Source organism: Macrotis lagotis, chromosome 2, assembly GCF_037893015.1.
Source record: "Macrotis lagotis isolate mMagLag1 chromosome 2, bilby.v1.9.chrom.fasta, whole genome shotgun sequence".
NCBI lineage: Eukaryota > Metazoa > Chordata > Mammalia > Peramelemorphia > Peramelidae > Macrotis > Macrotis lagotis.
In genome coordinates, this window is record NC_133659.1 from 100,097,773 (window position 1) to 100,238,361 (window position 140,589).

The 140,589-nt window shown below is 38.7% G+C and overlaps 2 protein-coding genes across 2 annotated transcripts; both read left to right on the top strand.

Moving 5' to 3' along the window:
- Positions 1 to 12,341: 12,341 nt before the first annotated feature.
- PKP1 (plakophilin 1) lies at positions 12,342 to 94,889 on the top strand. The gene is made up of 14 exons (XM_074222346.1): positions 12,342 to 12,803; positions 32,318 to 32,421; positions 63,472 to 63,866; positions 67,363 to 67,507; positions 71,122 to 71,329; positions 73,792 to 73,969; positions 78,795 to 78,909; positions 80,266 to 80,421; positions 81,714 to 81,890; positions 84,094 to 84,247; positions 84,930 to 85,116; positions 86,920 to 87,001; positions 88,689 to 88,792; positions 90,846 to 94,889. The coding sequence occupies exons 1-13, from the start codon at positions 12,596 to 12,598 to the stop codon at positions 88,761 to 88,763; spliced, it is 2,184 nt and encodes a 727-aa protein (XP_074078447.1). The 5' UTR covers positions 12,342 to 12,595; the 3' UTR covers positions 88,764 to 88,792; positions 90,846 to 94,889.
- A 17,729-nt stretch (positions 94,890 to 112,618) lies between these two features.
- On the top strand, positions 112,619 to 114,012 carry LOC141511115 (fructose-bisphosphate aldolase C-like). The gene has a single exon (XM_074220405.1). It carries the CDS (start codon positions 112,674 to 112,676, stop codon positions 113,766 to 113,768), a length of 1,095 nt encoding a protein of 364 aa, XP_074076506.1. The 5' UTR covers positions 112,619 to 112,673; the 3' UTR covers positions 113,769 to 114,012.
- Positions 114,013 to 140,589: the final 26,577 nt, after the last annotated feature.

A 140,589-nucleotide genomic window follows, 5' to 3' on the forward strand; every position in this document is an offset into this window, starting at 1 on the left:
ACAGTAAAAAAAATTGAAAGGAGAGTAAGCCTGCAAAGAACTCAGCTAAACAAGCTCATTCCAAGAATGTTTTCTGAAGAAAATGAAAGAAACATAATTATATTTGAAATGGAACAGATCTTTTAGTTTTTCTAGGTCTATCAGTTTTCATTTCAACCCAACAACTTCCAAGAACATTCTTACTTTGATTGATATAGATGTTTGCTGACAAGAAGTTGGTGAGCTGTGGACAAGCATCACATATTGACAGGTTCTTAAGAGAATAAAACCAGTATATTTGTATCCTACTATCTCAATGGACCAATATATAGAGGGAAAAATCATGGTGATGTTTAAGATGAAGTTAGAAAGAGTAGCTGGACCTGATCAAGTACACAGAGATGGGGAAAAGAAAAATGGAGAGCCAAAGTATTGCCAACAAAATATTAAATGAACTAGAGGAAGATCTCAACTGACTTAGGTAAATCTTTTATGTAGGAATTATAGAAAGACATGGGCAAATATTACAGAGGATAAGAAAAATTGCAGATGAAGTTTGACCAGTACCAGTGGAGGAGGTATCTAGATGGAAGAGAGCATAGATTCACTGATCTTTTTTTTTTTTTTTTTGCATGGTATCAGAAACTAAAAAAATATATAGACAAGTTCCAATGTATAAATTGTCAAAGCATGGTAGCAGCTGGTTCTCAAAAGAAGAATTGCAAACCATTAACAATCGTATGAAAGATTTTTTCAAAGAACTAATGATAAGTGTAAACTAAAACCACTCTGAGGTTCCATCTCATCTCAGAAAATTTGGCCCAGGATAACAGAATGGAGTGCCCAGTTTTCTACTTCAGAACATATTCAATATATGATAATTATTTCCCCTCCTTTCTTTCTTTGGTCTCTCTTTTGTCTCTGTCTCTCTATCTCTCTCTCTCTTTGTATCTCTCTCTCTCTCTCTCTCTCTCTCTCTCTCTCTCTCTCTCTCTCTCTCTGTCTCTCTGCCTCTGTCTCTTTCTCATCTTTTTCCCTTATTTTACAACAAAAATAAATGGGGGAACTGAGGTGAAGGGATTCACAAGATCACACAACTGTTAAGTTTCTCAGGAAGAATTTGAACCCTGACTTCAGGTCCACTTCCCTGTCTATTATATTTATAATCCTTTGTCTTAAAAACAAGTGAGGCAACTGAATTCCAAAAAATTGAAATGATATATCTAAGACCACACAATGAGTTTGAATGAGGACCAAGGCTAGGGGTTGAGGCTGCTGACATATAGATCACATTTCTTTGCACTCATGAACCTAGGTGACTAAAAAGAAACAGACAAACAAGGAAAATGCAGAATAATCAGTGGAATGCTTTAGGTAACTCTATTACAGGGAAATTTATCCAGAGAAATCAAAGGCATTATTCAGACCCTCATAGAAAATTTTTTAAACTTCATGTCATTTCCTGAAAGTTCTCTAAATTCTAATGAAAAATTTAATCAATCAATAAGCATTTATTAAGTACCTTTTCTATGTGCCAGAAAGCTGCTAGAATGCAAATCTGAGGAATGAAATAATTCCTATTTTGTAATGAGTTTATATATTTATGAAGCAAGAAGAACTGTGAAGCCAGAAGGACAGGAATTTAAAGACACCTGGAAGAACCAGATTGCTGTCAATTGTTGTGGTCTATTTTTTCTCCAATAAAAAATGTGCCTGGCATATAGGTATTTAATGTGTTTATCAATTGAAAAAGCAAATAAAAATAGAATAAAAATTTTTATTTCAAATAAAATCTTTCTTGTACATTGTCTGTTCAGTATAAATTAAATGCTTAATTAATATATGAGTCCACAGTTGTAGATTGTGTACATTTATGAAACAGTAGAATTGTGTTTTTTAATTTATATATTATAGTACAAGAGGCCCTTCATATAATGAATGGGCAAAAGCCTTTGATGTAGAATTTGTAAGAATTTCATAAAGAAAGCAATTTTACATACTGGAAAGAAAGGACATTAGACTGAGTTACCCTAAGTCTTGATCTACCTTGTGGTTCAGTGACTTCCTTCTTCTGGGTTTAGACTAGGTCATCTCTAAATTTCCTTCCCATTTTATGATTCTAACACTAGGAAAATAATATTTTAAATAGTTATAGAGAGTTAGAGTGTATGTATACTGATTTTTATAACATATTGTTACTGGTCATATATGAGGTTTATTTAATGTTAATTCCTTGTTTAGGAACACCACCTTGGGTGATGACATTCTTTGGTAAAGTAATATATGCTTTACAAAGACTTATAGGAATATGGGATTTAACCTTTTTATTGCTTAGTTATTTCAGTCATGCCCTACTTTTATTGACCTCATTTGGGGTTTTCAGAGCAAAGATACAGCAGTAGTTTGCCATTTCCTTCTCCAGTTAATTTTACAAAGGAGGAACTGAGGTAAACAGGGTAAAGTGACTTGCCTGGGGTCACCCAGCTAGTAAGTCTGTGAAGCTGGATTTGAATTCAGGAAGAAGAGTCTTCCTGACTGCAGGTCCAGCACTCTATCCATTGTGTCTAGCTGCCTTGATTTATGCTAATGCAAAAAAGAAAAATAAGGGGGAAAAAAGAAACAATTCATCAAAATAACCAACACTCTGACAAGGTCTTTCATTCTAGATAGTAACTAATGTCCATTATCCCCAGCTACTGCAAAGAAGGGAAGGAGATAGATTTCTTTCCATTTATATTCTTGGAAAATACTACAAAACAAAACAATGACTTACTGGATGAGGTGGCTTCCAGGTTGCTTACAGTCAGAAGGCATTGAACTGCCAGTGTGCACCACCCACATCTCAAGTTTAACTCCCAAACCCATTTCTCTAATCTAAAGTGATTTGGAACACTTCTTCATAAGCTTATGGATAGCTTTGATTTCTTTGTCTAAAAACTATCTGTTTATTTTGACCATTTATTAATTGGGAATAGCTTGGGTGCTTTTAAATATTAATCAGTCCTCTATATATTGGAAAAATGAGGCCTCAGAGATACTTGCTATAAAGATTGTTTCCTAACTTTCTGCTTTCCTTCTAATCTTGGTTGCATGAGTTTTATTTGTATGATACCTTTTTAACGTAATGTAATGTAATGTAATGAATATATCTAGTTTATGTTTCATAATGCTCTTTACCTTTTGTTTGATCATAAATTCTTCCCCTCACCACAGATCTGAGAGGTAGACTATTCCTTGTTCTCTAATTTGATTATGACATCACCCATTATATCTGAATTATGTAACCTTTTTGTCTTTATCTTAATACACAAGGTGAGATGTTGTCTTTACCTAGTTTGCATCCTATTTTTTTCCAGTTTTCTAGGAGTTTTCATCAAATAGTGAATTCTTGTCCCAAAAGTTGGGATCATCAGGTTTATGAAGTGCTAGATTACTATGGTCATTGATGACTGTCTTGTGTACCTGATCTGTTCCACTGATCCACCTATTTCCTTAACCATTATAAGTTTTGGTGATTATGACTTTCTGAATATAGTTTGAGATCTGAAATTTCCACATCATCTTCCTTTGTGTTTTTTTCATTAATTCCCTTGAACTTTTGTTCTTCTAGATGAATTTTGTTATTATTTTTTTCTAGCTCTATCAAATAATTTTTGGTAGTTTGATATGGCACTGAATAAGTAAATTAACAGACAGAATTGTCATTTTTTTTTATTATATTGGTTCTTTAGCAATTGCTCTTTTTCCATTTGTTTAGGTCTGAATTTATATGCTTGAAAACATTCGTAATTGTGTTCCTGTAGTTCTGTGAGCTTGAAAACATTCGTAATTGTGTTCCTGTAGTTCTGTGATTATCCTGACAGGTAGACTTCCAAGTATTTTATATTGTTCAAAATTATTTTAAATGGAATTTCTCTTTCTCTTGTGGCTGGGCTATGTGGGTCATATAAAAAATGCTGATGATTTATATGGGTCTATCTTATATTCTGCTACTTTGCAAAGTTGCTAATAATTTCAAGTAATTTTTAGTTAATTCTCTATAGTTCTCTAATCTAAATAATCTAAAATCATCTGCAAAGAGATAACTTTACTTCTTTATTGTCTGTTCTAATTCCTTTGATTTCTTTTCCTTCTCTTATTGATAGAGCTAACATTTGTAGCATTATATTGAATAATAGTGATGATAATAGACATTCTTGTTTCACCTCTGATCTTACTGGAAAGGTTTCTAGCTTATCTTCGTTATAGATGATGTTTGCTGATGGTTTTAGATAGATCTTTCTTATCATTTTAAGGAAACCCCCTTTATTACTATACTCTCTTGTGCTTTTGAGTGTTTAATAGGAATGGTGCTATGTTTTGTTAAACACTTTTTTTGATATCTATTGAGAGAATCATATGATTTCTATTATTTTTACTGCATGATCAATTATCTTGATAGCTTTCCTGATACTGAACCAACCCTGAATTCAACCTTAGACATTTAGTAACTGTGTGACCCTAGACAAGTCATTTAACCTCTGTCTGCCTCAGTTTTCTCATCTGTATAATGAGTATAAAATGATACCTAACTCCCAGGATCATTTCAAGAATCAGATGAGATATGTAAAGTGCTTTGCAAACCTTAAGCTATCTATAAATGCTTATTCTTATGAACCTGTGCAAGACCATGGAGATAGAATATTTAATTTCCCTTATAGGGAACAGAAATCAGGCCAGTTTAAATGGAATAAGGAGTGAATGAAAGCACAACATGAGAAGGAATGGATGAGTTGTAGACGATATAATTGGAAGGAATACCCACAATGAAACTACTGATCCATGGATAAAACAGGTATCATGACTGTAAGAGTGATAGTTGACAGCCCATTGAGAAAAATCATAACCCAGTGATACAGATTTATAATGATTAACCTGAATCATCAACAAAACCTTAATGCTTAGTAAGAAACCTCTGTTGAACAAAGAGAGCAAGGTGTAATAGGAAAATGCTGTCATAAGAATAAGAAGACTTAGGTTCTGTCCTTTACAAACCCTATTTCTTCATCTGTTAAATGAGGAGGATTTCTATGGTACCCTCCAGTTTCAAGGTCTATGATATGAACTTCTCTGAGCCTCAGTTTTCTCATCTATAAAAAGGGTCATTAACACTTGTACTTTCCATATATGCTAGTTATGAGATCAAATAAGATACACTTGTGAAAGTAATTCATTTATATTCTACTAAGCAAATGTTTATTGTTTCTAATTAATTACTATTAAGAAATACTTTTGGAATGGAACCGCTTTGCAAACTATAAAGTACTATAACTAATATACAGCAAAATTTTAGAAAAATTACATAAATTACAAAATGTTTTGATGATTTATCAGGAAAACTGAATCATGAAGAATAACATTTCTCAAGAATGTAAGATACATAGGGGCGGCTAGGTGGCGTAGTGGATAAAGCACCAGCCTTGGAGTCACGAGTACCTGGGTTCAAATCTGGTCTCAGACACTTAATAATTACCTAGCTGTGTGGCCTTGGGCAAGCCACTTAACCCCATTTGCCTTGCAAAAACCTAAAAAAAATGTAAGATACAGAAGATGCTAGTTTTGTCAATTAATCAACCAAAAAACATTATATTGAGTGTTTATTATGTACCAGACTCTGTACAAGATGTGGAGAAATAAAGTCAGAAGTGAAAGTCCTTCTCCAAGTGCTTACATTCTTTTGGGAGAGATACAGATATATTATCAGCATAAGCAAAATAAATATGTAGCCCTGTAAGCTCTGAGGATCCTTATCCCAACTTCTGTTCTCATGGATGAACTGGGTTCCCAGAGCTAGACTAATTATAGCTCCTTCTAAGAGTTGTAAAGATACTCATGAGGAACCTTTACCAGTGATTCTTTAATGTCATTGTTTCAAGCCTGCAACAGTGTGCTTCCATCCAAACTGACCAGTAGAGAATTTTTTAGTTAGTCAACCTTAAGTAACTTTTAGAAAAGAATTGGTTCCCCCTCTCCAGTACAGCTCATACAGCAATAGTAATTGGTACAGAACATTCTTCCCTCCCTTTCCCCGACCCTTCTCCCTTGCCCTTTCAAGTCTATATCTTCCACTTGTACATTCATAGTACAGGACAAAAATGGGCTCAAGCTTAGAGAACATATGTGACCAAGAGGTAACTAACAGATACTGGTTGCTAGAAGTCTTTTTCTTTCATTTGTGGGGTGCTTGGGATGTTTCCCTTTGGCATGGTTTAGCTCTTTGGTTTCTTAGAGATCCCCAACTCATGTCTTTCCTTAGTTCCCGATGAAGCAGACAATTTTGCCAACTGGTTCAGAGAAGTCATTTAAGATATTGATGGCATGGTAGGGATGTCCAGTGATCTTTGGACCTTTTAAAGTTGTCAAGGTCTTTTTTGGTCAGAGGAAGATGGGCCAGGAGAATGGTCAAGGCTGAGCTCAAGGCCAAGGTGTCTCTTTCCCTCTAGAACAGGGTTGTCCAACCTTAGGTTATCTTAGGCCACTTTAAAATAAAATAATTATTCGAGTGCTGCACCCAGAATAAAAAATACAGTACACTAATATAATAGTTAATTTGTAGTCTTATCTTAGGTTTAGCAAGCGCTATGAAAAGTCATGGTACTTTTAACTTCTTAAAAAGTGGGGAACATACAACAGGTGAAAACAAAGACAAAACTAAGTGACAACACAATAGTATAAAGGTAGGTGCATACTGACTAATCTGCATAGTACAATATGGATTGACTGAAAATTCCCTGTGATATGCTCTATTACTGCTTAAAAGCAAAAGAGAAAATTAACATCAATGAGATTGTTATTAGTGATGGAATTAAAAATTTAATAAGCATTTCATGCAAATTAATATTTTTTTGTTGGTGAAAATTGAAACCTGCATAAAATTGCACTGCTGGCCACATGTAGCCCACGGACTGTATTTTGGACAGCCTTGCTCTAGAACAACACTCCATCTCAGGGATGTACTGGAAAACCATATGCTTCAATTTCTACAATATTAATATATCTTATTAATAAATAATATATTTTTGTTAAATAATCTATTGACATAATGCCATTGATTAAATTATAGCATAAATATATTTCTTCATATTATATATATTATGTATGACTAAATATATTTCCTCATATTATATATGTTTTGTATGACTAAATATAACTATATTACCTTCTCAATGGTTGGGGTGGAGAAGAAGAAAGGGAGATAATGTAAAACTCAAAATTTTGAAAAAATGTCAAAAATAAATTAATAAAAATAATAGCTTCTCATTCTAGTTAACCTGATATTTCAAAGTAGGATCTAAAAAGAGTAAAACAAAATCCTACAGATAATTGGACAGATTTCTTGTCTTTTATCTTCAATAAAAGGATTTCAAAAATATTTTTTAACTTAGTCTTAAAATTTTTCAGTTGATTGACTGATTGAGATATTTTTGAAATCCTTGTTTTTGTTTTCACCTGTTAAACCAAGAGTCCAAAAGAATGAAGATGAAACACTGCTTGCTTCAATCAGAGAGTGAAGAACTTAAATTGAAGGAAAAACCCTAGGATTTCAAACATGGTTAATCTGGGAGTTTGACTTGATGGATTACACAGCTATACCTTCTGACATTATTTTTCAGATTTTTAAAAAAATTACTCAATGGGAAGGAGAATAATAAGTAGGGTTTAATAAAAATGAATGTTCATTAAAAAAATAAAAAATAAAAAACTTTTAGAATAAGGCAAAAAAAGGTAATTTCTGGGGGGGAAGGTGGATATGGTAGCTGCCAGAATGGATCAGTCAAAAAACAGTATCTTATGCCTTTAAAAAAAAAAAAACTTTTGCCCTGGAGTCAGCAGGACCCAAGTTCATGTCTAGCCTCAGATACTTACCAGTTAAGTGATCTTGGGCAAGTCACTTAACCCCAATTGCTTCCAAAAAGAAAATAAAAAAGAAATGCTTATCCCATGTCTTTAAAATATTTAGTAATTATGTTTAGCCAAAAAAAATCCAACTGCATTAAAACCCTTTGTTGGAATACTTTACACTTTTTACAGGAACCAAAATAACCTGCTATGCAATTAGTCACACATAAAGTTCTGGGTTTGGCTTTTTGTTGATTTTTTTGCCCATACAAAAAACGTATTGTCTAAAACATGTCTTCTTGGGGCGCTAGGTTGTGCCACCATTGTGTTTGGCTGAGTTCACAAATCTGTTTAAACCTGTGGCTTCCCTGTTACTTCTTTGACTCTCTTTTCCTGCTAAGCTTTGTTTCTTAGCAGTAATTAAATTTTTCTGCCACTGCCAGAACTTCTGCTACTGGAACCACATACTTTGGCTTCACAGTTTGACAAAATATTGACTGTCATCATTAGGACCAGTTTCTACTGCAGAACATTCCTCCATTTGTGTGATCAAATTATGAAGAGTCATTTCTGTGGTTCTGTGGTTCTTTTTAGTCTTTGTAGCTTCCACCACCTACCAAATCACTTGTACTACTAGAGTTGTCTCTGCCTTCTCTAATGTTATAGCTGCCATTCCCACTCAAGTTACTGTCCTGGTTTCCATAACCCTCTCCACCATTTCCATAGCATCTGCTTCTTTCTTAGTAACAAGGACCTACTCCTCTGGAGCCATCATCATTGCCAGGTCTATTGCAGCTTCTCCGCTTCTGACAAAACCATGACCACTGAAGTTTATACCATGACTGGAGTTAGTATTGCTACTAGACCTGCCATGGCTGCCACCACAGTTCCCAGAACTACTCTCACCTCTTTGACTAATGAGACATTAACCACTCATCTGCTTAGGAAAAATTTTCTTTATTTCACACTTGTGGTCACTTGAAGTAGATTAACTTTGAATGACAGAAGTCACACTGAAAGTCTTTCTTGCCACTTGGGTCAGTTGTGCTTTCTCTCACTTTAATCTTTCCATATTGTTCAAAGTCATTTTTTCAAGTAGTGTTCGGCATAATGCCACCCACAAAGATCTTTTCACAGTTAAATGGGTACCTGATCTTTGAGAATTCTCTCTAGAAGCAGTGTTCTTTGGTTTAAAAATCTCTGCTGTTTATGTTTGAGGTCATCTATGTGTATCTAGCAATAGATATTAGCACCCAAGCCCCAGAACCTTGATATTTGGAACTTGTTTTTGCACAATCTTTGAGCATACCCCGTGGTGTAAAATGGCTCCTTTGACTCTCATCTATCATTTTAAAGCTCAAGATTTCCATGACTCTTTTTGGTTCCTTGGGGATTTTTGACTTCAGTAAGACTAGAATGGTGGTGGACAATTTGCTAATCCTCCCTTAATGGCCTATCTCATGTCTTTGAACTTTCAAGCACCAAAGACCACTCCAAATTTGCACTTATCCCGAGTATTCACCGGTTCCTCTTTGGGCCCAGGTAACCAGGAAATATTTTCATGTGGCATGTAGTTAGGATCCTAGAAATAGAAAAAAGGGATCCTCCCTAATTTCTACTTACTGACCATCCTCATTCTGTGCCTTAGAGAAAAGTTTCAGACCATTCAAAGTGCTTTGAGTAATTCCTGAAAGAACCAACCTTGTCTAGCCTAAAGCATAGGTTTCATGTCCATTCTGCTATTCTAGCATGGTCATCTTACTACAGATATACACATTTCTGACTCTTCTTGGTGAAATTAGGAGTTGGTTTGGTCATAGAGGGACTGCATGTGTCTTCCATTAGGATATCCCTGCTCTCTGTCCCTCTCTTCTCTTACTAACTGACCAGAGTAGACAGGACAAGACAGAGTGGACTTAATCAGCAGTTGATTTCCTCAGATGCAAATCTGTAGATGCTCCTGGGTATATGCCAACCTAAAGGAAGAGGTGACCATATATAATTATCTATCTAATCTGTCCATCTATCCATCATCTATCCATTCCATCCAACATCTATCTATCTATCTATCATCTATCTATCTATCTATCTATCTATCTATCTATCATAAATCTTGTTTTAATGCTATTTGTGCTATGCAAAAGTCCTAACAATGAGATGATTTCAGTACAACAATGTAATATTTAATAAGTGTATTGTGTTAGATTTGGGATGAATTTCAGACTTGATCAGATTTTCTCTGGCTATTCCTCTGTCCATTCAAGCATTTTTTCTCTAATTAATTTTCTTATAGCTATGGAATTGTTTTTAATATTTTATACACTATATTTTATGTTAAAATGTAGAGGGTCATAGTCTTTTGAAATGGATAGTAGCCTGGATTTGGGTTCAGACTGCTTCTGAAACTAGATAAATTTTCATATCCCTTACTTTCTTTTCTATTGTGTTCCTACATGGTCAGATCCTTTAAAAAAATCTTCAGTTGAGTCTATCCTCTCCTCAAGCTTTGATCTCTTATGTCTCCCCTGTTTATCTGTGAGCATCCTGTTTCCCCCTGTAGAATATGAACTCTTCCAGGGCAGGGGTCTATCTCACTGACATTAATGTCTTCACTGCCCAGCATGCTGACTGGCAACAGATGTCTATTGGTCTAATGACTTTTCTGAAAGCCTCAAATATCTCTGTCTGTAATTAGGATGCAATCTGCATACCTAGGAAAGTGTCTCTCATCAGACTGGAAGTTCCCCTTTATAAATGCAACTCATTGAAGAAGAGTTAAGAACCCAAGTTAGACCTTCTCAGTCCTAACCCTGTACTTTGTTCTCTGCCTAAGGCATTAATCAGGTAAAAACTATATTTTTATTGTATCCCTTTGCTGCACTGTAAGCTCTATGGGACCAGAGTCTTATTATTTGCATTAATTCAGCAAGCATTTAAGACTGTGGTCCTCCTAACAGTTCATGCCCTCAGGGATCTTAGGAAGTTTAGAAAAATAAATGTATAAAAAGAAATCTTTTAAGAGGAGGGATATAGCAGCGGGAGAGTGTAGTTAACTGGTTTTTCTGTTCTTGATCAGAGCTTCAAAGTTAGGGATTCTTTGAGGCAGAATAAAAGAGGAAACTCATTTCAGGATGGAAGACAGCCTGTGTAAAGGTAAGAGATGGAGTGCTGAAGACCATGTAGGAAGGCAAACCAGGTACCAGGGGAAGTAATGTATAAAAAACCTGGATAATAGGCTAGAGTAAGATTGTGAATGGTTTTAAAGGTCAAGCAGAAGAGTTTGTATTTATACTAATTTTGATTTTCTGATCCCACCTACCACAGGGATTTGTATGGAGTATGTAATTAACAAATATTTATTTTCTTGATTTTAATTATGTCCCTCTCTTATTTCCATCAGATGGGCTGATTGGTAGCTAACTCTCAAAGGATAGATGTTGAATCTCCCTCCTTAGTATGAGCCTTCTGAAAATAGTTTTTTTACAATCAGTCATTCAATGAGCATTTTTTTTTGCAAGGCAATGGGGTTAAGTGACTTGCCCAAGGTCACACAGCTAGGTAATTATTAAGTGACTGAGACTGCATTTGAACTCAGATCCTCCCAACTCCAGGCTGGTGCTCTATTCACTGCACCATCTAGTCGCCCCTCAACTAGCATTTAATAGTTATTTGCTATGGTCACTGTACTAAACGCAGGGGAACGCAAAGCCAGACTGCTGCAATCTTTCCCCACGTCCACTGTTGGAAATCCTTCTCTTTTTCAGGGCTCAGCTCAACAGTCTCTTCTCTTGTGTGCCTTACTTTTATCATCGTGAAGGAAAGCAGCCTGGATCTCTTAGCCGCAACCACACTCTATCCAGTTTCTTCCTTAGCCATGTTCTTTCCCCATCATCCCATGTAGACAATAACCTCCTGGAGGGCAGGGTTTGTGTCTTTCTCATCTTTGAATTTCCAGGACTAGTAGTGTCTTGCACGCAGTAGGCACTTAATGATTGCTGAATGAATGTGGGAGCCCTTCAATCCATTTTCCCCCAAGGAAATGGACTTTATTTCTCCCTTTTGTGATATCTCAGACCAGGAGCTCTTGGAGGAGCGGTTGGATTTTGCTTAAAGTGGGCACTCAGTTTGGGGGTTATATTGCCTGTATCTTCTTAAGAGGGCAAAGCCAGGAGAGAGAAAAAAGAATGCTTCCAAATTTCCTAAGCACACTTTTTTCCTGGTGAGCTGGGGGTGGGGGAGGGGGCATGGCCCCAGGGGCGTTTCCCTTCGATCCCTTTTAGCTTTTCCAGGGAACTCACTACCTTCTCCACCCTCTCCGCCTGCGATAAATTCCCTGTAAGTTAGGGAAAGAAAGGAGGTGAGGGAGAGAGGGTTAAACCAAATCACTTGCGGGACACCCAGCCCTGCCCCCGGGAGAGCTGCCCAAGCCGGCGCTGCCCCGCAGCACCTAAGCATGCAGAGCCACACCGGGGCCCGATAGTGGTGGGGAGTGGGTGGTGCAGGGCAGACGGCGGTATATCCAGTCTGACAGAGGGCGGGCCCCTTCAGAGGCAGGCCAGGGAGGAGGCAGCAAGCAGCAGCTGCCAGAAGCAGGTAGGTCGTCTGGAACCTCTATGGGCATAGGGAGCCGCTGAGAGCGAGACCAAACACCAGCTCGCGCCCTAGCTGCCGCTTCGCTGCCCGCCAGTCGCCTTCCTGCCAGTCTCTCTCCACGCCCGGACCCACAGCGCCAGCCACCATGACCCTGAACCACTCTCCGCTCAAGACCGCCCTGGCCTACGAGTGCTTCCAGGACCAGGACAACTCCACCTTGGCTTTGCCGTCGGATCAGAAGATGAAGACGGGCACCTCGGGCAAACAGCGGGTGCAGGAGCAGGTGATGATGACCGTCAAGCGGCAGAAGCCCAAGTCCTCCCAGTCCTCCACCTTGAGCCACTCCAACCGAGGTAAGGAGCCAGCACCTCGGCCCCGGGGGCTAGAGGGGCGCCCGCCCTTTCGGTCCGAGCTCTGGCCAGGCAGGTGGACGGCGGGACAGCAGCGGGGCTGCCCTACCTGGATGTGCCTGACCTCACTGAAACTCCATGGCATTTCCTTCCTTGGGTTGGGGGGGGGGTGTCGAAAAGCAGGCATAAATTGAGTTGTTTTTTTTTGAAGGGGGGGCGTCCAGGTAATGGAGATCCAGTGCTGCAACGTTAGGATGGGGTTTGGACGGGGTAGCCCGGAAGAGGCCGGGCAGACCTGGAGGGAAACCGGCAGCTTTGGTCCCACAGTTCAGGATCCTCTAAGACTAGAGGCTAGCCTCGCTGTAGGATGCATAGATCACGGAAATGGAATCTTCGAATTCGAGTTCGAATCCTGAGTCTGCGCCTGGTGACTTTGTGCTAAATGGGGGCTTTGACCTAGGTGATCTGACGGATGGAACAGAGATCCTTCCCAGTCCTAAATCCTTTGGATTCTGGAAAACAGCCTCTGTGAGACTGGAGCCCATAGCTCCAGTAAAGCAGCATCGCCTCCTGGGGCTGGGAGATTGTAGGGATTTGAGAAGCCAGTTTCCAAATAGGAGTTGTTGAGGAGCTCTGTAACGCAAGCCCGAAGCTCTTCCCATCTCCCGCACTTAGATAGGACCTTTTATTCAAGGCTTCTTTTATCCCCCTTTCTACTACCTAGCTTCTCTTGCTTTTGGGACAAATAGGGACCCCCCAGTGGTTCACTCTGTTTCTCGAAAAGTGGAGAGGGAAAAACAATTTTATGCAGCTCCTTAAGTGTTTTTCTCATCAACAACTGAAATGTTTCCATTTTACAGATGAGGAAACTGAGGCCTCGATTCATCCATTACAATCCATACCACAAGCATCCATCACAATGCATCATAAAAGAGTACTGGACTTGGATTCGGGAGAACCCTGACTTAAAAGGTTTTATGTCTCCCGACTGCAAGTTCAGTACTTTTCTCCCAGACACCGTGCTGCCTCAGCAAATGCTATGGAGTATTTGAGTTTGTCTTCAGCTGGAAAAAGGGACATTAGGTCCTGGGCTTCCATAAAGGAGCTAAGAGGGCTGGGTCTTAGAAGGTCAGTGATGCTTGTTGGGCAGTGTCCAGCGTGGCCAGAGAAGCTTCTCATTTGTGTGGAGACTAGGAAGGGAAGTTGTGGGTTTTGAATGCGCTTCTTGGAGCCTCTGCTGTTTTGAGTGAGGGAGGCAGGAGGTGAAGGGAATCAGATTCATGATCTGTTCTCTTACCAGCCCTCCTGCTTCCTTTCTTCTGTTTCTGGGGTCCCCCAGTGACTTCCTCTCAGCCCCACCCAGATCAGTGAATTTGTGCTGAATGAAGCACCAGGGAACTCAAAACTTGGGAGGGGCAGGACCTTCAGTTCTAGCTCTACAATGGGAGCCTCTGGGACGAATTATTTTCCTAGGCTAGCTCTGGATTCCTTAATCTAGATGGGACCTAACCATTATAGTGTCTCCAAGTCTAAGGGAGACAAAAAGGAAGGAGATTGAATGAATTTTCTATTGATTTTTGATATGAAATACACAGAAATAGCAAGGATACCTTGTATTTAAAATATACATAAATTAACATAATTTTAAAAATTGTATTTTTGATTTTCGGATCCAGTGAAAATCTGTTAGGGTGCTTGATAGAATGATCCAGAAGTTCAAATCAGTCATACAACAATCTAGCCCAGGGATTGATCTTTTATTATGGGTTAACCTCTGACCTATACAGTGATGAGTAAACAGGCAAGACTTGGTCTCAGAGAGCTTATGCTTTCATGCTTCTTCTCAGGTTCCTTTATGGACAAAGTTCAAGGATCCGATGTGGGGAAGGGAAGGAAAGTTAAAAAAAAAGATGTTTGGACCTCTCTGTTGCCATAACACATAGGTCTCTACTTGTTCTTTAGGATTTCCTAAGTGTAGTCTTAGATTCGTCCCTGTTCAGTGAAACTTTGCCCCTGAAATAGTATGGAGCAATCTGAAAATGGAATGAGGCCTTCCTGAGGCTACAGCCTCGATAATTACATCTTTTCAGTTCTCCAAGAAACTTCTAGGGCTAGTGCTGCCTTCTTTTCCCCAAACTGAAACTCTCTTCTACCAGTGGAGATTTTGCATCATTCGCTCCTCTTTCTTTTACCTTATTCTCCCCTCAACTCAGGATTGAGTTTTTGATCTTGTTGCTGCCACCACAGTCAATCCAGTCCACTCTTATTGGGTGTGGGGCTGCTCTGCCCTCTTCCTTTTCTAGGATTCATTCAAGGCTACATCAAACCCTCTTCCTGGGAGGTTTTCCTCATTCTGCCAAATTCTTCTGCTTGTATCTGGCTTTCCCCTAGGGGACTTTCCCACATAGCTTAGTTTATTCCGTTGAGGTCTATCTGGCCCCAATAACTCCAAATATTGATTCCAATTACATATGTAGGTTTATTTATACCTGAAAGTACCTGCTGCTTGTGTGTGGGCTATATTGCTGATTCTTGTACTTATGCTTCATATTAATGTCCATTCAGCCACCTCCATCACATTGGGAGATTCCAAAGTAGAGTGTCTCTTCCTTTCTGTTTCTACCAGCTGATTCACACAGGAGGCACTGGAGAGTTTGATGCATGGCATTAACAGAGTGTTAACTAATAGTTAATCTGTCTTAACTAATACTGCTTTTCTCTCTTGAAAGATTGCTTCCCAGGATTTGTGGCTTTCTACTCCTGAGAAAAATTTCCAGAAAGAAAGACCAGTTTCACCAGTGGTATCTAGGTTGGAAAAGGTGGTTGGGTTAATTGGAGCCGGTGTTTCTGGTTTATCTGGCTCCTCTCAACTGATTTTTTTGAACTACTCTTGTCAAAAAACAATCCCAAAGGGACCCAATCATGGAAGAATCCAAAATCTGGAGTTGAAAGGAACCTGAAAGGCCACCTTTCCCAACCACCTTATTTTCTAAGTGAGAAAGCTGAGACCAGAGAAATGTATTAATGACTTGCCCAAAGTCACAAGAAGCAGTTAGTTAGCGAGTAGAGGTTAGGATTTGAACTCAGGTTTCACAACTCCAAGTTAAATGCTTTTCCTAGTGAATCAGCTCTCCTGGTTTGATCTGCTGTTTTTTCTGATCCCAGAACCTAGTAACCAATTCCTAGTAACCTGTCTCCAGAACCTATAACCAATATTTGTCCTGGTTTCCATCCTTTTGTTCCTAGGACATGAGGGAGGGAGCACACTCTCATTCTTTTTCTTTGACTGCTCAGAGAGTGGAAGGATTCTGTTGCTTCTTTAGAAGAGACTTTAGCCACCTCCAAAAAAGTGTCTGAGTCATTTGCTTCCAGGAATTAGATGAATCTAGGTCCTATTTGGAGGTAACATAGCTGATAATAGAGAATGAATGTATTTCAAGCTTTGTCCAATTTTCTCATGTCGTTAGTCCAATTGCTTTATTTCTTCTCATTGTAGGGTGAATTGATTGCTATAATTCTTTTGCAGTTCCCCAAACAGCAATTCTTTTAAGGGACAAAAAAAGTTTTGTTACATATTACTAAGGTTAGCCATAGCTAAGTGAGAGAGAGAAAATAAAGGCAGTGAGCTGATCCCCTGAGGGGATGAGCAAGAAAGAAACTAAAGACAGCAGGAGCAGCAGGGGATAAGCAGTAAAGAAGGAAAAGTAAAGCAGTTACAAAGTGTTATAACTGGGCTGATCTCAGGAATCTGAAGCACATGAGAGGTATAAGGGAATGAGAGTTTATTTGGGGAATCATGGTCCCCCAAAGTGGGCTGCCCTTTCAAAGGGAGACAACCCCAAAGAGGAATTTAAAAAAATATTTTGAAGAGCAATAGGGTGGGTTCATCTGCCAGAGGAAATGAGCACATTGAATTTTTCTCCCTCTACACCAGGGAAAAAGGCAAACAGTGAAAGGTCCTATAAAAAATAGTCCATTGATTGCCTTACAGACCATTATCAAAGAGCTCTCTAAATCCCTATTTCTGACTCCTCAAACTCTATACTAGGGTATTGTTAGGCTATTGAAGCTAAATTTGGGAGGTCAGGGAAGGAAAAGGAAAAAGGGGTTCCAAAAAAGGATCTATACATTAAGTATTTCTTTGAGGTATCAGTGGAACCAGGCACCTAACTCTCCCTTCCTCCCTGACCTTTAACTCTGACCCTCCTTCCATCTCAATGGGTCATTGATGCAGTCAAAGGGGCTATGATTCAGGTTTAGCCTGAGACTGCCTCCTTGGAGGCTTAGAGGATTTAGTCAAACTCACTTCAAAGAACTTGCTTGCTTTTCCTGCCTATGAAACTCAGGGTCTTGAGCGAGAAGTGGTTATAGGGAGTTGATCATATTGGTGAATGAGTCAGAAATATTAGTTGAGATCACATTAACCAATAGGGACATTCACTAATAACTCACAGGGAGGCAGATTCTCTAGCCTGGGGACCCTCAAACCAACCCCTATCCCTCTAATCCACTATCCACTTCCTTTGTCTGGGCTTCTAGTTGTCATCTCTGATCCTCTCTGAAAGTCAAAGTAGTGTCTACCTTTTGGTTTGATACAACTGCTCCCTCCCAGAAAGGTCAATTTGCATGTGAAGCAATAAGGCAAGAAAGTTGGCAGTAACTGGCTCCTGGGAAAAACTCCATGAGAAGAACTGTTTATTAAGGAATTGAGTTCAGGAACTCAGAAGAAGCTTCAAACTGGGAAAAATTACTGAAGTATCTATCTATCAAATATCTGTCTGTCTGTCTATCTAATCTATCTTCCTTTCTGCTTGTCTCTCAGTTTCTCTGTTTATTTGGACTGGAACTCCTCTGGAGGAAATTCTTTTCACTGTATATCTGTAAGGGTTCTACAGAACCCTTATTTATTAGGGAAGTTCCTAGGAAGAGTTTAAGTGTCTTTACAGGATCGTATAGCCAGAGTTTCTCTTGGTCCTTTACTTCAAACATCTTTTTATCTCCCTTTACCTTCTTGTGACCATCCCCTCCAACTTTCAGGCACAGGAGAATTTGTAGGGTCTTAGAACCCTAGATTTTAGAGCTAGACAACATCTTAGAAACCATCTATCCTAACTTCCCTCATTTTATAGATAAGGAAACTGAGACCCACAAAGGTTAGGTGATTTGCTCAAAGTCTCACAACTAAAGCCAGGATCCTAACCTTGGTAATCTGACCCCAAGTCTGGTACTTTTTACCAGTATACTACCCTATAGTCTAACCTAAACGCACTTACTACAACTGATTATTAATAGGAGGAACTTCCTATTTTGTATTTCATTATCTTGGCTTTATTAAATGGGCTGCTTAAGGTAATTCTTTTGCATTCCTGGACTGAAGCTTTCTCAATCCTTTTTTTCAGAAACATTATTTCCTATAGAATAAGCAGCTTCATTCTCTTGACTTGACTCCAGTATCTGAATCTCTAAACTTTAAGTGTTTCAATTTACTTCTCTCTCTGTGGTTGGGGGTGGAGTTTCTACCTCTTTGGAGACTTTTCCCCTAATTGGGTGTACTTGCTTACTTGGTACATTGTGTGAGAGCACATTGAGTCCTCTCAAAAGACTATTTGGGGGGCTGGTAGATGGTACAGTGGATAGAACCCCAGCCCTGGAGTCAGGAAGAACCTGAGTTGAAATACAGCCTTGGACACCTGATACTTAACTAGCTATACGTCTCCTGGGCAAATCACTTAACCCTGATTGCTTCACTAAAGGGAAAAAAAACCCCAAAAGGGTTACTAATAATTTTAAAATTGACCCTTTGCTTCTTTCTTTTTGGGGAAAGTATTTTGAAGAGATTAGGGTTGGGATAAAAAATAGCAAAAGGGATGGTTCTTGAGTCTCTTCTTCTCTCATCTTTATTTTAACAGTGGAACTTTTTTTTGGTTTGTTTTATATTTTAAATATTTTATTTATTTTTTGATCAATGTGGAATAGTAGCTTTCAATAATCATTTATTTTTGCAAGGTTTTGAGTTTTACATTTTTCTCCCTCCCTTTCCCCTCTCCCTGACAGAAGGCAATCCAACATAGGGCATATTATATAATTATGATAAACACAAATCTATATTACTTGGGTTGTGAGAGTAGAATCAAATCAAAATGGAGAAAAAACAATAGAGAAAAATATAGCACATAAGACAACTTTTAAAAATTGCAATAGTAAACTTTGATCTTCATTGAAGCTCCACAGATCTTTCTTTGGATATGGATGATGTTTTAGAAGTCTTTTAGAATTGTCTTTGATTAGTGTACTGCTGAAATGAACAAGTCCATCATAGTTGATTACCACCCCATGTTGCTGTTAGTGTGTACAATGTTCTTTTGGTTCATATTCTCTTTGGGATACAGACCTAGTAGTGGTGTAATGGAATTTGTTGATCTCCCTTCAAATGAACTTTTATTTTTTTTTTCAGAAAGAAACTTGTCATAAAATTAAGGTTTCATCCAGAATTTCCTCTAGCCTGTTATAACACATGCAAAAATGCAGGGTATTCATGGGGATTTCACAGTAGATGATTTTTCTGTGTATCCTGTTCTCCTAAGTCAGCTTGACAGTGACTAAAGGATCAGTTTGCCCACCAGTTTTGAAAATCAATGGGACAATTGTTCTTGACTTATAGTATTCTTGGGATGCCTTTCTAGGGTAAGGCAGAACAGTATAGGTGTATTAGGTTGATAGGAGAAAATGAAGACATTTTTAAACTCAAAAAGAGGTCTTTAGGGTGGCTAGGTGGTACAATGGATAGAGCACAGGCCCTGGAGTCAGGAGTACCTGAGTTCAAATGTGACCTCAGACACTTAATAATTACCTAGCTGTATGGCCTTGGGCAAGTCACTTAACCCCATTTGCCTTGCAAAAGCCTTAAAAAAAGAGTTCTTTACATGCCATTCATTTTTAAAAAATTGATATTTTATTTTATTTTTCCAATTATATGCTGTGGAAATTTTTCAACATTAATCCATTTGCATTTTTCTACCACCCTCCCTTCCCACTTTCCTCCCCTCAGTGGAGAACAGACTGGTAAATATTGTACATACACATTTGTTTTTAACATATTTACTTATTAGCCATTTTGTGTATGAGGTATTAAAACTAAGGGAAAAGAAGGAAAACCATGGGATAGGAGGGAAAAACTAAAAAAAAAAACTTTTAAAAAGCAAACATAGCATCCATTCAGATTCTGTGATTTTCTTTTTTCTTCCCTCTGGTTGTGAATGGCATTGTCCATAATAGACCTTCCAGAGTTGTCCTAGATCTCTGAACAACTGAGATGAGCTTCATCCATCGGAGTTGATCAATCCACAGTGTTATTAATGTGTACAATGTTCTCTTGGCTCTGCTCTCTTTGCTTAGCATTAGTTTATGTAATTATTTCCATGCTTCTCTAAAGTTTGACCATTCATCACATGTCATTCATAAAATAACTAGCTTTTATAGAGTATTCGAATGTGCTTTATATGCATTATCACATTTGACCCTCACAATAACCCTGTGAGTTCACTGCAGTTATTATTAGCCCCTTTTTACAGATGTGGAAACTGATGTCAAGAAAGGTTAATCAGCCCTTTAGTTTTGTCTCTCATTCTACCCATGCAGACTTCTTAAGCATAGGAAACTGGACTCTGCCTCTGCTCCTACAAGATGTTTCCCATCATCCTCAGCCCCTCAGATCCACCAGGGAAGAATAGGTAAACAGGAAAGAGAAATGAAGCAATAGCAGCAAGGAGAAAACACAAGTCCTAGCAGAGCCCAACAGGAATGAAGGAATGTAGGCTGCAATGGGTCAATTTGTTTCTATCTTTCTATTTCATGTGTCCCTAAAAAGGAGGGAAGAAAAAAAAGAAAGAAAAAAGCATAGTAAGATTTGCTCAAAGTTTCTTAGTAAAGCACTTGGTAAACTTGTACTGAACTCTTTGACTCCTTCAAAAGCTCCCAGAGGTTTATTCAACAGGAGACCATTCAAATTGAGACTCTCAGACTTCTGGGCTGGAAAGAACATATGAGGTTGTCTGATTCACTGCCCTTAAATCATTACCTACAGACATCAACTTTCCCAGGTCCAAAACTCCAGACAGAGAGTTTTCATTTGCCTTTGGAGTATGTTTGTTATCAGGTTTCATAATTTCTTCCTGACATCTGACCCAAATCCCTCTCTCCCACATCACTCACCTCCTCTTTTTGGCCCTGACTTCAGTGCACACATGGACTACTGTTCACCATTCCCTTTGAATGACATCATCATTGACCCCATCAGAATAAAGGACCTGACATTTTCACAGCTGAGAGAGATTGCTCCTCTGAATGAGAGAACTAATGTTTAAATCTGAACTCTAAGGATTTTTAAATATCTTGATAATTATATTTCAATATAATTGGTTTCCTTTATAATCCTATATATTTCATTTTATTCATTTAGAAATATCTTCATGAATGGTCCATGAAACACAGAAAAGTTAAGAATTCCTCTCTTAGGGGGAACAGATATATCATAATTCCATGAAACAGAATTTCCAGGCAAGGAGAAGAGTTTATTTTAGCTACAGCTTAAAAAAATCTGGAAGAATCAGACCATAGGAGTTAAGATATTCATTTGTGAATCTCTGCTTCCAACTCTAGGTGTCTCTTTGAAGAACTACACAGGGATCTTAGATTCTAGGTTTTTTCTTTGTCAATCACAACTCTGTCCTGAATACTTCCAGTGTATAGAGTCTAGAGCTGGAGTATCCAGAGAGAGATCCAATTTCTGTCTTTGAGGAGTTCCCAGCTTGATGGGAGATATTAAGAAAAAGTTCCAAACAACTGGAATGATTTAAGAGTGGAATGGTCTACCTTTGAAGGCAACAGGTAACCCCTCATTTGGGGACTTTGGACAAAGGGTAAGCACATATTGGGGATAGTTGTTCAGTTTCAGTTTGGACCAGTTAGTTTTGAGGTCCCTTTCAGCTTTGGTATGTTTGGTTCTGTGCTTCTATTATCTTTACTTTCAAGGAACTACCACTCTGGGGAATTTGAGGATTGCATGTTGGCTAGGATGTTCAATGTGATCCTAAACCAAAACTTGGAGATATGAAGTCCAAGGTTATATGGCTAGTTAGTGGCAGAGCCAAGAGTCTTCTGACTCCAAGGTTAGTGCTATTTCTATTGGATCATATGGAAAGGCTTTATCTCCGATAATCAATCAACAGCTTTTTCAGAAAAAAATACCTTGCACTATGCTATGTACTGGCAATATAAAGATAAAAATTAAACAGTTTATACCTTCCAAGAGTTCATGCTCAATTGAGGGGAACAACATAAATATGTATATGTGTGTGCACATATATATATATATAGATATATATTATCTATACATACCTATACATAAATATCTTTTTTGTTTTATTAAAGATTTTATTTATTTTGAGTTTTACATTTTTCCCCCAATCTTACTTCCCTCCCCCCACCCACAGAAAACAATTTGTCAGTCTTTACTTTGTTTCCATGTTGTACATTGATCCAAATTGAGTATGATAAGAGAGAAATCATATCCTTAAGGAAGAAACAAAAAGTGTAAGAGATAACAAGATCAGGCAATAAGATATCTGTTTTATCCCCTAAATTAAAGGGAATAGTCCTTGAACTTTGTTCAAACTCCACGGTTCTTTATCTGGATACAGACAGTATTCTCCATTGCAGACAGCCTAAAATTGTCCCTGATTGTTGGCACTGATGGAATGAACAAGTCCATCAAGGTTGATCATCATCCCCATGCATATCTATCTATAAAAAAGAAAAGATCAAGGAAAGAAGGAAAGAGAGAGAGAGAGAGGAGGGAAAGACAAACAGACAGATAGATAGATAGATAGATAGAGAGAGTTTTAGGGAGATTTCAATTAATAGGGAAGGTAGGGTCTTTGCCTTTGGGGAACTTCTCATCTAATAGAAGAAACAGGCCCATGCTTATAGCTACATGATTATATGCAAATATATACAAGACATGTCAAGAAATGCATAAACAAATATATGATGCAGCATTTGGACTAAGCCATAGTGTTTACTGGAAGGATGATGATGATGATGATGATGATGATGATGATGATGACGACTTGAGATGGATAGTATTTGTGTAGACAATTTTCTGAAAAGTTATTTGAAAGGTAAGAGTAATAAGCTTTAAGGGGCAGCTAAGTGGCACAGTGGATAGAGCACTGGCTCTGGAGTCAGGAGTACCTGAGTTCAAATCCAGCCTCAGATACTTAAATTACCTAGCTGTGTGGCCTTAGGCAAGCCACTTAACCCCATTGCCTTGAAAAAAAATCTAAAAAAAAAGAGTAATAAGCTTTAGTTGAGAGGAAGAGAATGAATATTTCAGAAGTGTTTGAATGCATGAAAAATGCCTTATTTTTAAGGTTAGAGGCAGAAAGAATGAATCATAGGATAATGTATAAGTTCCAATTTCTCCATCATTCTATAGAGAATTTCATCTTTCTTCATATAAGAAGAAATACCACCATTTTTTGTGGAAGTTGAGAAAGTTCTGCCTATACTTTGAACATGAGATAGCCTTCCTTTGCTGAATGCACCAAGGGGATATATAGTTTATGAATAATGGGTAATTGTGTTTCATAATATAAGTATACAAATAATACAACTGATTTGTGGGTCTCTGAGTCAGTTTCGCTATTAGTGTAATTTCAAATTCTGAAAAGTTAGTAGATTAAATGAATTATCTTAAAGGATAAAAATGCTCCTAGGACATTATGTAGGAATCCATAGGAGAGCAGCAGGGTAGGAAACTAATAAATAGTTTTCTTGGCAGACTTCCTAAAAGTGGAAATTTTGGGAGGACCTCTCTGTCACCATTTTAGAGGGGAGAAGGCAAGTTTTATCTTAGAAATAGGCTATATCACCAGAGAGATTTGGACCTAAAACTGATCCCTCCCTCTCCCTCCCCATTCATAAGTTAGCTTTTGTACACAAAGATGGGGTTAATATTAAAATTACATACAAATAGTATTTTTTCTCCTTCTTCATCTCCAGGGAAAAACTGAAATTCCAGAGGTCAATCCTGGCTCCTACCCCCTAAAAATCAAATGTGCTAGATTTTTACCAATTTATCCCTCAGTCTCTGAGAAGAAAGGGATTCATTTCATAGTTCAGGTAGGTTCCCATAGAGCACAATCCAAGTCCCAAACTCCCTGGGGGCTTGAGTCTCCTAAATTGAGTATTCTTAGAGAAACCTGAGTTTCATAATAGAGACTGGTGTTTCACTGGTTTTAACCTAGAAGAATAGCTGTTGGATACCAGCTATAGATGAGGATCACTGATCAGAGACTAATAGATTTAAAGATGAAAAGGATTTTGGAAATCGAACATCATTTTATAATTGAAAAATCTGAGGTTCAGAAGACTTTCTTTTTTTGAATTATAAAGATTTTATTTATTTTGAGTTTTATAATTTTTCCCCTAATCTTACTTCCCTCTCCCCCACCCCCCAAAGAAGGCAATTTGTCAGTCTTTACATTGTTTCCATGGTATACATTGATCCAAATTGAGTGTGATGAGAGAGAAATCATATCCTTAAGGAATTAATAAAAAGTATGAGATAACAAGATCAGACAATAAGATAACAGCTTTTTTTCCCTAAATTAAAGGTAATAGTTCTTGGTCTTTGTTCAAACTCCACAGTTCTTTCTCTGGATACAGAGTCTATTGCAGACAGCCCCAAATTATCCCTGATTGTTGCATCGATGGAATGAGCAAGTCCATCAGGTTTGATCATCACCCCCATGTTGCTGTTAGGATGTACAGTATTCTTCTGGTTCTGCTCATCTCACTCAGCATCAGTTCATGCAAATTCCTCTAGGCTTCCCTGAATTTCCATCCCTCCTGGTTTCTAATTGAACAATAGTATTCCATGACTTACATATACCACAGTTCGTTAAACCATTTCCCCAACTGAAGGACATTTACTTAATTTCCAATTCTTTGCCACCACAAACAGGGCTGCTATGAATATTTTTGTACAAGTGATGTTTTTGCCCTTTTTCCTCATCTCTTCAGGGTATAGACCCAGTAGTGGTATTTCTGGATCAAAGGGTATGCACATTTTTTTTGCTGCCCTTTGGGCATAGTTCCAAATTGCTCTCCAGAAAGGTCCCAGATTTCCCACAACCCTTCCAACAATGATCATTATCCTTTCTGGTTCAGAAGACTTTCTAATGTCAAACAACAGATGGTTGCTCTTCTGACTCAACATTAGGGTCTGCAGGGTTGATTTTCTCTTACTCTATATTATTTGGAGAGGGGCTAAGTGTGTTCTTAGCTTAGGAGCTAGGAAGGGAAGCCTCTATGTTTGTGGTGGTTTAGGAATCTGCTTATAGGCAGTGTAGAGTAGGATAGATGGAAAGCTAGAAGGTACTTCACAGGTCATATAGGAACCTGATAAGGAACTGATAGGAATAGTTGAGGAACCTGAGAAGGAGAGAAATGAAATGAGCTGTTCAAAGTCACACAGCCAGTAAATAGTTGAGACAGGATTCAAACTAATGCTTTCTGATTCTAATACATTGAAGTGGGGGGGTATTTCCAGTTTAACATCATGCTAGATGTTCTCTGGTAGACTATTCTAGAACAAATAGTCCTTCTGGATTAAAAATAAGACTGAATTTTCTGAATTAGCTGGTCTAGAATGTTCGATGTCTGATAGAATGGGTAGATGCCCTGCTATTGCTGTTCGTTTTTTTCTTCAAGAAGAGGTCCAAAGACATTCACAAGAATGAATCTGGACTTGCAAATGATTTGGATTTAAGTGGGACAGAACTGGGCAAAGTCATCAGTCTCACTCTCTCCTTTAGAGTCATCAAAGTCCATTGACAAGACAGAGGCCAAGACAACTGGATGTAGTGGGTAACCTTGACCTTTCTAAAGTAAGATCTTTTCCAGTCTTAGTTTGTCTGAAGCCATGCCCATAAAGTGACTTAATATGACTCAAGGCAGCCCTCTTAGAAAAATAAGACTAAATGAAGAGTACAGTGGTAACCAGAAAGTTGGAAAGAGGGAAAAGAGATTAATTTGAAGATGTAATATAATCCGTCAAGATTTGCCATTTTATTAAGGCCTGAATATTTTTTGAAAAGATCTTTCATGTGTTCTTTCTTTTTTTTTCATTCTATTGCATTCTATTTTCTTTCCATTATTTGGTTATTATTACAAGCTATTTCCTTAAAATGAAATCATTTGTTCCCCAAATAGAGCTCATATTTTGCCCAATATTTTATTTGGGTATTTTTACTTGCCAAAGTCAACAAAATTCATTCCAATTTTTGCTGCTTTGCTTTAGAGATATTGAAGGGTTAGATTAGAATGCACTCTAATACATCTATAATGATCCACATTTTTGAAATAGAAATTTTGTTCAATTAACAAGCAATTTTTCTTCTACTTCCCATATCATCTCCTATCAATTGAAAAATGAAACAAAATAAACAAATTAAATAAAGTAAATTCGGGGCAGCTAGGTGGTTCAGTGGATAGAGCACTGGGCATGGAGTCAAGAGTACCTGAGTTCAAATCCAACCTCAGACACTTAATAATTATCTAGCTGTGTGGCCTTGGGCAAGCCACTTAACCCCATTTGACTAGCAAAAACCTAAAAAAACAATAAAGTAAATTCTCATATTGACCATATCCCAAAATGTCTTATCTCACTTTTCATTTCAGCTTCCATTTTTTAGAGATAGATACTGAGATGAAAGAAATGAAAGGATTTACCCAAGATCACATGGCTAATTAATGATAGAATATTAGCATGTCTGTGTTCCATCTGGACTTGGAGTTTTCTCTTGAGGAAGAGGATTGACAAATGATGTGACTGAAGCTCTTTAAAGATGGGAATTGTGAGGAAGGATTGAATAGGGAAGGAGAAAGTCTTTGTTCTCTACCTTTAAGAGCAGCTTCTTTCTCAGTCAACCTAGTGGTTTTGATCAGAAAAACTAAGGAGCATTCCACCTCTGGGAGTCAGCTGGCTAGCAGGTCCTGAAACTGCAAAAGAGCAGAACTGTGTTGTGGGGCTGAAGGGGCGAGTTAGGGGAGAAAGATATAAACAGCAGAGTAGCTCAAAGCTTAGACTCAGTCGGTCTCCTTCCTTCCCCTTCCCCAACTTCCAGTCACCTGGCATGGCCCCATAGGAGAACTTACACTCTGGGCTCTGAAATAGGAGGGAGAAATCTGTTTGGACATACTATTTAGCTCCTTGCCTCACAGCAAAGGTGGGATGTCATCCCATGATTGCTCAAATCCATACAACCTACACATAGTAGGTGGTTAATAATTACTTATTGACTGACATCAAGTGTCAGTGTACCAAGATTATCCAAATTATCACCAGTCCCTGAAAAACAGCATTCAATCACTTCCTTGATTATCCTATGGGGAAGGTATGAAGGGTTAAGAAGAAAGACCAGCAATAGTATTTCTTGCTCAAAGTATGGATGGGAACTAAAATACAAAGAATAATTTCATGTGGTAAGATCATATCCAATCTCCTTATTTTATAGATGATTCATTTTACTTAGGTCCAGTGAAAAAACATTTTACTCAGTGTCACAGATTAGTAAGAGTTAGAAAAAGGGTCTTCTAAGTCCAACACACTTTTTACTGTTATGGAGGGCTACATTGGCATTGAAGTTATCGTCCTTTAAATGAGAGTCAGTGTGGCATAGTGGAAGGAACACTGAACTGGGAGCCAGGAGATGTGTTTTTTTCCTGTCCCTTCTCTGTTACCAATTAGTTTTATGACTTTGAGCAAATATTTAGTTTTACTTCTCTAGGACTCAGTTTCTTTATCTGTAAAATGGGGATTGTTGTTGTTTGTCATTCATTTTTGGATGAGGACCATGACATCAGGGATGTGATGCCATGACACATGAATTAGATTTAAGTGAAGGGGGCTGTGCAAAAGTGGGGATTTAAATATTGTCAACTTCACAGAGTAGTCATCAATTCTATTCAAAAACCATTTTTTTTAAATGTCTACCGTGTGCTGGACTCTTGACTTCAAAGTCAAAAGTGAAGTCCCTAAGGAGTTTGCATTCCACTTTACAGGAGCAATATGTACATAGATTAGTAAGTACAAATAATTGATGGACAGTGCTAACAATTGGAGAAATCAGGAAAATCTCTTCTAGGAGTTTTCATTTGAACTTAGAGTGGACTGAAGCTAGGGTTTCCAAAATGCAAGGGTAAGAAGTGATGTGATAGTCATGGAACCTGGGCAAAGAATGGAAGCAGGAAATAGAAATCGTAAAGGCCTATATCAGTATTAATTATACCCCAAATCTTGGTCCTTCATTACTTCTTTGTGTGTGTATCTGTGTGCTGTTATTATTATTATTATTATTATTATTATTGAGGAGTAGGACTTATAGAGAAGGGGGATGACATCACCAACTTCCAATGATAAATTTACTTATGAGAGGGAGAACTTAAAATGGGAAATCATCCCTTCTCAAGAGTCTTGGATGGCTGATTTTTCTTGGCCTGAAGAGAGTACCTGTGGGATACAGTAAAAATGTAGATCTGTTGACAATCAAATTTTTCCATCTAAAGAGTGGCTGGCTGACCCACACCTGCCCCTTGGCAAAGAACTGACTACACAGTGTTTGAGCCAAGCCAAATGTTCAGCCTGCCAAGTCTTGGTGGGTACCATGGAAGTTGCCAGAAGGACAAAGAGGAGGCAATGGAAAAAAGACCTGTCACTGTTATTCTTTGGGAGGCTTGATCAAATAAAGGTCCAGAATCTAACAGGAACCAATCTTGAGTTTCATTTCCTCTTGCCCTTTCCAGGGGATTTTCCAATGGGAGAGAAGGCAGTCTAGGAGTCACAGGGCCTGGTTAAGTCTAAGTCTCTGGAGCTCAAGATGCCCACCAGTTGGGTACACCTCTGCACAGGAGTAGAGTTTATTGGAGTTAAGGAGTTTATAAGAATGGGACTTTCCAGGGATTGAAGACAATTATTAAAGTTTAGGAAAAAGAAACCAGAAGCATAGGTTCTACAACTTTTCACCTCTTTCTCTATTCCCTTGCCTCCCCAATGACCACATTCAGGCACCCTTGAATACCACTGGCCTAGAGAGCTCAAAGTGACTTCAAGGGTCATCTAATCAAACACCTTCATTTTGCAAAGGAAGAAGCTAATGCTCACCTAGGGGATGTTACCTGCTCAAGGTCATGTGACTAATTAATGTGACAATAGAAAGAGTAGTGAACTAGGAAGCAAGAGACCCAGGTGACCTTGAGCAAGTCATTTCTTTTTTTTTTGAAAGATTTTATTTTGAGTTTTACAATTTCCCCCCATTCTTGCTTTCCTCCCCCCACCCCCACAGAAGGCATTCTGTTAGTCTTTACATTGGTTCCATGTTATACATTGATCTCAGTTCAATGTGATGACAGAGAAATCATATCCTTGAGGAAGAAAAATAAAGTATGAGATAGTAAAGTTACATAATAAGATAATGGTTTTTTCTCTAATCTGAAGATAATAGTCTTTGGTTTTTGTTCAAAGTCCACAATTCTTTCTCTGGATACAGATGGTATTCTCCATTGCAGATAGACCAAAATTGTCCCTGGTTGTTGCACTGATGAACAAGTCATTTCTAAGAATATTATAAAATGAGAGGACTGGGCTAAAGTCTACAAACAATAATAGCCAACATTTATAGAACATGTTAAGAGCTTTACAATTATCTGATTTGATTTTCACAGCTATCCTGGGAGGTAAATACTAGTCATATTTCCATTTTCAGATAATTAGAAACTGAGGTGTTCAGAGGTTAAATGACATTCCCCAGATCATCCAGGTAGCAAGTGTTTGAGATGAGATTTGAACTCAGGTCTGCCTGTCTCCAGGAGCTGCCCTTTATCCACTGAGTGACACAATATACTTTCTAAAACTTGGATTGGAAACTATTGGCCAATGCTCAACCAGTTAATGAGCATTCATTGAGTCCATAAGGTGCCCAGACACTGTGCTCCAGGTGTTGGGCATACAAAGACAAAAATGCAACCATTCCCTTCCCTCAGTGAGCTTCCATTCAATAAGGGGACCTAACATCTATATTTATATCTATATGTGTATGCACAAAATAAATACTAGATAATTTTGGAGTGAGGAGGTGCTAGCAGCTGGGGGCACATGTGGCTCCTTGTGGGGACATGTTGGCTCCATCTACTGTGTTCATGGACGGCAGGGAGTGATAACATTTTTGCCATTGTACCCCTAACACCTAGAACATAGTGTCTGACACAGTAGATAATATCTGACTAGTCCTCTCCCTGGTTTGAGTTTCAATCAATAAATCAGATATTTGTTTATTTTTTAATGTTTTTTTTGCAAGGTAAATGGGGTTAAAGTGGCTTACCCAAGGCCACACAGCTAGGTAATTATTAAGTGTCTGAGACCGGATTTGAACCCATGTACTCATGATTCCAGGGCCAGTGCTTTATCCACTGGGCCACCTAGCCACCCCAATCAGATATTTATTGACCTATACTATGTATAAAATCTTGTGAGGGATGCAAGGAATTATAACATATGATCCTTGCCTTCAGTGAGATGTGGCATTGTCCATGGAAAGAGGAGTTTAATGATGTTCTGATACTATCAATGTGACTGTGGTCAAATTACTTTGTTGAGCCTCTTTAAAAATGGGGTGTTTGGACTAGATGGTCTCCATGGAGAAATCTAAATCTGCAAAGTAGTACAAATACTCTCACCTACTACAAGAAGAGAGATATTTTGAGTAGGAATAGTCCCAGGTAGGGAAGAGATGAATGAGCTGATGTCACCAAGTTGGCAGGTTTTGGCTTTGCTTTCTATGATTCAAAGCTGCCCCAGAAATAACCCTAATGAGACTCTACCCTTCTAAAGAGCTATTCATTTGTAGATCTCCAAGCACCCTGAAAACATTAATTAATCCTTAGCAGAGCCCTTTGAGGTAGACATTGTCTTTGATTCACCAGCTAGAGGACCTGAGAGATGAAGGGATTGGCAGCTCACCCAGTGACTTGAGAGGGGTGGCTCTGAGATTAGAAAGCAGGAGTCCAGTCTCCTAGTCCTTGATTCTAATGAACCAAGAATGCTTTTATAGATTTGATCTTGGGGAAATTCCTTTAAAAGCTGCAGGAGAATTTTATTGTTTTTTCTCTTCTGCATTAAATCCATTGCTTCTACTTTCTACCTCTTGGTCTACAGATTTTGATTTTGTCTCTATTTCAGAGACTGAGCAAAATTTCCAGCCAACAGAAGAACTGGAACAGATATTATCTGTTTCACTGGGAGAGTCAGGAATAACATGGGGAGTCAGACTCAGGAGTCCTGGCTCCAACTAATGGCTACTCCATCCCCTGCCACACCCTACCTCCAATATCTTGCTAAATTCTGATTCAAGAAAACTCATGGTATGTCAGAAGAAAGACCTCTTGAGAAACAGCTCAGATATGAAATTCTATACAAGAGCATGACAATGGGATTCCTATCCCTGTGGAAATTGTTTTTCTTAATTTTGCTGGGACCATTAGGAATGCTCACTTGATTTATGGGTGTCCTTATGGTGCTTAGGGAGTATTTAGAAAGCTGAGGGAATCCTGCCAGTTCAATATGGGAGACTCAGTCTTGCAAAATGATGTATATTTCTCAGACTAGAAGGACATTCTGATGCCATTTACTCCTAACAGGAGTTTTCTAAGTTTCAACTATTTCTTTGAAGTTTTGAAACAATTCTTTGAGACAGAATTTTTTTTCTTGTCTCACTTGCATTTCTCTACCATCTTGGATTCAGAGTTCTCTTTTTTAGTGCTTTGATGTTATGGGTGCTTGGGAAATATGTACTGAAGATAATGAAAGGGAACCTGTGGAGAGATCACTGAACTCAATGGATTCAGGAAACTTTCTAGCCATGTGACTCTTTGTAAGATTCCTAGTTGCTGTTTGCTTCATTTTACTTATTTACAAAGTAGACCTAAGAATAACACTTACTGGGGGCAGCTAGGTGGCACAGAGGATAGAACACTGACCTTGGAGTCAGGAGCACCTGAGTTCAAATTCAGCCTCAGACACTTAATAATTTTGCAAAAAAAAAAACAAAACAAAACCAAAAAACAAACCTCCCAGAGCTGTTGTGATGATAAAATGAGATATTTGTAAAATTTCATATAATGTTCCACACTTAGAGGGTGATGAATAAATGCTTGATATATTTTTTTTAAAAAAGAGAGAGTGCCAGAGCTATTGATTGATAATCTCTTTATAAGTCTCTTCTTTTATGATGCCAAACACATCACTTCTTCTGTTGTTTCTTTCTTTGGCACTTCATGGTATTTAAAGTTAAGATAACCTTAGGGGAGATGGTTCATGAGCCCATCAGGGGTAGCTGATGTAAATGGATCTCTACAACAAATGAGGGAGTTCTTCCTAATCTTGTACCTCTGTTTTCCAGGTTCCATGTATGATGGTTTGACTGACAATTACAACTATGGGACCACCAACCGGAGTACCTATTATTCCAAATTCCAAGCAGGCAATGGCTCCTGGGGATATCCGGTAAGGAGCTCAGTTTGGTTTTGAAAAACTTAAAGTTTTTAAGGTGTTTAGTATGAAAATGTGGATGGGAATGTGGTTTTCACAATTGTTCAGGTGAGGCTTTAGGACCATTCCAGGGCAGGGATACACAGAAAGAAATACTCAAGCATTAGTGATCTGCTAATAACTTCACAGTTCTTGTTAGAAGAATCTCCTATTTCTGCATTAGTCTGATATATCTGAATGTTTTAGATGATGGTTAGGAGATTGTCTTTCATAAATCTTATACCTATGTGACTATTGCCATTTCCAATAGGGTGGGATTTGGAAGCAATTTATTCTCTTCAAGTCAATTCTAGATGAGTCATAATCATAGATCACTAGAGATGCAAGTATGTAGTCCAGATTTCTCATTTTACAGATAAAGAAAATGAGACACAGATGGGGAATGATATCCTATAGTTATTTAGGAAAAAATTCCATCAAATCCAGAAGTATCAATAATGCAGAAACTACTGGATCTGTTTCAGGAATTTCTTTAGGATCATAGGATTCAAAGAATGAACCTTGGAAACTGGATATTACACACCTTCATTTTCTAGATGAGGGAGCTGAGACCCAGAGAATGGAAATGACTTGCCCAAAGTCACATTGAAATAGAAAGCAGCCAAGCCATCATTCAAACCCAGGGGGCTCCTGACCCCAAATCAAGTAGTGTACTCTCCACTTTACCATGGAGGCCTTAGAGACATGTGTTCAGAATTAATGCCTTCCAAAGTTTTTAGGTATTTACACATTCATGATTCTAGAGCATGTCACTATGTTCTATTCCTTTTGCTCATCCAATAAAACTTATTTTATATTTGAATTCTATAGGAACAGAAATCTTGTCCATATCCTATGACCTAGCTAGAGAAGGGTTCAAAGAAGGGATGTGGGTGTATCCAGATCTGTATTTATTTAGCTTAATTTCTTTCTTACTGAATTCCTGTGATTTTGGAGAGTATCTAATTTTGGGTGGCTGTAGGACAGGGGTTGAGGAGCAGAATAAAGTTCAGTGGCAGATTCTTTTCTTTGTGCCACTGATTACCCAGCCCATTTCTTATTACTCCATAAATACTGCAGGATGAAGCCTCCTTTTGTGGCTGAAATCTGACCCAAGTTGTCTCTAGCAAGGGTGACCAGTTGTCATTCATCTTCACTGAGGAAGGACATTTAATGGTTTTTTATCTTCACTGAGTATAGAACAAGATATAATGAGTTGATGGTGCAACATGAGGGATATAAAGAGGCACAACTTATTAACAATGTAGATTATTGAGAAATAGGGAGACTATAGAATTCTCCTTAAAAAAATCTTAAATAAATAACGAATCTATTTATAGTTATCTAGTTATAATCTTGGAGGCAAGGGGGTGAGTTAAATAAATTTCTTTTTCACTTAGGAAGGATTTCCTGGTTTGAAGTTTGTAGTTGTCAGAATGAAAAAGGAGGAGGAATAGCTATTGATAAAGATTTGCTATAGTAGGTACAAATAAGATCCTTTAGGATATACTGATCCAGAATGTTGGTGCTTCTAAATCAGCTGTGTCCTCTTTCTAGGGGCCTAGGATTTGCCATCTACCAAAACTTCTCAGTCCATCTGCAGTCCCACAGGGCTATGCCTGGAGAAAGCCTATGTTTAGTTGATTGTAGAGATGTTGAGGGTTGTGGCAGAAGCTCTTTAAGACTGAATTTTTTTGGCTGTTTCGGGATCTCTTACTCTACTGATTAGTTATATCCAAGAACTGATTTTACTCAGGGATCCTAGTAGTCATAGTTTTCTAAGGGAACATCCACTGCTGATTCTGTAAAATACTTCCAAGGTTATGTCACTTTGAGTAGTCAAATACTTGCTAGTATAAAACACTGGGGGCACTGTCTTATCTTTTTGCCTTGTCTTCAAATGTGTCCCCTGCCAGATCTATCCCTCCCTTCATGATGACCAGTTAAAGTCTCTTCCCCACTCACTGCCATTCCAAAACCCACCCCTTCTTTTCTCCTTATTAGCTGGCAGAACTTCAGACATTACTCATTCAGGACTGCTGCTGAGGCATGTCCCATCTCTGCTCCATTCTGGAGAAGCTATGGGAATGAGGAGGAGCTTGGTGCATATACAACACTGGATGGGGGGGTGAGGGGGGAAGAGTTAGAGAGGAGGAAGTGGAATAATTGATAGTGGAGCCAGACATATAATCAGTTGGGGACTGGGAAAAACAAAACAAAACAGAACCCAGGCTTAGAGAGAAGGTGAACTGGAAAAGAGGTAACAGATTTGTGGTGATGAGCTAATCATGTTCTTGTGGGATTTTCCCATGGATGGTGTACCTGACTCAAAAGAAGAATTTTCCTTCCAAGCTCCCAAACACTGGCTGAAACAAAATGGTGGTTCTGGGTTGAGTACAGGAGGAAAGGGTGTGAATCACCTGCTTGTCAGTCTTATTCCTAGCAGCTTCACTATGACCCATATGGGCTAAGAATCTTTGGGTCTGTTGCTTTCCCTTTGTTAATTATTTCCTATTTTTTCCTAAATATAGCTTCTTCATATAGAGTTGTTTGTAGGTTGTCTCCCCCATTAGACTGGGACTTCCTTGAAAGAAAATATTTTTTTCAGGTTTTTGTTATTTTTAGCCCTAGTGACTAGCACAGTCTGGCATATAGTAGATGCTTAATAAATTCTTTTTGATTAACTGTCTGATTCAAGAATCATTCACTCCTCTTTAAGAAGCTGGTCAGTCTCAGAGCAGCCCTTACTTTATCCATTCTTTGCCCTTCCTATATCCTTCCAGTGATGAGAGATATCTCCAGACATTGGAGTGGAGAGGATTTCAGGACCTAAGAATAAAAGGATATTTCTCACTCATACCTGCTGGCTAAAGGAAGTTCTCTAGACACCTACTGGTGCTTCAGCCTGAAACCACTTCTGGGAATGATCTTTGATAGGGGGGTGAGGACAGTGGAGCATGTCCAGATCAGATGGATTTGCAGAGTCAAGTCTGCAGTGGAGATATAAGGGAACAGGGGATTGGGATGAGACCTATAGTTTACTGATAAGGAGAATCTCCTCGTGAGGAAACTCCTTCTGGCATTGTAGCGTAATACTTTCACTGCAACTTATAGAATGGAATGTTTGAGTGATTTGCCCAGGGTCACACGGTCAGGATATATCAACGAATAGTTTTGACTCCAAATCTTCCTGACTTTTAGAGGGCAGCTCTATTCATTATGATACACTTCCTTTAAATAGCAGGATAAAAAGTCTGAAGGATTTGCATGTTACAGATATGGCTATAGTATAGATGGCAAATTTGTTGCTTGATTACAACCACCTAAGGATTTGCACCCCAGGAATAATCAGTGAGAATTCTATCTTTTCTCTGGGTTCACTCTATCTGCCAACCTCATTATTCTTCCATTTTAACTGTGATTTGGCTCATCTCCCTCCAACCTACTTTGTTCCCTTCTCCCAACCAGATATTGTAGAAGGTTCACCATGATGTGATTCTATGAATAACCTGCTATGATTCTTTCCTCTGGGGAGAACTAATACCTTTCCTCCTTGCTCATCTTTCTTCCTCTATTATCATTATCTGAAGACCTCCTCTTTTATAGATGAAAAAACTAAGATGGCATCACAGGACCTACAGGGATGGAAGAACTCAACATATAATTCTGAGTTGAGGATTTTCCCAGTAGTCATAGGGATCCTGGAACTCTTGAATACTAGTAGTAGTCAAAGCAGTTTTCTCCTGTTTCCCTCCCTATTCCTACTATTCTACAATCAACAGCACTGAATATCCACTATATACAGAATCTTATAAAAGATCCTACTCAAGGGACATAAAAGACACAAGAAGACATCCATGTTCCCTGTGATGGAGAACTTATGGTCTTGTTGGAAGACAGAATGTACAGAGGTAAGAAAGAAACAGTTTAGAACTCAATTCAGCAATTACATATCAATGGCTTGCTGTGTTAAAAATTCTTTTGCTAATCTTCAATAGAGGTTACAAAGAGACAGTACCTGCCCTCAAGAGATTTCCTATCAAGTAATTGATGAAGGAAACTGAGGCAAAGGATGTCTGATGCTTTCAATAATCTGAAATAAAGAGGACAGAGTCACAGATTAGCACCAGAAAGGACCTTAGAAGATATCAAATCCAGGTCCCCTCCTTTTACAAATGAAAAAACTGAGACACATAAAGACTAAATGACTTGCCAAGCATTACCCTAGTAAGTGTTAGAGGCAGGATTCAAATGTGGTCTCCAAGATGCACACACTAGCATTATTTCCACTTTCTTGACCTGATGATATAATAAGGATGGGGGTAGGTGAATCATATCTAGGAAGGTTGTCCTTATGCCTGAAAATGAGGAATTAGTATCATTACTTTACTGTGGTTGTAAAAATAGTGACTATTATTTTTATTATTGTATTCCTTTTAGGAACTGAGAATGATGGGGAATAGAAGAATTAAATGTTTTGGAAGTGGAGTAAAACATTGTTATGGGTAGATAGGTGGAACATTGGATAGAAAACAGGGCCTTCAGGAAGGAAGACCTGAGTTCAAATCTGGTCTTGGACACTTGCTACTTGTATGACTCTGGGCAAGTCGCTTAATCCTATTTACCTCAGTTTCTTCATCTATAAAATGAACTGGAGAAAGAAATAGCAAACTATCCCAAGTATGCAAGAAAACCCCAAATGGGGTCACAAAGAATCAAACATGCCTGGAACAACTGATCAACAATAAACATGGAAAAGGGCAAGTGAGAGCTGTTTTGTATTGTTTTGCATTGTGAATAAGGAAGATCTCATGCCCTCTTCCAGCCCAGGGTTTTGTAATCTAGTTGAGAAGCTAGATTTTGATGCCATCTAGCTGAGAAGGAGAGAGATGGATGAACTCCCTCCTTACCAATAGGCAGCTCCCTGGAAATTCTCAGCCATTCACACCTGATTTCTTTGTTGTTTGTTCTATCAGTGGAGTTTTCAGTCTCATTAAGTGATCACTGAATCTTGTACAAGACATTTGACTAATTTATTGAATCTATTTGTTTCTTCATCTTGAAAATAAGAGAAGCAGTATACATGATCTTGAAGGCTCCTTACAACTCTAACAAATTCCGTTTGGTTCAAGGATTGTTCTTAAACATTTCTGGTAGGAAATGATATTTCCTTTTATGGTAAGGAGTGAAATGTTGATATCCTGGAGCCAGTCCTGGAATATCATGAGATGAAGTTATCCTGGACAGAGGCCTCTGCTCTGGCCCCTCAGATCTGATAATAACCTTCCACACTGTCCTCACTACTTTCATCTGAAGATCTCCAGGCACTTGGCAAATGGAGATAATTAGTTCTTGCAACACAGTGGGGAGGCAGCTTAGCCTTATTATCCACATTTTACAGATGGGGAGACAGAGGCACAGAGCAAGAACTTGGATTATGGGTAGTTAGTTGGAGAAATGGAATTCAGAAATCCTAGTCTCCACTTAAGGCTGTTTTCTGAAGTTCTAACAATCAATCTCTCTTTCCTGAATCCGTGTAGTCTCAGAGAATGCAGTATTTTCTTAAAAAAAAATCCAGGTGTGGAGAAAGTAGGAGTGGCATCTGCTCCTGAATAGGAGTTTGGCTCTAGTTGGTAGGAGTGATTGATGTTCTTGCCAAAATGGTGTCCCTGTTGCCAGCCAATGACTCATTCCCCACCCAATCCTTTGAGATAGGAGCTTTTTGTGAGGAATTCTTTAGGGGGAGCTGGGTCCTGAGGCGTTTGCCTAACAAGAAAAGACAAGGAGAAGATTTGCTTAGGGACAGAGTGTGAGCTATGAGAGGGGATGGGGGAAAAATGAATGGGCCAGGGACATGCTGTATATCTAAGACATCCTGTTCCCTTCCAAGGCTTCCTAAACTAGTAGGTCATGTTTCCTCATGACAAAGGCCCCTTTTGCCGACATTTCTCATTTTCTTTGGATAAAAGTACATGGCAAATGTCATCATTTTTTTAAACTCTTCTTCATTTCAGGAGGGTGGGGCAAAGGGGGTGGGGTTTTATTTGCAACTGCTTTCAATTTCATCTTTTCAGGAAAAAATTATGGTAGTTTCCCACGTTGGGGCAGGGTTTGAGGCTATGTCTTTCTTTTCCTCTTTTCTCTTGAAAATCTAATTGCAGCAACAAAGAATTTCTTAGCTCTGGACCCTAACCAATAAGATGAGGGAGGGGCTCCTTGGAGACAAATCTTCAGAACACACCACAATACCTTAATCAAATAATCAGTCAACAAATATTTATTAAATACTTTCTATATACTAGAGGGGTAGCCAGGTGACATAGTAGATAGAGCACTGGGTCTGGAATCAGGAGTTCAAATGCTGCCTCAGATGCTTACTATCTGTGACCCTGGGCAAGTCACTTAACCCTGTTTGCCTTCATTTCCTCATCTGTTAAATGAGTATAACTTGGACCAGGTGGCTTCTAAATTCTCTTCCAGGTCTAAAATGATGCTTCTATGACCCTAATAAATTCAATCCTTGAGCAATCAAGGACCTTCATAGTCTGAGAACTTTCTTATAATCAAAGTTTTTCTCTCCTCCTGTTTTCTCCTCCACATGCACATGTTCAAATCTAATCTTCACCCCCAACATATTCTGTATTTCCCTTTTTTGTACCTTTCATTGTGCTGCTTGTTCCCCAGACCTAGAAATCCTCAGCATCACCACCTCCTTTCATGCAGGCCCACAAAAAAAATGCTACCTCCTTCATGGGGAGGATGGTTACTTTATCAATAAAATGGAGATGTAGATGTTTTACAGCTGAAAATGATCTTAGAGAACTTCTTTTTTTAAAAAAGATATTTATTTAAGGCAATGGGGTTTAAGTGACTTGCCCAAGGTCACACAGTGAGGTAATTATTAAGTATCTGAGGTTAGATTTGAACTCAGGTCCTCCTGACTCCAAGACCAGTGCTCTATCCACTGCACCACCTAGCTGCCCCTTAGAGAACTTCTAATCCAAATCTGCTCCCGGGATGTGAAGTCCAGCTAACACTGGATGTAGCTTCATTAAAATCGATATAGACAATAAGGATCAGAGCCGGGGCATGAAGCTAGGCCCACTGATCCCAAATCAGTGTGCTTACTTCTGAAAGCAGCACTGTCTTAGAGGTTCGTGGAATGTCAAGGTTGTAAAGGGCTGCTGTGTCATCTCATTCAAGAATCTCAATTTATAGAATGGAAACTGGAACCCAGAAAGAAGTGATTTCTTATAGGGACTTGAGTAGTAAAAGAGATAAGGAAAATGGGAAAGTAGTTTGAAAAGGTTAAAGTAAGTTTTCCATCATTTAAAAAACCCCACCAAACTATTAAAATAATAATATTAAGGATAAGAATAATAATAGTTAACATTTACATAGATATGGAAACTGGAACTCAGAAAGAGAAAGTGATTTCTCATGGGACATGAGGAGCAAGAGATAAGGAAAATGGGAAAATTGTTTGAAAAGGTTAAAGTAAGTCTACTATCTTTTAAAAATGATTACAATAATAATATTAAGGATAAGTATGACAGCAGTTAACATTTGCATAGTGCTTTTAACATTTTCTCCCTTGATTCTCAAAATAATCTTGGAGGTAAGTACTGCTATTTTCCCCATTGTGCAGATGGGGAAAGTGAGACAGAGAGAGATTAAATGACTTGTCCAGGGTCACACAGGTGTCTGAGATAGGACTTGAACTTGAACTTGTCTCTAAGAACACCATTACTACCATGCTGTAAAACTAGGGTCTGCATTAGGCTCCAATACTCCCTTATTCCTGTCAGTTTGTAATGGTCTCCTTATCTTCAACATCAAAGGTGCAGCTATCTTCTTCATGAAATGTTTGTTATAGTTATTTTCGTGCATGAGTATGTGTGTTGTATGCCTGAGGAGCTCCATGGCATCAGGAAGCAGGGCTTATTTGTTTTGAAACTTATCTAATCTGTATTTATCCGTTACTACCTTCCACATGGCTTTGGACCCCATGAGTACTGATAGCTATATAATCTTCGGGGCATTGATTTAGAGCTACAAAGGGCCTAAGAAATCATCTTTCATTTAAAGATGAGGAAACAAGTCCTGAGAGATTGTGACTTGTCCAAGGTCATATAGGTAATGAATAGTAAAGAAAAGACCTTAGTTACCACCTAACCTTCAAATACTTACAAGATGTATGAACCCTGGGCAAGTCACTGAACTCTCTGTCTCAAGTTTCTTTATCTGTAAAAATGGAGATAACAATAGCATCTACCTCTCAGGGTTGCTGTGAGGATCAAATGAGAAAGTATTTGTAAAGCATATTGCAAACCTTAAAGCACTATATAAATGTGAGCTCTCCTCTTCCTCACCTCCTCCTTGCTTCTTCCTCCTCTTCCTCCTCCTCCCTTTTTCTTCTTCTTTCTCTACCTCCTTCCTCCTCCTCCTCCTCACTTATTCCTTTCCTCTTCCCCCTCCTCCTCTTTCTCCCTCCTACTCCTTCTTCCTTCTCCCCCTCCTTGCTTCTTCTTCCTCCCTCCCCTCCTCCCTCTTTCTTTTTTCTTCCTCCTTCTCTTCTTTTTTTCTTCTTTTCTCTTTCTTCCTAGAATCTGAACCTATTTTCCCTAAGTCCAAATCAAATGCTCTTTGCTAATTTCCCTTCTGTATCAAAAAAGTCAGTTAAGCTTTCAGATTTTCTTTATTTTCTTCCAAGTCTTTTCATCAGTTTTCTTCTAAAAGAATCCAATTGGAGTTGGGTTTATACATTGAGATGGCATCCCCATCCTTGCTCTCCTTAACCAGGCCAGTGGTAATTTGAAATCTTGTTTTATTCTTCCCTTCTTCAGGTGTCTCTAAGGCAACACTGTTAGTGGCTAGTACACTGGATTTGGGGTTGGTGGGTCTGGATTTACATTATAGCTCTAAATTGATCTTATAATCAATTTTTGTTCAATTTAATTTCTCTCAAGTTTGCCAGGAAGCTAGATGGCCCAGTAGAGAGAGCACAGGGTTTGGAATCAGGAAAATGTATTTTTTAAAAAATTTTTTTAAATTTAAAATTTAAAAAATTTTTTTTAAATCTGGCTTTAGATACTTCCTGAGTGTCTGTGTGATTCTCTGCAAGTTATTTAACCCTGTTTACCTCAGTTTCCTCATCTATAAGATGAACTAGAGAAGGAAATGACAGTAACTCTGCCAAGAAAACCTCAAATGAAGGGGCAGCTAGGTGGCACAGTGGATAAAGCACTGGCCCTGGAGTCAGGAGTACCTGGGTTCAAATCCAGTCTCAGACACTTAATAATTACCTAGCTGTGTGGCCTTCGGCAAGCCACTTAACCCCATTGCCTTGCAAAAAACCTAAAAAAAAAAACCTCAAATGGGGGTCAGAAAGAGTCAGACGTGACTAAAACGACTGAACAACAACTCTTCTGGAAAAGGTAAGCTTAGTCTCTAACATCCTTTTCAGGTATGAAACTTATGCATTTTCATTTTACAGATGAGGTGACCGACCCATTGAGAATCAGTGACTTGTTCAAATTCATATAGAAAATCAATGGCAGGACTATGACTATATTTCAAGTTTCTTGACACCTAGCCTTGTATTTTTTGGGCCAAGTAGATTCCTGTCTTTGTTTTTGTCATCCCCTCCCCCCCCAACCCCCAAATTTGTATAAGAATGCTGGGGAAAAGGCAAGTACTTAGGAATATTTGGGGCAATCACTGAGATTTGCAGACCCACTGCAATGGCAAAGTCAAAATATCTTAGGAAAAGGTATCAAGAATAGAAGGGAGAGAAGGAAAAATCAAGAAGAGGGAAAAGAGGTGGTGGTGGGGAAGTCCTAGGTTGATTTTCCGGTATTTTTTCTGCTGGTTTGCAAGTTTTCCTTTTGTCATTGGGCTTGGTGGATACAAAAGTGATGCCATTTGGTAAAGCTGTTGGAGGGTGCTCCCCACCCCTCAGTCAGGGCGGGAACTGGGGCACCTTCCCTGGGGGCCTGGGAGAGGCCCTGCTCTGGCTTGTCTGTACTTAAGTCTTCCTGCCCAGTCGACAGCAAATTTGAGGCAGAGTGATGAGATCAGGAAGAGAGAGAAGCAAGTGTGCTAGGGAGCCAGTGGCAAGTGTGTTCTCCTATTTCTATTCCTCGTACTATTCCCATACGCCTAGGAGGGGAAGGAGAGACTGGCGGTGGTGGTTTTGAGACTCTGTAGGTGGGTTGGGATCCAGGGTTCAGAAGATGTGAGAACCTTGAATGGAAAGGAAACTCAGGACCTAGTCCAAACCTCTCCTTTTAAAAATGAGGAAATTTGGACTCAAGGATCTAAAATAATGTAACATAATTAATAGAAAGGCAACCCAGAATTCAAATCTAGACCTGCTGATTCCAAAGCCAGATATTCCCAGTGAAGGTTATGGTTTTGGGAAATATGAAGAATTGATTTGGATGGGATGACCTCCCTGAAGGAGACTGGGAAAATTTTCCTCCTTAACTGCAAATAAATTCAGATTTCCAACCTTCAAACCCTAGGCTGTCAATTGTCAGTTTAATTAAGTAATTATTCATTATTGGTCAAATATTCTTGTGCTATCCCCTCTTCCCTCCCCCAGGCCTAGTTTTGGAATTGCTGGAGGTGTTACAGGCCAGGGTTCCCAGAGTAATCTGACCACAAAATACTTGAGGACTTGAGATATATATATATATATATATATATATATATATATAGACAGATATATGTATGTATGTATATGGACAGTGATTATAAAAATTGATCTGGAAGAACAGAAGGCTCTCTAGATAATGCAAGATCAGAGAAGTTTGGTAACAAAATAGAGTGGAAAATAATTTAAGTGTTAGTTTTTTTTCAGGGAATCACTATTAACATAGCAAAGGACACAGAATTCTGTAAAACAAGGGAACCTCCAAGACCTCCTCCCTACCCTTCTGGTTCCACTCTTAAAAGTCTTCCACATTTAGCAGGCCCATTCTAAGCTGGGATCTGGAACCTAGGAACACTTCCACAAATAGAGAAACTAGAAGCTAGAAACACTTCCTCACATAGAGAAACTCTGAGACCTGGAACTTAGAAACACTTCCTCACATAGGTTTCAAAGGGGACAAGGCTCACACTTTTGAATCTCTCCTAGTGCTCAATGCAGTGTTCTGCCTCCAGGAAAAGCTTAAAAACACTGTTGGTTGAATAGAATTGAATGCATCCACAGAGGGCTCTGCCAGGGTGTTTCCCCTTGTTTCACTGTTGGAAAGACTTGGTGTGGGGTCGATGGGTGTGCGCCTGGAGAGGAGCTCTGCAAGACTTGACTGATGCCAAATGAGTCATACCTCTCAGCCGCAATTACCATTCTAAGGTGTGACTCCTCAGTTTTCTCTGTCTGGTCTGGCCAGGACTCAGATGTGGATGGGTGGGGTAGAGGTGAGGGGTTGGGAAAGGCAGGCAGGGAGTCCTTGGTGAGTTTTCCTCTCCTCTTTTCTCTGACCCCATCTTACTCAAGGGATGGAAGTAACTTCTTGGGCCAGATGAGCTTCCTCAGAGGATGCTGTCTTTGAGCAGGACTGAAACAAAATCAGTCCTGATGGTTGAGTCTCACTGCTTTTCTAAAGGCTACCATGGAGAGGGATGCTACAGTCCTCTTCTGCAGGGGCAGCTTGGTATGAGAGAGTAGTGAAGTTAAAAAAAATAGCCTTGGCTTTAGAATCAGACCTAGTTCAAAAAAATGAAGTTATTAGACTAGATCCGAGGTTTCTGAGGGACCTCCCAGCTCTATGATATCCTATCATCATGAATGTCTAGGTTCAAATTCTATCTTAGATATCCACTATGTCTGGGTAGGGCACTTAATTTCTCTGAGCCTCAGTTTCTTTATCTGCAAAATAGGCATAATAATAGCACCTACCTCATTTATTGTGAGCTTCAAATGGGATGTTTTTAAAGTACTTTGTAGATTGTGTCAATGTGAGTTATTATTGTCTTACAATCCCTGAAGGTCTTGGAGCCAGAAGAGTTTGTTGTTTTTAGACCCCAATATTTTTCATTGCATAAACCTCTAGTTTTGTTGCAAATATGCCAGTAGAGAGCCACCTATCCAGGGTAGCCCAGACCCCAAAGGCAATTTACTGATGGATTTAATAGGTGACTGGGAAAGCTTTTAAAGAGCTATACTCACAGGGTCTGCTTCAGGCTAAACACCTATAACAGTGTGTGTGTGTGTGTGTTTGTGTGTGTGTGTGTGTATGTACTGGGAGCATATATGTTCATAGATATGTGTGGGATATGTATGTGAGCATTTATTATACAAAGCTGGTTGAAGAATGAGCCAACAGCTCCTCCCTTTGTGGTGAAATATTCAATTGTCTAGTCTAGTTTTTTCCCCAGGTGTCTCCTCTTGGAGAACCCTTTGGATTGAATAAGACTGAGCTCTCCTGATCTTCATAATCACAGTGCTTCCCGTAGCAGAGGCTCCTAGGGCCCTCTCCATTTGTTGGCATATGCTCCGAAAGGAGCAAGGTTTCTTACCTGAACTTTTGGACTAAAGTTATTGTCCTGGATGTGGGATTGAGCCAGACAAGGAACATGGATAGTGGAGGCAGAGAAAATTATATTTATATAGTACTTTGAGGTTTGTAAAGTACTGAATATACATTGTCTCATTACAATAATCTGTAAGGATAAATATTTGCCTAGGGTTACATAGCTACTGAGGTGAGATTTGAACCCACATCTTTCTTTTTGGCTCTTGGTCCAGTCCACCATTTTGCTTTCCAGAAGGAAGCATGTTTTGTTAGGAGAAAGGAATTGAACTAATTGGAACCCAGTCCCTAGGGAGCAGCATGAACAAGAGATTCCTAGAGAGCTGGGTGTATCCCTGAGGCACCTCATCTTCCTTCTCTCAGTAGGATAACTCATAATCCAGGGATGGTCTCCAAGGAAGGCAATTCCATAATTTCCCTCAATCAACTATCTACTCCCACACAACCAAACCCTTGAATTTGGGAATTTTTTTTCGGGGGGGTCATATTTAGTCCACATATTCCCTTTTTGCCCCTGTCCTGTCCTGATCCTCTGTATGATCCAGAAACTTTCACTGAGAAATTTAAAAGATGTCAGGAAGGTAACTTTTGAGATAGTGTGGTATTCACAAGTAACCAGTGAAATTGTGGTGTTATTGGAGGTTGTGGATAAGAATGAGTTTATCAGCTTGTTTTTGAGGTTCCCAACAAAAGGAAATTTGACTCCTTTTTTCAATCAGATCATGAATTTTTTTGTCTGAAGTGGGCAATATTCCGTTGGATTTTTCTTTCCAAAATCAAATGAGAGACTGTTAGTGGTCATATTGTCTGCCTTTTGCCCTTCATTCTTCTCTGACCCTCAGAATTCTTTCTGCCACACAGATTCCACTTTCCAGATTAGTTAGGAGAGACAATCTCTGTACTCTGTCATTGGGACACTATCCAGAAGAAAGTCTAGGATAAGTTCCATGGACAAGCCTAGTCATTCAAGAATATTATCTTTGAGTGGTTGACTCATTGGTGAGACTTTGAGCCCAGAATCCCAGAGAAGAAATTTCCTTCCCAAGGTGAAGTAGTGATCTTCCAGATGAAGGCAATTCTTTCTCACTTTCTCACTCACTTAATGAGTGAGCCTATTCTTTAGTTTCAATTATTTGAAACTATTATTATTATTACTTTGGCCAATATGAATTTTTTATTGAATTATCTAGCTGAACTTACTAGTGAAGAATTGTCCCCTTTCCATCTTCCATGTATTTCATGGAAATAGATGCGATAAATATCATTTGGCTTTTAATTTTTTTTGATATGTAGACTGAGTGCCATGTTTTTTTTCTACATGGGATTAATTAAAAGTTTTAAAATTTTTTAAAGATTTTTTTCAGGAAACTTGGCTGAAAAGATCCAATGCCAGGCTAAATCACAACCTTTCATATGATCTTAGATTTATAGCTGCAAGGAGCTTTAGAAACAGTGGAGTCCAACCTTCTCAGTTTGCAAATGAGGAAACAGGCATGGAGATTTAAGTGACTAGCTCAGGGAAATACAGTTTGTATGTGTCTTAGGTAGAATTTGAACCCATCTTTTCCTGATCAGATATTCTATCTAGTATACCTTGTTTGATCTCACTCGGTATTTTTGACTTGTCTGATTTACCCTATACCATTTCAATGCAGAGTTCTTTCTAAGCAGTTCCTAATTACTTATTGATGTCTTTTGGGGGTAAGTGATATTGCTACTGAGTATTGTAGGGATGTTGATAGAAGAAGCAGAAGAAATAGAACATAGAGTCTCCAGACATGCTTGAAGAGTGCAACCTGATCTAGCTAGAAGCAAGATAGTACAAACACTCACACAAACTCTCTCTCTCTCTCTCTCTCTCTCTCTCTCTCTCTCTCTCTCTCTCTCTCTCTCTCTCTCTCACACACACACACACACACACACACAAACACACACCCTTTGAAGTCTGACTCTTCCCATCCCCTGAAACAGGCCTCCAGAGCAATGATACACCTTCATATCCCAGGCACATCACTTGAAGCACTATCACAGATCTCTTATTTGGGAAGCCCTGGACTTGAGTTCCAGCTCCAGTTTTGCCACTTACCATCTGCATGATCTTGGATATGTCACTATCTCACTGGGTCTCAGTTTCTTCATCTGCAAAATGAGGGGGTTGGACAAGATGTCCTCCGAGATTCCTTCCATCTCTAGATCTTTGATGCTGTGGTTCTAGGAGGTGGCATTTAGAGGAGGAATGAGGGGTATAATTATCTCTTTGGGGGCTCTTGGAAGTGCTTTGGAAGAGATGGGCATCTCCCTCTGAAGGCTGACTGCCCCTCAGCTATGGTGTCACTTGGGTTGTGACTCAGTACCTTAAATTAACCTCCAGCTGTATCAGAGTGCTGAGTCAGCAACGGCTGGCTCACTTGTGATGCTGACTTTCTTTCCTACCAGCTTCTGCCCTTTCTTGAGTTTCTCCTTTCTTTAGATTCTTTCAGCAAGGGCTTGGGCATCACTTGAAGAGTAGGCTTTCCATAAGATATACATGGTAAACCTTAAAGAACCATGTTGGTTGTTATTATTAATGATAATAATGCTTAAGCTGTGGCAGCTGGTAATAGGCTTTAAAGTTTGCAAAGCAATTTTTCATGCATTAATCTCCTTTAATCTTCAAAACCACTCTCTGAGGTCAGTTGCCCAGGGATTATTAGCCTCATTTTATATAAGGTGCAGAGAAATTATGTGACTCGCTCATATCACACAGGTAACAAATGTCAATGTCAAGATTCAAACTCAGGTCTCTCCTGACTCCAAGTTCTCAGTTCTTTCCATTATACTATGTTGTCTTTTCAAGATTTTCCAAACACCCAAGTTTATTTGCATGCCATTTGCATAGTAAGCTAATATTAATGTTTTACATTTATATAGCCCTTTATATTTCACAAAGTTCCTCCCTCACAATGGTCCCAGGAGGAAGCTATTGTAATTATTATACTCAATTTATAAACAAGAAAACAGTTTCAGAAAGGTTAAGTGATTTGTCTCAGATCACCTTTCTAGTAAGTAATTGAGCCAGATATCCTTAATTTTAATCTAATGCCCTGCCAACTATGTGGCCTTTCATAGTCTATGTATTTTTAATTTGGTAGCAAATTATGAGGATACTCTTTTTTACTCCAATCTTACTTCTTTCCCTTTTACTTCTCCTAAGTCACTTTGGACCAAATCATTGCAGAGAAAGAGCTGGTTAGACCCTATCTACTTGCTTTTCCTCCCCCATCTCTGCCTCAAGTCCTAATAAAGTTGATAGATTAATTATGTTTGTCCTTCATTCTCAAAGAAGATACCATTACAGCAAGGAGGTGATGCCATGAAAAGCAAGTGAATTGGATTTGAGTGAGGGGGATGCTATCCTTTTACCAGTCTCACTTTCTCTTCTGTAGTCATCTAGAGTCTAGTGGCTGGATGTGAATCAGGACAACTGGAGATGGCCCTGGATGCAGGGCAATCAGGAATCAGTTACTTGCCCAAGGTCACACAACTAGTGTCAAGTGTCTGAGGCTGGATTTGAACTCCCATCCTCCTTGACTTCAGGGCTAGCTCTCAATCCACTGTATTACCTAGCTGTACCACTAAAGAGGAGTAAGAGGGAAGATTGGGCTTAGAGAGCAATTAGCAAACCTTTATTGAGTATCTACTGTGTTCCAAGCCTTGTAAAGTCATACTCCACCTCATGTCATTAATTTGTATTAAGAAAATATGAGACAAAACATTGCAAGAGATAGTTATTGCCATAGGAATAACCTGATAGAAATAGATATTTTGATGAACTGGATTATGGCAGGGTTCACAACTTCACAATTGAACATTAATAATATTATTAGGAAACACAGTCCTATTAATCTGGCAAGTTTTTTTTTTTAATTAGAAAACAAATGGGGATTTTAAAGGACATCAAACCCAATGAGAGTCACCTAGTGGACTCTTAGGCTGGAAAAAATGGTGATAACTCCTTGCATTCTGCCTCAATGAGACTTTATAAAAAATGAAATTGCCAAATTTTAGAAATGATGCTGATAAGCTGGAGAGTGTCCAGAGAAGGACAACTATATTGATGAAAGGTCTGTCTGCCTCAGTTTCCTCATTGGCAAAATAAGGAAAAAAAATAACACCCATCTCCTAGGGTTGTTTTATGAGGATTAAATGAGAGAATATATGTAAAATGTTTTGCAAACTTTAAAGCCACCATATAATTGCCAACTATGATTATTAGACCCAGTTTACTTGGTCCTAAAGGGGAGAATGAGGATCACTATCTGGAAGATGAAATAACACAGAATTAGGATAGTTATTTATTTATGTGTTATTGAGTAGAGTCTTGTGTTGGTATCCATCAATCTATCAATAAGCCATTTTTTAAAGTTCTCCTAAGTACCAGACATTAGATGTACAAAGACAGAATTAAAACAACCCTTACCCTTATTGAGTTTATATTAGAACAGGCACTCTTTGAGGCACTATATTTGAAGACAGGCACTTTTCCCCCTTGTTTTGACCTTAGTACTTACCAGTGTTTGGCATACAGTAGGTGCTTAATAGACGCTTGTCCATTAATTGATCTTAAGTAGAGAAGATGTGAGTTTAAAGCTATACAAACCAAAGGGCAAGTAAACTCAAGGTATGAGTCTCGATAGTCTGAGATTACCACTAAATATGATTCTATTAATCTTAGACTGAGAAGACCATCTGGCCTAGACAATTAGGGCAGTTAGATGGTTCACAGAGTAGAACACTGGGCTTGGAATTAGAAAGACTTATATGAGTTCAAATCCAACCTCAGACATTTATTTATGTGATCCTGAGTAAATCACTTAGCCCTGTTTGCCTCAGTTACCTCATCTGAAAAGTGAGCTGGAGAAAGAAATGGCAAACCACTTCCGTATCTTTGCCAAGGAAACCTTAAATGGGGTCATGAAGAGTCAGACATAGAAAAAGACTGAACTGAAAAGAACTGAATATTCTACAGTATATGCTTGTGCTAGAAAACTTTCAGGCAAGGTCTAGGGGGTGCAGTCATCCATGGCTCAGTCTTCAAGGCAATAGTAATTCTCTTTTTCTTTCATCTTTGGGGGAAAAGGATCTTGTGAGAGAGATTTAGGAATTGCAACTTAATAGACATCATTGTGTAGAATAGACATCATTTTGTAAGACTTAAGTTCCTGAAAATGGCCACACACCTTTGCTGGGTGTGTGACTGTGGGGAAGAGCAGAGCAGGGTGTGTCTTGCTGGTAGCTTGTTTAGCAGGCCACACCTTGCTAGCTAAAGCTTCTTTTCAAATGGGCTAATCACTAGGCTACAGACACACAGACACACAGACATACACACAGACACACACACACACACACACACACACACACACACAGACACACAAAGAATATGTCCAAGAGACTCTGGCCAACACAGGAGCAAGTTTTACCCAAATTATTCCAATTGTTTGGGTCAGAGAACTGAGAAAATGTGAGACAAAGCAATGCAAGAGATGGTTATTGTCATAAGAACAATCTTATAGAAATAGATATTTTAATGAACTGGATTATGGTTCCTCCCCATTGCAAAGGGAGGAAAGAATCTGATTCATGTCAAGAGCCAGTTGATAATATCCTTGTAAAAAGGCCAAATCTACAAGGCCAAATATGCCACTGCAACTGGGAGACCCCAAGTCTGTTCCAGTCTGTTCAGCACTCAAGGTTAGCTAGAAGTCTTAACTTACCAAAACCCCCTCTATCTCTGGATGTTGAAGGATGTTCAGTGCTGCTGAGGTTTCCTGATTATGCAGTCCATATGAAGCCTCTGCCCATGAATCACCAAGTTAAGTCACCAAGTATTATGGAGTATTAGCACTATTTTAGGTAATATGTATGGAGAATGACTTTGCTCTTGGGGAATTTAGAATCTAGTTGGGGAGATGAGATACATCTGTATGAAACAGAGAGCAAAACAAGATTACCTACATTGGTATTCAGTGATGTAATACAGACTCTATTTGAAGGGATTCTGAGGGGGGAATGATCACTATGATTTTTAAGTTTTGCCAAGAGAAACTTTCTTGAGGAAAGGATGAACTGTGGCATTGGATGATCTGAGAGGAGTAAGAGGGTATTCATCAGAATTGATGAATAGCCTAAGCAATGACAGAGTTGGGAATATAAATGGCTAATGAATGATTTGGAGAAAGAATGGGAAGTTTAGGAAATGGGAGTCAGGAGGGTTCAAATTTTGTCTCAGTCACTAGTTGTGTCATTCTGGGCAAGTCACTTAACCATTCTCAATTTCATTTTCCTCATTGGTAAAAATTAGACCAAGATATTACCATTTTGAGGAGAGTTCTTTTGGAAAGCAAAATGCATTCTACGGCATTTTAGTTCATCTTTCCACTCCTAGAAGAAACAGAAGGAGGGAAAAATAGAGAGTAAAGAAGGCTTATATTTACAGGAATAGAATCAATTGACTATGTAGACACTAAGTAAATAGATAAGTAGAAAACTAGAACTAAGAGAAGGGCAAGGAAATAGCTGAGAGAGAGAGAGAGAGCTCTGTGCTAAGGAGTGATCCTGAGAAGAACCAGGTTTCACAATGGTGGGCTCCATGCCTCCTTGAAGACTCCTCTGACACTCAGGGTTGTAAAAACACATGTACATGAGCATAAGGGTGTTGAGCTCTTATGGGTCCTTTAAACCACTATATCCTCCTGCCTGAATGGGCCAACTCTATTCCCAACAAAGGGGGAATTCTCTGGCAAAGCCATGCCCCAACTAGGACATCCTGATCCTTGGCTTTCCTGGAGGTTGCTGTTTCACATGTCTCACATATATGAGAACCAGACGGGTGTGTATGTTTCGTTGTCCTTTGTATTCAGAAGTGACGCTGCAGTGAATGATCGATATCTGTGTGTGGGAGTGGACCTGGAAAATGAAGGGCCAGCCAACAGGTCTTTCTCCAAATGAATGTTGAACACTGGGACACACTGGCTTTTGATTCCAGATTGAGCTGCTGAGCCTCTGTCCAAGATTCAAGGATGACCAGACGCCTTTACTCATAAAAGCCCCTATATTTTTGTTTGCTGAAGGCTGTTCAGAGCTAATCCAATTTCATGACTATGCAGAATGATCCACAATGGAAAAGAATGATAGGGAGAAAAATATTGGACTTTGGAACAGAAAATCCTGAATTCAAATCCTGAATCTGATTTGTATTAGCTAAATGACGTTGAGCAAGTTAGCATCTTCTCTGAACCTCAGTTTATCCCTCAGTTAAAGGAAACAATAAAACCAGTAGGAGTTTTGCCTCAGAGGCAGCATGGTGGAGGAGGCAGAGATCCATCTGGGTTTGGAAGCAAGGGGTCCATGTTCTGCTCCTGACATATACTTAGCTGCATGACCTTGAGCAAATTACTTAGCATTTTGGTGCTCCCTGAAACTTTCTGCAGCTCTAAGTTGAACAGGTTTTGTATCAGTGAAAGTTTCTACATCAAAAGTTTCCTGTTCATAGGGTTTTCTTGGCAAAGATATTGGAGTGGATTGGCTTAAAGGAAATAGAGGTTATGTGACTTACCTAGGTTCACACAGGTAAGAAGAGTCTGAATAACACTTATTTGATTTGAACTCAAGTCTTCCTGAGTACAAGACCAGTGTTCTAACCACTGAGCGACCTCATTGTCCTAGTAATTTCCTGGGCTGATGAAATCACTGATTCTGATCCCACCACCAAAACAATGTTTTTAAATTTTATTGCAAGCCCTAAAATGTTATATAGATGCCTATTATTATTATTTCACTTTTCTCACCTCTATATTTGATGAAGTTTAGGTGGAAATGATGTGGGACAAGTCAATATGTTGCTGTTGTCTTTTGTGTTTGTTGGACCACTGAACATCATTATTTTCTTTATTTTTGGTTATGCTTCCTTACTTGAACATTATGTGGATCAGAGGGTGTGTGTGGGGGGTATTGGTGAAGCTGTCTGGAGTCATTAAGTGTCAAAAGAGATACCATTAAAAATCCTCTTAAAGAATAAATATATGAATATGATACCAAAAAATTCCCATAAAGAATAACTATAGGGCGGCTAGGTGGCGTAGTGGATAAAGCACCGGCCCTGGAGTCAGGAATACCTGGGTTCAAATCCGGTCTCAGACACTTAATAATTACCTAGCTGTGTGGCCTTGGGCAAGCCACTTAACCCCGTTTGCCTTGCAAAAACCTAAAAAAAAATAACTATATTAATATGAGGAATGAGGAGAGGGAAAGCTGAGAGTAGGAGAGTTAAGCCCAGGTCATTCAACTGTAAAGCAAACTGAAAGCAATCTTCCTTTTCCCATGATCCTCATCTCCAGAGGCTTACACCATGTCTGCCCACAGAAGATTTGGGTTGTTCTGAGGACCACTCCAATCACAGTCTTTCAGTTAAATCAGTCAACCTAGGTCATCTACTGGGGATTTCAGTTATAAAAACTGACATTGCTATATCTTTACTATCATAGTCCCTCTGCATTTATTCTTTTCAGGGAAGTGGTGATACCAGGGATTGTTAAAAATTCACGTACTTATTATAGGCCCAAGCATCCTGTCTTCCAATCTCATGGAGAAGGAGGGAAGAAGGGAAAAAATGTATAAATGCCTACTTTGTTACATATTTGATTCTCACAACATGTCTAAGAAACAAATGCTGTGATTATCCTCAAGGAGACTGAGGCAGGAGTTAAGTGAGTTGTCTAGGATTACTCAGCTAGTAAAAGTCTGATGTGAGATTCAAATTCAAGTTGTCTCAACTTCAGGCCTTGAACTCTATCAGTTGCTCCACTGAGCTATCTTGCTCAAAAGAGAATATGTCATACTATTATCTATCGTTTAGGATACTGCTTATCTAATCTCAAAGTCATATTCTCAATCATAGTCAATAAACACTGATTAAGTAACTGTAATGTTCCAAACACTGTACTAAACTCTGGAAATAAAAATAAAAAAAAGCTAATCCCTGACCTTAAGGAGTTCACAATCTAATGGCGGAAGATAATATACAGGGAAACTGAAAAGCCTTTTAGAAACTCCCATTGGTATGAAATTAAGACCCTACTTCCATGGTACTTTTCTCCAAATATTGAGCTCTGATGAAGAAGAAATCCTTAGATTTCCAAGACGCCACCATCATTAAGAAGAAAGCTGGGAAAGTTGAATGTAGCAATTATCCCAGATTTCAGATGGATTAGATATATGTCTGGGGTAGGGAAATCCTGCTTAGAAACCTCTCAGCCTTGGTTGGGAACTAAAATTCCTCATGTCTCTGAATGAGCACTGGGCCTGTCTGAACGAATCTCCTGGTCCCTCCAGGCTTGAGTGTTGAGAGACATGAGGTTAAAGGAGAATTTTTCTTCTTACATTTATGATTTTTATTCCAATATATGGCCTCAGTGAGCTGAACAAAAACAGAATTTCTGTTTTCAGGGATGAATGGGCAGTTCCCAGGACTCAATGTAATTCAGTGAGTGATTATTAAACATCTGCTATGAATAAGGCATTATAAATTATGCCAGGGAGACAAGAAGCCAAAATGGTCCCTGTCCCCAGAGAGCTTGCATTCTAAGTCTTTGAGGTGGTCAGTGCTTATGATGTTCCAAGAAGCTCAATTTACCTTCTTGGGGATTGGTGACATCCTCTGTGATGTCCCTAGGGGTCCTGTCTATGTTGGGTGGAAATGAGGCATCACAGCTGACTGCTACTTTTCCATCCCTAATCACCCATGTTCTCTGTCCTACAGGCCAATCAATCAGCAACTATTTACTAGGGAGACAATCCTAAATCTCTAAGAGTTTATTTTCTAATAGTCTCAATTCCTTGTATGTGGTCCACATATGCTATGATCTAGCCCTTCTAGAAGGGCTTTTAGCTATTCTTCTTACCATTTAGAAGAACAATATTGCTCAGAGAGAATGAGCGCATGAGTCTGAGATGCCTTTAACTGGAAACAATGGGGTTGCTTGTTGCATTTCCATTAAAGGCTTTTTAACAGACCGTGCATGAGCCATTGGCTTTTCTTCCAGCCACCTGCTCCCAGGAGAGGAGTGGAAAGGAAGGGTGTGGCTGCTGCCTGGTGTGACTCCCACAGACCTGGAGGAGGACTAATTGCCTAGTTTTGCTTGACATTGGCAGAGCAGTCACTTAGAATCCTTGACTATTAGAGCTTGTCCAACCCTCTCATTTCACAGACCCAGACAAGTGAAGTGACTCCCAAAGGGTTACAGTTAGCGTCAAAACTTGAGCTAGAAGTCATGGATCCTGGGTCCTTCCTAGCAGACTATGTTACACTTCCACTCAATGTCCAAACACTCAGGAAATCCCCAGTCCCTGATCTTTACTTTCCTGTCCCTTTTTCTTTTCCTTTATTACCTCCAGTGACACGATAGGGACAGATTATGTAGATCCAGCCTAGGACAGAAAACTGGACACTGCCCGGGTATATTCAAACTTGCCTGCAGCCCTGTGTCTGAGAGATTTAGAGCTGGAAAGGTTATTAGAGGTTGACTAGTGTAACTCTCTCATTTTATGGATGAAGCAATTGAGGACTAGGGAAGTTGAGTGACTTGCCCAAGATACGATAGGTAATATGTTTCAGAGTAAGGATTTGAACTCAGATCCTCTGGGTTCCAGAGTCAGTATGCATTCTATTACATAACAAAGAGAGATGAAATGCCATCAATTACAAGGCTAACAGTTTGTGACATCTGAATTTTGGATTTAATTTATGTTTTTGAACCCAATCATCTAATTCTGTAAGCTGCTGATGCCTAGGAGTCAAAGCCAGAGCTTCAGTCTTTTGTTTCTTTAAGCAGATCGTTAGAGATAAGACTCTCCCACAGGAGATCAAAGGGGAAGAGAATGAATGAGGGAGTCACAGGTGAGTTGGTCTGGAAGAGGGAATTACCTGATGATTACCTAACCCCAGCATGTATGCTGGGTGGGAGGGTGAGTTCTGGGCTGATGGACTTGGCCTCGGCTCATTTTCAGAAAGGTGAATCCTAAGTCACCACCTGTATGGAGAAGTTTTCTCAGACACGATGTTGATCCTTCCATCAGAGAGCAAGTCAGAGCAGATCTGATCCAGAGAAGTCTTGAAAACTCATGGGAAAAAAAAAGTGATGGACAGTTCTGTTCCCAAAGCCTCCAGGTTACAAGGCTCCTCCTCGTGGAACTTGGCTCCTGGGTGTTAAAATGGAATCTGTTTTGTGTCTCATTGTCCTTTGTTCTCTGGGATGACTGGATTATTTCTCATACCAAGCTTCCCACAACTGTCATCTGTGTCATTAGGAATGAGGAACGCTTGAATTGCCTCATTCACACCCCCTACGAGCCCACCTCACTGCAACCAGGATGCCCAAACAAGGAAAGGTTATAGAACTCAGTGAATGTCCTTCAAGGTGGACAGTCCAATGACTAAGTTGCAAACTACCTGTCTTCCTCTGGGAAGGCCATTTGAGAATCTACCTAGCATCTCTCCAAACTCTTTAAGTAAAGGTGTATACCCTCTAAATAGGAAGGAAGAGAATATCAAAACCACCACTCCATTATATAATCCATTTTTTTTGGCAAGGCAATGGGGTTAAGTTATTTGTCCAAGGTCACACAGCTAGGCAATTATTAAGTGTCTGAGGCCAGATCTGGAACTCAGGTACTCCTGACTCCAGGGCCAGTTCTCTATCCATTGCACCACCTAGCCACCCCTTTATAATCCATTTTTAAGGGCAGTGAGCCTATAACAGAAACCAATTTCCTGCTCCTTATTAAGGGAGGTCTCATCTACTATTATCTCCTTTTCTCAACTATCCACCTTAGCTTTCTTACCTGAATCATTGTAAATTTCTCCATTGCTCTGTTAGCAAAGCCCATCTATTCCTTCTAGATGCCAGGGTTGGGATGGGTAATAGTGATGGGGATAATAGCAATTCAGTGGGTCTGATTCCTAGAGGCTTCACCAAAGAAACAGAGCTTGAGAGGACAATTCTCTGCCACATCCTAGTTAGACTTTGGGAATCATTATAAGGAGGACCCACTGAAATTATCTTGGATCTACTCAAATCAATCCAATCAATAGATACTTATTAATATCCAAGTCTTTAGGGATACTATGAAAAACAGTCCTTGTCTTCATGAAACTAATATTTTACTATAGAATGCAACTTGTAAATAGATAAATAAATGCAAGATAAGTTGAAGGAAGAGAGAGAGCATTGATAACTAAAGGGATCAGGAAAGGTTTCCCAGTGGAAGTGACTCCTGCCTGAGCTAAGCTTAGAGGAAGCTGGAAATTCCACGAGCCAGAGATAAGGCAGTATATTTTAGGCATGAGAGACTGCAAAGATAGAGAGATAGCAGATGGAATGCTTAGCTTGAGGAAGAGAATAAGGTTAATTTGGTTGGAGCAGAGAGGGGGAAGGGAGGAAAATATGACATAAATCTGGAAAGTCCAAGACCAGATTGTAAAAGGGCTTTAAATGCTAGGTTATGGAGGGGTGTTTGCTTTTGTTTTTGTTTTTGTTGTAAATCTAGAAGCAATAGGGAGCTACTGAAAATTTGTGAGCAGAAGCCAAACCTATACTTTAGGAAGATTATCCTGTTGGCCCTAGATTGGAAAAGAGGGGATCTTAGAATTTCATAGAGTACTTAAGAGTCCCTTATAATTTTTAAGGTCCCAGAGATGATCTTGAAGATGTGAATGGAGCAGGGGAGGAGAGAGGAGATATTGGGCAGATAGGCTCTACTAGTCTTGGCAACTGAATGGATTTAGGGGTTAGTTCTTATTAGTTTATTGGCTGCTGATTTTTTTGCTTCACTGAGAAATTCTTGACCTTAGGATCCAACTTCCAAATTGTTCATCCCATTTGGTTTATCCTAACATAATCATGAATTTGACATTCAGATCACTAGCCTTCCTCTGTGTCTCTTCTTATGTCCAAATCAACCAAGACACATTCATTAAATGCCTATTGTATACCAGGCATTCTGCCAGGCTCCAGGAATCACACACTCAACAAAAGGCAGGGGGATTACATTTTACTGTCTGAGAGGGAAAAGAATTTGGTAGACAGGACTAGTGAGAACCATGTCTTAAGGTAGAAGAAAGAAAGTGAAACCCATGGAAGAGTAAATTGTGGATTTACCAATCAGATACTTTTCATTGGATTTAGGAGACAGGATAAAAGGTAAAGGAAGGAGCCTTAATTGTAAGACTGAATGGCATTTCATGTACAGCACAATGAATGAATATTAATGGCTATGTTTTGTCTCAGTTTGATCAGGGTCCAGCACAGTTTATCTTTAGAGGCTTTGCAAATTTTCTCTGTTTGAAGGCCAGCATGAGGATGGAAGGCTGCTGATACATCCTGGGACCTCTCCACCATAAAGAAATATCCTTGAGGATGCCCATTGTCTCATATAGCTTTTTTATATTGGCTATAGATGATTATATATATATATATATACATATATATGTGTATACACACACACACACACACACACACACACACACACACACACTGGAGGATCAATTATTATTTGTAGAATTGAACAATGACAGGAGGCCTGTACTGGGGACTAGAGTACATGGGATGATGAGAGGAGACATCTTTGCTTCCAAGTACTTTACCTTCATGGTAAGAACAGAGAAACGTATGCATTTTTCCTCCTAAGATAGCACTAAGGCACAGCTTTTGCTAATAAGAAAAGGGAAAAATAAAGCATTTTTATTTTTAAATGTTTAAAAGTTAGGTGACATAGTGGATAGAGTACTGACCCTAGAGTCAGGAGGATCTGAGTTCAAATCCTTACCAGCCATTTGACCTAGGTCAAGTCACTTAACTCTAATTCCAATCCCCCCCCCCCCCAAATCAACTGGAAGCCTAAAGACCTGGTCTACTCTGGCACAGTTTGACTATGTTAGTATTGAAGTTCTTACTTTCATTATAGAAGGTCCTAGAAGAATTAGGGAAATGAGAACACAGGGCCTCAGGAACCTCTCCTCTAACCTCTCCTCCTCCAGAATACTGGGCAGAGCTGTTCCTAGCTCCTATATGTTCCTGTACATGGGTCACTGGATTATCCTAAATTTGGGGGTGAGGTGGGGAGGTCATTTTCCATTATTCAACTGGTCTGTCTTCCTTTACCTCCTACTTCATATGATTGTTGTGAAGAGAATGTTTTGTAAACCCTTTTGTAAACTTTGTAAAGTGTTACATCAGTGATTGTTATTATTAATATTAGTCCTATGTTTCCCATTAAAGACCTACACTGATGCCTTATTACTTTAATTTTCTGACCTTAGATGCCTCACCTACAAAATAAGTATGAGATTACTCAAAGAAAGGTTACCATGACAGTTGTAAAGTGCTCTGGAAACTTTAAAGCACTTATAAATGTTAGTGGTTGCCATTTTTGTTAATATGCTATTCATCTTTTTCTCTTTTTTTTTCTTTTGAAGGAAAATGAAATGATTTTGATTTGTTTCAGGATAATAAGTAGGATGTTTTCCAATCACCATCACAACCCAACATTTCTGTTTTAAATAATTTAGGGCAAGGAAAGGGAAAGAATACCTCATGTGGAGGAACTAGAAGACAATGGAGGGGGACTCTCCCTAAGAAGAGATGGGTCTAGAATTTCTTTTTTCTTTTTTTAAGGTTTTTGCAAGACAAATGGGGTTAAGTGGCTTTCCTAAGGCCACACAGCTAGGTAATTATTAAGTGACTGAGATGGGATTTGAACACAGGTACTCCTGACTCCAGGGCTGGTGCTTTATCCACTACGCCACCTAGCCACCCCTAATCTATAGTTTCATCATTTTTTATGAAATTTATGGAAAAGGCCTAGGACAAGTCACTATCCCTCCTATTCTTTTATATTTAAAATTGTTCTTTTATGTCTAAAATTCTTTGGACTTTTGAGTAGGCTTTCAACACTATTAGGTACCACTAAGGTAGCTGTGGTTAGCGTGTTCGACTTGGAATCAGTTCAAAACGACTCAAATATTTACTGTCTGTGTTAGCCTGGGTAATCTCAATTTTTCTCTGCTGTAAAGTGGGAATGATGATAGCACCAGAACTCTAGGTGGTGTGGATAGAGTGCCTACCATAGAGTTAGGAAGACTTACCTTTCAGAGTTCAAATATGGCCTTACTAGTTGGGTGACCTTGGGCATGTCAGTTAAATCTCAACTGTAAAATGAACTGGAGAAGGAAATGGCAAGTCATTTCAGTAATTTTGCCAAGAAAAATCCCAAATGGGATTTACCTTAGTTTTCTCATCTATAAAATTACCTGGAGGAAAAAATGGCTAATCACTCCTATATCTTTATCAAGGAAAACCCCAAATGGGGTCATGAAATAGTCAGACATAACTGAATAACAACAGCAAAAAATAGCATCTACCTCCCAGAGTTATAAGAATTAAATGAAATTATATATATATATATATATTATATATATACATATATATATTATATATATATATGTATATATATTATATATATATATATATATGAAGTCTTTGTGAAATCTTCAATGCTACTTCCGGAACAAGGGGATGAAATAACTGGTCTTTGTTGTGGAATAGTATTTTTAGAATGTAAAGTTCTTTCTTCATTGACCCTATAAGTATAACTCTGAGATGTGGCAATTAGAGATGTGAACTCATCCTTATTTCACTGTGTTGCTAGTGGTCTGGAAAAAGTTAAAATAATCTGAAAAAAATATTTGTTTCCAATTTAAATGCCCTGGGAATTGTGAGAAGATTAAGGTTATCCCTCTCATTATCATTTTCCAACTCCACTGCTGGGTCTTACTATGTGAGGGTCACAGTGAAGGCCAGCCTCATTTACCAACAAGAGTCTCTTGACTATGGTTTATCATGTGCCTTATCCTATTCCCCCAAGATTTTAATTTCTTCTATTAGGGACAGGAATCAGAGACTGATCCTGGGATTGCTTTAATAGAGGTACCACTAAATTAGTAGAGAGAACTGCAGGAGAGGAAATTTTATTTCACAAACCAGGTCAGAACTCTTTCTGTAAGACCTCACTTTATTTTTTTTAGGTTTTTTTTGAAGACCTCACTTTAAAGAGTTATCTTGACCAGTTATTGAACATGCAACCAGAGGGATATATGTGGCCCAGAGCAGCCCAAGTGTGGCCTAATCTAGATTAAAGTGTCATTACAGATTTTTGGTTGATGTATTAAGAAAGCTAGATAAAAAAGATAGATAGATGATAAATAGATAGACAAGCAAACAGACACAGTGATCCTATGGCTGATTTAGTGGCCTATTTCTGTTTGAGTTTGATTCCACTGAGAGATCAAGGGAATGGTTAAGAATCATTCAGGCAATGTGTAGAAAGACTCAGTTCTTCTTGATTTCAGGGACAGTTAGCTGTCTAGCCACTATACTCTACTGCCTCTTATATTTTGCCAAATCTCTGTATTTAGAAAGCTGTTCATTTCATGAAAGTTGGAGAGTATGAGGATACCATTATAGTTCTTAAATGTTGGGGGGACCATACCCAGTTTGGGTTATTGTGGATAGTAGCATTATCTGTGATAATGCTCTGGGTCTCTTAGAGTTCTTTTTTTGGTAAATTCCCCAGAATATTTTGAGGTCTCTATTTGTAGTGTGAGGATTATAATTAGTTTGTAGAAGGTAGGGAGCTATGGATGTGTAATTCTAGCCACCAGGTTATAGATTGTAAAGGTTGTTATTATTATTATTACTACTACTACATGATGGGACCTTGTGTTTATGACCATGGAGTCCAAAATCTATCAAGTCCTACCAAGTCAGAAAGACTTCTAGTCTAAACCTGACAATGACTATCCTGGCAAAGCACTAGAAGGTTGGACATGAAGAGATGTATTTTTTGGGGGGAGGGATGAGAATTGGGTATGGGGAACACTGTAATTCATGAAGATCATACCCTAATACATGGAGCTTTTCACTGACATCAATAGAAGGAAGACCCATATTGATATGGAATTCTCATATTGATGATGAGGTACCTCTATGCTGATGAGGGGGTATTCACACTTTTCCTTGAGGTATTGAAGTATTATCATCATTATTATGAGTGATCCATAATTGCCTGAGGTCCCCTAGGTTTTGGATTGGGTTAGCTTTAGCCAAAAGACTGAGAAATTCCCCATGATACCTTAACTGGGGATCAGAGATATTTTATGTGATTTCATTGTGGAAGTGTGACTAGCCAAATGCTTTGTTGTTCTAATCTCAACAACCTGGAAGAGTCTGAACTCGGAAAACAAAGTAAATTCTTCCTGTGTAAAATGAGGCTGTTGAGACCATTTTTTGAATCAGAGAAGTGCTTAATCCCTTCTTTTCCCATTGCCATCTGTTTGGGAAAGCCATTTTATCTGACTTGAGTGTGTGTCTTCCCGCTAAAATGGAGTTATCAATAATTTACACTACTAAACTCATAGAGTTGGTAGGAAAATAAAATGAGGAGTAAAGAACTTTACAAACCTTTGCAAACTTTACAAACTCTTGTAAAGCCTTAAACTTTATAGCAATATCACCTATGATAATAATTTTATTGCCAGTTCTAATGATGAGGATGCAGAAACATGGATAAGCCCCAAATCCTTTTTATTCCACCTTGTTATATATCATTGAATCATTGTGTAACAATTTTATTTTCTTAATTTTCTTTACTTCAGGATGGCAAAAAGTAAACTTCCATTCTTCAAACAGGGAAAAATAAGAGACCTGGTTCCAACCCTGAATTAGCTCTTTGACTCTGGGCAGTCCTCAGATTATTTCCCAGGTCTCAGATACCTTATTGGTAAAGTAGAAATAATAATACTTGTACTAACTGAATTAGAAGTTTGTTACAGTAAAAGTGCTTTGTAAAGTTTAAAGTTTTCAGAAAGGGGAACTATTAAGGGAAGGTGGGCTAAACATGTGATTGGTATCAAGGAAAGTTAATTTGGGATCATCTATAAGATCTTAAGATTTGGAGTATCCTTAGAGATCATCTAGTCTAACCCTTTTATTTTATATGTAAAGAAACTGAGACCCCAAAAAAGTGAAATGATACAGTGGAGAGGGCACTGGATCTGGTCCAGAGTTCATCCTGGGTTTGCCATTTATTAGCTTTGTGACTGTCCGGGTTTCAATTTCCTCCTCTGCAAAATATAATGACCTCAAAAACTCTTTTCAGCTCTGTCTATGTTCTGACATAATTCATTCTATTGTATTGCAATATTTAACACAGTCCCTGGAATATATTAGGTAATTAATACAAGTTTATTGACTGATTGACTTATTCTGACAGATAATCTCTGTAGTCCATGGGTTAGCATGCCAATGGGATATGAAGAGTAGAGTGTACTTTATAGTATGATTTTGAGCAATGAAAGTTGAACATGCTGGTTTTTCTCTCTTTCCCTGATCAGATCTACAATGGGACCCTCAAGAGAGATACAGATAATAGACGCTTTAGCTCCTACAGCCAGATGGAGAACTGGAACCGCCAGTACAACCGAGGCAACTGCAACACCATTGGCCCCGGCAGTGACATATGCTTCATGCAGAACATTAAGGCCAGTCGAAGTGAGCCAGACCTGTATTGCGACCCCCGGGGGACTCTGCGCAAGGGCTACACGGGCAACAAGAGCCACAAGACCATACAGAATCGCTATAGTTTTTATAGTACCTGCAGTGGTCAGAAGCCTGTTAAGAAATGTCCGATGCGCCCTCCTTCCTGTACGTCCAAGCAGGATCCTGTCTACATTCCACCAACATCCTGCAATAAAGATCTCTCCTTCGGCCACTCAAGGGCTAGTTCCAAGTAAGTGCTAGTGTATCAGCCATCACCTAGAGCTCTTTCAGTATACAATATTTTAACTGGGGGGGACAGTCAGAAGAGAGAAGGCATGCTGTCCTTTGGAGCTCCCAGTCTGTTGGAAGGACAAAGTTCTTGCCCTTAGAAAACTCTTAATCTGATGGGGGGAGTCAGCTGCCCTCTGGAAGATCCCAGTCTCTTGGAGGTACGTGTTCTATGCACCTCATGAATTCTCAATTTGATATAGATCTTAGGAACTCTCAGTTTGATGAAGGAAACACAGTTCCTGACCTTGGGGGAGCTTCCAGCTTGATGAAAGACAGAGAGAGAGAGAGGGGGGGGGGGGGGGAGGGAGGGAGGGAGGGAGGGAGAGAGAGAGAGAGAGAGAGAGAGAGAGAGAGAGAGAGAGAGAGAGAGAAGAGACAAGGATAGAAACAAAGACTGAAAGAGACAGAGAGATAAAGTGATAGAGACAGAAGCAGAGGAGATAGATAGATAGAGCCAGAGAGTCAGACAGAGACAGAAACAGAGAAACAGAGACAGAGAAATAGACAGAAATAGAGAGACAGAGACAGAGACAGAGATAGAAACAGAGGAGACAGACAGACAGATAAGGGCCAACAAGTGTAAAGGAAAATTGTCAAATGTTGTGAACTAGAGGAGATATTGAAGACAGATGGATTTCAAAGGATTTTTAATGTTTTACCACTGGTAGGTTAGAATATTTAGACTAATGAGATCACAGATCTACTGAAGTTTTGAAAAGAACATATTTCTGTGGAGACTATTGGGAGAAATGATTCCAACAGAGAAATGTGTCTCCTTGGGGATGATACCAAGGGTAGGGAGGTAGGCAAATACGCACAAATCCTGAGGAGGGGGAGAGTTATGGAGAAACTAGAGCCAGAAGGATTTGTTTAGGAAGAACCCTGCAGTGGAGGGATGTACCTCGTCCTAGAGATGGGATATCCCCGAGTCTTTTTGAATAGGATTTGTTTCATTCATTGTATACATATTCCCATACTTAGGACAAAGTCTCAACATAACAGGGATATAATAAATATTTGTTGATTGTTTATTTGGTCCAGATTCGACTGAGCTCATCTATTGTTCTCACAATCAGAATATTGAACAATTAGTGAACAATCAGTGAAATTGGGACTCCCAAAATCCAGAAAGTCAATTAAACAATCAGTCAATATTTACAAAAACTTACTGTTTTCCAGACATAGTAATAATCATAATAATAATAACAATAGCTAGCATTTATATGGATATATGGATATTACTTATATAAATATACATATGCTTATAAACACCTTTAAGTATTTCTATCTATATAAGAATATATAACCATGAAAATATGTCTATATATATATGTATATATATATATATATATATGGATATGGATATACATCCCTATATCCATGCATTTTCATAGATATGTGTATCTATAGATGTTGCTGCTATTGTTTTTTGCCCTCAAAGAAGACTATGATATCAGGGAGGTCAAGTCAAGACAAGCAAGTGTACTGTATTTGAGTGGAGGGGTACCATGCAAAGTCACCAGCCTCACTTTCTCCTCTAGATCTGGATGACTGGAGCTGGCCCTGGATGCGAGGCATTCAGGGTTAAGTGACTTGCCCAGGATCTCATAACTAGAAAGTGTCAAGTGTCTGCGACTGAATTTGAAATCAAGTCTTCCTGACTCCAGCACGGGTGTTCTATCCACTCTACCATCTAGCTTCTCTATCTGTAGATTGTTGTATAGATATTTACTTATATAGAGGCAACTAAGTAACCTAGAGTCCAGAAGACCTGAGTTAAAATCTGACCCTAGATACATACTAGCCTTGTGACCTGAGGCAAACTCTGCTTGCCTTAATTCACAGGAGAATGAAATGGCAAATCATTCCAGTAACTTTGCCAAGGAAATTCCATGGATTGTATTGGCATGGTATGGCCCACAGGTTCATGAAAAGTTGGACACAACCAAATGGCAACAAACATTTATTCAGGGCTTTAAAGTGTACAAAGCATTTGACACATTATTTCATTTTATTCTCACAACAACCCTGGGGGGTAGGTACTATAATTATTTTTCCATTTAATAGCGAGAAAGTTGAAGTAGACAGGTTATGTGACTTACTCTGAAATCAATTCTTCCTGGCTCTAGGACCAGTCATTCTTTAACTTTAATCCACTGCTCTCACCTTTCCATCTTGATGCTAGAGTATAACAGCAAGATTTTAGAATGACTTGGGTAGAAAATAGTCATACCTCTTCAATGTTGCCTTTTCTTTTGGTAAATACCAAATGGCAACCCCAGGTCTAGATTCATTATTCCCAATGCAAAAAATATTAAGATTCTACAGTTTCTCAGTGGACCAGGACTTAAAGGATGGTGGAATTCAGATGGTGAAAAGGGAAAAGGTACCTAATCCAATAGGAATAGAGTTCACTAAGGGAAGGTGGGAATGCAGAGGGATTATTTGGGAAGCCTGAGGATACTAATTTAGCTGGAATGGGGGTTTGGAATAGGAGAGTAATTGGGGATAAGGAAAGAAAGCTAAGTTAGAGTCAGATTGGGGAGGAAATGGAAACCAGGTTAGGAATCTAGATTTTTATTGTTTTAGGTATTGGAGAACCATTGAGGATAGTTTAGTCAGTCTATGATTTGATGAAGCAATGTGCCAGATTGACAGACCTGAGGAAAAATAATAGGCAGAAACTAATTAGGAGATATTAGTTCATACACAAGATGATAGGAGTAGAACTATCAGGTAGACTGAGAAATGGGAAAGAAGGAGGGACATTTCCAGTGAAGACTTGATGAGCCTGGTAACTGATGGATCTACCTCTACCCACTTTCTCCTGGTCACTTCATGACTAAAGATACCTATGTTCCACGTGCCTGGCTATGGTCTGGGTAATAAGGAATTTGTGATCTGTGCTAAGGAGTGAAGCTTCACGAGATCATGTTCATCTTTATGACCCCAGCCTAGCTCATACAGGAGGAGCTTAAGAAGTGCTTATTAAAATGAAGGGAAGTTAGTTTATGCATTTGGAGAGGACCAAAGTCTTAATACATGTATTATCTTACCAACTCTGAATTAATGGCATTCTTTCCTGGAAGAGGGTGGTTAAGATATGTATTCTTGGGTGGGGACATTCCAGTCAATGGATCCATTCCTGTGTAACTCTGGGCATATCACTTAACCCCGCTTTGCTCAGTTTTCTTATGTGAAAAATAAAAGAAGAAAATGGCAAAGCACTCCACTAATGTTGCTGAGAAGACTCCAAATGGAGTCTTAAAAATTCATGACTGAAATGACTAAATGACAAAAGGTAGAAACACAGGTCCAGTAGTTCTGGCTACCTCCATCTTGACTGTCTAGAATACTGATAAGATTTTGGAAGCTATGTCAGAGCTGGCCTAAAGGATTTCGAGCACCTGAGGCAGGTGCCAGCCCAGGGTAACCTCTATCTTTCTCTTGCTCAGGATCTGCAGTGAAGACATAGAGTGCAGTGGCTTGACTATCCCCAAGGCTGTGCAGTTCCTGAGCAATCAGGATGAGAAGTATCAGGCTATCGGGGCCTATTATATTCAGCATACTTGTTTCCAGGATGAATCTGCCAAGCAACAGGTAACCCACTGCATACTTTTCCCTTGAATTTGCAATAGGAAGACCTAAATGTTGGTCTGGCCCTATGTTTAAAGATGAGTGGAGGTTTTCTCTCTGCTGGTTCTTCCTCATCCTGCCCAAACCCTTGGAGTAGGTTGAAGTACTTGGTATGATCCATATATAGATCCATATATAAACTATAAGATCATCAACACTAAAATTTCTTCTCTGTTCATTTCTTTTTTCTGCCTCCTTCCTTGCCCAGGCCCCTAGTATCACTCACCAACTCCCCTTCATTCCAACTAACCTCCCTTAACTTTCCTGATTTTAGTTAATTGTCCATAAAAACCAATCAAATGAAATACCATATATAAAGGACTTTGTAAACCCTTCAAGCACTATATAAATGATAATTATTATTAGCTATTATTATGGCTTAATAATACCAAGTTTAGTGACACCTAGTGATAGGAAGGAAGTATGGAATAGTGGAAAAGAGGACTGGATATGGAACCATAAGACTTCGAAGATGGTGGTTCAAACCTCAGCTCTGCTACTTACTAATTGTGTCTTTTAGGCAAGTCATTTGATTTGCCTCTTGGCTTTCTTTTCTTTCTTTTTTTTAAAGATTTTTCAAGACAATGGGGTTAAGTGGCTTGCCCAAGGCCACACGGCTAGGTAATTATTAAGTGTCTGAGGTCGCATTTGAACCCAGGTAATCCTGACTTCAAGGCCAGTGCTCTATCCACTGCACCACTTAGCTGCCCCCAGCTTTATTTTCTTCATAGGTAAAATGAGAAGATTGAATTAGATGGTCTCTTCTGTTCCTTTGAGACTTCATGATCTGTAATACCATTGGTGACTTGTCCAAGGTCACACAGATAGGTAGTGATACAACTGTCCACCACACTCTCCATTGAACCCTCTTCTCACTCCATCATGCTACTTCAGTAAGGTGTACAGAAAATCCAGATGATTCTTATTACATTAAAAAAAAATCCCACTGATTCAAAAATCAGGGGATTCTCTTGCAAGAAATTTGAACCCAAATTCTATATTTGATTTTCTTTAAAAAGTGAAATCAAACTTTTCCTGCAGGGCTCTTTGGTAGCCTATAGAGTTAGGACCTTTGCATGGTACTGTTTATCTAAAGTGGGAAGGGGGCCATAGAAACTTCAATACCTATCTTTGCCTGACCTGGAAGATCCTTTGTGCAGATACTATGAAAAGAATAAATACTTGCTTGGCTTGTTTGAAATTAACATAATAATTGATTCTGATAGTGAATAGAGTTAAGAGAATCCAAGACATCATCAGATTCGGTCCCCTCATTTTTATGAGTGGGGAAACTGAGGCATGGGGTCATTAAATGACTTGTCCAAAGATGTATAGTCAGAGATGATATCTGAACCCATGTTCACTGATTTCAGAGTCACTGTTCTTTTTACTGTACATTTTTGCTTTTTTTTGATAGATTTCATTTTGAAAATATCTATTCATTTATGTACTCATACACATGTATATTTGTACTTAAATGTATTACATATTCATACATGTGCATTTTTATTTATTCATTTTGAACATTCATCATTGACATCCCTCTCCTCCCATATTACACTCTTCCTTGAAATGAAGGTAACTTTTAAAAAGACTAACTGAAACCAAATCAGATAGTTGATGCAAGTCTCTTACCTCTTTATGAAGAAGGAAATATTTAATTGTTTATTTTAACAGGAACAATTGGTCTGATTTCTGAACTGATTCTATTTAGACAGATGAAGAAATCACAAGATCAAAGACTGTGGAATTTAGAATTTGAGACTGGTCATTCAGCTCAACTTCACACACACACACACACACACATACACACACACATATACACACACACAGACACACATACACACACAGTTTTCAAGTGACCGCACTTAGCACTGCAATGGGAAATCATATCCAAGATCACCTAAGTGGATGGTAAGAAGCAAGAGTGGAATTTGAACCCATTCTGTATTCTTTCTACTTCATCATAATTCTACAGTTTGTTTTGAAAGGACAAATATATTTAATTAAATTTTTAAAAATTATATTATTCTACTTGGATCATTTGGTGCCTTTTATAACAGGGACCTGAGCATATTTTGGAAACTGTTTCATTTGGAAATTGATCTGAAATGATAGAGGTGTCACTAATATATTCATGCCCTTTGTTGAATATTAGTATTTTCTTGGGTCAATTAAGACAATCAAATAAGTCCTTTTAGATCCTTAAGTATTTTTTTTAGATTTTTCAAGGCAATGGGGTTAAGTGGCATGCCCAAGGCCACACGGCTAGGTAATTATTAAGTGTCTGAGGTCAGATTTGAACCCAGGTACTCCTGACTCCAAGGCCTGCACTCTATTTACTGTGCCACCTAGCCGCCCCCTTAAGTACTTTTAATTACAAACTGGCTGATGAAATAAAGGTTGATCCATTACTAATAAACATTTCTTATCTTTAATATGGGACCTGGGGAATCAGTTTCCCACATCTAGGGAAACATAAATATAAGCTATACAGAAGTTATATTGGACATTTTTTCTTTAAGTAATTCCTTGTAGTATACTCTGGAGAGAAAATGACCTTTTTGGCACAGTCCCCATAGGATTGGACCCAAATCCCTGGAAGCCCATTGTCTTGGTAGCCCTAAACCACAACTTATACTTTTTATATACGTTGTATTTATTTTTTTGTCAATAGTTCTTTTCCTATAAAAGAAAATTAATTTCTTGAGAGCAGAGAGAATCTGTTTCATTTTTATTCTTCTATCCCCATCACTTAGCTTAGTGCCTATTACTGTATTTGTTGAATGAATGAAGTAGATGGTGGAACTTTACCAAGCTGGATGGTTTTGTCATTGTCCCCATCTAAAGCAAAAATTCTCATCATTGTAGGGAAGTTGGCCTTTCAATGTGGATCTAAATTGTTGCTCTAGTAACCAGTATTCATGGCCTTTTGGTACCATCATGAATCTGGGAAATCTCTTTGACAAGTTTAATTTAATAGCCCTCTTTCTCTTGCTCCCACTCCCCACTATCTCCCGTTCATATACCCTTTCCAGTCCCTATACTCTGGCTTATACAAGCCACTTGAAAAACATAGGATAGATTCCATTTCTCTTGGTGATGGTAAGAAGCAAGAGCTCCTCATCCCTAACTTTGGGATCATTGAAAAAAGATGTGCCTAGCCAAGCTCTGTTTTCTAAAGATCATACATGGACAGCTTTGAGAGTTGTGTGGATAATTAGTTTAAAGAATTCAGTACCTAAGTGAATTCTTTGGTCTGACACAAATTTACCTTGACTCCTGACTACCAGGTGAGATGAGAGATAGTCCAAAAGGGAGGAGAGGAAGGGATGGATGTGGTGGTCTTGAGCTAGAACATAAAGAAGAGAGGAAAGATTATGTGGTTCATAGGGAATTCATAGATTCTGTTCCTTTAAACCTTAGTTTCCCCAACTGTAAAAAGGATAATAATTTTAAATAGTTAGCATTTCTATAGCATGGTTCAGCAATCTATCTATCTCCTGGGCCACCTAGCTCCCTAGGTGTGTCAAATCTAACCTTGAGACGAGTCTCTGACTCTTGCCCTGCTCCCCTAGGTGTACCAGTTGGGAGGAATTTGCAAACTGGTGGCTCTCCTCCGGAGCCCCAATCAAAATGTCCAGCAAGCTGCAGCTGGAGCCCTCCGCAACCTGGTCTTCAGAAGCTCCACTAACAAGCTTGAGACCAGGAGACAGAATGGGATTCCGGAGGCCGTGAACCTCCTAAGGAGGACTGGGAGCACTGAGATCCAGAAGCAGCTCACTGGTGAGTTCCCTTCAGTTCCCCAAACCTCTCTCTCTTTCCTCTCCCCACCTTCAATCTCATTCTACCCTCCTCAACTTCTGCCTCCCATGGGAAGCTAAGGGAAGAGAGATATGGGGGCAGAAAACTTCTTGGGCAACTAGTGATTAGTTTGTAGGGTTATAGAAAGTAAGTGACTAGTGTGGAAGAAGGCCATAGTCTCCACCTCCTCGGGGGCCCTGGGTCATTAGATTGGGAAGGACTTTGAGACAGCAAAAGAACAAAGCTAAAGGAGTTTGGGGTAGAGAAATAAAAATCATGGAATTCTAAAGCTAAAGGGGTCTTCTAGAGCATTTAGTCCAGTGTGCCTAGAGGAAGAATCTATAGCCAAGAGAGCAAAAGTAATTTATATTTGATTTATTTATTTATTTTCACATGACTACAACAATCTTTCTTATTGTAAAAGTAAACATCATCCCCCCCTCCCCCTACAAAGATATAGAAACCTCAAAAAAAAAAATGAAGTGAGAGAAAAGAAGGTGTGCTTCAGTCTGTGTTCAGATACCATCAGCTCTGTCTCTGGGATGGATTGCATTCTTTATCATAAGTCCATCAGAGAAGTTACTTCAGTATTTTTTCCAACAGTTGATATTGTTAGCTGTATTTCTTTCCATCCTATTCCAAATAATTTACAAAGTTTTCCATGAGTTGGTTCATATTTCTTTCACTTTATCCATTATCTATGTCTAAGAATCAAATATGATCAAAGATGTCAGAAACCAACGGGTATTTCAGACACTAGAAAGCAACTAATATGATGTGGCAACCAAGTCTTACATATGGGTTCCCAAAAATATCCTCCTAAGCATGATATGGGAGAAGTTAATCTGAAAAGGATTTTTTAGGGTACTGCAAGCTTGAGATGAAACAACAGTTTGTTTACAGTATCCCCTAAAGTTAGTGAGATCTTAGGATGTACCAAGAGAGGTTTTGCTTAATAGAAAGAAGGTTAGTCACACTATACCCGATCAGATGACTTGGGGTTTTGTGTTCAGTTCGGGATATCCCATTTTTAAAAGGCATCTGGAAAAGGATATGCTTGATGGTGAAGGACCTCAAAATTACAAAGCGTAAAGAGTTGTTGAAGGGACTAATGATGCTTATTGGGAAGAAAAAAAAATAAATCTTAGAGGAGTCACGAATTGAGAGACTGCAATGTGCAAAAGATATTAGAATTGTCTCCCGGAGACAAAATGAGGAGCAATGAGTAGAAATTAAAAGAAAAAGATTTAGTCTCAATATGAGTTTCATTTGTGGTTTGGATTCATGCTTGATAGGATATCCTAAGTCAAAATTAGATTTGTGTTCCTAAGATTGATCTCTAGATTGGGTTGTGGAAGCAGGGGACTTATTTCAGGTGTATGGGGCAAAAGTGGGGAGCAGGGTTAGCAGGCAGATGATGAAAAGGATGTCTGATGGAAGCAATTTAATTCAATAAATATTAGCAGAATCCTACTACATTCACAGAATTTGCTGTGGATGGTGTAACCTTCAGTTTTTTCATTTGTAAAATGAGAATATTAATATTTGCATTATTGGAGAGAAGGAGAAAGCAAAAATTGACCTCTCAGATTTGCTTAGTACTTTGCAAACCTTAAAAGTGTAAACAGACAATAAGAGCCATTATTATGTTATTAATCACATTATTTTATTTCACTATTAATATTACTCAACAACAACAGTAATAAAAGAAGTGTCTCTACCTCTGAGGCATTTAAAATCCAAATGGACACCAGCCTTATAGACAGGAAATAATTAAAGGACAATATCAGATCGGATATAATTAAGTGCCAAAACACATGGTCACAATAATCAGTCAATATATCTTTTGAGTTTATACTATGTGCTCAATCCTGCACTTATATTTATAATAATCTTTATAAAATACTTTCCTCACAACTGCTATGAAAAGAAATTGTTACACCTATTTTAAAGATGAGAGAAAGGAAGCTTTGAGAAGTTGTAACTTGCTCATGGCTTAGTTTGAATCAGACTTCCTGACTCAAAGTTTCAAACTTTATTCATTATGCAACATTACTTTCCATGTTGTTCAAGACAGAGAAGCCTAAAACAAAGACTGTATCCTCCAGGAACTAGTAATCTAGTTAGGGAAGGAAAATATACTCCTAAAGACAAATCAGAAAATAAGTTCTTTGAGAGGTAAATTGTTCACTTGGTTGGGATATGTTTAGATGAGATCTTTTCTTAAAGTTAGATTGATCAGAAAGTGGAATGGTATACTGTGTGAAGTGGTGAGTTCCCCATCACCAGACTGTTTAAAGCAAAGGTTAGATGAGCACTTCTTGGATGTTTTGAAGAGAGAGAATTATAGAAAAGGCTTCAGGGATAAGTAGGAAGACAGACTGGTAAACTCCTTGAAGCTGGCACCAAGGGATTGTGGCTAAGGGAGACTCTTCTTTCTTCAGGGTTGCTCTGGAACCTATCTTCCACTGATGAACTGAAGCAAGAACTCATTAATGAAGCCCTTCCTGTTCTGACTGATCGGGTTATCATCCCCTTCTCTGGCTGGTGTGATGGAAATAGCAACATGTCCAGGGAAACAGTGGACCCAGAAGTTTTCTTCAATGCCACCGGTTGTTTGAGGTGAGAGAAGTTGACTCTTCCCCTCTATCTGTCCTTGGCACAGCATTGAATGTGCTTTACCCCTCAGTTACAGAGGGGACCTTCTAATTCCAGATCTGTCTGGTTCCGGGACAGAGAAATCAAAGGACCATTTTATTTTTTAAGCTTATTTTTACAGATATAATTTGTTTTTATATCATTTAATGTAACAAAGTTTAAAAAAAGAAGAAGAAGAAACAACTTAACAAAACTAACCATCACATAGTCTTTGTCTAGTGGTATATACAATACCCATTAGCAAAATCTCCTAGTTTAGAGAGGGCCTACAATGTCTCATCTCTTCTTTAGGGTCAACTCGGGTCACTTCAAGTAGTGTCTGATTTCATTTCGTTTTTCAATTCCTTCCATTTACATTGTTGTTGTCATAATGTATACCTTCATGAATATACATTTGTATGTGTATATGTATACATATACATGGGGGTGTGTGTTCTGATCATTTCCCTTGGCTTCAATTTATGGAATCTCCTGACATTCTTCTGAATCTTTGTATTCATTATTTCTTACATGTATAGTATGTTCATTGTCATTGTTTCATAATGTATTAATGTTTATTTGTATTCAATATTTAGTACATTTATTACATGTTTTTCATATTTCATAGTCTTCCTTTTTACATGTTTATCTATATTTGCCATTTAGTACATATATTATGCACTCATATTCATCATTTCTTACATGTTTATATATTAGTTTTCTTGCATGCATTACACATTCGTTATTATTCAGCATTTCTTACATGTATTATAATTTATATTTAGTAATATAATATATAACATGTTCATTACATTCTGTATTCATCATTTCTTACATGTTCATCTATTAGTTTCTTACATGCATTACATTTTCATTTAGATTAATCATTTCTCATGTGTTTTACATGTTCATTTATATTAATTTTGTATGCATGTTAAATAACATATGTTACATGTTCATTTCATTCCATATTCAAAATTTCTTGCATGTTCATCCATATTAGTTTCTTATATGCATTGCCTTTTCATCTATATTCACCATTTCTTACATATATTATATGTTCATTATCTTCCATATTCATATTTTACATATTTATCTATATTAGTTTCTTAAATGTTCATTCATATTCATAATTTAGTATATATGATATTCCATAGTTATCATTTCTTACAGTGTACATATATAATGCACATGTGTTTCCATGTACAACAGTCAGTACTTGACCAAGAACTAAATGCTTACGTCTTAATGTTTTAATTCAATTCTCCTTTAATTCTTGTTTTTCTCCCCCTTTCCCCTTCTCCCCCCACCACTCCCCCCACTTCATTTATCCAAATGCACTCCCTGCACTATTTGAAGAAAATTTCCCCACACAAAGGCTTCTGCTAATGAGTCATTTTCAGCCTTAGGCCACTGTGTCATATAGATTGGCACAAAGACCACGTCTATGCCCAAGGTGTTCCAAGTTCCAAACCAGGGTGTGTCTTGGGTAGAAGGTGGTTTCAGCAAGAAGTGTTGGGTGCTGGAATCTGGGTGTGATCATTACATAACAGCAACTATTATGCCACTACATGGGGTACTCAGAGAAGGGCAAGATCCCCTTTAACAACTATACCTTTCTTCATTAGTTTTAATCTTTTTTCATTAGACTTCTTAAAGAAAAAAAATTTATGGCTACCCTTTCTTTTTCCCATAATCACTTTGCAGAAGCTTATTCTTCCACAGAATCTTTCCTCTAAAATAAATCAAAATAGTTAAAGCAAAATCGATTAATGCAGTGACTTCCTCCAATACTGTATGCAACATTCTGCACCTGTAGTTCCCCTCCTCTATACTGAGACTTCTTTGCTGAGAGAAGGGAGTTGCGTCTCATTATCTATTCTTGAGAACAGGATTATTCATTGCATTTCATATGTATTCTGATGCCTTTTAGAGATTTTTTTACATTATTATAATAATCATCATGCATATTAACCTATTGATTTTGTTACCTTCATTATAAGTTTGTACAATTCTTTTCATGTCACTCCAAATTCTTCCCATTCATTACTTCTTAAATTGCAATAAGATTCTTTCACATTCATATACTACAATTTATTCAGCCATTTTCTAATCCACAGGCATTCACTCTACTTCCAATGTATTAAATGGTTTTGGTTTTTTGAGTTTTTCTACTACAAAAGTAGCTACTATAAAAGTGGTAGCAACCCCCCCTCCCCAAAGTTCCCAAATACATGAAAATATTCATAGCCAACTATGAATATTTTTATGTATTTGGGGACTTTGTTTTTTTAACTTTTTGAATATATATATATATATATATATATATATATACACACACAATGAGTAATAAAAATCTATGGGGGGGTCAAAGGAGATGAATACTTTTAGTTATTTAGATGCTTCACTCTCATCTGATTCTTCATGACTTTATTTGGGTTTTTCTTGTCAAAGATACTGGAGTAGTTTGCTGTTTCCTTCTCCAGTACATTTTATAGATGAGGGACCTGAAGCAAGCAAGGTTAAGTGACTAGTCCAGGGTCACATTCACTGAGCCATCTAGTTTAGTAACACCACATAATCTAAGTAATTTCCACTGAGGGAACTTGCAGGTTTCTTGGGGAGTCCAGAGAGTTTGTCTCAACTTGTTGCTTCTCCTTATAGCCTCTCCAATAGACCATCTGCCCTATAGCCTGCTGAGGCACAGTGAGGCTTGGAGATGAAAAAGCCATATAATTAAGGTCTTTATGGAGCTGCTGGAGGGGGAGAAGAACAACCCCACCCACCTCAGGCAGATGGGCCCAGATTGCTTGGGAATCTGCCTAATGTAGCAGCTGGGAAAACACATTTGCTTGCTTGAAAGTATTAGGTAGGGAGATAGATCAGGTCCTTGGCCAACAGCCACTTAACTTGTGTCCTCTGGCACCACAGGGAGGTGCCTCCAACAGAAGAAACATTGAGAGGCAGGGGGCTTCTACACCTCTATTAAAGATGTAACTATTTGGTTGGGGGAGGGGGGAATGTGTTGCCAGGGGCTTGTGTGGGGTGCCAACCACAGCAGTCATAGTGGTAAGATTGTAAAATCATGGGCATGAGGAGTGAGTGGGCAGAAAGTGGGTCAGAGAGGATGGCATTAAGACAGAGTTCAAATGGGGCCACATCTCAGCCTCATTCAGGATAGGATGGCATTTAGCCATGCTGTTGTTTGTTCTTTGTTTTTCATTTCTTTCTCCTTCAACAATCTTTCCTCCTTATTCTTTACCCTGCCTTTGTTCCCTTATATCATTCTATTTCCTTTCTTCATTCCTTCTCATTCTCCACTGGTCTTCACTCACCCTCTATCCCTTCCCATTCCTCATTCAGAGAATCACTAGAGGAGTTAGGTGGCACAGCAGATAGACCACTGACCTTGGAGTCAGGAGGATAGAAGTTCAAATCCGACCTCAGACATTTGACTCTTGATAGCTGTGTGATCTTGGGCAAGTCACTTAACCTTGATTGCTTCATATCCAGGACCATCTTCAGTCGTCCTGATTCATATCTACCACTAGACCTAGATGGCTTGGGAGGAGAAAGTGAGGCTGATGACTTAGCATAGCATCCCGTCACTCAAATCTTATTCATGTGCTTGTCATGGCATCACCTCCCTAATGAATGACAAACATCAACATGCAATTACTACACTAGTTCATCCTGTTCTATGGGCTCCAAACAATGTCCCTCTTTCTAATTTCTCCTTTCTCCAATCCATTGTCCATACAGCTGCCAAACTGATATCTATAAAACAAAAGATCTGAACATATCCCTCTCCTGTTTAAGAAATATCCATGGCTTTCTATTTACTTCTGTGCACTTCTGTGCACTACCTTTTTCTATTGTACTCCTAACAAAAGGCAAGGGCTTTGGTTTTTGGCTTTATATTCCAAATACATGACTCACAGTAGAAACTTAATAAATACTTATTGAATGAATAAATAAAAGAAAGAATGAATGACTATTACCTCTAGAAAAAATAAATGCAAACTCCTCTTTTAGATATTTTTAAATGGTTAACAACTGATTTCCAGTCTCTTTTCCTGCCTTTTTTCACATTTCTCTATTTCATTCTTTAGCCATACTGGCCTACTTTCTGTTTCCTATGCAAAGGGACATACTGAAAATGTTTAACAATTAATTCTCAAAAGAAGTATGTAGGGCATACTTTCAAGTTTAATCTGCATTATTAACATTTTACCCATCACTTTCTTAAGTCTAGATGATCAACAAAACCATCCATCAAACCCTGATTTGTAGTGTGTTTGCTTCTGAGGTGTACTTGCTCATACTGAAAATTTAGCAATAGGTTCTTGAAAGCTGGCACAAACTGGCTCTAGGAGACCTCTGCACATACATGATATTCCATTTCCTGTATCTAGGATAAAACATAAGACTGTCCCCGCCTGGTTTTCTTCCTCACTCCTCTCTCTCTTGGAATTCTCCATTCTTATCAAGGCTAAGCTAAAGTATGATTTCCTGTGGGACCTTTTCTGATCCCTCCAGTTTCGAGGTTCTCTTGATTGAAATCACATACTATTTATTTTGAATGTGTTGCATATATACTTGACATTGTCTCTCCTCCATAGAATGTAAGCTCCTTGAGGACAGGTCCTTTTTTTTTTTTTTTTGGTGATCTTTGGACCCTGAGCCCAAGTACAGTATATAGCACTTGCATATAGTAGGAACTTAATAAATAAATATTCTGAATAAACAAATTCTTTCCTCCATTCTTTTTCCTTCTATTCCTCTCCTTAATGTTCTTCTTTTCTTTCAGGAACCTGAGTTCAGCTGATGCTGGACGCCAGACTATGCGTAACTATCCAGGGCTGATTGATTCTCTTATAGCCTATGTCCAGAACTGTGTGGCAGCCAGTCGCTGTGATGACAAAGTAAGAGCTCAGTTTCTTAGACTTTAGTCTTTTACCTCCTCCATCCCAGAACTCCCTACATACCCAAAGGTTGACATTTTCCTTCTTAGAAAAGTCATTCTCAGAGTCAAGTCATAGAGTACAAAAATAGGAATATCAGCTTTGTTGCTTACATATTAATAGTTCCCATCTCAAAAGTCAAATCAACCTTGAAACTTCCTTACAACCTTCTAGATATGTGAGCAAAGCTAAAGGAGTTGCTTAGATGAAACAGTGTGTAGTTCTCAAGATTAGTGGAGAATAATGGCCTAGAGAGAGTATAGGCTTGTAGACTAATAGAAAATGATGGTCAAATCTAGGCTAATGGATTCCATTGGCAATGGCATTTTGGCACATGAAAATAAAACCTAGGAGAGTTGAGCTTTGGGAATTCCTTACATAATGTGAGAAATACTATGGTAAGATGGATATCCAATCTTTTGGAATTTCTGAATAACAGTGACTAACCACAGAGAGTGATTTCCTTTTGGAGTTCTACTACCAAAGTAGGCTGTCAAAGTCAAAAGTAAAGCTACGGGTTCAAGAGGAAAAGTGTTCCTTTATTATTTATGACTGTCTCTTAGTTTTCCACATATTTCTCCTCTTTGAGACATAACCTCTTTAATTATATAATTATAGGTTCAATAATATAACTTAATTCTAACTTCAGCCTGGACTAGGCAGGATTAGGTAAATTTACTGCCATTTTCCTGCCCCCTGCCATTTTCTCCCCACCCTCAATCAAATAAACACAGTTAATATGGAAAGAGCATTGGGTTCTTGAGGACCCTAGTTCAAATGCTACTTTGATATCTACTCTCTTTGTGACTTAGCAAATGATTTAGCCTCCCTGGGTCTCAGTTTGCTTTACTGCAAAACAAAAGGATCAGATTAAATGGCCCCTTAAGATCTAGAGTTATGACCTTGTGATATTATAAGCAAATAATTAACAATTTTCTAACCATGTGACTGAGGGCAAATTTCTTCACTTTTGGTTTCCTCATCTATAGATTGGAGATAAAGGTGTTCACATGTGATATATTTCCCTCAGGTTTTTGAGAAAAGTATTTTACAAGCTGTAAAGTATTAAACAAATGTGAACTGTTATAATCCACTCCAAAGTCAGAAGACATGGCCCTTGGATCCTTGAATGTTGGCGATTATCAGTGTTATCTAGAGCTGGGGCAGGGATAGAGAATGGTGGTTATGACTCACTAGCCCTTGTCCTGGTATGGTCATTCTCTTGCTCTGAGCCTCTCCTAGCCTTTGGATGGAAGCACGGGGTCTGCCCAGGCTGGGCAGGGAAGTTAGCCTTCTGTACTCTTGTTCACCTTTTAGTCTGTTGAGAACTGCATGTGTATCCTGCACAATCTGTCTTATCGACTGGATGCTGAGGTACCCACCCGCTATAGCCAGCTGGAATATAACACCCGCAATACCTTTACTGACAAGTCCTCCACAGGCTGCTTCAGCAACAGGAATGAAAAGATGATGGTGAGGAACAGTGCCCTTTCCTCCCTTTACCCCTCCCCCCCCATCCCAAGCAGCCCTGGAGAGCCAAGTGGAGCAAACCCTCAGGAATGGATGTAAGATGATGGGAAAGAGGGAAGTCAAGTATCAGGACAAGTCTGGGACACTCTACCCCACTACTGAGATGGCATTTGATGTTCAGCTAATATAATCAAATCTCAGACTTAGTGGTAATCCACCCAATCTCCCCACTTCCTTTCTAAAATCCTTACTTGGCTCCAGGGGATGTTGCATATCTGAGAATCCACCTGCTTCAGGTGTTTTCTTTTATGTTTTTGTTTTTCTGCATTGCTTTGAGAATAAGATATTCCATTGGGTGCTTTGGGGTCATTATTTCACTCTTTCCTAGCCTACTACTGATTCCCAGTTTTTCCCTTAGTCATCAATCTATATTTATTTATTTATTTATCTTGGTAGGATGAACAATCTGGTGAAGCCTATGAACACCTCAATATTACTTTTTAGTGCATAAAATAAAATGCATAGGATTATAAAAGAAATCCATAATATTGAAATACAGCTACACAATACTTTTTTTAAATATTAAAAAAGGAAACAAGTTCATAGATTTTAAGTTATGAAGCACTCTGGTCAGAGCAAGGAATATAGGACTATTTGAAATATGAATGGGGAAGGACTTTCCAAAAGAGGATAAAATATGACAGTCACTTCTTTATGGTATCTAGGCATTGAGCCAACTCATATTCCCATCACTCAAGGGAGACTTGAGTTTAATGTACCCAACTTGGGAAGTAGAATATTCTTTAGGAGTTGGGACCAGAAAGCTACCTATTTCTTCAGTTCCTTGGACTGAAGACTAGGCCAAGTGGCTACTGACAGACCATGCTTTTCATAGCACACAAATGATTTCAGTGCCTATTGTCAGAGAATACATGAGTATGTTTAATTTTATAAGAGTTTGAAAGAATCCACTTCCTACTGTTGTCAGATCATTGAGTCAAACTCTAGCACTTTTCAGTTGGAGTTGCTCCACTTGAGCAGAAATTGGAAAAACCAAGGAACACATCCCCTAAACTTTGAGGAGGCAGTCCAGTGGAGTTGTCTCTGCCTGCTAGGTCAACTTCCATTGTCTGTCTTCTCTCTCTCTCCTGCAATGGTTGTTCATCCCTACAACCAGATAGAGGGCAGGGATAAGTATGTGGGGGCAAAAATCTCAAATCCATTGGAAAGATGCAACAGAAGTTAGCTTCAAGATTCTTTTGAGTCTTCCTAATGACCTACCATTTGTCCTTTAGAATAACAACTATGACCTACCTTTGCCTGAAGAGGAAACCAAACCCAAAGGAAGCAACTGGCTGTACCATTCTGATGCCATTCGTACTTACCTGAATCTCATGGGCAAGAGTAAGAAAGATGCCACTCTAGAGGCTTGTGCTGGTGCCCTGCAGAACCTCACTGCTAGCAAAGGACTGGTGAGAGGAATACCTACTTCCAATTTCCCTATTTCCACCAACATCTCCTCTACTCATCTCTTTCTCACTCTCACCTGTTTGTTCTCCACCCCCTTCTCTCATTTTCTCAACTCCTGCTTTCCTCTTTTCTTTCTCCCTTTTCCATTCCCTTCTAAAGATTTTTCTGTTTCCTTAGGTCAGAGTGTATATACTTCAGAGATCAGAATAGAGGATAACTTTGTTATCCAAGAGGGCCCAGTTTAATGGAGTTTCCCTACTGGAAGTTTATGGTTCATTTTCTGAGATTTGAATGTTTAATTTTATGAAGATTTAGAAGAATCCACTCTTCCCTGATATATTTTGCCTGCTGTTCCCCCACTTAAAATAGTGTTTTAAGTACTAAGGATTGCTTTGATAATTCCATAGGATAACCATTATGGTTATGTCTAATATGGCCTAAAATGAGTATTTTGCTCTGCTTAATTCCTTAGATGCTTTGATAGGACACTAATCTTTGATTCTGGGATACATACTTCTTTTCAAAGTTCTTTCTTATCCAACAGCTCTCATGTTCAACAATGTATCTCTGATAAAAAGCCAGAATGGTCATAACAAATAATTTTTAGAAATATTGCTATAATCTTGTTGCTAGAATTTTGTTTCAAATATTGAAATGATATTCATTATTGAAATTGTTCTCTGGTTCTTTTTCCTGGCTTGTGTATTAGATCTATGTTAGTCTCTTAAAAGAAATTTAACAGAGTGTTTTCTTTCTAATTTTATGAAGAATAATTTGTATAGTATAGACATTAATTGTTCTTTAAAAGTTTTGTTAGAATTCTCCTGGAATTCCTTCCTGGACTCCTATACAATATCTCATTTAGTTTTCACAGGAAACCTGAGAGGTGAAACGTTTATGTCTTATATATATAAGAATAATAAGGCAGAGAGGGAGAATTGGAAACTGTCCAAAGGAGGGCAATTGGCATAGGAAGAGCCTTAAGTTCCTGCTATACAGCAGTGATCACTGACAATGCAAATATTTAGCCTAGAAAAAAGAAGGAGTGGGTGAAAGATAAGGATGCTTTCAAGTATTTGAATAGCTTTCATGTGAATGAGAGATTAGGTTTGATCTTAATCCCTGGTGTGTGTGTGTGTGGGGGGGCAATGCAGGTAGAAGTTAGATGCATTTTAGATTTGATTAACAATTACAGCTATTCAAAAGTGGAAGGAGTTGTCTTGGAGGTAGCTCCCTAGAGGTCTTCAAGGAACAAACTAGGGCTTTCAGCAAAGGCTGGAAAGACTTGTGCATGGTAGATGGAATTCTTGTTCTGGCATGATTTTAGTAAATGGTTTCTGGGGTCCTTTTCTGCCTTGGGAGTCTTCAGTTCTAGGCAAGTATCTTATGCAAAGACATATATCAGTGGCAGAGCTGCTGGGACTAGAACCTGGGTCTCTTGAAACAGTTGATATTTTTCTCCTACTACAATAATTCCCATGACATAAAATATTTGAGATATGCAGGTGGATCTGATTGTGATCTGAAATCCTGTGGCTTCAGAATATCTGCATGATTACATCTCTAGAGGCTTGTGCTGGTGCCCTGCAGAACCTCACTCCTAGCAAAGATTCTTTTGAGTGTGTGATAGATCAACCTGTGAGGTCATCCTGTGGATTTCAAGCAATCAATAAACATTTATTAAGTCTATTCTGTATTTGAAATTTGTTTAATTTTATGAGAGTTTGCTATATATAAGCATTGTTCTAAGTGTCTGTTAAATATCATTGTGCTAAGTGCTAGGGCTACAAAAAGAGGCAAATAACAAGATGCCCTCAAATGTAAAGGATTTCACCTGGAATGCCTCAAAATGATGTTGAGGTGATTCTAGGTTATTGAAGGCTAAACTATCATAACAAAAGATCATCCTGAAAAAAGTTGTGAATTTGAGTTGAGTGATAGATGATGTATCTGTTGTTGGAGGACCAACCTTAGCCAACATCAAAAAATCCAAAAGGTTGACCACCAGGTATTGGAAGTTTTCAGTCATAGAAAATCATGAAGATAATTTACTAATTCATTGAAGGATTATAATCTGTTTGCAGATGTAGAAAATGCTCACTCTCTCATGACATCATGATTCTTGAAAGTGTTGTAGTACTTAGTAACATAATCAGGTGTTATCTTTTCTGTAGTCCTCAAGACAAGTGTGCATTTCTTTCCTAGATGTCCAGCGGCATGAGTCAGTTGATTGGGCTGAAGGAAAAGGGTTTGCCTCACATTGCCCGCCTTCTCCAATCGAGCAACTCTGATGTGGTCAGGTCTGGGGCCTCCCTCCTGAGTAACATGTCTCGACATCCTGTGTTGCACAGAGCAATGGGTAAGAGAAGTTCTTCAAGGGATTTCCCACCTGAATTAACTTTCTAATCTCTTTTTAGCATAGGGCTCTCCCAAAGTCCTGGTAATAAACATAGTAATCAGTTCCCAGAGACAGGAATCTCAGGAGTCTACATAGACTCAGGCTTATATATTTGTAAATAGAACATTTGAGCAATTATTTATGCATGTGTCTTGTGGAATGAAATGACAAACAGAATATAAGACCAAGGGAAAAGTCCTCAGAATGTGATGATAAGGAAACAGTTGGCTAGAATAGTGAGTCCAAGATAGGGAGTCAGTTTAGAGCAGCCCAGAAATCTGAATGGAAGAGTATAGGTCTTTAGTGATAGGTTATGGGGTTTGATGGGTTCTGGTGGAATCTAGTGGGAGCTCTAAGGGATCTTAAAGGCTTTCTAGACGAACTCTCTTGTTCTATAGATTAAAATATTAAGACCTACAGAAGCTGAATGGCTTGCCCAAGGTCACACAAGTCCTAAAAGCCACAGCTAGAATTCAAATACAAGTCTTTAGCTCCAAGTTAGTATCTTCCACTGGAAGCCCTATACTTCCTGCTACCAAATGATGGAAGGCCAGGACCATAATGCTGAAATTAAAGGCCTCATCATATCTCTTATTGATTTTTCTGGGTCCTAAACCTGTCCTCTCACCCCTTTCTGTTAAAGGGAACCAAATATTCCCAGAGATGACTCGTCTCCTGTCTAGCCAGACAGGTAACACCAGCAACTCAGGGGACATCATGTCATCTGCTTGCTACACCATGAGGAACCTGATGACTTCATTGCCCCAGATGGCAAAGCAGCACTTCACTAGTAGCATGCTGAACAATGTGGTCAACATGTGCCGAAGTGGGTAAGGAGTGGGTGGGCAGGAAGAGAGGTGACTCAATCGCAGAGAGTGAGAGGAAGGGAGCTCTGAATGTGGATATCTCATATCTTTCAACAAAGAAGAGCAGACAGATTCAACATCAGTGATAGGAGAGAAGTAATTGGCATTCAACTCCTCTGCCTTAGATTCCATTCATCTGTCCCTCTGGAATCTTGCAACCAAAGGAAAATAATTCTGAATCAAGTTTTATCAAGGGGTTTAAGAATGAGCATAGACTAGCAAAAGACAGTCTAATGGCAGAGTGGATAAAGCACCAGACCTGGAGTTAGGAAGGACAAGTTGAAATCTCACCTCAGATACTTCCTGGCTCTGTGATCCTAAGCAAGACACTTAACTGCCATCTGCCTCAATTTCTTCATCTGCAAAAATGAGAATGATGCTAGTCACTACCTCCCACAGTTGTTGTAAGGATCAAATAAGATAATACTGGTAAAGCATTTTCAAACTTTATATTGTTATATAAATGTCAACTAGATTTAGAAGGCAGTTAAAAAAAAAGATTTGGATCGACAGATATGATGAAGGCATAACAGTACCTGACACCAGATTGGAGATTATAGACAGACAGACAGACAGACAGAGACAGAGAGCCTGGATTGAAAGGATAATGTTATTCACTATAGTAATAGGGAAGTTAGAAAGGGGAGAATTCAGTGTGGGACGGGAGATAATGAGTTCAGTTTGGGATATGTTGAGGTAAGATATCTATGGGATATCCAGTTCAAGACGTCCAGTAAGCCATTGGAGATGTGAAACTGGAGAATGACAGAGAGGTTAAGACTGGATAAATGGAAATGAAAATCATTCAAATAAAGGAGATTATTGAGTCTATGGGAGATGATGAAATCACCAGGAAAATTAGTATAGAGAAGAAAAAAAAGGAACAGGTACAAGCATAGACCAAATGGGCATGACTTAGATAAAGATCTAGCAAAGGAAACTGAGAAGGATCAATCATATAGTTAGAAGAACCCAACAAAACCAAGAAAGGGATGAACTGCATCCAAGCATTAAATGATTCATTTTGGAGGTTGAGTATTTCAGAGAGATATAAGGAGAACGTTGATCATTATAAGAGCAGCTGGCAAGAAAAGAAACAATAATATCTGACATTTTATACAATTCTATAATATTTTCAAAGCCTTTATATACACTCTTATCTGATTCTCTCAGCAACCTTGGAGGTAGAAACTTAAAGTATTATGTTATATGACCACTTTACAGATGAGAACATTGAGTCTCAGTGCAGTTAAATGACTTGCCTAAGGTCATATAACTAATAAATGTTAAATGTGTTATATAAATTTGGGACTCTCTTGGTACTAATCCCAGAATACTGTTTACTACAATCCATTGCCTCTCATAGAGAAAGAGAATTGGGGAAATGCTTGCTTCTTTGGGGACTCTCAACTATAGGAAGCAGGAACCTGCTAAGGTAACATGGAAAGCAAATGTAAAGAGTGGGGAAATTCCCACCTGAAGGTGGGAATATATGAAGTCAAATGGCTGGATTAGGGCATAGAGGGATTCAGCTAAACTTATGATTCTCATTAGTGGAGAAGATAATGTCCCGGTGACTCTCATTGCCATGGTTATTTTTATCTGCAAACTGAAGAAACTCTTCAGGTTTCCCAAGGACAGCAGCTAGGATGATTATGTGTATTGAGATCATTTGAGGAATAGAAAGAAGGAAGGATGAATACTCTATCCTATGATTCAATGGCTCTGTTCTTTCATGAATCATTTCTTTTTTCCACTGTTCAATAGTTCACCAAAAGCTGCTGAAGCCGCCCGACTCCTTCTCTCTGACATGTGGTCAAACAAGGAGCTCCAGAGTGTTCTCAGACAGGTAAGGACAAGGTCAATAATTTGCTCTGTCCTAATCACCTCAAATGGAATTCCTCATCAGTATTGGTCATGGCTATAACCTATTTTGATCTCAGTCATGTATTTGACAAAGTCTTTCATGACACTTCTGTGAAGATGGAGACAGATTAAGGGTATGCACCAAATTATTCATAATACCTTAGTCAAAGTGAAGATTAATGGATCCATAAATTATTAAGTTGTGTGCTGCATGGGTCTGATTTTGAGACTTCAAGTTAACCATGTATTCCAACAACTCTAATAAAGAAAAATATGTCATAGGACAGGTAGCTGATAGGATGAAAGAATTTGGAAGGATTACAACAGGCAAAATTAATCAAAATAAATGCAAAGGTATCTGTACTCGGGACCAAAAATTCATCTGTACATTCCAATCTTGTCTTTTCCCCTTTTATCCAGAATTCTTTGGAATAGTTCCTTCCACAGATATCATCATCGGTCTATCTCTGCAAGGCAGAGATAATAGATTAAGTATTTTCAGAAGAAAAGCCATAAATCTACTTAAGAAAGAAACCTATAAATCTACTTAAAATGAAATCAGAATTTTAAAAAATATATAAATGTATTGATTATTTATACAATCATCTCCATTGCATTATGTGTATAATTGAAAGTGAACATTATGCATAATGAATGTTAGGTCAGATGTGGCAACTGAAGGCATGAAAGGAAAATAATTACAGCTGAAATTTATATGGAACATTACAATTTTCAAGATACCATAACTTTATTTTCTCATTTTTACTTTGTATTAGCCCTGTTTTATCTATCTATCTATCTATCTATCTATCTATCTATCTATCTATCTATCTATATCTATATATATAGGTATATAATAGATATATATACATACATATATATGCAAATATCTGTGTATATATAGGTATCCATGTATTATCATTCCTATTATATAGCTAAGAAAGTTGAGGTTCAGAGGGGTTAAAAGAGATTTGAGAGACTGTGATAAAGTGGAAGTAGCACTAGATTCAGGACCATAAGACCTGGATTCCAATCCTACCTCTCTCTCTCTCTCTCTCTCTCTCTCTCTCAAGTCACTTGACCAATCTGGACTTCTGTTGTTTCATCTATAAAATGAGGGAAGTTGGATGAAATGTTTTTAAAGTTCTTCCTAGCTTTAAATCTATTATCCTGCTCATGGTCTCCTAGCTAGTGAATGTCAGAGGTGGGATTGTAATGCCGGTCATTCTAATTCTAGGTTTCTCAAAGCCCAATTTCAGGAGAAGCATGGGCTAGCTGCCACAACACACTCCCTCACACATATATGTGTGTGTGAGTATATATATATACATAATGTGTGTGGGTATGTATGTGTGTGAATATACATGTATGTGTGTGAATATACACACACATAAACACTTTTCAGAGTCAATAATCTTAAAGCAAATGGATTATTGATGCTCATGTACATCATCATGATAATCCCCCCATTTAAATAGTGCTTTTTCATATAGAGCTAATAGCCCAGGGACCACCTAGAGTGGGCTAAGAGGCACAGAACTGAGATGGGAGTTTCCTGAGAAACATGAAACCTTTGCCATGACAGCTTCTCTTGCTAAGTAGAAAGTCATTGATCATCCACTCTCTGTGTTTCATCAAGGTTTACATTATTAATGTTTCTCTCCCTACAGCAAGGTTTCGATAGGAATATGTTGGGATCCTTAACTGGGTCCAATGTCCTAAGGAACTTCAGCTCCCGGTTCTAAGAGGACATTATCACTTGCTCAACTTGCAGGTGAGCATCTTTCAATCCCAGGGTAAGAAGGACCCTTCCCCCAGTTATTACAGTCATAACTCTTGTTTCTTCAGGACACTACAGAGTTAAAAGGTGCTATAATTATGTTAAGTCAAAGTCTCAAAATGTCTTCTTTGAATCTCATACATCATGGTACTGAACTTCCAAAAGGGGAACCCAGTTGAATCATCCAGGAGGGGATTTTGAATTATCAAACTTCAGGTTAAAGAATAAGGAGAAAGAGTCATCCCAGGCAATGTCAAACTCTCTCTTACCCACAATTATGCAATTTTTCAGTATATGATATATTTTTAATGTTACCAAGTCTGTGGGATTCCTGGCACAGATTTCTTTAGGATCTAGAGCATGTGCTGGGAAATTCAGGTCAGGCTTAAATTAACTGGGCTTATTGCTAGTCAATCATCTGGCCTGATGAGAATATCCAAGGATCTCCTACACTGAGATAGGATGACAGGTTGAATTGAGTATCCACTGTCCTGCATGGGAGGTCAAGGATTGGAGAAATGAAAATGGAGAATGCGATGAAGATACAAGAAATAAATTACAGCCCCCCCCCATTTTAAAAATGTATAGTCTAAGAAGGAACATAGGACCATAGGGGGAAATAGATGTATGAAGACTCACAAAATGAGACTTCCTTTGAGAAAGGGACCAAAGTATTTGGGAACTGAGAGCTATAGGACTGAGGACATTTGACTTGCCAGAGCGAAGGATCCAACTTGACTGTGGAAGGCTGCTCAGAGGAGGTGACTGTCAAACTGAGACTGGAAGACTGGGAAGGATGTTAACTGTCAGACAGAGGGGGAGGAACTGGTTCAAGGACTACTTGAATCCAAATTGAGCTTGCTCTGGATTGGATTCAGGAAGACTTTGACTACATCTTGCTCTTAGTTTAGCTTCAGCAGAGAAGAGAAGAAAAGGAATTGCAAATGCAATTAAATTCAGCTCAACATATAGACATTTTGCATGTCCACAACATGCCCAAAATTGTTTGGGGGAGGCAAAGAAACATGGACAGAATACTGGAAGAGTGTGTTCATGTGTGTGTGCATGTGTGTGTGTTTGTGTGTGCAGAGACAGAAAAATGCATAGACAGAGAGAGAAACATAGACAGAGAGGAAGAGGAAGGTAGAAAGAGAAGTAGTAGTGGTAGTAGAAGAAGAAGAGAGGAGGAGGAGGAGGAGGAGGAGGAGGAGGAGGAGGAGAGAGAGAGAGAGAGAGAGAGAGAGAGAGAGAGAGAGAGAGAGAGAGAGAGGAGAAGTGGGAAGAGAGAAATGAGAAGAGAAAGAAGGATGGAGAGAAAGAGAAAAAAATAGAGCAAGAGTGAGGGAGATAGAGAAGTAGAGAGAAAGAAGGAGAGAGGGAGAGAAAGAAATGGAGAGGAAGAGAGAAAAAAGAGAAGAGAAAGAGGGAGGAAGAAATGGAAAGAGAAAAAAAAGTGAAGAGAGACCGATAGAGAGAATGTGTGTGTGTGACAGAGCATCAAAAAGCCATGAAGTGTCTGCTATGTCCAGGTATAGTGGGGCTACGATGAAAGTCAAAAACCAATTTATTCTCCAGAATTCATGATAACAACAAACTATTAGGTCAAGCAAGGTATTTTGAGAGTAAATTAGAGTTAATCACAGAGGAAAGGCAAGAGCATTAAAGGGATCAGGAAACACTTCCTGTAGAAGGCAAGCCTTTAGCTGGGAAGCAAGGAGGCGAGGAAGAGGAAGGAGAGAATTCCAGGTATGGGAGGCAGTCAGTGAAAATGACTAGAGTTGAGAAGCAGAATGATTTGTGTGAGGAAAAGGAAGTGTCACTGGATCACAAATGGGGACAGTAAAGTGTTAGAAGAGAGAGAGAGAATGTGTGCTCTGATCAAGTAAGCATGTATGTCTGCTAAAAATAACAAAAAACATGAAGGCACCAAACATATTGTCCTATTAGGATGTGCTATGGTGATCAGAAGGGAAAAGATCAGGTTTGGGAGGAGGAGGCAATTCTAACTCTATAAATGCTTATTTGTGGACTTCTCTTTATTTTCCAGATATGCAGTGACCCAACCAAGAAGACTGAAGGTCTTGATGGATGGGTTGGTCTGTCCACCCTTTGCAGTATTTGGAAAACTTAAAACTCATTGAGAACAAAATCTGAAAACTGTGGACAATGGAGATATTTTTAAAGAACCTTTTTTCCCACCTTGGGGTTATAGGCATGGGATTGGGGAGGGGGATGGGGTAGAAGTGGGAGGGAGCTTTCCTGAGTTAAAGGGGCTTTTATCTGATGTCAATAATTCCTTCTCCAAAAGATAGTATATATATAAATATAAATATATATATGTAATGTGTGATTGTATGTGTGTGTGTGCATGCATATTCATGAGTGTGTATGTATGTGTGCCTGAAAGTGTGAGCAGAAAGAGAAGATAGGTACCCATTTTTACTACTGTGTGTAAAAGTTGGTGAAAATGATGCTTCTCTGTCTCACTTACAGACAGATATGAAATGTAATACTTTGTGTTGGCTATCTATTAGCTTCTAAAATGCATTAATATTGGGCAGAAAATTTGTTCTATTTTTTCTTGCCTCCATAATAATCAGCTCTACAGCCTCTGAAGCAAGCCAGATCTGAGCTCTATGTCTGGCCAGGTGGTTCATCACCTGACTGTCCCAGATGGCTGAGGGAAGCCACTCACTACCTTGAAAAGATGCTTTGCATTGAGGGAGTTTAGCTTTTATTATGGAAGGACCAGACAATGAACTATTTCCTGAAATTATTCATATTTGACACCTCCATCCCCTCTGTATTATTCTGTTCTCTTCTGTTTTGATCTTTTCTGTGCTATGAGGACCAGGTTTCTGCAGGCTATGGGACTCTCAACAAGCATCAAGGGAATTGTTTTGGTTCATGTTGTCTGATGTCAGTGCAGGGGGTAATGGGAACTGAAGAGATAGTTATTACCATCATATGTATAGGGCTGGGCTAGGTTGAGTGTCATACAGAGTGTAAGGCCAATGGATATGGTCCCTGCCTTTGGGAAGTTTTCAATCTATGTGTTGCAAGATGCAGATGGGGAAAAGTACTGCTCAAACATCACACAAGATGCTAATCAGGTGACAGCAGTTTCAGTCTAGACTTCCAGATAGAATGAGTGGGAGAAGGTATTGGGAGGGGGTGTTGCTCTCAATGAAAGCTACAGCCATCCAGACAAGTCGAACTATGGGAATATTTGAGGTAATGACTTCAAGTGAATGGTACTATTGACTTCAGGATCTAGGGACCCCTAAGGTGGGATTCCAGAAAGGAGAAATGGAGCCTGACCACACTAGAAGAAGTGAACAATGCAACCAGGGCAGCAAAGAACCACAGCTTCCTTCAGAGTCCATTTCATCCACCCCCTTATTTCCACTTAGCATTCAACTTCCATACAGACTGGCATCTCATAAATTCTGAAAGAGAGTTCACTCTCTCCACCTGCCAAGGATGGATATCTGCCTCTGCTACCTTTTCCAAACACCTCTCTTAGTCAGCCAGCCCTTGTGTCCCATCCTCAAATGGAATGGGCTGCCTTGGAAAATAAAGATTTCCCCCTCACCTTGATATTCAAGCAGAAACTTCCTACTTATCAGGAATATGCTTCAAGTGGGGGAAGGTGGAGAGAATTAGAACTCTGAAGTTCTTTCTTTATTCCATATTTATATGTCATGGCTTTGCCAGGTGGACAAATACCATTGGTTGGATTGTAGAACACTTGAGAGGGAAAGTAGAAGTAAGAAGAGCACTGGATTTGGAGTCAAGCACTAAACTCATATCCTAGCTTTTCCTCTCTTTAATTGCATGACCTTGGTCAAATTACCTAATCTCTCTGGACCTCAGTTTCCTCATCTATAAAATGAAGGAGTTGATTTAAGATGACCTCTCAGGGCCCTTTCAACTCTAATTTGTGATCCCACTATCCATATTGAGTTGAGTGAGCTATGGTTCATTCTTCCATATGAAGAAAATGGAAAATGGAAACTTAATGTTCCTCCTTTACCCTGTAATTACCAACACCACAAGGACTATGGTTCTGATTAGGCATGGGTAGAGGAAGGGAATGGAAAGAAATAAGCAATTATATGGCATCTGCTGGGTACCAGGAACAAATAATATCTTGTTTGATCAATAACCAAGTCACTAAACTCACATGTATTTCAGTTATTACATAGCTTAGTGAATTATTGACAGCCTCAAGCAAAAACTCATTCTAGTATGTATCTACTGTAAAATAGTCAGTTGGCTCCTGTTTCCACTTTCCTGATATTTAGTTAGTGTTACAAGGATTCTTAGTGTTTAGATATTAAAAACCTCCATGTTTCTAATCAAGAAGGGATAAGATGTCCCTCCACTTTTCTCATCTCTGAGACCTTCTAAATAACCTTAGATGTCCTTTCTGTTCCTCAAGCGGCCAGGGCCAGACACTGGTCCTTGTGCATTGAATATCTGGGATAATCATAACAAACACTCATTTTAAACTGATGAGATATTATGGAAAGGGAGGGGGAGGATAAATCAGAGACTTCTCAAATATAATATGACACTGAATTTTCACATTGGATTAGTAGCTTCTAGCATTCAGATTATTCTACCTGCTAGCAAGAAAGATCTTTTTTGAACACTACTCTCCTGCCCCCTTACTTCCAATTCTTCCTGGTGTTGCTTTTGAAAATCAGATCCTATTGGATTGGATTTAGCATAGGTTTCAAGATGATACCTCTTCCAAATACTCAAGATCAAATGCAAAATCTTATGCTGGGCAGTAGAAGGAAGATCTAGAGGAAAGCAAAAAAAAGGTTCCCAAAGATCTAAAGGAAAGAAAAGGCCTGCCCTCAGGAAGCCCCCAATATAATAAGATGAAATACACACAGACACATAGACACCCATACAGACACACAGATACAGAGATTGAGAAATGTAGGGATCATTTAAAGTAAAACTAAGACAGACATACCCATCCCCTGGTTATAGTCTTGATGTTACCCTTTTTTTTCATTGCTGCCACAAAGTAGCCGCAAATTAGCCACAAAGGCTCATTTAATTTTTCCCTCAGTTGAGGGAAGAGTCTGATTCCAGGCTCCCTTTCCCTTTGCCCTGCTTAATGTAAACACATTAATAGTGCCTAGCAAAATAGAAAAAAGCAACAGCTTCTTCTCAGGGGGCATTTTCCCCTGTGGTATGTTGCTGGACATCCTGAGTGGACAATGGGTGAAGGTTAAGATAGTTCTGAGTCATTTTTCTTATCCTCTAAGGAGTTGGGAGGTGGGGGAAGAAAAAATGCCAGCTGGAGGAGGCTTGTCTGTGATGGTTGCTGCTTTTGTTGAAGACAGGTCTGAGGAAGGTGTTAGGGTTCATAGTGAAGAGGTCTCTTTCCTTCTATGGAATTTACTTTCCCCCTTCTCTAAAAATGGAAGATGTAAAAGAATGGAGTAGGAAAGCAATAGCAGGAATGGCTCAGTTCTAACTTATATGAGTCCAGGAGTTCCCAAAATTGCTTTATGGGAAGGAGGGTACCCAGACCTTCCAATCTGGATCTTTAGTTGGTATTTTGTGGTGAAATTATCACCATATGTACAATACTCTAAGCAAGATCCTCTTGGCATTGTTCTTTCTTTGAGACAAGTTCTTGGATAAAGACCTTCACTAACTTCTCCTTCCCCACATCTCTATCTTTTGCCAGACTTTCACTTAACATTCCTTCATGGAGGATGGATTCCATGCTTGGGGTTCCCACTGGGGAAGCAGAGAGACTGCATACACTTCCATTTTCTCCTTAAAGCTTTGATAGACCAGACCAGCAACACACTTCCTACTGTAGTTGTGTGTTGTGAGATGAAGAAGGGATACAGGTGACTTGAGGTGCCTCTGGATTTTTTTTTTGGAAAACTTTGAGGCAGTTTTTGTTCTCCTGCTCCTGGACACAGCTGGCTGTGGCAGTACCCAAACTAAACCTTGTGAATTTCTTGTGTAAGGACCTTGTGGTTTCCCTGTATGGCGCTCTATGTATTTGCTTTTTGTAAAAAATAGGAATTCAATAAATTGGAGTTTCTTTGAACTTTTTTGGAGAGGTGTATTATTTGGAAGGGGAATGAATTTGAGTAGCATCAGTGAAGGGACTATGGTCTCATTCTGCCTAAGGTTACTGCTTACCAGTCACTGTTGGATAGGGAGGCACTGGCAGAGAGGGCAAAGGAATGGAAGGCTCTAAATTTGGGTGGAAGGTAGGATGTTAGTAAAAGGGTACTGGAAACAAAATTCATCTTCAAAATTTTACCAGTGTTGACCCTGAAGCCAATCTGACATTGGAAATATCTTGGAGCAAATAGATGCTTGAAAACATCTTTGAAATTTGCAGTGACTTTACCCATCTTTACTCTATTACATCTGTTTTAGATTCAAGGTCCTACCCCAAGAGTTGTAGAGGCAATTAGACTTTCCAGTTCATTCCCTTGGATTCTTTTTCTCATTCTTTAATTTACCTAACCATGAGTTTGCAAAAAATATTAAACTCTCACTCCCTATTCCAAGACAGAAATTTCCATGGGAATACAATTCAAAGATGAATGTCAAGGAATGGTACAATTAAATAGACATTGTTTCACTCCTTCCTCCCACCTCCCACCCCCACTCCACTCAATTTATTTTATGAATTCAACCAACATTTCTTGAGGGGAGGCACTGGTGGATACAAAGATGTACAAGGCACATTTCTGAACTGACCTCAAGAAGCATACAATCTAGTTGAGGTGGCAAGGCACCCAGTCAATGATTGCAGGCTGTGTATGCTAAGTGAAGTCAAGTCCAGTGAAGTCAAACACTCATGTGTTTTTTTTTGTTTGTTTGTTTTTGTTTTTGTTTTTGCAAGGCAGTGGGGTTAAGTGACTTGCCCAATGTCACACAGCTATAAATACCCATATCTTTAGGAGAAGTCCTATTAGCATTAATAGGAATATGGTTTCTTGCTAACCTATTGGATGACAGGAAACTCTGGATTGATGGGAACTCAGGTTCCTTTAGGGTAGAGTGTGAGAAGGATTTGGACTCCACTGGTGTGCCACATGGATCCAAGGGAAGAAAAGGAGGACATGTTGAATTTCTATTGATGTGAAGGAAAGATCAGGGTATGAGGGAGTCAGGTATTGGAAGTACAGTCATGCACAGGTATAGGAAGTCTCCCAGGCTCCAGGTCTCTGGACCAGTCTTTGATTCCTCCCTCTTCCTTCCCCTCCCACTTCAATTAGTCACCAAATTCTGACTACAATTCCTTTCTACAAAAAACACATAGAAGCATTATTGTAAAATAGAAAGAGCAGAGAATTGGGAGATCTAGTCTCTAGACCCAGTCTATGACCTTGAGCTGGTCTCTGTAACCTCTCTAGGCTTTGGTTTTCTCATTTATAAAATGAGTTAGTTTAGGTCAAATGATCCTAAGGTTCCATCAGTCAGTCAGTAAGCATTTATTAAGTATCTATTGGATGTCAGTCACTGTATAAGTTCTGGCCATGCAAAGAAAAGCAAAAGGCAATCCCCATCCTCATGAAGTTCAAGACCCATTTGAGGAATATAACACATAAAAAGAAACTAAAAAGGAGGTGGGTAGAGTACGATACCCAGTGGGGGACAGGTGCATGATAAAGTCTTAGAGGAGTGCAATCTGGTGGGAAATGAAGAAATGGACACCCCGAGCACCCTTCTTAAATCTGATAAGAGCTTTCTACTCCTGTCTCCAATCAGAGGGGAGAAGAGACACAAGGGGCCTAATATTCAGTGAATGGTGTCATTTATATCTGTCTACTTCTGAAGGCAGACATATATCTTATTCCTTTTTTGTATATTCCACAGGGCCTAGCAAGGTACCTACTATGCACATGGTTTGTTGAATGCATAAATAAAGGAATGGGTTCCTCTCCTTTCCACAATGATCACCTTAGGCTAAACTTTTATTATCCCTCAAAGGAACTGTTTAAATAGCTACCTAATTGTTCTATGCCTCTGGACTCCTCCCCTTCCTCATTTCTCATACCACTATCATTAATCATAAATCATAATTACTTTCAAAAGAATAGCTCTGATCATATAATTTGCTGGTTCAAACTTTTCAGTAGCTCCCCACTATCTAGAGAACAGAACTTTAAGCAGGATGGGACCACTGGAATGGGGTCAGAGTCAGGGATAGACTCCCTCCTTCTCACGGTAGGCTAGCGATCCACATTTTAAGATCATTTGGTGATTTATATTCCTCTGCCATCATCATGTGATATTACTTTGCTCCCTCACTTGGGTCCGATTTACCTATATTATGTCCTAATTTCCATCCCCAAACCCTAAGGTCCCATCCCCAGTCTTACCTTAATGCCCCTCTCTGGGTCTTATCTCTCCACCCCCCACCCCCCACAACTATAATGGGGATGGGCTGCCTCTGTACTGGAAATAATTTATCTCTTTGGAACTGTCATCCATACCACCATTACCAACTTTCCTCTCCCTCCTCCCAACCTAGTCAGTCAGTCAGTCAGTCAAAAAACACTTATTTACCACCCATATGATCAATTAATTATTTTAATTAATCATTTCAATTTTAATATACTTAATAATTAATCTATTAATCACAGCCACGCATCATGACAGGGATACAAAGAAAGGCAAAGGACAGCCTTTGCTTTCAAGGAACTCACAATGTAATGGGAAGATGACATGCAAATAATCATGCACAAACAAGATATATACAGGACAAATGGAAATCATCTCAGAGGAAGCACTACAATTAGAGAGTATCAGGGAAAGACTTCTTGTAGAAGGTGAGATTTTAGCAAGGACTTTAAAGAAGTGCAAGAAATTAGAAGAAAGACATGAAAGGAAAAAGATGTAGGCGACAGAGTGAAAATGTCTCAGACCAAATAATGGAATGATTTTTTTCAAGGAGCAATAATAACACTTCATCAACAATAGGTCATGCCAATCATACCTTATTTCTTTTTGTGATAGGATGACTGAACTAATAGATCAGAGGAGTATAAAGTGATAATCAAAAATAGCAGTTCAATTTTTGACTGCATTGAGAGGCACTGGGGTCCAAAATGAGAAAGGTGATAGTCTCAGTGTACTCTTTATTAATCAGTTCTGAGCATGACATAATGGGAGACATTGATAAACTGAAGTACATCTAGAGAAGACTGACCAAGATAGTACAGATATTGAAGATCATGCAAAATAAAAATATTGTTATAGGAACTAAAGAGAAAACTTAAGGGGTACAAAGTATTAAATAAGAAAAATTAAAGAATTAAAAAATTAATAGCTCTTTTGAATTATGTAAAGGGTTTTCCTATGGAAAAAGGAATTAGACCAAGACTGTTCAGTTATAGAGAGAAGAAAAAGGCAGTTGAAAAGAGACAGGGTAAGATGAGATATAAAGAAAAACTTCTTAGGAATTAGAGCTCTACAGAAGTTAAATTTTCAAACAGAAGCTGAAAGACACTTGTTAGGCATATTATTTGGATGTAGGAGAAGGGGAAGAGAATGCTGGAAGAGATCCTTATTCAGGTAAGGTTTGGACTGTGTTTAGATTCTTTCCCACACAGATGTTCTAGGATTCTACCTAAATAGTAATACAATAAATGCAGGGGGATTAGATTGCTCCCAACTTTTCATCTTTATTAAGACTGCTTTTTCAAAGTAGGCTTATCTTTAACTTACACTGTGAGTCTTCTCCAATAAATTTAATCAAATAAAATATAGTTTAAATTCAATTAGGCAATTATTTATTAATAATCTGTTACATGGTGGCATAGTGAATAGAATGCTGGGCCTGGTGTCAGGAAGACTCATCTTTCTGAATTCAAATATAACCTTAGATATTTAATAGCTGCATGACTCTAAAAAGTCACTTAATCCTGTCTGCCTCAGTTTCCTCATCTGTAAAATGAGCTGGAGGAAGAAATGGCAAACACTGCAGTACCAAGTAAACTTCAAATAGTATCATGAAGAGTTGGACATGAGTGAATCGACTGAATAGCAACATGGGCTAGGCCTTGTGGTTGGGAATGGGGTTATAAAAACAAAGATGAATTAGTCTATGCCCACAGGGAGTTTAAATTCTAATAGGGAGGACAACCCATAAACATATAAGTTAATATAAAATACATACATACAAATAATTTCTAAAGGAAGATTACAAGTTTAACAGGGAAGACAGTTGGTTTATAATTGAATGAGGGATGACTGTTAGAAAAATGGAAGGATGGGGAAGAATTAGATAGGAGCACAAAGATATGACTGATACAGGTGTGTATGAGCAATGAATTAGGGCCAGGAAAGCAGGCTCTGGATCACAGAGAGCTATGGGGTAATACAAAGACAATTAGTGACTTGATTGTCAATGAGTATAGAAGGTAAGCTTAGAAGGGAAAAAACAGAGGAGAGGAAGATAAATCTCTTACACGGCCACCAAAAGGTAGGCTTGAGAAAACTTTTTGCCAAATAAGGAGCACCTCCTAGATCTCTCATAACACTTTATGTAAATGTCTTCTGTGTACCCATTTCTAATTTGTATTTTATAGACTGTAGGTGTTTACTAAATATGTTTTGAAGGATAAATGAGGACAGAATCTAAAGCCTATGATATGGAAGGAACATTTCCATATAAGATGAGTGAACTCTGGGGTGGCTAGGTGGTGCAGTGGATAGGGCACCAGCCCTAGAGTCAGGAGTACCTGAGTTCAAATCTGACCTCAGACACTAAATAATGACCTAGCTGTGTGGCCTTGGGCAAGCCATTTAACCCCGTTTGCCTTGCAAAAACCTAAAAAAAAGATGAGTGAACCCAACTTCCCTGTTACCCCTTTTGCTCTTAAAACCCTGTAAGCTAGTTTGACTCTGGTTCTGTCTTATCTTCCTTCTGAGCTCAGAAAATGTTAACAGCTGGGCAACAGGGACTCCAAGTGGAAGGATACCTTTTGGTTTTTTGAAGAGTTTTTTCCCCTTCTTGGTTTTATACATTAATAATTATCATCATTTAGTATGATATACAGAGTATCCCCAAATTCTGAGTCCAGTTTTAGGTCGTTGTTGTTAATATGTTGTTCAGTTCTTTCCAATTCTTTATGACCCCATTTGGACTTGTTTCTTTCCTCTCCTCTCCTCTCCTCTCCTCTCCTCTCCTCTCCTCTCCTCTCCTCTCCTCTCCTCTCCTCTCCTCTCCTCTCCTCTCCTCTCCTCTCCTCTCCTCTCCTCTTTTCTCTCTTTCTTTCGCAAAGATATTGGAGTGATTTGTTATTTCTTTCTCTGGTTTATTTTATAGAAGAAAAAACAAGTTAAATAACTTTCTCACTGTTATTAAGTGTCTGAGGCCATCTGCAGTTGTCCTGATCCATATTTTGCCATTCTACACAAACGGCTCTGGAGAAAAGAGTGAAACTGGTGAGGTTGCATAATCCTTCCACACTTAAATCCAATTCACTTGCATTTTATAACATCACCTGCCTGATGTCATGGTCTTCTTCAAGAAAAAAAAAGAACATTATACATACCAACAACAACTTTGGGTGATAATCAACTATGTTGGATGATCGTTTCAGCAGCACAATAATCAAAGACAATACTTGAAGGCGTATGATGGAAAATACCATCCATATCTAGAGAAGGAACTGTGGAGCTTAAATGTAGACCAAAGTTTACTTTCTTCATTTTTTTTAAAGTTGTCTAGGGGCAGCTAGGAGGCACAATGGATAGAGCACTGGCCCTGGAGTCAGGAGTACCTGAGTTCAAATCAAATCTGACCTCAGACACTTAATAATTACCTAGCTGTGTGGCCTTGGGCAAACCACTTAACCCCACTGCCTTGGGCGGGGGGCAACCCTAAAAAAAGTTGTCTAATGAATTATGCCATTTTTTTCCTCTCCAATTTTTTCATCTGTTTGGATGTAGATTCTTCTTTCACAACATGATTAATATGGATCTATGTTTAGTATGATTATAGATGTAGAGTCTATATTGCATTGCTTTCTATCAGGTAGAGGGCAGAAAAAGGGAAATGAGGGGAAAAAGTATAAAAAATGATTGTTAAAAACTACAGGTGCATATAGTTGGAAAAATAAATAAATAAATTATTTTTTAGAAAAAGAAAAAAGGACACATAACTGTAACAGGTTGTAAAGAAGCTAATAATATAACTAACAGAGAAAAATTTTCTCATCAAGGACTTTTCCAAAGTCACAATCCAAGAGAAGTCAAAGTCACAGTAATGCAAGAAAACTTTCCATTGTTCCTCCTTCCTCCATGACCTTTAGTCATCCCTGAAGCTTGGATTTTCCTAGAATGAACTTTTCCCTCTTCCATCATCCCAGAGGTTGTCTGTTATGCTAAAACTGGCATGATAAAATTCATAATACCATAAATCTAGAGCTAGAGGGAATTGTAAAGGTCATACATTGCAACCCTGACATTTTGCAAATGAAGAAACTGAGGTCCAGAGAGCAAATAACTGAACCAAAATCTAGTAGGTAACAAGTATCCCTCTCTCTCTGTCTATGTGCACAAATCCATGTATATCCTGTCTCTGTCACAGAACTGAGTTTTCATATGGCAGAAATCATATTTTTCATCCTTCTGCCAGGATTCAAATTTCAGACTATGATTCAAAATTCAGCTCTCTTAGCTTGCCTGCTTTTGCCAGTATCTTCCTGGTCTCCCAATGCAACCATTAGATCATGCTCCAGGTTCTCTCTCTAGCCATCAGTTTCATTCAATCCATATTTATCACACAATGTATTGTCTATGAAGCCCAGGATACTATTCTTTCTTCCTCATTTAATTCAGTGCCTGTCTCAGTCTCTCCTCATTTCCTCTTACTAAGTAATTTGAACATACAAAATGATACTCTCTCAACCACTAATCTCCCTGTTCCTCAGTTTATTCATTTCCTATGATCTATTCCTCCACAGACACACCTCAACTACACACAGAAATAGTCATATCCTTGATCTTGCCATAACCAACAAGCCTACTATTTACATGTTTGTGAGCTCTGAAATTCTCTTATTTGATCACAATCTGTTGAAATAATGAAACATGAAACAGTGCTGATTGAGTCTGCTACAAATTTATTTGATATCATTTCAACTGAACCCTTACTTTAGCAAGGCATTCCTTTTATAGTTCCCTAACAGACTCACTATACTATTTACCAAAGAAACTTTTCCAGATTTTTCATTACCCTTCAAAGCTCCCATAGCTTGCCAGTCTTCCACTCTCTCAACTAACAGTCTGACTTTGTATCACAGAAAAAATTCAAGCCATTTTCCAAGACCTCCCTCTTTTCTCATCTTCTTCACTTTATATCACTCAGATGCTTCCTGCTCTTCTCTCTCCTTTCACTGTTTTATTATATAATGAAGTGATTCTTCTCCTTGCCAAGGTAAATCCCTCTGTGCCAAAGTGATCCCTTTCTATTGTCTTCTCTAGCAGATTGTCCCCTCTAGCATCCTCACTCTCTCATGTATCTTCAGTCTCTACTGCCTGCTTCCACACTGACTACAAATATATCCATCTATCTCATCTTCAAAAACCTCTATTGTCCAGTTTTTTCCTCCCTTTTGTGGATAAAATCCTTGACAAGGTCAACCACAATCTCAATTTTCTTCAGTTTGGCTTTTAACTTTATCATACAATTGAAATTCTATCTCCAAAGTTAAAAATTATCTCTTAACTGCCAAGTCTAATGGTTGTTTCTCAATCCCCATCCTTGACTTCTCTGGAGCTTTTGAAACTGTTGATCCCCCTCTTCTCCTTAAACTCTCTTCTCTCAAGGTTTTCTCCCTCCTTGTTCTCCTCCTATCTGACTACTCCTTCTTAGCCTTTTTTGTTGCATCTTGATTCAGGTCATGCTTGTAAACTGTAAGTACCCCCAAAGCCCTCTCCTAGGCTCTCTTCTCTCCTCTCTCTATACTATTTCATCAACTTCATCAACATCATCTATGCAAATAACGTTCAGATAGATTTGTCCATCCCCAGTATCTCTCTCTTAAATCTCCAACTGCCTACTGAACATCTTGAACTAGATGCCTTATAAGACATTTTAAATTTAATATGCCTCAAACTGAACTCAATATCTTTCCCTCAAACCCCTGTCCTCTTCCTAATTTCTTTATTCCTGAAGTTACTGAAATCCTCCCAGTCTCCAAGACTCATAATCTATATGATTCTCTGCTCACTAGCTCACTCCTGGGGGCAATCTCCAGTCATCCTGATCTATGTCTTGCCACTGGATCCAGATGGTTCAGGAGCAGAAAGTGAGGCTGATGATTTGCAATTATTTGCAAGTCAGGACCTTCCTGATGTCATAGTCCTCTTTGAGAATGAAGGACAAACAACAATCTCACTCCTTTAAGCAATGAGTTACCAAGGCCTGCCATTTTTCCCATCATACTTCTCTCATATTCCCCTCCTCTGACACAGTCACCATCTTGGTACAGGTCATCATTTCCTCATGTCTGAATTATTACAGCAGCCTGTTCATTGATTTCTCTTCCTCAAATCTCTCCCCATTCCAATCCATCCTCCCATTAGTTGTCATATTGTTCTTCCTAAAAGCATATATATGACTATATCACTTCTCTAATTAGTAAGCTTCAATGATTCCCTCCAATGACTGCCAGTATTAAATATGAAATCTTCTGTTTGGCTTTTAAAACTCTTTGTAACCTGGCCCCTTCCTACCTATACAGTCTTCTTATGCTTCACCTCCTTCTAGGGCAAGTTAGGTGATGCAGTGGATAGAGCACCAGCCCTGGAATCAGGAGGCCTGGGCCCTTATTCTGCTTCATATCTGACCACTGGACCCAAATGGCTCCAGAGGAGAAAGTGAGACTGATGACTTAACACAGCTCCCCCTCACTCAAATCCAATTTATGTGCATGTCATGGCATCACTTCCCTGATGTCACGGACTTCTTTGAGAACAAAGGACAGACAACAACAACATAACTCTTCAAGACAGTGACCCTAAGAGAAAAAGAGAAAGAAAGGAAAGAGAGTCAGAGGAAGGAGAAAGGAAGGGAGGGGGAGAAATAGGGAAGAAGAAAGCAGAAGGGCAAAGAAAGAGAGATAGAGAAAGAAAGAAAAAGAAAGAGAGAGAGAAAATTGGAGAGGAAGAAAAAGAGAGAGAGAGGGGAGAGAGAAAGAGAGAGAAAGGAAGGGAGAGAGGGAATGAAAGGAAGGAAAGAAGGAAAGAAGGAAGGAAGGAGGGAGGGAGGGAGGGAAGGAAGGAAGGAAGGAGGGAAAGGAAAAAAAGGGTTTGAAACTTTGTAATGTAGAGAAGAGAAAAAAAGGAAGGCCAAAAAAGAAGCACAGACCAGAAGGATAGCTTTGAAAGAAAAGAAAAAGTAAATTATACACAACAGAGACTTGCAATTTCATGTACAGCACTCTCATTCTGTTCTATTATGTATATGAAATATATATTTTCCTTGTTGTTTCTCAAGTTTAATTTTTTAAAGTGAACTACAAGGAAGAAATGAAGAATAAGGTAAGCAATTAAGAATTTTATAAGAATTTTAGAGGGGAAATTGGAAAGAGAACAAAGAGTTTTAAAAAGATAGAAAATCTTCACTTAATCCCACTGCCTTGTTAAAAAACTAAAAAACAAAACAAAAAAATAGAAAATCTTAACCAATCAATGGACTCCTTGAAATATATAATGCAACAAAAAGATCTCAATGATTTCATAAGATACAGGTGATGTTGCGGGGGGGGAAGCAAAAGATTTAAAATTAGAAGAAAATTTAAGGTATCAACTGACATTGAAAACTAGTTAAAGGGAGATAATTTAAATATCTTTGAAAACTGGCCAAAAAGCAAACAAACCCTGGATGACATATTTCAAGAAATTATAAAAGAAAACTTTCCAGATTTATTTAATCAGAAGACAAAAGAAATAGAATCTGTTGTTCACATCATGAAGGAAACCCTGAACTGAAAACAATCATTGATATCATAGACAAAGTATTTTTTTTATATTTATAAGTACCAAAGCACACAGCTATGCTGCAGATACCAAAAGGGAAAAAAAACTCAGAATATGATATAATATTGAAAAGATAAAGACATACTACTAAGAATAAATTTCTCTTCAAAACTTAGTATAATGCCATGGGGGAGGAAATATATCTTTGCTTGATAAAATGGTAGAGGACCTTTAAGTATTCCTAAGACAAAGACCTAAGCTGAGCAGAAACGTTGAGATTTAAGCACAGGAATTAAGAGAGAGCTAAAAAGGTAATTATATATAAGCAATTAAAATAGGAGAAATAAGGATATTGTGATATAGTCCAATAGAGGGAGAAAGAACAAGCATTCCTTCAAAATCCTACTGTTTCCAAGGGTCACAGATATAGTTAAGTAACAGAGTGCCTGAATGAGATTTTGTTCTGTTTTGTTGGTTTAAAAAGAAGGAAGAAAAGGAAAAGGGGAAAGAATACACTAAGGAATAAAGAACAATAGAAAGAGAAAGCATTATTTTGTAAATTTGGGGTTCTCATGAGGAAAAGCATAAAATACGGAATATGCATCTCATGAATGTAATTAATTTAAACCAGATAAAGGAAAATTGAATACATATGCACCTATACACACAAATACAACCCTCAAATGCATTCACATTTGCACTCACAATTTGATGTAGGAATACATTACATTCAAGTAAATGGAGAGGAACAGGGTTTGGGGAGAGTGGAATTTAAGAAGGAATAAAGGGTTGAAGATGGAATAGTCATGAACAAAGCAATTTTGAAAGATCAATTACCAAGGGGGAAATTTTAAAAAGAGAAAGAAATAGGTCTAGGCTGAGGGAAGGGAAGTGCAGAAGAATAGGATGATATTCAAATGCAATGCTGGTAACTTTTATCAGATTCCTTCTATTTTTTCCCACCTTCTCCTCTTTTGCAAAGAGAATGACTAGGGGGAAAAGAAGGAAAAGTATGAAAATATTATGGAGGAAATATGTAATTGACTATCTTAGCTGAGAACAATAGATTAGAAAGTAGAGCCAACACTATACTGACATAAGAAATAGCCAAGAAACAAAGATTCTCACAGAGTTAAACTGATGGATTGAAGTGTAATTTGTTATGCCTCAGACAAGGCAGCAGTAAAATGGACATAATTAAAAAAGATAAGCAGGGAACTATGTTATATTCAAAGGCACCATAAATCATGAAAAATTTTCACTATTTTATATTCCCTGCATAGCATGGAATTTAAGCAAAGTAAAAGTTATTTGAATTGAAGAGAGAAATAAAAAACCATAATAGATGAAGATCTCATTTGGATTAATAAAGACAGACTTATTAATGTAGAGATAATATTTTCTCATGGTCGGTCCATGATGATGAAGGAACATACCTATCAAATCACCAGAGGAATATTTTTCTACAATTAGAAAAAATAATAACAGAATTTATCTTGAAGAGCAAAGGACTAGGAATTCCAAAGAAAAGTTTGGGGAAAAGTGTAGAAAAGAAGAGGGCTTAGCAATTTAATATCTCAATATAGCAAAGCTGAGCAGTAGAAAAGATAAAGTAGACAGAAGTAATCAAATCACTAACCATTTTGGAAAACGATTTGGAACTATATTTCCTAAACCATTCCCCAAATTGGGCATAACTTTCATCCCAATAGTATCATTATTATGAAGATAGTCCAAAGAAATAGAAAAAGTATATATGTAAACAAAAACAATTCTAACAACACTTAAAAATTAGTACAGAACTGAAAATAAAATAAATGCCTATTACTGAGTGATTAAACAAATTATGGTATATGAATGTCATGGAATATTATTATGCCATGAGTAATAACAAAAGGGATGGATTCAGCTAAATCTTCAATAACTTAGATGAAGTGATTGCAGCATGAAGTGAACAGAACCAGGAGAATAATTTATATGATTTCAACATTGTAAAGAAAAACAACTATAAAAGATTTAAGAACTGATCATTCCAACGACCAATTATGACTTCAGAAGATTGGTCATAAAACCTGACTCCTACCTTTAGGCAGAAATGTGATGTATAAGAGATAAACAATGAGACACACATTTTAATACATGGACAATGGGTGCATTTGTTTGCTTGACTGTGTTTACTTTTATTTGGAGTAGGGGGAGTGATGGATGAGTGATGATAGTGGTATCACTCAAAAAAAAAGAAAGAAAAGACAGAAAAGATTGCCAATGAAACACTAAAAATGCATAGAAGAGAGAAATTATAAGTTCAGAAGCAGATACAGACAAGGAAAGTGTTGAGACTGTCATGTTAAATTTAATATATACTTAAGATATCAAGCTGAATATAATAGAAATTCAAAGTCTTACTAACAAAATACAGCACCAAGAGATAGAAAGAGAAATCCCATTTCAATTAATTTCAGACAACATAAAATATTTGGGAGTCTACCTACCAAGGTAGGCATAGAAACTCTATGAAAACAACTATAAAACACTTTTTATCCAAATTAAATCAAAGCTAAATAACTGGGCAAATGTCAGTTGCTCCTGGGTAGGTTGAGTTAGTATAATAAAAATGACAATAAATAATAAAATAATAAATAATTGATTAATAAAATAAAAAATAAATTACTTATTTTGTGTCATTCAAATCAAACTTCTAAAAAACTAATTTACTGAGTTAGAAAAAACAGTAACTAAACTCATATGAAGGAAAAAGGTCAAGAATTGATGGAATTAATGAAAACAATGTAATGGAAGGTGGCCTAGCCTTACCAGATCTAAGATGCTATCATAAAGCATCAGTCAGCACCAGTCATCATAAAGCATCAAAACTGTCTGGTACTGGCTAAGAAATAGAGTGACTGATCAGTGGAATAGATTGGGTGCAAAAGAGACAGCAGTAAATGACTATACATTTTGATAAACCCAAAGGTTCCAGCTTCTGGGATAAGAACTCACTCTTCTATTAAAACTGCTGGGAAAACTGGAAGATAGTATGGCAGAAACTAGGAATAGACCAACATCTCATACCCTATACCAAGGCAAGGTCAAAATGGGATTTATACATAAAATATTATTTTATAAACCAATTAGGAGAACAAAAAATAGTTTGCCCGTCAGATCTATGGAAAGGGGAACAGTTTATGACCAAACTTGAGTTGGAAAACATTTAAAAAAAACAAACTGGATAATTTTGATTACATTAAATTAAAAAAAATTTTACAGAGACAAAACCACAGCAACCAAGATTAAAGGGATTATAGTAAATTGGGAAATAATTATTACAACTAGCATTTCTGACAAAGAACTCATTTCTAAAATATATAGAGGATTGAATCAAATTTATAAAAAAACAAGACATTCTCCAATTGATAAATGGACAAAGGTTATGGAAAGGCAATTCTCAGACAAAGAAATCAAAGCTATCTATAGTGATATGAAAAACTGCTCTAAATCATTATTGATTAGAGAAATGCAAATTAAGGTACCACTTCACATCTCTCAGATTGGCCAATATGACTAGAATGGATAATGATCAATGTAGGAGGGGATGTGGGAAATCTGGGACACTAATGCATTGTTGGTGGAGCTGTGAACTGATCCAACCTTTCTGGAGAGCAATTTGGAATTATGCCCAAAGGGCAATAACATTACACATACTCTTTGATTCAGCAGTACAGTCAAAGGGTCTGTATCCTGAAGAGATCATGAAAAAAGGCAAAAATCCCAAATGAACAAAAATATTCATAGTAGCTCTTTTCATAGTGAAAAAAAATTGGCAATTGAAGGGATGTCCATCAACTGGGGAATGACTGTACAAATTATAGTGTGTGTGTGTGTGTGTGTGTGTGTGTGTGGTTGAACATTATTATTCAATAAGAAATTATGAGGAATGGATTTTCAGGAAAGCCTGGAACGACTTGCATGAATTGCTATTGAGTGAGATGAGCAGAAGCAGAAGAACACTATACAAGCTAACAATAACATGAACTGATGATCAGACATGATGGATTTGTTCATTTTAGCAGCACAATGATCAAAGACAATTTTAAGGGATTTGTGATGGAAAAATACTAATCATACCCAGAGAAGGAACTGTGTTTAAAAAAAGACCAAATTGTCTTCAATTTTTAAAAATTGTCATATGCAGTATGTAAATTTGTTGTCTCTAATGTTTTCTTTCTTCCTTTTGGATCTGATTCTTCTCTCACAGCATGCTCAATTTTGATCTATGCTTAGCATAGTTGTAAATGTAAAGTGTTTATCAGATTGCTTCCTGTCAGGGGAAGGAAGGGAGGGAGGAAGAAAAATTGTAAAACTCAAGACCTTGCAAAAAAAAACATTAGTAAAATCTTCATTGTATGAAGTTGGAAAAACAAATACAATATTATTTAATTAAAAAATTCAGTGTCACATTTTTTTTTCATTTTCTTTGTATAGGGAAATGACCATGGATGTTTAGGTTTGTCAAGTTAGAATGATTTTTTAAAAATCATTTATCAGGGCAACTAGGTGACACAGTGAATAGAGTACTGGCCCTGGAGTCAGTTCAAATTTGATCTCAGACACTTAATAATTATCTAACTGTGTGACTATGGTGAGTCACTTAACCCTATTACCTTGTCAAAAAAAATCCTAAAAAATTAATATAAAAAAGAAAATGAAGGCTCCAAATTTGAATCTGAAGGTCACATTGAACAAAGGATAAATCCAATAAGTTCATACATATATATATATACATACATACATACACACATATTTCTTATTCTTTTCCAAGCAAGACATAGTGAACATAAATATGTGAAATAGAGATTTTTGGCTGAATACATTAGGAGATTTATATGCATTCTTAGTTCAAAGGGGAAGGAGAAAAACATATTTAAAGAGATTAACACCTTTGCAAAAAGAATTATCCTTAATGTACATTTATTAAACTGGACTATAACAGATCTAGAAAGTAAATAGACCATAAAATGAACCATATAGATCTCAAAAGTAAAATGTCAAAAATCTGTAAAATACTAATGAAAGAAAGGACCCACCCCCCTAAGGCAGATATAAAAAAGATAAATACTGTCTAAATAAAGGTGGGGATGAGATGGGTGAGAGGAATGATAGGTTTTCTTCTTTTTAGTTTTTTTTGCAAGGCAATGGGGTTAAGTGACTTGCCCAAGGCCACACAGCTAGGTAATTATTAAGTGTTTGAGACCGATTTGAACTCAGGTATTCCTGACTTCAGGGCCGGTGCTCTATCCACTGCACCACCTAGCTGCCCCCATGAGATGATAGGTAGTCTTAAAACATATAATAAACAAGTAAAAATCTTTAAAATAATTTTGGAACAGTAAAATATAACTTTACCAGGTAAATAGTAAATAAGAACATGTACACATCACTGTATTCATTGAATAAAATCAAAAGTTATTTACTTCTGGATGGACATTGCATAATAGCCATGAGCCAAAACTGAAGTCAAAAGGCTTGCCATAGGTACCATCTGTTTGAACTTAGCCAAAAATGTTTCAAGAGAGAAGCACTGAAAAAATGACTGAGTTGTATGAATTTATTTATGGAAACAGAATAAATCATGACACCAGTTCAAGACCAGGTCATTGATTGTTTTCTGAAATTAAGAAGATCTATCCTTAAAAATCCTGGACTTAGCAATCAATGTAAATTTTATGAAGACTAATAGAAGTTATGCAAAACATAACTGTAAGTCATAAAGATTTAGCACCTGTCTATTAAATACCTAGTAATAAATAACCTGCAGGTTTGAACTACATATCAGAAACCTGATAGCAAAGCCCCTTCATATAAATACAGACCTCAAAATATCCTGGAAAATTCAACCCATTTTGTACCAATTATAGTACCAATGTACTATAATAGAATTAAGCTGTGATTGCTTACTCAACTATTGCCCGCAATCACTTAAACTTAATAGTGATTCATAAAAACTCAAGAACAACATTGTAAACAGATGTCCCCACACCAGACGCCCATTGTTTCCAAGTTACATGAAACAAAATGCTTGCAAATGTAGAGACTCATCAGAGGAGATCTCTTGTCCTAGTTGCTCATAGAGTTGTACCAAGTATGCTACCATCAAACCTATAGAAGATGACTTTACATTTTTAATACTTTTATTCTACTAGAACAAGAAGAAATTTTATTCACTACTATAATCTTCCATGGAATATTAAATATAAAAAATTAATAATTGGATAATGATTTGTCCCAGGATCATTACTATCTGAATCCCCTAAAAGATGAGAACAAAAGAATAATGAGGCATCACGTTTTAAATTTTCAAAAGCACTTTCATCTATATTTAATTGCTTCTTAAAACAACCCTCTGAGATGAGAAAGGAAGATATGATTACTCCCATTTTATGGATTAGGTAACTAAGAAACAGAGAAATTAAATGAAATGTTGAAAGAAAAATTAGCAGTGTAGACTAGACTAGAATCCAGGTTTCTATCTCATACATGGATCACCAATTTCAAAGAATTAAAATAAAATAGAATTTATACTAATAGCACACTGATTTTTATCATATGGTGACTTTGAATTCTGAAGGACCTGGAACTTCATAATAAGATCCATTTACAATTTTTCTGTAGGTATGGAAAAGATTCATTTAGAACTCTGGTTAATGTTATGTCAGATATAAACACTTTTACTGCAAATTTATCATGTAGATATCTGGTTGCCTTTGGCTGTGGTGCTAATGAGGCCAAAGTCATTACCATTATGGAAATACTAGTTTTATACCTAAAGAAAAAAATGTTTTACAGTTAAAGGATAAACTCCTGTCATAGCTAGACACTTTTCAAAAGCATACTGTTGCTACATATGAGTGTGAATGACTCAACCCAGGCCATCACTCCTTTCTTGAGAAGCAATTCAAAGCACATCCCTTAATAATTGCTAGTGGGTCAGTAGCGTCATCTATGCAGGATAACATGCTTACTCACAATACTCATATGCTTACAAAATTCTTTCATTTTTAGTCCCTCATAAAACATCTTATGGTCAGTAAGTTAATTGAACAAAACCAACTTTGTTATTTATTGCATATATCCAAATATCTGACTCTCTAGGCAATAAAATACCAGCTCCTAGCTTAGGTTGACAAAACACTGAAGTGTTAGTGTGGCTATATTGCAGCCTTTGTGTGTAGCTATATGTCCTGGGAAACCCAGATTCTCGCATGTATTTTGTGAACCAAAAATTCATTAAAGAAAATGGTCTGGTAGAGGATTAATGCATAACTGAAAGATAGCTCTACTTGCATATTGAGTTTCTAGTACTCCATGTCATTAGAAATAGGGTAAACTACTGCTGTCTGTCTCTTATCTTCGGCTTCTTTTAAATCCAGCAGCTCAAGGTCCATCTTCAAATATGTTTTTTAACTCTTAATTGTCTTCATTACAGAGCTTTAAGGCTGGAACGAGTAGTCTCTAAGATTCTAGTATTACATTTTTCAATTTTATTCAGCTCATGATTACTAGCACCTCCTGGTAAAAGCCAGGAGGTAGGAAGGTGTGAGTACTAGTACTAGTCAATGGGACTAAAAAGATCAAAAATGAAACATTCCTACCTGTGTTGTTTAATTTCTCTGTGTCTTTGTCCTTAATTCATAAAATGGGAATAACCATATTTTCCCTTCTTATTGTAGTTATTTTAAAAAGTCATTAATATATGAGAAAGTACTTTGAAAAGTTCAAAATGTAATAATTATTCTTTTGTTCTAAAGAATTGACATTTGGCCCACCGCAGAGAAAGAAACCATTTTATTTCATCTAACCAAGTGGAGAGAAGACCATCACCATGCCTCAGTTATACCCAGCCCTGACGGCTGAGCAAAAGAAGGAACTGTGGGACATTGCTCTTCGTATTGTGGCTCCAGGCAAGGGCATCTTGGCAGCTGATGAGTCCATAGGTAGCATGGCAAAGCGGCTGAGCCAGATTGGGGTGGAGAATACAGAGGAGAACCGCAGGCAGTATCGTCAGGTTCTGTTCAGCGCTGATGGACGGATCAAGAAATGCATCGGGGGTGTCATCTTCTTCCATGAGACCCTCTACCAGAAGGGCGATGATGGGGTGCCCTTCGTCCACACCATCCAGGACAAGGGCATTGTTGTGGGCATCAAGGTTGATAAAGGTGTGGTGGCTCTGGCTGGAACTGATGGAGAAACCACCACACAAGGGCTGGATGGGCTCTCTGAACGCTGTGCTCAGTACAAGAAGGATGGTGCTGACTTTGCCAAATGGCGCTGTGTGCTGAAGATCAGTGATCATACTCCCTCTCCCCTGGCAATCATGGAGAATGCCAATGTGCTTGCCTGCTATGCCAGCATCTGCCAGCAGAACGGCATTGTGCCTATTGTGGAGCCTGAGATCTTGCCAGATGGAGACCACGATCTCAAACGATGCCAGTATGTCACTGAGAAGGTCCTGGCTGCTGTCTACAAGGCCCTGAATGACCGCCACATGTACCTTGAAGGGACACTGCTCAAGCCCAACATGGTGAACCCTGGTCATGCCTGCCCTTTCAAGTATACCCCTGAGGAGATTGCCATGGCAACTGTCTCTGCCCTACGTCGAACTGTGCCTCCTGCAGTCCCTGGTGTGACATTCCTGTCTGGAGGTCAGAGTGAGGAGGAGGCCTCTCTCAACCTCAATGCCATTAACCGCTGTCCTCTCCCCCGGCCTTGGGCACTGACCTTCTCCTACGGGTGTACCCTCCAAGCTTCTGCTCTCAGCGCCTGGCATGGGCTGAGGGACAATGAGAGTGCTGCCACTGAGGAGTTCATCAAGAGGGCAGAGGTGAATGGTCTTGCTGCCCAGGGCAAGTATGAAGGAGGTGGAGAAGATGCTGGTGCAGCTGGGCAGTCACTCTACATTGCTAATCATGCCTACTAAGGCTGTGGACCCCAATCATTCCTATCCCCAGCTCATGCCACCCATACTAAGCTTTATCTATAGCCACTGCCTTGAACCAAATAGCTATGCAGAACAGAGGGAATAACACCCTTTCCACCCTCTAGTCACCCCCCCCAGCCCCCAGCATCACTCCCTTTTGTACTGTTACACCTTGGGGAGGGAGGAAATGGAGAGCCCCTGTGGGCCAAGACAAGGAGGATTTGGGTGAGGGACTACTGCTAGATCTGAGCAGGATATCTGGGTTCCTACCCTACTTGCTACACCTGTGATTCTTTAGCTTCTCCCTGAACTCTCATCCCTTTCCAGGGTTATGGGGTTGGGCCCCAATTCATGCCACACCTTCCATGTGGCTGTGTTGTGTAGTGCCTCGAATAAATGTTAGTGATGTAAAAAAAAAGAATTGACATTCTATTGAGGAGAAACAATATGTACAGATAAATAAATAAAAGGAGGGAGAGATTACTCAGAATGAGAAGACTCAACCAGCTTCCTATGGGAAGTTATGAGCCAAGAGTTGAAGTTAAGGAATCTAAAAGGTGGAGTAAAAAGAAAAAAGCATTCCTAGCATAACCTGTGCAAAGACACCAAGATGAGAGATCAAATGTCAAGTTAGGAGAATAGCTAAAAGTATCTATAGCTAGAAGGTAGAGGTCATGAAGGAGAATACTCTAACAAATGGATAGGATCCAGATTGTAGGAGATTTGAAAAACTAGGCTGAAGAGTCCGTGTTTTATCACAGAGATAATTGAGAACCATGGAAGACTGTTTTAAGTAGGGAATAACATGGTTAGACCTGTGCTAAGGAAGATGGCTATGGCAGATGGGAGATAAGAAAAAGAAACAATCAAGGATGACTCCAAAGTTGCCAATATGAATGACGAGAAGAATGGTTGACTGCTCACTATAGAAACTAGGACATTTGGATGACAGATAAATTAAGAGGGGAAAGAAAATTAATTCCTTTTTGGAAATATTGACTATAAGAGCCCAATGGGGCATCCATATAAATACATCCAGATGGTAGTTATATGTGGAACTGTAGGTTAGGGCTGTTTTGTTTTGTTTTGTTTCACCAGATATGCAATTTTAGTAATTTCGAGAACTCCTGATGAGGAAAACTACCTTTTCCAAAGCAGGCAGTCTCCTTCTCTGCAACTTGGAGAGTTGCTGAAGGCACCGGCATGATAAATGGACTACACATAAGGTCACAGGACTAATATGTGTCAGAGGAAGGAATTGAACACAAGTCTTCCTGAATTTGAAAATGAATCTCTCTCTCCTATGTTGTGTTACCTCTGAAAGTTGAATATCCAGATTTTCTTTTAAAAAGATATTCCTGAAAATTGTCCCACATCTTCCTTCTCTAACGCTACCACCTTCTTCCAGATTTACAGAGACATAAATAAGATTTTTTTGTCTCAAAATCAGTTAATGGAGCTCCTCCTCCATTACAGATGAAAGATTTTCTCAGTACATGCACAAGAAGATAGCATCTTCTGTTCTTGAAGGATCTCTTGTTCTTTGGGTAGCAGACATGAATGAGAAATGATACAATGTGGATCTAAGGGACTGGTGGCTTACTGAGATAAAGAAGGAAACCAGGACCAGCTAGGAATGGGGTTGTCAAAATGCCCAAGGCCTCCAAGAATAATCTGTGGTGTTAACATCAGTGTGGGGGAGAAGAAAGAAGAGAAAGAAAGAAGGAAAAGAGGGGAGAGAGAGAGAGAGAGAGAGAGAGAGAGAGAGAGAGAGAGAGAGAGAGAGAGAGAAGAAGAAGAAGAAGAAGAAGAAGAAGAAGAAGAAGAAGAGAGGGAGGAGGAAAGAAGGAAGAGCAGAAAAGAGGAGGATGAAGAGAAAGGAAAAGGAGGAGAAAAGAGGAGGAGGGAAGGAGGGAGGGAGAGAGACAGAGACAGAGACAGAGAACCATATGCAAGTAGGAGCAATGAGATACTGAGTCACCAGGTAGATGAACAAATCAATGAACTCTTTTTTGCTGGTACCATGAGCCAGGCAAATTCTAAAGGTCTAAAGACCCTAATCATCAAAAGGTGGGAAGTCAGACCAGTCTTCTCAGTTGGAAGAAAGTAAGGAAAAGAGCGAGTTTCTTGACTGTCTGTAAGTTTAGGTAGAAGTTTGTTTATCTTCTTGTATTAATAAAACCCTCTTTATGATAATGATTTGTTAGTCTAAGTACTTTTGAGAAGTAAAGGATCCTTTTTGAAGAAGAGAAAATGAGTCAGATGCTGAAATTCAGAATTTCCTAGAAGGAAATATGAAAAACTTGAACTTTTGCCAAGATCTATCATAAGAAAGGTCAGAATCCAAATGATAAATAGGTTACCTTTATGCACTTTTGTCATTCCATTACCACCCTCTCTTCAGATTATAAACCTTTTGAGAACAGGTCTTTTGTCTCAGCTATCTTTGTATATAAATAATTGAATTCTCCTAAGGACAATTCAACCAACATTTGTTGTATGCCTACTATGAAGGGCAGTATGTCAGATGCTGGGGGGCATCTAGGCTAGAATATGGGCTAGAAGTTCTTAGATGGAATCCTGCCTCAAACCCTAATTAGCTGTATGATCTTGGGCAAGTCACTTAATCTTTCTCAGCCTCAGTTTCCTAATTTGAAAAAGGGGGATAATAGAACTTAATTCCCAGGATTCTTTGGAGGTTCAACTGAGATCACACCACAAACTTTGAAATATTATATTAAGTTGAATTGTTAATATTATTACAATTACTAGATAATTATGATGGATTTTTAACCCTCAAAAAATTTACAATCCCCAGACTAAAATGCAGCAAATCTTCACCTGGAGGCAGAACTTTCTGACTCTTGTGGTTTCTAGGCACTGGCATAAGTGATTTCCCTTCCCTAAAGCTCTAGAAGATCAGTCAGTATTCAAGATAACTAAAAAATGGAACTTTCCCACAAGTAAAGGATAGATAAAATGACCAGAAATTCTTAGGACTGGAAATTTCTTTTCTGGGGGAGGCTAGAATGGTCATTCCCTTCCCATCATGCCCCACTTGAGTGAGGTTGATGAGAGAGTGTCTGGGTCCCAGCTCTCAAGCTTTCCAGAATAAAGGAACTCAGAAGCTCTGCACAAAGTACCATTCTTAATGCTTATGCCCAGTGGGCAGGGAGCATTGGGCATATCTGCCAAGTAGCACTGACTCAGTGGAGAGCTGTGGGTACTGTTTGTATCTAGTTATTATAAAGCAGAGTTTATCTTGATGGAGAGAGTTAAGAACTCCCTGGAGAAGGGAGGGAGACAATGAGCAAAGGAAAAGAAGACAGCTCTGGTCTTGGAGAGATCATGATTTGGACTTTCCAGGGAGTTGTGTTCACACATCAACTTGTTTTTTCAAATCCATGACTGTGTTTAGATTGTACTGTTTCTCACCAGCCCTAGGAGACTTGCTGTCTCTCTCTCTCTCTCTTAAGAATGTGTGTCCCACAAAGGGGAAGAGACTTATGTAACATCACACAGCTAGTGAGGGACCCAGGTGGATGACCTGTGTGAAGAAGTCTCTGCAAGAAATCTCTCAGCTCAACCTAGCTCTCTTCTATTTCGCAACTTGTTTGTGTTTTTGTCCTCTCTCTTTCACCTTCACTACTCCAGGAAGACAGATTTAATTTTAAAACCAGTCAGAGCCAAACCAAGTTTGTTTGTATGTTTGTTTTGGCTTTGAGAAAAATGTTTCTGGGTATTTGAGTTCAGTCCTCCAGCTGGCATCATCAATGAGCTAGACAAGACCTCATCCTTCTGAGATAATGTATGTAAAACTCTTTTAAGCTGTGAGCCACTATGTAAATGTAGACTATCACTATGATTATTTTTCTTCTGTCATCAGTCATGTTGTACAGACCAGCTGAGCTCTCAAAGGTTATGGGAATCATCCCCAACAATACCTCCCAAATGGCAAAGGCTTTAAGGACAGATTCAGGAGGGATTGCATGATTATTATCTAAGGCTCAATCCAGCTAAAAATCAGAAAGACATCTTGGTTGACCAGCAAGGAATGATTTTCCCCTTCTTGGTAAGAGGTATAAGATAGATAGATGATGGATGGATGGATACAGATGAATGGATGGATGGATGGTGGGTGGATGGATGGATGGATGAATGAACTGATGAATGGATGGATAGGGAAGGAAGGAAGGAAGGAAGGAAGGAAGGAAGGAGGTAGAACATTTATTAAGCCTTTGCCATATGTCTTATTTGTAAATAATTGTTTTCAAATTTTCTCCCCCATCACAATATGAATTCTTTGAGAGCAGGGGACTGTGGAGTATTGTTTATTTTTTATTTAATCCCTAGCACATAGCACAGTGTCTCACTCAAAGTAAATGCTTAATAAATATTTGTTGACTGACTGCTAGTCACTGCACTAAGCAATAAATCAATATCATTCTCTTCTCTCTCCCTTCTTCCCTTCCTCTCTCCCTCCTCTCCTCCCTTCCTCTCTCCTCTCCTCTCCTCTCCCTCTCCTCTCCTCTCCTCTCCTCTCCTCTCTTCTCCCCTCCTCTCCTCTCCTCTCCTCCCACTTCCCCCCTCCCCTCTCCTCCCCTTCTCTTCCTTTCTTTTCTCTTTTCCATAGGCAACAAAAGCACCATGAGAACCTGCTGTCATTCTGAAATACAACTTATCTGGTCCTGAGTCTCCAATTGATTGATTGTGCAACCAGAAGCAAGTCAACCATCTCTGGACCTTAGTTTCCTCATCTGTAAAATCAATGAACTTTGCCTTCTGCAGAGGCCCTGGGTACAAATCCCATCTCTGATTACTAGTGTGTGTGTCCTTCAGGAAGTCACCAAATATCTCTGAGCCTCAGTTTTCTCAAATGTAAAATGGGAATAAAAATACTTGTACCAGCCTCCTAGAACTGCTTTGAGAAATTCTTTCATAAATCTTAAAGCAACACATGTGTGATTTGTTATTTGTGCTTTTATAATTCTACAGTTTTTTTACCCACATATAATCCTATTTTCCTAAAGTTAATAGAAAGAAGTTATCTTCATATTCATAGTAAAGAAGGTAAACATAGCCCCAAGACCTCAATATTTGTTTTGCCCCAAGATTTGTTATGTCCTCTCCTCCCAACTCTTCGTTTGACTTCTAGGATTTTTCCATCATGCCTCAACTGTCAGGGATCTGCCTCTGGAACTTCTCTCAAAGCTTTCAGCTTCCTTATCTTGGAACATTAAACAGCCATGTAGACCTCCTTTTCCCAATGGTGAGTACCCCCTGAGGTTGTTAACCTGGAGAGGAACTGGGGCCAGCTAGCCTTCATTCCCTTTCTGGTTCTGCTTCCAACTTTCTGGACTTTGACACCATATCATACCCACCATATCATACTCCCCCATCCTTTGGTGAGTTGTCTTCTGGTGTAAACTTCTTGGAGACCTTCTTTCCTCTACCCCATTTGTGTGTTGTCTTCTATTAGAATGTAAACTCCTTGAGGGCAAGGACTATCTTTTGTGAATATTTTCATTCACAGCACTTAGCACATAATAAGCACATAATAAGACTCTTTCTTTGCCTTGCCTTACTTTGTATGTGCAGATCTCATCCATGTGTCTACATTCCAGCATTCCTGTACCACATTCTCACACCCATCTTTGCTAAGCCTCCCCAAAGCACTTAACTGGTGAGGGAAGGGAGAGAGGTGGGGAGCTAGCTAGAGGGGAAGAGAGTGAGTCAGGTCATTAGAACTGGCCCTGCCAGTTCTAACTTCCCTCTAACAAGAGTGTCAGCAAAAGGTTTGGTCAAGGTTTGTCTTGGAAAACATCACCAGTCAACTCCCCTTACACTCCAGATGAGCTAGGCAAAAACATGTTGCCCATAAACCAAGGGATTTTCAGATATGTCCTGGTCTTCTCTTTCCCTCCCATGGGGATCACAGCTTCTTTTATAATAGTTTTACTACTTGTCCAAATCTGCCCTTCCCTCCTTCTGAGGTGATTGGAACCTATGGGTTCCATGGGAAAGATCCAATCCTTCTCTCAAGAGAGTGGCACCAGAGTCAAGTGGGGAAATGTTGGGGAACAAATGGACTTTTGAAGTTAAAAGACCAAACTAGACTGTTATACAGAAAAGAACAAGGTAAAAGTGACCTGTTTCATATATCTAGGATGGAGCTGGTTCTTGGCCTCCAAACTCATTACTATAGTATCACATCAATCTGTACATCCAGGGTTTGGGCTTATGTTCACGTAGCTTACTTTTTGGTTGTTGTTCAGTCATTTCAGTCCTGTCTGACTCTTAGTGATCCCATTCATGGTTTTACTTGGCAGAGATAATGGAGTGGTTTGCCATTTTCTTCTCAGTTCATTTTGTGGATGATGAAATTGAGGCAGAGTTAAGAGATTTTCCCAAGATCACACAGTATTTGAGGTCTTCCTCAGTCTGAGCAATCTATGCACTGTACTACCTAGCTGCTCACTATAAATTTAAATATCACTTCTTTCCATTAATTTTGGGTTCATTTTATCCTTCTTGGCAAGTGAGCACAGGAGAGGCAAGTTAAGCAGCATTATCCAATGATAGGGCCCTGAAAGTTCTGGTGTCAAATCCCACTCTAGACACTTACTAACTTCTGTATGGGTAAGCCATGTGCCTCAGTTTCCTTATCTGCAAGATGAAAAGGTCAGACATTCATCTCTAAATTTAAATCCTGTGATTGCAAAGATCTCAGTGGACAGTGAAAGAGTCTTAGATTAAAGAGTTCTCTAATAATTGGTAGTGATAACAGAAAGAAATTATGATAATTGTGGTAGGAACTGACTTTGACCTTATGGGGTCAGAAAAGATCAAAATCCAAGACAAATGTCCTACTGGCATTTATTTATAAACCAGATGTGCTGTGACTTGAGGGAGACGACCACTTCATAGGGCATAGTGAACTCTTGAGACACCTAGTTGGATATTTCTGGAGTTTCTTCCAAACTTCAGGCAGGTAAAGAAACTATTCTGTTGACCAGTTGTTCTCAATTTCTGGTTCATAGCCTAGAGTTGTTGCCTTGGAGTAATTGTTTCAAAGAGTCAATATATGCACCAAAACATTGATGTTTTAATCTTTATTTAACTCTAACAAAAGTTGCACCATGGATAATGGGAGTTGTTTCCAGTGCATAGACCACTGAGCTTGGAATCAGAAAGAACTGACTTTGAATTCAGCCTCAGACATTTATTAATTTTGTGACTCTGGATAAGCCAGACCTCACTCTGTCTCAGTTTTCCCCATCTGTAAAATGAGGATAATAACAATGCCTACCTCCCAGGGTTATTGTGAAGATCAAATAAAATAATGTATAAAATACTTAAAACTTTAAAGCACTTTAAATTGTTAATTATTTTTGATGTTGTTCTTATTGATGTTTTGTTTCATCCTAATAAGAAATTATTTCCCAATATGCTGAAAAAATGATGTTTCACTTTAATATGTATGTACTTTGAAATTAATAACATACAAATTAATTGTGATTCTTGTGATTTTTTAAAAAATCAATGGAGGTTAATAAACTAGCTTTAATCAATCAGATTGAGAAGGGACCATGGAATTCATTTGACAGTCTAAAGAGGACTTCAGGTTTTCAAGAGGCAGTATGACCTAGTTGTTAGATAGATGCCCTTTATAGCCAGGAGTACCATGATTCAAGTCCCATCTGTGATGCATGCTCTGTGACCCTGAACTTGTGACTTACCCTCTCACTCTTCTAGTCAACTCTCTAAGATTTAAGCTGCAGAAAGGGTACAGCCGAAAAGGTAAACTACAACTGCAGAAGGAATTTCCTCACTTGGAAGTTGAGAAACATGAAATCACAGTTTTAGTTTCTAGGTCTTGTTGAAAAGTTTGGAAGCACACAGACCATACCATTTCCCATTTTCATTTAACTATAATCAATTAATTGATGGGATCCTCATGGTCCTGGTCCTCAGCTCCACCCTTGTGAATCTGATACATCACAAATGGCCTGCTCTATCATGATGTTCTACATTTTTTAAAGAGGTTGTGAGTGAGTGGGTGGCTAAAAGTGATCTTGGCTGGAATGTCCCAGCTGATCTGGGTCATCTTTCTGGAAAGGATTGACTGAAAAGAAGATTAAAAAAAAGAAACATATATGAGAAAGTAGAGAATTAAGAGTAGGGAAAGATTAAAGGGTTAGAGAGAGCATCAGATCATAACTTCTTTGAGGGAAGGGGCCCTAGAGATCAACAAATCAAATCCTTTCATTTTACAGATAAGGAAATTGAGGCTTAGAGATGGTCAATTGACCTTCCCAGGGTCACACACCAAGTATTTTAGGCAGAATTTGAACCCAGGTCTTTTTGAATCCAGCACTCTATCTACAACATGCAGGTTGGGGTGAGGAAATAGACGAGATGAGGGTAAAGGAAAGCAGGAAATTTTGAAAGATGAAATGGGTCTGGAAGTCCCAAGTTTATACTTGGAGTTGGCAGGAAAATGAGGAGAAAGTCCAAAAAGAATCAGAAGCCAGGAGACAAAAGGGTGATGATGATGAGTGGATGACCAAGACCAGAATTAAGAGTGCTGAAATTAAAAATGAGTTAAAAATGGTGCTCAGGGAGCAGTTATGTGGTGCAGTGGATAGGGCACTGGTCTTGTAAGCAGCAGGATCTGAGTTCAAATGTGACCTCAGACACTTAATAATTACCTAGTTGTGTAACCTTGGGCAAGTCACTTAACCCCACTTCCTTGCAAAAAAAAAAACCCAATTAAGCAAAAGTGATGCTGATAAAGACCCTAGACCACACCCAAAGTGAACTCCACTCCATGAAAGGAAGGCGTGTGGAGATTCGGGGCTTGGCGTCTATCTCACTCAAAAGAGATTTCAACCATCCTTACAGAGCCATTAAAGATTTCCCTGCTCAGCTGGTCTCTGAGAGAGGAGTGTTAGGGAGAGGGAGGGGATAAGAAGGGCAGGTGAAAGGCTGAGTCAGAGTCCCAGGACCATCTTCCCATGACTGCCTAAGCAAAGCCTCCTTCAAGGGGGGAGAGAAAAGGAAGGAAAGGAGGAGTTGCGAGAGGACACAGCCCTGATGCCAGAGGCACAGGAGGGAAAGGAGAGCTGAGAGTTCCCAGGGAAAAAATAGAAAATGTGTCTGGGTAGAGAGGAACATCCTGGGAGAAGGAAGAAACAGAGACAGAGAAAGACAGGCAAAAGAGGAAACAATTGAACCACATAGAAAAGGGGCAGCTAGGTGGTACAGTGGGTAGAACCCAGCACTTGGAGTCAGGAGGACCTGAGTTCAAATCCAGCCTCAGACACTGTGACCTTGGGCAAGTCACTTAACCCCATTGCCTTGAGTCCCCCCCCCAAAAGAAACACATAGAAAGGCAAAGGAATATATTTCTCCCCACTCCTCCCTGGTCCCTAATTGTGGATCCCAACTCCCTTGAGAAAGAGGATCCAAATCTAAGACTCAGAATTTAATTCTTTTACAATCACATCTATCACTACTAGGAGTTGGACAAAGAGTTGTATGCAGGACTGAGTAGGTTAGGTTATACAGTCCCCTTATCAATCCTATTTTCAGACACCAGGATAGAATTTCCACCTTCAACCTATACCTCTCCTTAAAGAGTCATAATGACCCTTTTAAAGTCAGAAAGGGTCTTCAAAATGGTTTTGTCCAAGGGTTTTTAATCTGGGGTCTAAGGACTCCCTTGTGATCTTTGTGGATAGATTTAAGAGGTAGTTGAGGGGCGGCTAGGTGGCACAATGGATAGAGCACTGGCCCTGGAGTCAGGAGTACCTGGGTTCAAAATCTGGTCTCAGACACTTAATAATTGCCTAGCTGTGTGGCCTTGGGCAAGCCACTTAACCCCATTGCCTTGAAAAAACTAAAAAAAAAGAGGTAGTTGAACTTGGCTGGGGAAAACAAATGCATCTTTATTTTCACCAGCTATATGAAAAATTCCTTTCCCTTCTATTTATTTTATTGTGTGTTGTCTAGTCATTTCAGTCATGCCTAACCTTTCAGATCTCCATTTGAGGTTTTCTTGGCAAAGATACTGGAGTGCTTGGTCATTTCCTTCTCCAGCTCATTTTTACAGATGAGGAACTTAGCAAACAGGGTGAAGTGACTTGTCCAGGGTCACAAAGCTAGTAAGTTGAGGCTGAATTTGAACTCGGGTCTTTCTAACTACAGGCACCTAATGATCCTCAATTTACTTTTCATGTTAAAAAAAAGAATTCTGAGAAGGGGTACATAAGTTTTACTGGATTGTCAAATGGTTAAGATTCTCTACTCTACATCAATTCCTACCTTTATAGGTGAAGGGACAGAAACAATCAGATTTGTGGGTCAAGTAAGATGGGGTTTCTACCAAGGTATGTGATGACCAAAGGTGCCTTCTATTATGTCTCTTTTTTCCTTTCATATCAATCAAAATGTCAGGCCTAGAACAACTGCCCTGAAATAATTCCTTTTTTTCCCAAGAAATCAAGGATTTCTGATGACTCCCCTGAACACACGTGTTTTCTTTCATTCTTTAGGATCTATAAAAATGAGAGGATCTGGATTGTTGACTCAAAGTTCCTTCCAGTTTTAAATGTGTCATTCTATGATCCTGTCAACCATGCTGATTTTACATTTTCTGCCTCACCAAAATCAAGCATTGCTCCAACAGTAGAAAATTAGCTATTAGCTTGTCTTTATCTATCTTGGGATATTGTGGAAACTCTTTGAGTTTCCAAGGTCCGTTGTCTACAGAACAAAGAGAACTCTCTAAGGAGAATATTGTGTATAGATTCCTAGAGAGAATTCCATTTATTCTCCTAAGGCTTAGACCAGAAGAATATGTCACTTTATTCAGTAAACACCAGAATTATTGGTAATAGGACCACTAGGATCAAATACAAAATTCATCATTTGAATTTAAAACCCTACAAGTATGTTGAGCTTGTTCATTTTAGCTTGTTGACTAATCAAAGACAGTTCTAAAAGACTTGTGATGGAAAATATCACCTATATCCAGAGAAGGAACTGTGGAGTTTAAATGCAGACCAAATCTTACTCTCTTCAATTTTTAAAAGTTGTCTTAAGTGTTATGTTTTTATTTTCCCTCTAATTTTTTTGCATTTGGATTTGATTCTTCTTCCACAACATAATTAATGTTCAGCATAATTACACATGTAGAGACTATATTAGATTACTTTCTGTCAGGGAAAGGGAGAGGGGGAGAGGGAAGGGAGGGAGAAAAATGTAAAACTCAAAACCTCAAAAAAAAATAACTGGTGAAGACTACCATTGCATGTTATTGGAAAAACAAATAAATAAAAATATCTAAAAACCCCCAACAAAATCCTATCATAACCTGAAATCCTTATACCTTTCCAATCTTTGTTCCTTGTGATCCAGGACATTGGCATCCCTACTGTTCTAACAAGACAATCCATCTTCTGATTCTGGGCATTTTCACTGCTTCTCCCCCATGCCTGGAATCTCTCCCTCTTCACCTCCATATTCTTGATTTCTCTGGATTTTTTCAAGTCTCATCTTCTGCTAGAACTTTTTCCCGACTCTCTTTAATATAATCTCCAGTTATCCTTTAGATGCATTGTTCGCGCATATTTTTAATGTAGTTTGCTCCATGAGAGTGGGAGCCAGTGCCATCTTTTGCCTTTTTTGTTTGTATTCTCAATACTTTGCATAGTGCCTTCCAGATAGCAGGCAATTAATAAGCACTTATTTACTTGACTACTTTAAATAGAATTGCTTTACTGGTAGTGTTCTCTGTAGGTCTGCATTTCCAAATTAAATGTTCTCAAGGTCTCTGTTCTTCAGATCATTTACACAGAACTTAGTCTGATATGGTTTCTCCATGTTTTGCACAAGCCAGAGCCATAACCAGGACTAATTTTACCTGAAGCAAAATCTATGGGGGAGGGAGACAGTGAGAAATGGTGGGGCAGAAGACAGTCTGAATGTATCATCTTGAAGGACCAGGTGAATTGTCAAGTGAGTTCTCACCCTCTCACCTCAGCCTCCTCCTGGAGGAGAACCCCTCCTTCCCATGCAAGTTATAGCTTTGGTACAGGCCCTAGTTTTGCCCAAAGAACTCTTGTCAAGAGAGAGTTCCTAATTAGGTTAGAAAGTCTTGCTGAAATTAGTAGTTAGACATCCTATTAGCATCTTGAGGACAAGGGAATGAAGATTCTTTTTTCTATATGTTCATCATTCTGGATCCCAAAACAAGAGCTGAACCTTTGATCAATCAATGCTAAGGGTTTCCAAATCGAAACTTTCAAAAAATTTGTATGTGATGATGTTACATGATGATCAGGATGATCCAGGGAATTGCTTCTTCAGCAAAGGGAACAGTTTAGAGTACTTAACAAATGCTCTGTTTTCTGATTCCCCTTGGGACCTGCTAGAAGGGAATCCCCCTGAGTGGATTCATTATGAAGAAATAGGTTAATGCAGGTAGGAATCCATAGTTGTCCCTCCTATCTTCTACCTCTCCCTGTCCCTCCTTCACCTGTTCTCTCAGGCTCTGGACCTGGATCCATAGAAACTCCCTTTTCTCATTCCTACTAAAAATGATTTCCTCCACTATCCTCACTTGGATATCCTCTCTATCCTAATAAAGGAGGAAAAAATTCCACTCCATTTTCCAAACTGAGTATTAACTAAGGATCAAAGAGAACCTAGAAAAATCCAACAAAAACCAAAAACCAAAAACAATCCAGGAATGAAGGCTCTCAGAGTAGAGATTTCTGATCCCAATTTTTAACTAACCAACTAAAAAATTAACCAACAAACTTCCAGGCAAAGATTGCTTCATTAAGATGAAGAAAAAAAAGAGATGTTTTTCCCTTTCTGTATCAGGATACAGAGGGTGATCTGTATACCCCTAATGGTCAAGTTTGGTGAGGAGCTGCCACAGAACAAAGGAGAAAAATTCAAGACAAGTAGAGCAGAAAGGATGAGGGAGCTCTGAGTCCCAAAGAGCTGCAGCTATCAGTTTCTTCCTATTAGAGTCTATGTCCTCACAAGTGGCGGCAGAAATTGTTGCTCACTTTTTGTCTAGGTCCATTCTCTCATAAGTGGTGCAAGCAGTAGGATCAGACCAGCTCCACATATTGGAGAGAATGGGTCAAGTTGCTTCAAATAAAGAATGGGTAGTGAGGAGGGGTCAGAGAGAAGGGGTCAGCTGTAGACATGGTGTCTTCCTCACTTGGACTGTGCCCTATTAACAGCAGCTTTGGTTTGTGAATAAATGAGATGATGTTAGAAATGCTGGCTGCTGTCATGGGACTCCTTTGACTATATTAGCATTGCTCTGTATCTAACTAGGCTGACCACAGGTAATCCAGAAAAGGAAAATACCTCTTCTTGAAGCAATGAAAGATGGTATATCATGAGCTAGTCTCAGAACTATTGTTTTTCTATGGACCAAAAAAGGACAGTAGATTTTAGCCTCTTGAATATCTTGGCCATCTATCTAACTACTATCTAATTAAAAATATCAAATGTATTATTGACTGAATTGGAAATAACTAACCTGTTTAGAAGGGTAGTTAGGTGATATAATTAAAGCACCAGGACTAGAGTCAGGAAGACTTATCTTCCTGAGTTCAAATCTAACCTCAGACTTCTTATTGGTGATGTTGGGCAAGTCACTTAACCCTATTAGACTCAGTTCCTCATTTGTAAAATGAGCTGGAGAAGGAAGTGGAGAACCACCTCAATACCTTTGCCAAGAAAACCACAAATAGAGTCATGACGAGTTGGAAACAACTCAACAATGACATGTTTGAGTGAGCAAATTTCATTGATTAGACAATCATATCCACGTCATCTTCCCAATACTAGAACTTCTCCCCAAAGCCATCTCACACTAATTTGCTCAAACATTTGCTCTGGGCAGCTTTTCTAAAAAGTGAAAATGAATTAAAACTTGTGACCAAAAATATATCACATAAGTCATCTGATGAATTTAATTATGCTGAATGCTAAAGAAAGCACTAGTCATAGATTTGTAGAAAGTCCAGCTAAAAGTGTTCTCAGAGATCATCTGGGCCAGTGGTCCATAAAAGTATGGTCCATTGACCTCTAGGACTCCCTGGCAGTCTTTCAGGAGATCTGCAGGATCAAAACCATTTTGCATAATAATACCATGATATTTTAATTCAAATATGGTAAATTGACCATTTACCATAACCCACATAAACCAATTGATCAGTTGACATAACCCATGTAAACCATTTGACAAATTGACATAATCCATGTAAACCAATTGATCAATTGATATAACCCACATAAACAAAACTCTTTGAGGGTTTTTTTTTTATAATTTTAAAGGGTATAAAGGCGTACTGAGAACAAAAAGATAGAGAATTGTTGATCAAATTGAGTCCCTCTCTCTTCCAGGAGAAGACAGTAAGACTCAACATTTAGAGGATTCTTGCCCCATCACACAGCTAAGTCAAAAGTAGAATAGGGACCTAAACCTGCATGCCCTGATTCATTCTACAGTGCTCTTTCTCCCACATTTTGCATTCAACTACCTAGCATTTATTTGAATACATGCAAAGATTCAGAAAGTACTGCTTTAAAATAAATATTACTACAATACAATTTTTTTCTTATTGCTAATATAAAGAGGCCATGTGGTGTAATAGAAATGATCTTTAATTAAGGATTCAAGTCATTAAAATTTTTTTAATCCTCAGTCTCTTCATCTCTAAAATGGAGATTATAGTCTGGCTCATCTTACTGGATTGTTGGGAAGACCAAGAGAGATCTATTGCAAGGGGAAAGGACTGAGTGAATTGTAAAGTGTGATATATATGTTAAGAGATTATTATTATGTCTAACTTGATAAATCAATATGAAAAACACTACAGTTTTCTTTTCCCAAGATGTTGGATACTTTATTTCTCTGAATAATTCCTATGTGCCCACAGTCATGCCAGGGCACAGGTAAATGACACTTTTTAACATGAAATGTATTTCTAAGATGTTTTATTATGAGTGATTTGGAAGAGAGAGGGGTGAGCAGAATCTCTTCCACAATTTATTGAAGGCTTACTATGTTCAGAGCACTAGACCCTGGGAGAAAGTTTAGATAGGATTCAATCTCTGCCATCAAGGAGCTTATAGTCACAGCAACTAGGTGGCCAGTGGGATTCAGGGCTGGACAGGAAGGAAGACTTGTATTCAAATCCCACTTTCAACATTAACTAGATCTGGAATATGGGTAAGTCACTTCACCTTTGCTTGCCTCAATTTCCATATCGGTTAAATGGAGATTGCAATAGCACCTACCTCCCCGGGTTGTTATGAGGATCAAATGAGGTAATATTTGTAAATTATGTTGCAAACTTTAAAGCTCTATATAAATGCTAGTGGGAGGGAAGAGGAAGGATTTGACAAGTGCACAAATAATTAATACTAAATAATACATGATGAATAAATAAGGGAGAAAAGTGTTCTGTGTGGGCCCAGAGGAAGAAATTTCATTGGTGGTGTCAGGAAAATCTTTCTGGAGGGACTGTATTTCAGTTCAAAGGGGAAAAAAGTAGATATTCTACATATAGGGAAGAATAAGAATGACAGAAGGAAACTGAGATCTTCAAAGAAGCCTCCAAAAGGAGACAAACAATCCCTTGCAACTGGAGCATGGACAATGTAAAGCAGAGTAGCATGAAATAAATCTGGAACTAAAGTAGAGGGTCTAGCTAAGAGCTGAGTATTAGTTGGAGGCAAGGACCCCAGATCTGTGGATCTGTGTCTGAGTGTAAATGTACATATTTCCTTTTTTGGTCCTTCTCTCCCTCCCCACACCCACTTCTCTGGGCCAGTCCCTTTTGCCCATCTGCTGCACACTCTGCTCCTTCTGGGAAATAGCAGGGTGGGGAATGGGTGGGGTTGCTGATCCTGCCTAGTCATTCTGCTCACCAAGCACAAATGCTGCCCAGGGACAGCCCAGAAGAATCTCAGGATCTCCCCAGGGCCCTGCCCAGCTGCTCTCCTAAAATACAGGCCCCAGCCCAGGTCCCGCCTTGCCTGACTTAGCTGGTACTGTTCTTCTTCCTCCTCCCATTCTTAGTTTTATGGGGAAAATGCTTTGGGACCAGAGAGATGTTCAAGTTGCAACTTTGGTGGCTACAGTTAAGCGCAAAGGTTTGGGGGTGGAGATTACTTGTGGTCCTGGGGACTTTACAGATATGTTTGAGGTTTTTTGTTTTGTTTTGTGAGTCCTCTAATTGTGGGTAATTTAAATATTCACAATCCTTCTTAACTCATAAGCTCAAAGATTTAGAGCTGTAAGAAACCCTGAAGGTAATTTAGTCTGACTCTCTCATTTTACAGAGGATGGAACTGAAGCTCTGAAAAGTAAAATGACAAGCCAGTGTCACCCAGTTGACAAATAGCAGAGCTGGGATTCAAAGCCAGCTGGCAGGACTCCAAATCCCACACCCTTAACAATTTTTCACCTTTTCCCACATTGCTATATCTTCAAAGTGTCTAAAATATTTTTCCTAGAATACTCCTGCAAAATCAATTCAATCAACATTTATTAAGTGCCTACTGTATCCTAAAGATACAAAGAGTCATAAGACAATCTCTGCTCTCATGGAGCTTAAAGACTAATGAGGAAGACATTATGCAAACAAATATATACAAATAAGGTTATATATAGGATAAAGAAGAAATAATAAATAGAAGGAAAGCATTGGAATTAAGAGGGACTGAGGAAGACTTCTTATGGGAGGTACAATTTTAGTTGGGGCTTAAAGGAAACCAGGGAAGCCAAGTGATGGTTACAAGCATCATAGAATAGTAAAAATAATAATAAACATTATATGGTGCTTTAAAATTTACAATTGACTTTGCATATTTTCTTATTTTTGCTTCATAACAATAAATGTTGATTGAATTGGTTTTACAGGGTTATGCTAGGAAAAACGTTTTTTTCAGTTTTTGCAAGGCAATGGGGTTAAGTGGCTTGCCCAAGGCCACACAGCTAGGTAATTATTAAGTGTCTGAGGCCAGATTTGAACTCTGGTATTCCTGACTCCAGGGCCTGTGCTCTATCCACTGCACCACCTAGCCGCCCTAGAAAAAACTTTTTAGACACTTTGAAGCACTATAGTAATGAGTTAAGATGGCACATTGTTAAGTATGTGGGATTTGGAGTCCTACCAGTCGTTATTATTGATTGTTATTATTGATGTTATTATTCCTATTTTACAATTAAGGAAACTGAGGCAAATAGAGGTTAAATGATTGGCCCAGGATCACAAAGTCAGTAAATATCTGAAGCAGGTATCAGGAACTCTTGTCTTCCTAACTCCAAATGCAGTTTGTCACCTCCATTACATATATTACTATATAGGGTGTCCCCAAAAACTTTGGGAACATCCTATATAAGATAATATTATTTTGCTATTTGGTCATTTTTCAGTCATATCTGACTCTTTGTGACCCCATTTGGGATTTTCTTGGCAAAGATGCTGGAATGTTTTACCATTTCCTTCTCCAGCTCATTTTATAGATGAGGAAACTGAGGTCAACAATGTTAAGTGACTAGTCTAGAGTCATGCATCTGAAGTATCTGAAGCCACACTTGAACTTAGATCTTTCCAACTTCAGGCCCAGCATTCTGTCCCCTGTGTCTATTTATAAAAGAAGAAAATAAGGCTCAGAGGCATTATATGAGTTGGCCAGTTTCACAGAAGAATATGATAGAATTTAAAGAAAATGGGTTTAGAGTCAAAAGACCTGAGTTCAAATCTCATCTATTTTTTTACTGCTTATGTAACCTTGGAATTTATTACTTGTATCACTTTAGATGAATCACTTTCTTTTGACTTTAGCTTCTTCCTCTGTGAAATGAGAGGATTAGACAAGAAATACTCTGTATTTTCTAAGATCTTTCCCAGCTCTAAATCATGCAATCCTTCCAGAAGAAAGCACTTTTGGAGTCAGAGGACTCAGGTTCAAAACCTGCCTCTGCATACTCAATAAACCAATGAACTGGGTCTCAGATTTCTCATCTGGTAAGTGAGGGGATTGATCATGTTTTAAGATTCTACCTTGCTTTTTCTTAACTCCTTGAGGTAGAAGATTAGAACCTGGGGGTGACTAATGGGTCTATATCCTAAAGAGATCATGAAAAAGGGTAAAAAGCATCACTTGTACAAAAATATTCACAGCATCCCTGTTTGTGGTGGCAAAGAATTGGAAATCAAGGGGATGTCCATCAATTGGGCAATGGCTGAACAAATTGTGGTATATGTATGTAAACGGAACTATTGTTTTATTAGAAACTAGGAGGGATGGGAATTCAGAAAAGCCTAGAGGGATTTGCATGAACTGAGGCTGAGTGAGATGAGCAGAACCAGAAGAACTTTGTACAACAAAACAGCAACATGGGGGGGGTGATGATCAACCTTAAAGGACTTGCTTATTCCATCAGTACAATAATCAGGAACAAGTTTAGGGTATCTGTGATGGAGAATACCGTCTGTATCCAGAGAAAGAATTGTAGAGTTTAAGCGAAGAGCAAAAATTATTACCTTCAATTTTTTTTAAAAACTGTCTTATGTACTACATAATTTTGCTATCTCAAATTTTTTTAATTTTTCTTCAAGGATATTTTTTCCCTCAACATATTCAGTTTTGATCAGTGCATAGCATGGAAACAATGTAAAGATGATCAGATTGCCTTCTGTGGGGGGGAGGGGAGGGGGGAAATTATAAAATTTGAAAACTTACAAAAGAATGATAAGTAGAAACTACTATTGTATATAATTGAAAAAGAAATAATGTGTGTATATATATATATATATATATATATATATAATATATATATTTAAAAAATAACCCAGGGTTGTCCAGGGAGTTGGGGGGCCAAGGGGGAGAGGCTCTGTAGTTAGAGAGAAAGGCTAGAGCTCTAGGGAATACCAAAGGTTTGAATTCTATGTGAGCATTGAAAAAACGGAATAATTACCCCCATCAGACTGGCTAGAACCTTTGGGGACAGAAATCTCAACTTTTACCTAATAATCAGTAAAAAATGAGCATCTGCTATCAGGGACTCTGGGAAGCAATCTCTATAGAGATTACTTTGAATCATATTGAGGGATCTTAATCCTTAGGAGCAACATACACTGTTGCAATTTAGAAAGAGTGTTCTCCATTAAAACAGGACAATACCTGTTTTAATACTTACTACCTTTGTGAACAGGAGCAAATCATTTCACCTTTTTCAGACTCTGTTCATCAATAAAATGAGGGGGGGTTCAACTCGATGGACTCTAAGAAAACTTCCAATTCTGAGTCTCATCTATAAAATGGAGATAATAATACAATTAAATACCTACTCCATAGGGTTGTGGTGAAAATGAATGAAATAATGTATTTTGTTCATCTTAAATTACCTCTATGTTAGTTTGTTGTTTTTCAGTTGTATCTGACTCTTTTTTGACCCCATTTGATAAAGACACTAGAAGGTTTGCCATTTTCTTTTGCAGCTCCAGATGAGGAATCTGAGGTAAGCAGGATAAAATGACTTGCCCAGGGTCAAACAGTTAATTAGTATCTGAGGTTACACTAGCTATATATGGCAATATATACCCCAAAATATGTCTTCTCATGCTTTTCTGTTACTCATTGTATTCATTGTTTCTCACAGAACAGTAACATGCCATTAGACTTCTATACCATAATTTGTTTAGCCAATCTACTTTGTTTCCTGTTCTTTGTTCCTTCAAGAAGTACTACTATAAAAATCATAGGCTAAATGGAAACGTTTTTCCATTACTGGCCTTCTTGGGATTTATTGTTGGTTTCTTGGCTGGTTCTTGTCCTTTGTTATTGAAGACCAAAATGATATCACTATGTTAGAGACAAATTAAAATGATTCTGACTATGGCTAATCAGACCAATCTGAGCTCAGAATGCTTTACCACAAGTACAAATAGATACTCACTCTAAACTTAATATGTCATGTTTCCTTGGAGCTGCTTCAATTTTGCCTTGCTCTTAGAGGGCAGCCCCCTCACTGATGAGGACTTGCCATGCTGGGAGATCCTATACCAGTGTCTCCCATGCTACACAAATCTAAAGTTCTTAAGAGAAACTTCGTGAGAGTGATCTTTGTGAGAGAACCCTTGTGAGCACTTGTATGCAAATTCTCCATCAAATTGTCTTTTTGGGAAGCTTATGTTTGGTAATCTAACAATATGACCAGCCCCTGGTAGCAGACAACTGAGTCTAAAGGATATAGTTATTTTAATAAATTTCTTAAAATAATTTAAAGTGTTTTCCCAGAATAGTTTGGCCAAATTATATATCTTTCAACAAAGCATTAGTGTGCCTATTTTTCCACAACCTCTCCAACCATTACTATCCCCACTTTTTCTAATGTGATATTTATGTGCAATGTTTTGATTTGCATTTTTTATTATTATGAATTTGGATCATTCTTTCATATAATAGTTGATAATTTGCAATTTTTGTTTGAAAAATTTTTGGTCACATTCTTTTGACCATCTGTTGATTGAGGTATATCTTTTCATCTTATATACTTCTTAGTTCTATAAGTCTTGATATTATACCCTTATTAGAGATATTTACTTTAAATTTTTTTTCTCAGTTGACTGTTTCCCCTCTTCCTAGTGGTTAATTTTGTTTGTACAAAAGCTTTTCAACTTCATTAATCCAAAACTATCTATTTTACCTTTTATAATAAAGACTTCTATCTCAGGTTTGATTAAGTTACCTCTTCATCTTAACTGTGAAATATTCTTAATCTGGTACTCTTCTAATTTAAAAAAAATGATACAATGTTTAACATTTAAGTCATATAAACATTTTTAGTTTATTATGGTATCTAGTAAAGAATGTTGATCTAAACCTAAATTCTGGGGGCAGGTAGGTGGCGCAGTGGATAGGCACTGACGTTGGAGTCAGGAGTACTTGAGTTCAAATCCAGCCTCAGACACTTAATAATGACCTAGCTGTGTGGCCTTGCACAAGCCACTTAACCCCATTGCCTTGCAAAAACAAAACAAAAAACCTAAACCTAAATTCTGTCACGTTGTTTTTCAGTTCTCAATAGGAGACATTTTCATAGCACTTTCCATGTACCTTATCTTATTTGATACTTATTTACCAGGTGATTTAGAGAGTATATCTTAGTTTAGTTTGCTGAAAAAACTGGCACCTCCAATAATTTGGTCAACGTGCTTAGGGGGATGTATATATCTTTGACCCGGGTCCTAGCTTTTTGAGTCTCAGGGGTGTTTGAATAATATATATGTGTATGAATATGTGTTAGAGGATTGTGGGAATTCATTCATTTAATCAACAAACATTTTTAAGTCCTCAGAATGGTAAATTGCATAAGAATTACTAATCCTCATGAGGACAGGGAAATTGTGTTGCTGAAAGGTTTTTCTGCTAAGAAAACCATAGGTTCTGGCCCTGTGTAAATTGAAGAAGATGCAAAGACAAAAATAGGGGGCAGCTAGATGGTACAGTGGATAGAGCACCAGCCCTGGGGTCAGGAGAACCTGAGTTCAAGTCTGACTTCAGACACTTAATAATTACCTAGCTGTGTGATCCTGGGCAAGTCACTTAACCCCATTCCCTTGCAAAAACTGAAAAAAAGGCAAAAATAAAACTTTTGGTCTCAGGGGGTTTTGACTTGACTGGGAATGATATCACATATACACAAGTAAAATAATTCAAAATATAAAAAAATGTGCATGTGATGGGTGTCAGGGTGGAGGTGCAGAAGGAGAAACATATTAGTAACATGTTTAAAGAAAAATGAAAAGGGAAAAGGAGATTGCTTTTGCCTCTAATGCTACACTAATTATAATGATGATTACTCTGCATTTAGTTATGGCCTTTTCTTTACTATCCATAATCATTCTTCCTCATGACAGGGTTGGCAGGGATCCATAGGGAAGAGTTGGTTTTCAAGGGGGAGATTAGTAGACCAAATGGGTTGAGTGATTTGCCCAAGGTCATACCTGGCAGCTAGATATCTAGATGCCTACCTAGAATAATGCTGGCACATAGTAGGCATTTAATAAATGCTGATTGATTAATTTAGTAGTCAAGCTTAGAGCTAGTCTGAACAGCCCCTCAGGCCCCCCAAATAGCAAACACACCCAGTATGCATACCATTCACATACACATTCTCCACACATATACAGACGTGTCTTGTTCTCCCAGGTAGGGCTTCCTCTGGGTGCCTGAAAGCCTTTTAATATCATTCCCAAAACAAAGCTTCATGAGGAAGTAAAAAGTGAGGGACTTCATGAGGAGGTAAAAAGGGAATCTCTGGATACAATGCAGGAGGAGAAACTCCTAGAAAAATTGTTGTCAAAAAAGAAAACAAAAACAAAATCCAAATACTTGATTTGTAGATTTTTGGACTCAGCCTGCTGGAAGGTAGAGATTTTGCACAAAGAGTCTTTTATCTGAGTTGGATCTTTCTCTGACCCATTCCAGAATCCGGGTTAGGCCTTTCTCTTCTAGACATTCTCTATCCCCATTGTGCCAAAGGCCAGATTAGGAAAGGGTAATTATCTCCCATGCAGAGACCAGAAGGACTTGGCAGTAGAGTCCCCCACTACCTGGAATATACCCCAATATACAAACTAGGCAGATGTAGGAACAGGCTAGATGCTGTCTAAGACACTACCTACTTGGGTCATGGAATAGTCAAAAAAAAAAACAGAGCTGAGAAAGTATAGAGAAAGTTGGGAGAATAAGGACATGGATGTAGGTTGAAACATAGAAAGGAATCTTGGAGGTCATCTAATCCATTTTACAAGGAAACTAACCCAGAATCTAGTAAGTATCTATGACAGTATTTGAACCCAAGTCTTCTTGATTTCAAGTCCAGAGTTCTACCTGCTGCAACTCTCTTCCTCTGTTTATGTACATATAGGGGATATGTATACAAGAAAAAATATATCTTAGTATATTTTCCAGATATACCTCATTGACCATGTGCTGAATCTCTGTAACAAGAGATGTACTTAGCCGAGTCTATCGAATTTGGAACAGAAAGAGTTGAGTCCCACTTACTAGATAGGTGATTGTGGGTAAGTCACTTCTTTCTAATCTTGATTTTCTCACCACTAACATGGGAATACTGAGGCAGCTTGTGATAGTAAAAAGAGCACTTGATTTGCAATCAGGAAAGACTTGGGCTCAAGCCTTTCTTCTAATATTTATTGGTTTGGTGACCATGAGTCAACCCTCCTAACTTCTCTGAAGATCAATCTTTACATCTTCAAAATGGGGATAATAAAATCATCTGCTATAGCAGGAAAAGTGTTGGACTTTAAGTCAGGAAACAACTGTTTCTTTCCACCTCAAACACTTCTGGACAAGTCATCTGACCTCTCTCAGTGCCTCCCCCCCACCCAGGGAAATTCTCTAAAATTCTCTAAATTTCAAATGAGTTGTTGTTCTATATTGGTATCAGGAGTTTCTAACCAACAGATTCCTATGATAATAAGATCTCAGGTCTGCCAAGAAAATAACCTTAACTATAATTTTGTTTGTTTGTTTTTGTTTTTTGTTTTGCAAGGCAATGGGGTTAAGTGACTTGTCCAAGGTCACACAGCTAGGTAATCATCAAGCATCTAAGATCAGATTTGAACTCAGGTCCTCCTGACTCTAGGACCAGTGCCACCTAGTTGCCCTTACAATGTTATTTGAATGGAAGAATGAGAGTGACATGCAATAGGAGATGTATAAATGAGGTGGTAGTGTTAGTGTGTAAGGTGAAGAAGATGGGGTTCTTAGGCAAGTCACTCAAGCTTTATGAGCCTCAGTTTTTCCCATTTGTAAAAACGAGGGATTTGGTCTAAATGGTTTCTAACATACCTTCTGGCTCTAGATATATAATCCCATAACCTTAAATCTCAGCTCACCATTTAACAGCTGTGTGAATGAGTTATGGAACTTCCCTGAGTCTCAGTTTCCCGCTCTGTAAAATGGAAATAATAATAACAACAGCACTCATTACCTTGCTGAGTTATGAGGAAGAGTCTCTAAAGGTCTCAAAATGTAATGCAAATTTCATTCATTTTTGTTATCATGTACTTGACTTGGTTGAGCTGAGAAAAACCCTTTCTAACGTACAAGGTGTTTTCTTCATTATGAGCTATATAGCTCTTGAGTGTTTTAGTTTGAACATATGTGAGCATGTGCCTGGGAATTTCTTTGTGTCTCCATCTCTTCATAGAAGTACAAGCACACCCACTTATCTTCCTTTCTATTCCCAGAGACATAGTATAGGGGGCTGTCGATTATATCTCGCCAACCCAGGCAACAAGCCAACCTACCTGGGTGCTCCCTTCAGACCTGAACTAGTTTTGTTTGCAGTTTCACTGGATCCTGGGGGGAGGAAAAGTCAGGAAGCTCCCAGCTTATCTATGGATGGCTCAGCTGCTTCCCTTGCCCCAAGTCCACCTCCTTTCTCCCAATCCTCCCCACACCCCTACAGACCCTCCCCCCCCACCATAAACAAAATGTCACACACTCTTTCTCTGCTGCTGGAAGCTGTGTTAGTAAGTGGGATGGGATGGGACCTGCCTCCCCAGACTCAGTTATCTACAAATGTTCCTGCACAGGCAGGTGTCTGAGTAAGCTGGTAGGGAAACTCCCAACTTAACCCTTGATGTTCCTACCAGCTGCAAGGCCTACTGAGCCAGGATCAGGAATTCCCCTGGGAACACTGAAGAAAGAGCAAGTTGGGGGTTTTCCTGGGCATCATGGCTAGGGACTTCACAATGTTCCTATGTCTGCCTTGACCAATGGCCTGGAGGTTAAGTACTAGAGAGGTGATGAAATCAGAAGTAAATAGAGAAAGCAAAATCTTACAGAGGCAAAGAGCAGACGAAGGGTTTTGGAACCTAAGAAAGAGAAGGTTGTTGCAGAATCTCCCCAGATAGCTTAAAGAAGAGGACAAACACTCTTCTGGTTAGAGACCTCAGAGTGAGAGGGCTCCCTTCTTTCTAATCCTCTAACTTGGAATAATGAGGCAGCTTGTGATAGTAAAAAGAGCACTTGATTTGCAATCAAGAAAGACCTGGGTTTAAGTCTTTCTTCTAATACCTATTGGTTTGATGACCATGAGTCAATCCTCCTAACTTCTCTGAAGATCAGTCTTAACATCTGCAAAATGGGGATAAGAAGAAGTAAAAGGAGATAGACTCCCAAGATGACAAGCTTGACTATTTCAGTTTATCAGTCTGAAAACTAAAGCATAAGAGCTGAATTAGAGGAGAGTTTAAGTGTCTTATTTGGGCTTTCTACTCTATCTACAAGGCAGCTAGATGGCACAGTGGATGGCACAGCTGGCCTTGGAGTTAGGAGAGCAGGAGTTCAGACACTTGACTCTTACTTGCTGTATGACCTTGGACAAATCACCTAACCCTGATTGCCATGTATCCAGGACCATCTCCAGTCATTCTGATTCCTCACTGGACTGAAATGGCTCCAGAGGAGAAAGTGAAACTGGTGACTTATCACAGCATCCCCCTCACTCAAATCCACTTCAAGTGCACGTCATGACATCATCTACCTGATGTTGTAGACTTCTTCAAAAATGAAGGCCAAGCATTATTATTATTATTATTATTATTACTCTGCCAATTGGACTTCTGTTCTTTCTTTCACCTTGGTTTACACAGTGTGTAGGGAAGATTACAATTGTTCAGGGTCTCCCACCAGGGTTGAGAAGGGGTTGAAGGGAGGAAGGAAGAAAGCTGCCCACCCTGAAAAGAAGGTACTTTGAATTGACTCAGCTGTCTCACCCAGGCTAGGGCAGGGCTGGGGAAGGGCCAGGGTGGTGCACAGGAGAGTTGACAGGTGAAAGCAGAGACAATGCTGAGAGCTACTTGGGGCTGGGCTTTGGGAAATATGCCCCAGGAGGGAGCTGGGGAGAACAAGAAGCTCCTGCCCTCCACTGGGTCAGCTCCCTGACGAGAAGAGAAAGTGTAACACATATGGCTAACCATCCACTGAGGACTCCTCGTGATCCTCCCTTCAATGATCACCCTCATGATCCTGTTGAACTAGTATCTTTTAAATAGAAAATAGGCAAGTTCTTGCCCCTCTTCCCCCATAGTTTGCAATGAAATTAGGAGTTCTAGATGTTTAACCTTGGTTCTTCTCTTAACTGGCTGCTTGCCTTTGGAACAGTCATTTCCTTCCTTTGGACCTCAGTTTCCTCATCTGTAAAGTGAGAGGGTTGGATAATGTGCTTTCTTACATCCCTTCCAGCTCCAATACCAAGGTTTGATAATAAAGAATACTGGAGGACAGCTTTTCTCTCCCAACCAAAACCTAATCTAAACCACTCCCATAATCACCCTGCTGCTTCTTTCCCTTCTCCTCCTTCCTCAACTTCTCCCTCCATCAACCCCAATTATCCTAAGAAACTGATCTACTAGCACTACCCTGCCATACTATTTTATGCTCTTCAGCCCAAAGATTTTGACTGAGCTATAAGAGTAGAGAATAGAGGGCAAATGAGAAAGCAGAGGGAACTTTCTTCAGACAGAAGCTGGCAGGTTGTCTGCAAACAACTCTCCTTCCTCTCCCCTCCCAGTTACCCAGAGATTCCTGAGTCTTAGTGAGCAGTTCTCTGACAGGAATGAAAGCAAAGACTGATACTAAGGAAACCCACCATTGTTCCCATCTCATGACTCACTGCTGAGAAAATCCACAGTCCCCAATTTACAACCCATTTCTATAGTGTTTGCTGTCTTTA

Bases quoted from the DNA above. Each gene is read 5' to 3' on its own strand.
- PKP1 (XM_074222346.1), top strand. From the start codon at position 12,596: ATGACCCTGAACCACTCTCCGCTCAAGACCGCCCTGGCCTACGAGTGC. The intron at 63,867-67,362 runs GTAAGTGCTAGT...TCTCTTGCTCAG, and splicing joins CACTCAAGGGCTAGTTCCAA to GATCTGCAGTGAAGACATAG. The intron at 71,330-73,791 runs GTGAGTTCCCTT...TTCTTTCTTCAG, and splicing joins GATCCAGAAGCAGCTCACTG to GGTTGCTCTGGAACCTATCT.
- LOC141511115 (XM_074220405.1), top strand. From the start codon at position 112,674: ATGCCTCAGTTATACCCAGCCCTGACGGCTGAGCAAAAGAAGGAACTG.